Genomic DNA, 121,896 nt, shown 5'->3' with positions numbered 1-121,896 from the left:
TTAAAAAATTTTAAGTTTATTTTGAGAGAGAGAGAAAGAGAGAGAGAATGAGTGGGTGATGGGCAGAGAGAGAGAGAGAGAGAGAGAATCCTAAGCAGCCCCCACACCCAGCATGAAGCCTGAAGCCTGATGTGGGGCTTGATCCGATGACCCTGAGATCATGACCTAAGCTGAAATCAAGAGTTGGATGCCTAACTGACTGAGGCACCCAGGTGCCCCCCCCCCCATATATTTATTTTAATTTGCTACCCATTTTCTCACTTTTTATGATTTTTAGTTTATATTCAAGTTGTTGGAAGTTAATTTTACAATTTAGTTCTTAGGAAACTGAATGGTTCTGTGAATGAATTTGAGGAATAATTAATATAGCTAGGAATAAAAACAATGACTACTGGGACTATGTTTCTCTATGTTTTTAGGACATGGTGGATACTTGTAGGATGGATAGCTATATCTCCTCAGGTAGAAATATAAACTGTCAATGCACAAGAGTTCAAACATGTGTACAAAGGTGCATATGGAGGGGTGCCTGGGTGGCTCAGTCGATTGAGCGTCTGACTTCGGCTCAGGTCGTGATCTCATGGCTCATGAGTTCAAGCCCTTGTTAGGCTCTGTGCTGACAGCTCAGAGCCTGATGCCTGCTTCATATTCTGGGTCTCCCTCTCTCTCTCTGCCTTCTCCCACTCATGCTGTCTCTCTCTGTCTCTCAAAAATAAATAAACATTAAAAAAATTAATCAAAGGTGCATATGGAAGCTGACTAGCTAAAGGGTTGCATCATGCCAGTTATTATTTATTGCCTCTCAGCTCCAAATATATCCTTTTTGTCTGCTTTGTGAAAATGGATCTGGGCCCTGTAAATGTTTTCCTTCACCAGCTGGCACAGTGTTAAATTTTGTCAGAAGATGATGTTGGAGTGACACTGCAGGAGGAAAGGAACTTTCTTTCTGGTTCTGGATTATTGCCTTGTCAGGCTCCTGTAGTATGTGTAATATTTCCAGTGTCCATATGCCACAGTGCATGGTGGCCAGCAGCTTTGCCAACAACCTCTCCTCCTTGTGTGATTTTGTAGACTGAGAAATTTCCCCATGAACAGTTTTTCCTTGGCACCCTAGAGGGTGGATCTCTGGAAAGTTACACAGAGTGAATTTCCAGCATTGGTGACATCTGCTATTCGGTGACCCATGGTTGTGCCCTCTTCAATAAGGTCTGGATGTCTGCTCTGGGAGATGGTAGCTCTTTCTTGGAGACTCCATCTCAGTCCTAGTGGCAGTAGCTGCTCTTTATATCTGCTATTCCTATATTCTTAGTGTTATTTTTATATCTTACTAGCCAATTCCTTGCTATTCTAATCCTCTGTTATAGTAGTACTTCTTTATATTAAACTTTTCCTGTTCAAATTACTTTGTGTTTTCTGACTCCTAAGAGGATCCTGACTGGCTCACATGTCTACAATGTTAATACTGATACTAAACAGTACTATTATTAAAATCATATAATGATATTACAAGAAAGGAAAACTACAGACCAACATCTCATAAAAATAAAAGCAAGAATCCTCAACAGGATATTAGCAAATCAAATCAAACAGCGTATAAAAATGGTTATACACCATGACCCAACGGGATTTATTCTAAATATACTAGGATGGTTCCACATTTGAAAATCAATGAATGTAATCCATCTCATTAACAAGCTAAAGAAGAAAAAATCATATTATCACATCAGTAAATGCAGAAAAAGCATTTGGTAAAATCTAATACCCATTCATGATAAAAAAAAAAAACAAACAAACTCCCAGCAAACTAGGAATGGAGTAGAAATTCCTCAACTTCATAAAGAACATCTACTAAAAAAAACTATAGCTAACATCATACTTACTGGTGAGAAACTGGATGCTTTCTCTCTAAGATCTGGAACAAGGCAAGGATGTCCCCTCTTATCACTCCTATTCAATATCCTACTGGAAGTTCTAGTTAATGCAATAAGACAAGAAATGAAAGATATACTGATTGGTAATGAAGAAACCAAACTGTCTTTGTTCACAGATAACATGAATGTTTATGTAGAAAATCCCAAAGAATCAACAAAAAACGTCTTGGAATTTATAAGTAATTACAGTAAGATCACAGGATATAAAGTTAATATACAAAAGCCAATTGCCTTCCTAAATACCAGCAATGAACATCTGGAATTTGAAATAAAAAAGTTTTGCACCAAAAACTTTAAATATTTAGACATAGAAATCTAAGAAAGTATGTGCAGGATCTATGTGAGGAGAACTACAAAACTCTGATTAAATAAATCAAAGAAGACCTAACTAAATAGAGAGCTATCACATGATCCTGGATAGGAAGACTCAGTATTTTTAAGATGTCAATTTTCCCCTAGTCAGCCTATGGATTTAATGCAATTCCAACCAAACGCCCAGCAAGTTATCTGGGGGTTTTCAACAAACTCATTCTAAAGTTTATATGGAAAGCCAAAGATCCAGAATAACACAATACTAAAGAAGAACAAAGTCAGAGGACTGATACTAACCAAATTTAAGATGTACTATACAGCAATCAAGAAACATGGTATTGATGAAAGGATAGGCAAATCGATAAATGGAGCAGAATAGAGAACCCAGACACAGACCCACACAAATGTAGTCAAGCGATCATTGGCAAAGGAGCAAAGATAATTCATTGGAGGAAGGATAGTGTTTTCAACCAATGATGCTGGAACTGGACATCCATATGCAAATAAATAAAAATAATAAATAAATCTGCACACAAAACTTATCCTCTTCACAAAATTAATTAATTTTAGACCTAAATGCAAAACATGAAACTATATACTTTCTAGAATATAACGAAAAAAATCTAGATGACTTTGGGTTTGGTGAAGAGTTTTGGGGTATGATGCTAAAAGCACGATCCATGAAAGAAAACTTCTAAGTTGGACTTTACTAAAATTAAAAACTTCTGCTTAATGAAAGACACTGTTAAAAGAATGAAGGGAAAGAATGGGAGAAAATATGTTCAAAACATGTAAGGAACTTGTAGCTAAAATATACAAAGAACTCTTAGAACTCAGCAATAAGAGAATAAAACGATCCAACAAAAAAATGAACAAAGATCTGGACACTTAATCAAAGAAGATACACAAATAATTATATGAAAAGATACTCAGCATCAGATGTCATTAGAAAATTTCAAATTAAAACAACAATGAAATACCACTATATACCTCAGAATGTCCAAAATCCAAAAAACTGAAAATACCAAAAGCTGGTGAGGATGAGAAGCAAGAAGAACACATTAATTGCTGGTGAGAACACAAAAATGGTAAACCAATTTGGGAGATGATTTGTCAGTTTCTTACAAAACTAAACATATTCTTACCATACAACCCAGCAATCACACTTCTAGGTATTTATGCAATTGAGTTGAAAACTTATGTCCACACAAAAACACGCACACAAATGTTTATAGCAGCTTTATTCATAATCACCCAAAACTAGAAGCAACCAAGATGTCCTTTATAAATCCATACAATGGGATATTACTCAGCAATAAAAAATGATCTATCAGGTCACAAAGAGACATGGAGGAATCTTAAATGCATATTACTAAGTGAAAGAAGCAAGCCTGAAAAGTCTGCACACTATATAATTCCAAGTACATGACATTTGGGCAAAGGCAAAATTATAGAGATAATAAAAAAATCAGTGGTGTCAAGGGTTGTGGAGCAAGAGGGAGAGATGAATAGGTAAAGCACACAGGATTTTTAGGGTGGTGAAAACTATTCTGTATGAAACTGTAATGGTAAACACAAGGCATTATGCATTCATCAAACCCCACAGAACTGTATAATACAAAGAATGAACCTTAAACTATGAACTATAGTTAATAATAATGTATCAACATTAGTTCATTAATGTAACAAATGTATCACACTAACGCAGGTTAATAATAGAGGAAACCGGAAAGGGGTGATGGCATGAGCTGGAGTGGGTATGTGGAACTCTAGTATCTCAGTTATTCTATAAATCTAAAACTGTATTTTTAAAAAGTCTTAATTATTTTATTTTATTTTTTTTAATTTTTTTTTCAACATTTATTTATTTTTGGGACAGAGAGAGACAGAGCATGAACGGGGGAGGGGCAGAAAGAGAGGGAGACACAGAATCGGAAACAGGCTCCAGGCTCTGAGCCATCAGCCCAGAGCCTGACGCGGGGCTCGAACTCACGGACCGCGAGATCGTGACCTGGCTGAAGTCGGACGCTTAACCGACTGCGCCACCCAGGCGCCCCAAAAAGTCTTAATTATTTTAAAAACTAAAAGCAAAGGGACCAAAATAAATAACTTTTTTGGTTCTAATTACAACGGTAAAATATAGGCCTTTATATCATATCAGAGTGATTTCAAACAAATTAATATATGGGAGGTATAAAATTTTTTATTATATTATACTTCGCTACTCTTTTTGACCTTAATATACCCTTAAGTACAGAGCAACAAATTCAGTTTGTAAACACCAAAACATATTTCATTGAAAATCATCCACTAATACACTTTCCTTTGTACACTGGAGATATTAAATTCCTTCTTACAAATGCCATGTCAACTATCTTTTTAAAGTTCCTAAAATGTATGTTTTCCAATGTTCTGGTCTTACTGATCTTACTTAATGGATCTATGATGCTCTGGGATGTGAACAAATTATCTTATGTTCCCCACCTCCACAAGCAAGTAACAATACTTTCACCTCTAGTCTTCATATTACGATTTTTTGTTTGAAGTTTATGTGCAAGATTTAGCTCCATAAATACGGACAGAAACGCAGTTTTGACAAGTAACATCAACATCAGGACTAAAAGTCCCAGGACTACAAGCCACTGTAGAGGAAAAAACATGGAGTAGATTATTATAATTTCAGTTAGAGGTATTTTATACTAGTAATATAAATCTGCCCTCAATATCACACTGTTTCTATACCCATGTTATACTGAGTAATGTTCAGCCAATTAAGTTGTGAAAGATTATGAGTTTGAAACATTGTAATTTGATGATCTTAAAGGTAGGAGAAAGTCAGAATCCTATTTTTTCCTTTAAAATCAGCATTTTATAGTATCTTTTGCAGTGCCCCATTTACAAGTTCCTATTTCTAATGCTGTTTTCTAGGTAGGACCATTCTGTCATTTTCCTTCATAGCCTAGCAGCTTAACTCAGAATACTATAGAGATGTATTATAATACAAAAGAATGAATTAGGAAAAATTAATATACATGAAGATAATTATATTTAGAAATCTGGGCTTTGAATTTTACTTCCCTTTAAATATAACTTTTTGTGAAAGAATCACTATATTCAATTATCCTAAGGGAATTATTCATCTATTCTTCTGACTATATAATCTAAATATTTAGATATTTATATTTTATAATTACCGCAACAGCTAGCACAATTACTGTGTAGACCTTCATTTTTTCCAAAGCCTGGACGACAGCTATCCATACGTACTACTTGAAAACTGTGGTCCACAAAATGCATAGCTGGTATAGTTTTATTAAAGTTGTGGTAGTAAATATATGCTTGGCTCCGGAAAAATTCTTCTATCCGATCTCTTGCCTAAGATTTTAAAATACCAGAGAGAAGTACAGTTACTAAACTGTGAACCAAATTTATCCTCCTGTATCAGAGGCGATGAAACATAGTACAAACATGTCATGCTTTATGCAACAGATGAATTCCTAAAAAGTTGTGTGTAAATACGAAAATTAGTCTAGCCTTGACCTTATCAATTATTGTCAATTCATATATGCAATGGTTAAGAAAAATTAAATTAAGGTTTAAATTATTTGCAGCATGTCTATTCCATGTGTAGACAACTGAGAGTTCATTATTTCTTATTCCAAAGAGCCAAGCAAAATGGAAACCAAAACTGTTCTCTAATCAGCATTAAAACTAATAATGTACATTTTATTTTTTGAGCACAGAATTTAATAATAATTAATATTAACTGAGTGCTTTCCATAAGCCATGCACAATATTAAGGGCTCAAGGAACTAAATCAGGAGAGTAAAGGGATTTTTTTAGACTATGTCCTTAGCTTCTGAGAATGGCAGAGGGAAAGCAACTATAATGACCAGCATAGATACAATTTTGGAAGAACTACTGGTTTAACCTAGGATTACATGATTGTGGGGTTGTTCTTCAAGATGCTACTTAGTTGCCATTTGGGAAACAAAAACCAGGGGTCCATTCTTCTATCATAGAAGAAATACATAATATTAACCTGGAGAGCTACATATTATTCTAGATGTATTATTCCAAAACAAAACATCTTGAGATGGCCCAGACTCTCACAATCTCTGCTTTAAAAACTGAAACCAGTGGTTGGTGGTGGCGGGGGGGGGGGGGGGGGGGGGGGGGGGAAGCGCCTTGGTGGCTCAGCCAGTCAAGTGTCCGACATCTGCTCAGGTCATGATCTCACCCTTCGTGAGTTCAAGCCCTGCTTTGGGCTCTGTGCTGACAACTTAGAGCCTGAAGCCTGCTTCCTATTCTATGTCTCCCTTTCTCGGCCCCTCCCCTGCTCACACTCTGTCTTTCTCTCTCTCTCAAAAATAAATAAACAAACAAATAAATAAATAGTAAGTAAAAACTGAAACTAGGGGCACTTGGGTGGCTCAGTGGGTTAGGCATCTGACTTAAGCTCAGGTCATGATCTCTCAGTTTGTGAGTTTGAGCCCCGCATTGGGCTCTGTGCTGACAGCTCAGAGCCTAGAGCCTGCTTCAGATTCTGTGTCTCCCTCTCTCTCTGTCCCTGCCCTCGTGTTCTCTTTCTCTCTCTCAAAAATAATAAACATTAAAAAAATTTTTAAAAACTAAAGCCAAAAATCAATAATACTTTATATTTTTAAAAAGAATAATTTAAATCTACCTGCTTAGAATGTCTATTATTGATAAATATTCACAACATGGAGGAATAGATTTTTGAAGAAACTTTTAAATTAATAAAATAAAGTATTCACAATTTTTACACAGCTTTGTTAACTATTCAAATACTTTCCCCCTACATTGAAATTCTTACCTGGAGGATATTATGATTAGTGATATCTTCACAGTCAGCAGAATCATTGCATGCACCTTTCCACCCTGGTGCAAAAGGATTAACTGGAGAGAAATAAAATACCTTCACAAAAGAATTCTAAAAAGTTCCAAACATTCCAACAAAGCCTCCAGTGCTGAATTTAGTATGCATGTGTGCATGTGTTTATCTAATCTTAGTGATAAAGTAAAATACACAAGTTGAATAATTTATACATTATTATTTCACTCCATCTGGGGGCTAATCAAAGTAACTACAAGGGTTTAAAATGAATGGAAATAAATTTGGTTTGGTTCTTCTCTTTTATTAAGTTCTTCTCAAAAATACAATTTAAAATTTTATAAGAATTTATAAATTAAATATTAGCTGCATAGTTAAAGGCCATATTTATAAAGTGATATTGACTTCTAACAGATAAGCAGCCTGGCTGCTCAGGGGTGCCTGGCTGGCTTAGTCAGTAGAGCATGCAACTCTTGATCTTGGGGTTGTGAGTTCAAGCCCTGTGTTGGGCATGGAGCCTATTTAAAAAAAATTAAAAAGAGGTAAGCAAAAATATATCGTCGTTTAAGGTAAATAATTAAAACATTAATTTTTAAAACCATAACCAGGCTAGGACCAACAATATACTTTAGTGTGTAACAAACATTTAGGGCCTACTATTTGTAAGATATGTCACATTAAGGAAATGTTAAAAAAATTTTTTTACCTTGAAAGGCTATAAATAGCTCATGTATGAGGCCATGTTTTGGAATTTTAACAAAATGGCATTTATATGATGGTTCTATGACATGGCATGACAAATCAGAGATTAAATTATCCAAGATTTTCTTCAGCACTCTAAAAAGCAGGTCATTATATCTTCCTTCACAAGACTTTGTGGTAAAACGTACAGCCATCTGATATGAGTAATCAGGTTCCCGATAGGCTTTAAAAAATTATGAGAATAAAAACAATTGTGCTTACCATTAATTTCTTCTACCAAAGAACTTGCAAATAACATGTAATATGAAATCCCATTAATCTTGCAAATCAGCATAGAAATTTATCTAACAAAAACGTTTTATCAGTTTGTTCTCAAAAAATATATAAAACTAATAACTTTAATGAAAAAAGGTTGTTTTCATCTGATATGTTATCTAATCAGTACAAGAGAAGAAATGGCTGGATAGATAGATATGTTAACAGTATAAAAAAATAAAATGGTGGAATAGCTTAAAATGCAGAAAGTGTCACTGCTCTCAGCACAGTCCAGTGAAAAGGATCATCAATTTGCTTTTATAGAATTAACATCAGTTTTTAAATTACTTGGCAAAATTGTGATATGGTAGATTATACTTGCATACCTAGAGGGTGGGAAGTGGGAGGCTGAAAGAGGATTGTTAAGGACATACTATCTAGATGTCAATTTAAGAGTTTGTGTGGTCATTCTCACTAAATGAAGAGACCATACACTTAATTCTTATCCAAACTAAATGTATAAGTTAAAATGTGCCCATAGTCTTACCAAAGATCATAAAGTCATATCTCTGCTTTACTATTGTTTCTTCTTGGGTTTCTGCTTTGACAGTCTTATAAGAAAGAGTACATGTGTAAAGTCCAGACAAAGCCTCCAGAAAATCTTTCACCATCAGCTTTCCTGTTTTAGTTATATTTATTTGATTATTTCCTAAACAGAAATAGTAAATTATTTGGTTGTTTAACATATAACAATTCAGACACTATTTAGTAAACTTGGGGTTACAAATAAATACAAAAATTTAAAAATTAACGGACTATTTAAACATTTAACTTCAAGAATTAAAAGAAATCTTAATTCTGTTATACTCTTGTGGAAAGCCACATGAGGTAAGCACACTTTTGAAATATATTTTGGTTTTCTTTAACTTGGTTCTTGGCCTCTAATTTCAATTGGTTTATGCTGGTAACTTAGTAAATGAAATTATACTGCTCTGTAGTACTACACAATTTCCTCATGTAAAACAGAAATTAATGTTAATATTCCCCAAAACTCTTCTAACATCATGAAAAAGCATATATTGGATATTCATCTCCAATACAGATACTACAAAGATAACTTTTAGGTTTTATAAAAACTTTTGAACTAATACCGCTCTGAGAAGTAAGGTACAAAAGGTTTGTATGCTGGTTTTTACATACAGAGAAAATAAGGCACAGACCAAGATACATAACATGATTTGTCTAAGTATGGAGCAAGTGAAACCCCAGTTAAAATTAAATTTCAGGAGTGCCTGCATGGCCCAGGCATCCAGCTTTCGGTTTTGGCTCAGTTCATGACCTCACGGTTTTGTGAGTTCGAGCCTTGCGTCAGGCTCTGCACTAACAGTGCAGAGGCTGCTTGGGATTCTTGTTCTCTCCCTCTCTCTCTCCTCCTCCCCTGCTCACGCTGTCTCTGTCCTCTTGAAATAAATAAATAAAACTTTAAAAAAATAATTTAAAAAATAAATAAATTTCAGGGCACCTAGGTGGCTCAGTCGGTTGGGCCACTGACTTGATTTTGGCTCTCAAAAATAAATAAACACTAGGGGCGCCTGGGTGGCTCAGTCGGTTGAGCGACTGACTTCAGCTCAGGTCATTATCTCACAGTTTGGGAGTCTGAGCCCCGAGTTGGGCTCTGTGCTGACAGCTCAGAGCCTGGAGCCTGCTTCAGATTCTGTGTCTCCCTCTCTCTTTGCCCCTCCCCCACTCATGCTCTGTCTCTGTCTCAGAAATAAATAAACAGTAAAAATAATAAAAATAAACATTAAAAAATTAAATTTCAATTTGTTCATTCCAATAAGTGACAGTGCTTTTCTTTTTAAAAAAGTCCATATCATTTTAAAAGAAGATACTGATATCAAACAAATTACCTGTTAATGGCTTTTCATTAGGCCCAATCCATATGTAGGTGGGGTCCACTGTTTCTTTTTTAGCACGTCTAAAATCCATACAGACAAGGACTGGGCTATGATGATGTAATTTTACATATAATTTCACTGTGACAAAATAAAATAACATATAGCCATATTATTAGCAAAATTAAGAAATACACGTCCTACCATTTTGTCTCAAGGACACACTAATTCTTTTTGGATTTCCCTATTTGAAAAAATAGCCTATCATTATAACATTTAGAATACAAATATAAATTCCTTCTTGCTTCTTACAAGTTTTTAAAACTCTAGATTGATAGTAAATATTCTTTTTTTTCTGTGATATTATAGTTTTGTTTATAAAAATGTACATGATGCATTTAGTTCATTTTAATGTACAGATTCAGAACTCACTTGAATCAATTTTTTGAAGGGTTAGTGGAATGAATTTAAAGATCAGAAAAGGGGGGCCCTTGGGTGGCTCAGTGGGCTGAGCGTCAGATGCTTACTTGGTTTCCGCCTAGGTCATGATCCCAGAGTCCTGGGATCCAGCTCTGTCTGGGTCTGGCTCCCCGCAGGTAGAGCCTGCTTGGGATTCTCTCCCTCCCATGCTTGCACTCCCCTCCCCTGCTGGCACTCACTCTCTCTCAAAATAAATAAATTAAAAAAAAAAACCTTTAAAATTAAAAAAAAATAATAAAAAATAGTCTACTGAATGCCAGCCCCTGAACATACAAAGAAGGTACCGTCCCACGGTTTGGCAGGTGGTGAAAAGGGGAGGGACTCCAAACATGGAGAGCTTCCAAACATGACAAATGCCCAAAGTTATCCCAAAGTTATCTCAAGTTAGCCTGTGGGACCAATTTTTCCTTGGGGAGTGTGGGGAAGTGTTATCACAGTGGTAAACAACATTTGAGCTGAGCCTTAAAGGATGTGTAGGAACTCCAAACAGAGGACTTGCAGCCTGGAAATCACTCTGAGTGGGCCTTGCATGTTGCAAAGCAGTAGAGATGCCTAGAGGAAAGGTGGCATCAGAGAAAGATCTGGATTGAATCCTAGCTCCTTATGAGCTGTGCGACTTTAGGCCAGGTGATACACTAAGGTGTGGCAGGGTCTCTGTAAGGATGAAAGGACGAGAATGCCAAGCACCAGGTGGATGGTCAATGAACTTTCTCTCCCTTTCCCTCCGTTGGAAGAACCTTAAGCAGGTCCACTGCTCGCCACCCCCCCCCCCCCCCCCCCCCCCCCGCTCTTCTGACAGACTCTGCGGGTGAAGAGTCCTTAGTACCTGGGTGTCCAGGCTTGCCATAAATGAAACCTTTGCTTGTGCGTTCCGAAGAACGCCGACCTCCAGCTGCGGAAGAAAGAAACCACTGACTTTTTCGGTAGAAGAGGAGCCGGGGCTCAGAGTGGGGTTAGGGCGGGGAGAAGCGGAGGAGACAAGACTGGGAAGAGGGACAAGGCTGTGGGGGGAGGACCGAGCGGGAGGAGCCCCACCTCCAGTGAGGTACCAGAGCACCGCAGAGAGTAGGACCCACGCTCGCATCACGGCTCAGGGGCTAGCGTCGAGGGAGGCGTCGAGGGGCGGGCTCCTTCCTACCTCAGCCCCAGCCCAACGCCTCCCCATCTCTCCTCCACAGAGCGAAGCAAACCGCCGGGATCAGCTCCCCTACCCGTATGTCGCTACCGCGGAGCGTACGCGCAGGAGAGCGCGCGTGCGCGCTCCGGGAGCTCGCGCGCGGGGGCGGGGCCGGCGCGCGCTGGGCCCGAGCGCCGGAGGCGAGTGCCCCGCCCTCTCGCGCACACTCGGCCGCCCTCGTGCGAGTGCCTCGCGCCTCACGCCTGGCGACTGGTATCATTTTCCCGCGCTCTCCGCGACTTAATTCTGTGAACGGCTCCTGGGAGAAGGAAAGAGTAAAGTTAAAGAAGTCAAGGCTGCGCGTTTCGGTTACTTAACCTTTCTGGAGGCTGAAGAGATCTACGGGAGGAACACTGTGGGCCCCCAGTGGGACGATGGGGTAAGGCGAGTGAGAGATGCAATTACATTAGGACCGGAGAGAGGGAGAAGCGTCGGAGAAATTTCCTCCCCACAGGACACAAAGAGCTTGTGGAAATTTCCTGTGCCTTGGTTCTCATGAATTCTGCCTGAAGTTGTGTGCACAATCTTTTCCAAACTCTTCCACCCGATTTTTACTTAACTGCATTTCCTACCCCCCAAACGAAGAACCCGAGGAACCACTAGTGCGCCAACAAGGCATCTCCAGCCCTTCCCACTCGAGAGGAACATTTAACCTTTATTTTCCACATCCCAGTATCAGAGGGTGTGGGGAGACCCCCATGCAAATTTATCTAGGGTTGTGAAGTAATCTTCTTTTGAAAACGGACCCATTTGAAAGGGCAAGATCCCCAGCTCTGCTTTGCCTGTGGGGATGGATGACAAATGAGTCGAGATCACAGAGCTCTGAAAGAGACCGTGCCCCGTCATTCATGGTTCCTTCTTGGCTACCAGTTTGGTGGCCTGTTTGTTGTCTATTTCTTAGCGGTGGGACACCCTGGGTGGTGGTTTTGAGTAAGCTGGTGGGGAAAGAGACCAAGGTTCAGACAGGGTGCAGAATGATTATTTGGGGTGAGATCAAGAGTTTTCAGTTTTATTTCCTTTGAGCCAAGTCAGTACTTGGACTATCTCAGATGGTCCAGGAGCAACCTTTGTCAGTGATTTCATTTTGAGTCACTGTTAATTATACCTACATAGCTGAAGCCATGAAATGTGACTCAGTGAGTCAGATCCACCCATGTCAGTTACTGTGTCTAGATTCATGGTTTAGTCTCAACTGTTCCTTTCTTAAGGTGGTGATAGTGGAGACAGATTTAGGCATTATCTTTAATTCCCTAGTAGTTTGACTTTCCAGTGTTAGTCAAAGTACCTTTGGTAGCTTCCCAGTTATTATAAGTAAATCGATCCTTATAAATCCTGTGTGGTAAACTTTGACTACTGTGAGGAGAGACTAAACTAAACGAGTCGTGGTTGTTTGCTGAAAGTACGTGTCCATTCTTCTAAAATAAACTTTTAATTTTAAAACAGTTTTAGATTTATGGGAAAATGGGGAGTATCGTACAGAGTTCTCACGTGCCCCCACCTAGTTTTCCCTCCTATTGCCATCTTACATTAGTACAGTACATTTCATACAGTTAATGAACCAGTGCTGATGCATTACTATTAAATAAAGCATGTACTTTATTTAGTTTCCTTCGTTTTTACCTCATGCCCTTTTTTTCTGCTCCAGAATCCCATAGTACATTAAGTCATCGTGTTTCCTTAGGTTCTTCTTGGCTGTGACAGTTTTTCAGACATTTCTTATTTTTGATAACTTTGACAGTTAATGACAATTTTGATGACATTGACCTGACCTTCACTGGTTAGGTACTTTGCAGAATGCCTCTCTATTGGAATTTGTCTGATGTTTCTCATTATTATACTAAGGTTATAGGTACTGGGGTGGAAGACAATAGAGGTAAAGTGCCATTCCCATCACATCATATTAACGATACATACTGCCAACATGCTTTATCACTCTTGATGTTATCTTGCTCATCTGGCTAAGGTAGTGTTTGTCAGGTTTCTCTACTCGAAAGTTACTCTTTTTCCTCTCTTACTGTGCACTTTGGAAGGAAGTCTCTATGTGCAGCCCACACTTAAGGATTGGGGATTTACGATCCACCTCCTTGAGGATGGAGTAGCTAGGTAAATTATTTCATGCATCTACTTTTTATCTATTCCCTTAAGTACCATTCTCTGAGTCTGAAATACTCCATTTTGGACTAATAATTTACAGAGTAGTAACATGTTCCACTGCTAAGTGTAATAAAAGTTTTTACATCCTTTTAATAACCAAACAACTATTCATCCTTAAACCATCCCTTGAAAATTTACAGTTCCTCTTCTGCTACTTTTGATGTGCTATTTTTGCTTTTAGAAACTAACAAACAACAAATTTCCCCTTTCAATACTATAATTAGACTTGGTGTTTAGAGTATTTCTCCAAAATTGACACTATCCTGTAGAACTCCAACCCCTACAAGCTACAGAGATACCACATTGGTGTCATGATATTAAAACAAAGCCAAAGCAACTTATTTACTCATTAAAGAAAAATTGCCCACCACACATGTATGTGTATGTATATAGATACACATGCCTATATGTATGTGTGTGTGTGCCTCCTATACCAAGGCATATTTAAAATAAACTAAAATTCATAAAATTACAACATGTATATTTTAACTTGTAAGTGTGGGTTTCTTTTGATATGGTCTGCTGATGCGCAAACTCCCAACCTTAAGTCTGAAATATACACTAACAATGTAATTTTCTAGCAAGGGTGGAAGTGGCCTTTTTGAGAATCATTCACATGTTGTCCAATTCAAAACAATGGATATCTTTATAAGGATTCACCAAAACAATGTCCCTTAGACTTCAATGTGAAGAAAAGTTCTGCTTTTGAAATATTGTTATGTGGTCACTTCCCCTTTCCTTTTCCTATAGTCAAATTTGTGCTTTACCTCTATAAAGAGGGAGGGATGTTGGGGAAAGATGTTGACCGGTACATTTTTGTGCAGTAACATCTTTGAGTTAATTTTACTATCTTATCACTCCCTCCCCCTTAGCTCTATTTACTTACTTTTCTGATACAGCATGTGTGTGTGTGTGTGTGTGTGTGTGTGTGTGTGTGTGTGTGCATTTTTTGGTAAGCTGTCTTAGATCCTCCTTTGAAGAAGTCAGAGTAATAGAAAATAAACACACGTAAATAGAGTGCATAGTATTTTGTGAGTGGTGGCAACAGTTCTCAGACAGGAAAATAAAAGTGAGAGAATTTTTGCTTCGCGAAATGAAAAAGTCGAGTTGATAAAAGTGCCCAAATCCTTTTGAACTTAGAGTTTTCTGAAAACTTGGACGAAGAATTATCACGTGAAAAGCAAAACTGAAGAAGAAAAACAGAATACTTCAAATTAAATGTGTTCTCTTTGATAGTATTCATGGCTATCATCCCCCAATCTAGACCAAAAGTTCCAGATCTTGTTACACTTAAGACAAACCTCTCTGAACTTAAACTTGTAAGAAACAATCCAGAGCCCCCCTTCCCCCATATATTACGCTCCCATCCGTTATCCTTCTTAGACACTTTGGGACAATTTACTGATGGGCCATTTCCATCCTATCTGGGTTCTCAGGGTTTGACATTCAAAAAGGGGCTGGAGGTGAGGAACTCGGGCGCTCCGCGGTGAACGTGCTTTAAAGCCGCCGCCAGCCAGCGCCGCTGTAACCCTGTGCACCGGCGGGTCGTCCGCTCCTGCCCCTTTCAATCTGCGCCGACGCGGCGGCGCGATCCCGGGGACTCCCCGCGCCGGGAATCTCCCGCCAGCTGCGCGCTGCGTCCCGGCGACGGCAGGAGCACGTGGAGCGGCCGGGTAGCCAGAGCGGCAGCTCCAGCCCAACCCAGCCCGGCAGCGAGATGGAAGGTGAGCCTCCAGCCCGCTTCTTTTCTAAGGGGTCTTTGAAAAGCTTGACCGGTGCACGCAGCAGAGAGAGTACCTTCTGAATCTCGGTTTTGCTTCTATTTATTTCTTTTGTCAAAAGTAAATATGAGGCATTTCAGAGGGCAAAGCGTGTAGTTCTTAAACATCTCTCATTTTGCCCCCCCCCAACCCCCACCTAACTTTGGGAAATGATAATTTCTCCGCAATTTTATGTCTTAAGGGTTGTCAGACATGAGGGCTCAACTCGAAGTCTGCAGAGGAAGAGTACTTATGGGGCGTCCCTGAAATGGCAGCAAAGCTGGGTTGGAATAATTGATTCTTTTGGATTTTTTTTTTTTTCTTCCATGGCCTCAGTGTCCATTGGATTCAGGCTAACCTGAGTGACTTATTTAGAATTAAACTTAACAGTTTTTCTTCTTCTAAGAGTAAATGCTGTCATATGGGGAAGGTAAATTTTAAACTGGTTGGCACTTGTGGTTTGCTTGGAACTCGATCTTCTAATGGTCCTTTATCCAAAGCAAAAACCAGGATCAATTAAAAAGTTTCATTTGAATTAATTTTGAGAGTCGTGAAACTATCCTCACTTCTCAAAAAATTTCAGTATATACTTATTTGGGATAACTAAAATTTCACACCACTGTTGTAAACTTTTCAACAAGGGTTTGTTACACTCTGAAAAATGGAAGATTTTCAAGTTGGGGAGTGCATTTCAAGTTGGGGAAGGTGCTGATATTTGGAAAACTAGAATTTGTGAGAAACGGATTCATTCTCTTAATAAATGAGATACTGACACCTAATTAAAATGTTAATTTGATAAATATTATGAATAACATGGTTTTTTTCATAATAATGAATTGATCTTTGGCAACCCTAGATCTAGAGTATATAAAGTTATTTAAATTTAATTAACTACTTTGAGATACAAGATACATGTGGCAGAACTTTTTTTTTCCTTCAAAATATAATTAAGTGCAATATTGTGGTCCTGAATCCTCAGTTTGTACCTGGGTATGCTTACAATTTTTCTAACTGCTGTGGCCCATGTAAAAATTTTTTTTTTCTTTAAGTAGAATGCCAAACAATAAGTCAATAAACAGTATGTGTTTAGTATGGATATGACAACTTTTAAATAGCCATTATGAATAATGCTTCAAGTGTTTTATGAAAAACTATGCTTTTAAAATTTTAAATTATTAGGGTTTAAAAAAATAACTCTTAAAGTTGACACTGTGAATATTTTAAAAATGGTCTATGAACTATAATTGTTAACATGTAAAGGCTTTGTTGACCAAGAACAGGAAAAAAAATTAGGTCACTGTACACTATGAAAAAATAATTTTAAAAATTCTCATGCTTTAATTATTATAAATGAATTGCTGAATTTATTTTGTGAAGTCATAAATCAATATTCAACACTATTTTTTTCTTATTCCTAATCATTTCACTTCTCCAGACTAACATGCAGAATAATGTAAATCCATGGAAACTAGAGTGTTTCCCTGTAAATGTTAATACTCTTGGATTCATTTATTTAATGTGAAACAAAGAAATTATTAAATAAATAGCATAATTTGGGATATAATGCCCTTAACAAAGACTTTTAGATAAGCCTGAATAAAGGCTCTCTGGAAAAGAAAGGAATGAAAACTTGTATAGAATTTGGTTTAGAATGCACAAACTATAAATGGAAAGAGATGGAATCTGGAATATAGGCAGTGATCAACTGTGAGTTTATATGTCTAGATTAAATTCATAGGTCCATAGAGATGGATGGTATATAGTATGCTTAATGCAAAAACTTGAAAGAAAAGAAAAGGTTAATGATATGAATTTGGCTGTGCTACTTGAGGACAGAGTATTTGATGCAGTAAAATATCTAGTTCTTTACCCGAGATTGACTAATCTGGTCCATGTGTTTGATATTTAAAATATTTTTATATTATCTTGACATTTTGGTCTCAATATAAATAAATTTAACCTGGAATGTATACCTCTCATTTCTTGGTAGTATAAGAAAGTAGAATACTTTATGGAATACCTTTATTTTCTGCCTAATTTGGTGGTAAAATTAACATGCTATAGTTTATTGTAAAATGTGAAGCTGTTTAGTCATTCCTTCAACATATAAAATCTTTTTAAAATTCATTCATCAATAGATGTTTATTGAGACTTTCTATTATGATTTCAGATGAAATAAGCTTTGAAATTGAAATTTTGTCATGTAAAAATGAAAAGTTAATGCATATAATAAATCAAAAGCTGTAACTTTTTTCTTTTCTCACAATCTTTGATCCTAAGTATTTTCTATCCAAAGACTTTTGATGTTGCTAAGTTTTGTTATTTGTGTTATAGTAACAGTATCTTCTTCTTTTTGTTATGGTTGAGAAATGAGGTGGTTCACAAAAATGGATTTCATAGGTATTGGCATGTTTCTCATTTAATATAAAACCTTTCTATTTAAATGATACTGGGTAGAGATCTTTCTAAGTGTATTTATTACACAGCCCCCTCCCTGTCTTATAAACAAAGTACATGAGAGATCACTTTATCTTGGTAACCTTGAGTCACTATTCTGACCATCAGGTAATGTTCTATAGTATATTCTTATGGGGGATTTGAACTGTGCAGAGCTGAATGCCCCTACACTAAATATTCCAGGGTTATTGAACAAATTTTGTTTCCTTGATGTCAGCTTCTGCTTCTTATCACATGGCTTTTGTGGAAGCCATTTTTCATTTCTAGGTCCCTTTCTATGCTTTGGATGGTTGAGTTTTACAGAGATATAGCCTCCAAATGGTGGAGTTTACTAGCCCTCCATTATGAGCATATGAAGGATGAAATGGTAAAGTTCAAAGGAACAAAAATGACAGAATATAATTTTAGAAAATTCCTGTGTGTACTTCCTATGATCCAATATGCTATTTCACACTTCCATGTCTTCACTAAGATTTTCAGCCCATTTTCTACCTGGTTATGCTTACTCATCCTTCGCTCTGCAGGTGCCCTCCTTCTGATGACCTTCTCTGATGCCTTCTGGTGGTCTCCCTACTGGTCCCTCACCTCCCTTCACCTAGGCCAAGGTCCTTTCCTTTCTGTACACACTTCTGCCAGTTGTATTTATTGCTTTAAATGTTTCTAACCCCACTGGTCTTTAAGCTCTTAGAGGGCAGAGAGTATGTTTTATTTTTGTGTGCTCGGTGTCAGAAATGGTTTCTGTTCATAAAAGACCCTCACAGTTTGTTGCATTCAATTAAGAAAATAGTGCTGAAAAGTAATTTTCATTATGTTTATATGACACCTTTTATTTAATTAATTTCTATGAGTAGGAGATTGGTGCTAGCAATTCTTTGATAGAACTCAGAAAAATTTTAAAGTATTTAATTAAATGGTATAATAGAAAAAACAGAGAAAACAAAAATGTTATTTTTTTTTTTGGCTAAACTAGCCTTAAGGCAAAATCTTATCTATTAGCTATACATCAGCAGATTTCAGGATTACATGTAAGTCTATTAAAATATGAATCAAATATGAACAGAAATTTGCTTTCTCAGTCAGTAAGATAGAAATGACACTGTAAAATTAGCATACAACTTTCCAGTAATACCTTTTTAATACATTATTATAAACTTGTCAATATATTAACTGTATATACTCACTTATTTAGTACTAAAATGTTAGTCATAGATCTTTTATCAGACATTCAATGTAGACCATGTATGAGAAGAACTGAGTGATTAATACAGAAACTTGCCTGTAGTAGGTGCTCAATAAATGATGTTTTCATGCTAAGGGTTCATTAATTATTGTGAAAAGAGATTCTAAACATCACAAGGATATAGAGTGCATTCTGCTATCTAGCTTTTTAAAAATATAACTCTTCATTAGCTGGTATATTTATAATAATTAAAAAGCATAAGGATGACTCTAAGGCCTTTTGAATCACTAAAAAAAAGATGAAATAATGAAACAATTATATTTCTATTATATGTAGATTATTTGAAATGTAACCTATGTATAACAGTTATTATTACTATATAACCTATCAAAATACTTTAATCCCCAGTGATTATGAATAATTTTTTCAGTCTTAATTGAAATCTGCTTTCTGCATCCAAAATTAAAGTTCTTAGAGTCCAAAGTGTTGTAGAGTAAATCGAAATAGTGTGGAGTTGATACCATATTATATTAGATATGTGTTTCATCTAAGAGACATAAAAAGTAAGTGTTTAATAAAAGATATGAAACAGAATAAAATGTATTAATGGAACAATACTTTTCACTCATTGTCAAAAATTCAAAATCCACTTACCTCCTGACTTTTTGTATCAATAGAATTGGCAGCATATTACAAATTGTATTTGTTAATGTATGTTCTTAGAGATGAAATTTTTGGTACCTCAGATTATTTGTGGGTTTATAAAGGAAACTTTTTAAAATAAGAGAAATTGAAAACATTTCAGTAGCATCACTGATGAAACAATACAAAGCTACATTTTTTAGTTATAACTCCTAATTATCTAAAAGATTACTTAACTAGATTTCTTGCTTATTTTGGTTGTTAACATACCTGTAGCCCTTCCTAGACTGTCAGGTTCCAAAGCATAGGCATATTTTTTATCATCAGCCCATTCCTCAGCACATAGTACAACAACAGTCATATTTATTGAACAAATTAATGAATGAGTTGCCTGTGTGTTTCGTCATTTGATTATTTATTTGTTCAGCTTTTAGGGCAAAGAGAGTAAAGAAAATAATGACATTGAAACTAGTTAATTATGCTGGTTAATTTGTCAGAGGTACTGTAAAAGGTTTGGTAGAAGAGTCTGGAATGTTGGCTAAATCTAACAATATGAATAGTACCATCTTTTTCTAATCCAATATTGACTCTACTCTGGGCAAAATAATATAGTGCCCTCTAACTTATGGATTTGTTTAAAATTTTTGCAGCATTCTTTATGTCAATGAAGCACTGCACTTTCCACAATAAACCATTTTCCACAACAAATGTTTTGATTCTTAAAGTTGACAATAATATACTTTACTTAATTTGAGTTCTCTAACACAGCTTATCAGTTCACTTGCAAAGTGATATCTATTTGAGAGACTATTAACTTATCAGAATATTTGGCACATCAGAAGAGTTTCCTGTAATAGTAGTCATGTAGGCTGTGGATATGAAAAAAGATCATGCTCACAAACCTACAAACATTTTTATAGATGTGGAATTACATCATAATTAATATATAATAATAGCTCCAGTCTGAAAACTAAGTAACTAATTTTTATAATATTTAACAACTAATCATTTTTGCTATCATCTATCTTTATCTCTGTAATTAGGAAAGGACTTGCTAATACTCATTAATAGTTGATTTTATGCTTGCATGCAGTATAGACAGTACCATGTATGTGCATCAGAGGCTAACTTGATTTAAATTTCATTTGACTTTCATGAGTATCATTTACCAAATTTTAATGTGTTGAAGATTATCAATGTATAAATTTATACTCTGACCTCAAAGTGAAACTTTTTTTAATCAACTCTTTGAAACTCTTTGAAATATTAGCATTTTATAAATGTGATGAGTAAGATTACGGTTCTGCACTCTTGGTTTTTTTCCTGTGCATATTTGCTCATGTAAAATTATTGAGTTAAGAACATCATTAACTCTTCTATTCCCTGTGTTTAATTAAGTACCTATAAAGGCTCAGGCTAAGGTGGTTGGGACATGCTTTTGTTACAGTGTAGTAACCAACTGCTCAATAACAAAAAAAACACATCATGATTATATATTATAAATTTTTAAAATACTTATTATAAGTGTTGGGGGTACTTCTTGTCTTATTTTTATGTTCAGAGTTAAAGAATGTGAAGAATTGTTAAATATTTTGAGTGATTCAACTTTGAAACACAGATAGTTTAAAAACTATTCTGAAATACAGGTGCTTGGGTGGCTCAGTCACTTAATCATCTGACTCGATCTCAGCTCTAGTCTTCATCTCAGGGTCATAAATTCAAGCCCTGTGCTGGGCTCTGTGCTGCATGTGAAGCCTACTAGACAAACAAACAAACAAACAAACAAACTCTCCTGAAATAATAAGGTGAAACTCTTGCAAGTGGTAACAGTTTTTATATATATGCATCTTCATTTTATTCATATTGACAAGACAAAATATAGAATAATGTATGTGTTGATGCTGATATAAACTGTAAGTTTTATCCATATCTATAGATTTTTAGTTTTTATTAAAAGGCATATTGTTCTCATTGTTTGACCTTCTGGTAATTATTACATATTTGAACTTACTATACTGTATACTACTAAGATACTCCTCTATGTATTTTATGCATGGCAATCTCTGTAAGATTTCATTTGAAAAATGAAGTCTCTCTTCAAAAAAAAATTTAAAAACTCCTGGGATAGAAATAGATGCTTTATAACTAAGTAGTCTCTGGAAGCCAGTATTGTCTAAGATTCAGCAAGTTCTGTAAGTTGTGATTGTCAGAAATTAAACTCCTTTTCCCTTGGTTCTACAACTTCCTTTGTTAAGGCTAAGCTTCCTAACTTCATTTTGGTACTGTGGATGTTATGTTGTGCCATTCAAACCTTGAGAAATAGCTGGCCCATTGGGCTGCATGAGATATTTGTCTAAAGCAGTTGTGTGCCAGTGGATTCAAGGGGACCAAATGAGAGAAGTTATTCGTAACTGGTGTAAACCACCAATTTGCTACCTGTCTTGGTTTGAGAATTATTTCAGCAGGACAAAAGACTTTATGGACCATTCTAACCAACACACTTCTGCTTACTACCATAAAAACAAAATTCAGTGGGTGAACAATTTAGGATGAGTCATTATTTTAACATTTTTCATGCATTGTAGAAATAAGATTGTGAGCTTGTTTGATAAACAATAATTCAGTAGAAGATAGACACTTGGCATTTGTGAATATAACCTGTTGTTTTGACTCTTTGTGAGTGATCCTGAAGGAATACAATAATATGTGGAAATTTGTAAATGTTAGGGCTTTTGTAAAGGTTTAAATAGGATAATGTATATAAAAGTCCTATCTCACCTTTTTTTGCACATTTTTTAATTGGGTTCTCTTTTTTCTTACTGATTTGAAGAAGTTATTTATATATCCTACTTGGTTTTTTAAAATTTAATTTATTTTATTTTTTAAATTTACATCCAAGTTAGTTAGCATATAGTGCAACAATGATTTCAGGAGTAGATTCCTTAATGCCCCTTACCCATTTAGCCCATCCCCCCTCCCACAACCCCTCCAGTAACACTCTGTGTGTTCTCCATATTTAAGAGTCTCTTATGTTTTGTCGCCTCCCTGTTTTTATATTATTTTTGCTTCCCTTATGTTCATCTGTTTTGCATCTTAAAGTCCTCATATGAGTGAAGTCATAGGATATTTGTCTTTCTCTGACTAATTTCACTTAGCATAATACCCTCCAGTTCCATCCACATAGTTGCAAATGGCAAGATTTCATTCTTTTTCATCCTGAGTAATACTCCATTGTATATATAAACCAAATCTTCTTTAACCATTCACCAGTTGATGGACATTTGGGCTCTTTCCATACTTTGGCTATTGTTGATAGTGCTGCTATAAACATTGGGGTGCACGTGCCCCTTCGAAACAGCATACCTGTATCCCTTGGATAAATACCTCATAGTGCAATTGCTGGGTCGTAGGGTAGTTCTATTTTTAATTTTTTGAGGAACCTCCATACTGTTTTCCAGAGTGGCTGCACCAGTTTGCATTCCCACCAGCAGTGCAAAAGAGATCCTCTTTCTCTGCATCCTCACCAACATCTGTTGTTGCCTGAGTTGTTAGTGTTAGCCATTCTGACAGGTGTGAGGTGGTATCTCATGGTGGTTTTGATTTGTATTTCCCTGGGGATGAGTGATGTTGAGCATTTTTTCATGTGTCGGTTGGCCATCTGGATGTCTTCCTTGGAGAAGTGTCTATTCATGTCTTTGCCCATTTCTTCACTGGATTATTTATTTTTTGGGTGTTGAGTTTGATAAGTTCTTTGTAGATTTTGGATACTAACCCTTTATCTGATATGTCTTTTGCAAATATCTTCTCCCATTCTGTCGGTTGCCTTTTAGCTTTGCTGATTATTTCCTTTGCTGTGCAGAAGCTTTTTATTTTGATGAGGTCCCAGTAGTTCATTTTTGCTTTTGTTTCCCTTGCCTCCCTTCTTACTCTTGCTTCCACAGTAAGAAGTTGCTGCAGCCAAGGTCAAAGAGGTTTATGCCTGCTTTTTCCAAGAGGATTTTGATGGCTTCCTGTCTTACATTTAGGTCTTTCATCCATTTTGAGTTTATTTTTGTGTATGGTGTAAGAAAGTGGTCCAGGTCCATTTTTCTGCATGTCACTGTCCAGTTTTTCCAGCACCAGTTGCTGAAGAGACTGTCTTTATTCCATTGGATATTCTTTCCTGCTTTGTCAAAGATTGGTTGGCCATACATTTGTGGGTCCATTTCTGGGTTCTCTATTCTGTTCCATTGATCTGAGTGTCTGTTCTTGTGCCATCTACCTCAAATTTAAATTAGTAGGACTGAGAGACCAGAGTACACAAGTATATAGTTTATGTGTTATCCTAGCCAACAGCCTCAATGCACATCTCAATAAAAGAAATTTGGAGATTCTCAAAGGACTCCACAGTTTTCCATTGCAGACATCAATGACCTAATATAGTCCTGTTTGCCCCAAACCTAAGAAAACCTGGAGAACTTTTACAGGTATTTAGGGATGGAGACACATAATGATTTTAAAAAGTTGATATTAAGAATTAATGTAATGGCTCTTAGATCTTGTAGCTAGTACTCTATACAGTGACACTGATGATTATATGATGGCTCCTTGAGATATTGCATGGTCATGCTCACAGTTAAATAAGAATTTGGATAAGACACAAAAACAGGAAAAAATTTGTTTTTATCAACAGAATGCCCTTGTGTACAAAAATCTTACGTGGGACAGATGCAAGTGTGATGTTCCAGTTAAGAGGAGGGAGAAGGCAAGAGACTACTGCTATGCCTACCTAGCTGCTGGCCCTTTCCTTCTCCTGACACAGATGAGCACCTGTGGCAGCCCTCTGGAACCCTGGAGTTCCATAGAACACATTTTGAAAACTATCCATTCAGACTGTTACATGTTTTTTTTCTGCTGGTAACCCTGTATATAGACTTACCTCCTTCAATCCATCCATTTTGAGGATTGCTGCCAGAATGATCTTCCTAAAATATCAAGTCACTCCCCTACTGAAAAAACCATTTTAAGGATTTCTTAGTAAGGCATTTAAGATAATCCACAATGTAGCTTCAATATACCTTGTCAGAGGTAACGTTTGTCCTCTAATGTTATTCTGGACCGCTTAGTATTCCCTGAACATGCATTACTTTTCCTAACTCCTGATTTTTCTAATGTTGTTCAAACCCAACAAGTCCAAAAATTAACTCATTGTCTGTCTCTCCAATCCAAACCAACTTCTCCTGATTTCCCAACACTGTTAATAGCACCACAATCCCACTGAAATCCTCATTCATCCATTATGTTCCATCACAAATGCCATTCCTTTTAGGAAGCCATTTTTCATTCCAGGTTGGAATTTATCCCTTTTTCTGAAACTTAGTAACATTTTATGTCTAATGACTGCCAGAACCTAACTCCATTTTATGTATAAACATGAAGTATTTTTGGATGGTTTTAATACAGCCTAAATTGTCTAGCAATGCAACTACTATATAAATGAAGAGAAGATGATTCTTTGTTATGTTGAGAGCCAAGACTCTTTTGCCATTATTGATGCAACCTGTATCCTTCTGCATTTTTAGGCCTTACATTCATGGTGACTCTACAAATATATCTGACTACAATAATATTATGTTTTCTAGAATGATTGTGCTGGTATATTTACATATTGAAAGACAAATTATTTTGTTATTTTTTTATCTTTATATGACAGTTGGGGCTTCATTAAAAAAAACTCACATGTGTGGATAGGTTATATTTAATTCATGATGATAAAAGAGGTATTACAAAATATTTTTTCTAAAAGGGGGACACTTCTTTCTGAGTCATTGACTGTGTGCATCAGAGTGGTCTGAGCTGGGGGTCTTTCACCAAGATGCTTCAAAGCCTTTTTAAAAATGTTTGGGTCCCCATGAAGCCCTACTATACCCAAGTGTACCAGGAGATTTGGGTAGGAATGGAGTTGATGGGCTTCATTGTTTATAAAATTGGGAATGATTATAAAAGAAATAAAGCTTTGAAAACTTTGAGTCCTGCACTTGCTTGTGGTCATCATTAACCAGTTTTACTTGGAATACACATCAGCTGGAACGTCAGTCTGTCTATAAATCTCAGTAAGTTAGTTCTGTGCTCTGTTGGATAGAAACGTGAAACATCGCTGTACACTTGTAGACATGTTGTTTCCTTTGTGGCATGAATAGATGTAACTGTGAGATGCAAAAAATAAAAAATAAAAATAAAAAAAGACACTTGGCCTTGATAGATTAGGTTGAGAATCTTTCTAAGTTTACTGTACTACAAGAGAACAGCCACAGCCTAAATAAGATAATGTTTATGAAAATCATCTTGTATAGTACTAGACACAAAGTTGAGGTCTAGCAAATGTTTATCTTAGTTCATAAATCATTTACAGGTATCCTTTAGATCCTTGCCAATCTAAATATAATCTGTGGACCAGCATCAGCAACATCTGGCAGTTGTTACAAATGCAGAATCTTAGGCCAGACTTGCTGAATTAAAATCTGCATTTTAACAAGGTTCCTAGGGAATTCTTGTGCACATTGAAATCTTATCAACCTTGCCCACAGTTTGAAAAGTGTCAGTGTAGCTTATCATCACTCTCATAGCACATGTTTGATTAGTAGTGGATCATCTTTATATATGTATTTGGAATATATATTTTATTTAATTGCTGATTTTATTTTTTATTTTTTAAAAACATTTTTACTGTTTATTTTTGAGAGAGAGAGAGAGAGAGCGAGTGGAGGAGGGGCAGAGAGAGGAAGAGAGAGAATCTGAAGCAGGCTCTGTGCTGACAGCAGTGAGCCTGATGTGGGGCTCAAACTCATGAACAGTGAGATCATGACATGAACTGAGGTCGGGTGCTTAACCCACTGAGCCACGCTGGCACCCCCTAAATGCTGATTTAAAAAAAATTTTTTTTAATGTTTTATTTATTTTTGACAGAGAGAGAGAGAGAGAGACAGAGCATGAGCGGGGGAGGGGCAGAGAGAGTGGGAGACACAGAACCCGAAGCAGGCTCCAGGCTGTGAGCTGTCAGCACAGATCCTGACACGGGGCTCAAACTCACAGACCGCGAGATCATGACCTGGGCCGAAGTCAGATGCTCAACTGACTGAGCCACCCAGGCATCCCTAAATGCTGATTTTAAAAGATAGTTGAACAATGAAAGCTTTAGAGCATTTATTTTTTTACTTATATTGTCATACATTTGTGACACAACCTAATCCAAAAATCAGAAATCTTCATTCATTCATTTAAAAAATATTTATTGAATGCCTATTATGTGCCACATATGCAAAATATTGGCATTACGGTAGTAAACAAGACAGGCAATGCTTTTGCTGACACTGAATTTAGAGTTAGGTAAGGAAGACAGGCCCCCCAACAAGTAAGTAACAAATGAAATAATTAAAATACTAAGTGCTGTGAAGGAAATAAAAATAGTGCTAATATGGAGATTAATGGTGAGGGACAGAGTTGGTAAACTCTTTTTTAGTTAGAGATAGAGATTTGGTCATCTTCAGCACATAGATGATATTTAATGCCATTAGAATGGATGGCATCACCTAAAGAGAGAATGTATTGTATGAAGGGGGCCCAGGATTGAGCCTTGAGAAACATCTAACTTAAGTGGTCAGATAGAGGAGGAAGAGCCAGCAAAAGAGAAAAAGCAGCTAGCAAGACAGGAGGAAAACCAACAGAACATGGTGTAATGGAATTCAAGAGTTGGGAGTGTTTCATGAAGGAGTAGGTGGTCAGCTATGTTCAATGTTGCCGAAAAATCAAGTAAAGTGAGGACAAAAAGTGTGAGTTGGTTTTGGCAACATAAAACTTGCTAAGTGACCTTAACAAAAGTGGTTTTTGTGGAGTGGTGGGGATGGAGGGAACAGAGGAAGTAGAAACATTAATACAGACTATTTTCCCCAGAAATTAGCTAGGAGGTGAAGCAGAGAAATAAGTGGGCATGTTGCTGGAGAGAAATGTGGATCAAGAGATTTTGTTTGTTTTGTTTTCCAAAGATTAATAACACTTAAACCATCTGTAATATATATATATATATCAAGCACCAAAATTAAAACAAATCTTGAAATCTCAATTCTCAGGGAAGTTTGGTTGGAGTATTAGCTATCACTGAAAATATCTTTATATATACTTGGCACATAACATTTAAATACATTTCCTCACCGTGAGAATTTTGAAGATATATGCTGCCCTTTTTAGTGGATGGTTGGTATGGATATAATCTGTATTCTGTAGAAGAATCATGAGAAACCCTTGAAAGTCACTTTTTTCAAAAGCGGGAAGATAGTACTATAATTGCATCGCTAAGGTTTGTGATTTTAGATATTTGAAAATGTTTGAGTGTTCAATAGATTTTTTTAAATTAAGGAATAAAAAGAAGAATAAAAAATAAGGAATAACTTACACAGTGAAGTGCACATGTTATGTTATATAGCTTGATTAATTTTTACCTATATACACACCTTCCTGATCGAGATATGGAACATTTGCATCACCCTGAAGGTTCCCTTGCTCTCATTTAAAATTGGTATCAGCACTTTGCCCCATTTAAACATTATTCATATTTCTATCATCATCGTTCAGTTTTCCTATTCTTGATTTCCATATAAGTGGAATCATATAGTACATGATTTTTTGGTATCTGGCTTCTTTTGCTCAACATACTTTTTGAGATCCACTCATATTGTTACATTTATTAGTAGTTTATTTTCTTTTATTATTAAAAGGTGTGAATATACCACAATTTGCTCATTCTACTCTTAATGGACATTTGATTGTTTCCAGTATTTGTCTATATTATGAACATTCATATGCATGTCTTTTTGGTGGACATAAACGTTTATTTCTCTTGGATATAGATCTAGGGCTAGCATTTCTGGGTCATAGGTTAGGTGTATATTTAGCTTTGATACATACTGACAAATAGTTTCCAAAGTGGTTGGACCAGTTTACCATCTGTCTAGCAATATTGGAGAGTTCTAGTTGTTTCACATTTTACCAACACTTGTTATTATCAGTTGTTTTTTTTAATTTTAGCCATTTTTGTGGGTGTGTAGTGGTATTTAATTGTGTTTTAATTTGCATTTTTCTGATGAATAATGTTGAATACCTTTTCATATGTTTATTGGCCATTTAGATATCCTCATTCCTGAAGTTTTGTAAGCCTTCTGTATATTTTTTTAAGTTGGGTTGTTTATATTTTTTCTTATTTATTTTGTAGACATTTAAAACATATTTTAGGGGCACCTGGGTGGCTCAGTCAGTTAGACACCCAGCTCTTGATTTCCGCTCAGGTCATCATCTCACGGTTCGTGAAATCAATCCCTGCGTCAAGCTCTGTGCTGATAGCACAGAGCCTGCTTGGGATTTTCTGTCTTCCTCTCTGTATCCCTCTCTCTCTCTCTTTCTCTCTCAAAAATAAATAAATAAACATTAAAAAATATTTTAGAGGGGGCGCCTGGGTGGCTCAGTTGGTTAAGCATCCGATTTTGGCTCAGGTCATGATCTCACTGCTTGTGAGTTTGAGCCCCGCATCAGGCTCTGTGCTAACAGCTCAGAGCCTGGAGCCTGCTTCAGATTCTGCGTTTCCCTCTCTCTCTGTCCCTTCCCTGCTGTGCTCTGTCTCTCTCTCTTTCTCTTTCTCAAAAATAAACATTAAAAAATTTTAATAAAAAATAAAATAAAATAAAATATTTTAGAAACATGTACTTTGTCAGATGTGTATTGCAAATTTTTTCTTCCAGTTTGTAACTTGCTTATTTTCTTAATCTATTTGATAAGTAGATTTTTTTAACTTTAACTAAGACTAATATATTAAATTTCTGGGGGGAGGATTGAGTGCCTCTCACATCCTGTTTAGAAATATTTGCCTACTCTAAGATCATAAAAATATTCTCCTGAGTTTTCCTCTAGAAATTTGATTGCTTTAGCTTTCACATTTAGGTTTATTACCCACTTTAAATTAATGATTCTGGTTTTTCAAATTTTTATGTGAATTCCAGTTAGTTAGTGTATAGTGTAATATTGGTTTCAGGAGTAGAATTTAGTGATTCATCACTTACATATAACACCCAGTGCTCATCATAACAAGTGCTGTCCTTAATACCCATCACCCATCTAGCCCATCCCCACCTCCCTCCATCAACCCTTAGTTTGTTCTCTATCGTTAGGAGTCTCTTATGGTTTGCTTCCCTCTCTCTCTTTTTCCCCCTTTCCCATATGTTCATCTGTTTTGTTGATTCTGTTTTTGACCCCAATTATTTTATAACAGAAAGTAGACATTTTGCAATTAAAATGAAAATCTTACTTGGAGAATGTTGGATTCAATCATTTTAACACAAACATGTAAAAAAAAATTAATGTTTATTTTTGAGAGAGAGACAGAGACAGAGCTTGAGCAGGGAAGGGGCAGAAAGAGATGGAGACACAGAATCCAAAGCAGGCTCCAGGTTCTGAGCTGTCAGCACAGAGCCTGATGAGGGGCTTGAACCCACAAGCTGTGAGATCATGAATTGAGCTGAAGTCGAACACTTAACTGACTGAGCCACTCAGGTACCCCTAACACATTTTTTTAAGTAGCAATGACATGAAATACCATTCTTCCTTTTCTCTATATGTATTCATTTGGTGGCATGTGATATCTGTGGCAAAATTAATATGTATTTATTTTTCTACAACTTATTTTTCTATCAAGGAAAATAACACTAGATATTGAATTTGCTGTTTTAGACCTATAACCAACAGTCTATAATTTCCTCATTAGACATTTAATCTACTTGGGAAATAGGATATTTTATTAAAAAAGAATAAGGTAGGAAAAACTGGAATGGTGATGTGGGCTGTATTTGATCTGGTGTCCTTAAAGAAGTAATCTTGATATTTATTTATTTTTTATTTTTTTAATGTTTATTTATTTGGGGGAGACAGAGAGACAGAGTACAAGCAGGGGAGGGGCAGAAAGAAAGGGAAACACAGAATCCAAAGCAGGCTCCAGGCTCTGAGCTGTCAGCACAGAGCCCGATGAGGGGGTCGAACCTACAAAGCGCAGGATCATGAACCTGGGCTGAAGTCAGATGCTTAACCAACTGAGCCACCCAGGCACCCAGTAATCTTGGTATTTCTTAACCTTTACCTTAGTCCAAGGTAGAAGAAGGAAAGGAAGTATTTCATGACTAGAGGAATTACTCTCATTTTATATCTTCCTTTCCCCTCAATCATAGTCAACTGAAGTGTTTGAAATTATTAGGTCTGAAATCTTTTCTAGTTTTGGCCTTCTTCTAAAATCTGTAATCTATATAGGAAATCACTTTAAACATTATTTAAATTTTGTGAAACAAAAGGGAAATTCAAGACATGAATCCTGCTTCTTAATGTGTCACTGACATTGTACCCTTAGACCATTACGTGACTTTATATTTTTTGTTTTTCTTTGTGTCTTGAATTTTGTCTATATAATGGGGAGATAATAAATGCCATTGCACCTGTTTATCTTCCAGAGATGCTATGAGAAATCTTCATTTGCACTACTGGGCTAAGTGGTTGATGTCACATTTTTGGAGAACCACAAGCAAACAAAACCAGGTTCAGAAGAAATCTCTAACCATGAGTGAGAGTGTTAGCATCTGAGTGATAACTTATCCTGTATGTTTCCAGAGAGCTGAACTTGGACCTGAAATGTACATTTCAGGAAATTTGAGTTCAGCTATCTATATTTAAGGAGGAACTTTTTTTAACCATTAGAGCTTTTCTGAAATGGCAAGGAATAACATTCTATATTATTGGAAGTGTGTAAGTAGAGGCTGTGCAACCCAAATAGGGGGGTATTGGAGGAAATTCAGGTAGCAGAGGAAGAAGAGGTAAGATAGCTAAGATATCCACTCCAATTCTTGTATTTTAATTTCATTAGGTTATAAGGATCATTTTTCATTAAACAGAACTATTCTTGGGGAGCCTGGGTCAGTTAGGCATCCAACTCTGATTTCAGCTCAGGTCATGAACTCACATGGTTTGTGAGATCAATCCCCCCATTGGGCTTCATGATGACAGCACATGGACCTTCTTGGGATTCTCTCTCCCTCTTTCTTTGCCTCTCCCCCGCTCACCCACGTGCTCGTGCTGCCTCTCTCTTTCTCTCAAAAATAAATAAATAAACTAAAAAGCATAACTAATCCTATGTGGTAAGATTCCAGGAATGATTATACCTGGTAGTATTAAGAGAATTAGAGAAAGACCTTTCAGAAATAGTAGCTCACCCTTGTGTTGCCACATTTATAGTACTAAGTGTTAATTTTGTTATTGTTGAACACATTTTTGTAGTCAATGACTCAGTTTCCTAAGCCTTTGGTTAAAAAAATTAAAAGTGGACCTTTTAGAGAAGAGAAAGTTTTTTTGTTTTTTTTTTAAGAGGCATGAGGATAGGGGAGTCAGTTTACCGTTATGAAGATAAAAAGGAGTGTCAACACTCAGAGACAGTTTTCTGGCAGCTGTCAGGGACCAATGCTACAGGCAGCTGTCACACATGGTACAGGATTCTTTCTAAAATTTGACATTTTGCTCTCCTTTAGCACCTACACTTTCTACCAGGAAAACAGACTAGTGAATAAAATCTGATCTCTGAAACTAAGAATAGAATTTTGTTAGCTGATATTCTTCATTGAATGTCAGTTACTTAATAGTATCAAAATAAAGGCAAGTTTACAACTACTTGAGTTAAAAATATGGTTACAAATTCTGTTGCTAATGAAAATATTTGGTTTTGTTCATAGATAATTTATTTTCGAGTTAAGAGGTAAAAACCTTCACATGTGAACTTTGATGAAATCTCTATTAACCAGACTGCTGCCATTTCCAAGTTTAAATTTTATTTGTCGTCTACCCCCTTTCATTTAGCAGTGCATAAAATGCTAGAATCTCTGAGAAAAATCTTAGTATCTTTTTTTATTTTTGAATGTTTATTTATTTTTGAAGGAGAGAGAGAGAGACAGAGCATGAGCAGGGAAGGAGAAGAGAGAAAGGGAGACAAGAACCCAAAGTGGGCTCCAGGCTCTGCGCTGTCAGCACAGAGCCTAATGCGGGTCTCAAACTCACAAATCATGAGATCATGACCTGAGCCAAAGTCAGACACTTAACCAACTGAGCCACCCAGGCACCCCAAAAAATCTTAGTATCTTAACAAAAATTCTAACTAGTGAAATTGTTTTAAATGGCATCTTCGCCAATGAAAAGAGAATCTGAAGGAATAAAAACAAATTGGAAACTGTCATTTCTCAGCAAACATATGAGAAGGCTTGTTTTCCATACTGGTAGAAAACAATTTGAGATTGCTAGTAAAGCTTTGAGACTCTGGAGTACTTGGAAAGCTACAGAAGAAATAACCTTTAATTTTCCAGTCAAATTCGTTTGTCAGCCATGTCAGTAATATAATAGATATAATTTTTATAACATTTGTTATTTAAAGGTCAAGGGAAAACACTAACGATTTAATTAAAACGTATGAGGAGATTGGTTATTTAATTGTAGGAAGGGCAGGAGGACAAATGATATGAAAAGAGTGTTTGCTAGGGTTTTCTGCTAGATTATAATTTTGGCTTTTAAATGAGATAAGAAAAATGGTTTTATCAAACGATACCAAAAAATCCTAATGGAAATATGATGCTAAGTATATTTGTGCACATACGTGTGAGTATACTTTAAAATATTTTATCTGGATGTTTGGCATCATGTGGTGTTTTATTTTATTTTTTTTTACCCTCCAAAAAAGTCACAGTAATGTTTCAGTCAGTATGGAAGGTGTTGTCTAGATGCTTTATATCGTTGATTACTACATTAATGAAAACTATAACTTTTTCCTGAAATTCCAATTGTAGGAATTTGGAAATATTGATAGAAGATTGCCATTGTTAAATTGTTTCCTGGTATAATACCTTTAGTTTTTTCTTGGTATTTAATTTTTATATGTGGTTTGATTTATTTTTTTCCTGATTCAGAGTTTTAATATTTGTTTTAAAGAAATAGCTTTGCAGTGGTATCCCAAGCAACAGCAGGATGTTCTCAAATCTAGAGCAGTGCCATTCAGTAGAACTTTCTGTGATGATGGAAAGGTTCCTTGTCTATGCTGTCCAGTATAGTAACCACTAGCCGCATGTTCTGTTGAGTACTTTAAATGTGGGTGGTGGAACTGAGAAACTAAATTTTTAATTTTAATTAATTTACATTTAAAGTTAAATCACCACATGTGGCTGGTGGGTACTGTATTGGATGATACAGTATTAGTATTAGTAATAGATCTAGAGCACGGCTTGGTAAACTTTTCTGTAAATGACAAGATAGTGACTTTTATAGGCTTTGTGAGTCATATAGTCTCTGTTGCAACTTTTCAGCTGTACTCCATTGGAGTGCAGAAGCAGCCATCGACAACACATAAATGAATGAGTTTGGCTGTGTGCCAATAAAACTTTATTTTTGGATACTGAAATTTGAATTTCATATAATTTTCCAGGGGCATGAAACAGTATTCTGATTGTTTTATCCATTTAAAAATGTAAAAACCACTCTTATTTCCCATGCTATACAAAAACAGGTGGTAAGCTGTAGTTTGCAGAACTTTGATCTAGAGTGTCTGTAAGGATCAATAATAGAGGTATAAAAATTCATGTGTTCATTCAATAAATATTTATTGAGTGCCCATCATTGTTGGGCACTATTTTGGGACCTGAAGATACAGCAAAATAGTAATAAAAAATACAGACAACATTCCTGTTGTCATGAACTTACATTCTGGTAGAGGGAGATAGGTTAAAAAAATAACAAATATATGCGTATATATGTCAGGTGGTGACAATAAAGAAATTTTATGAAGAAAAATAAGGCAGGGTAAGAGAAAAGAAAGTGACAATGGAGGATGACATTTTATTTTTTTTAATTTTTAATTAAGTTAAAAATTTTAATTTTAGTAGAGTTAACACAGTGTTATATTAGTTTCAGATGTACAATATGGTGACTCAACAATTCTATACATTACTTAATGTTCATCATGATAAGTGTACTCTTAATCCCCATCACCTGTTTCACCCTCCCCCCTCCCCCAACAGAGGATGATGTTTTTGTATAGGATAGTTAGGTAAAGCTTGTTTGGTAAGGTGATTTTTGAGCACACATCTGAATGAAGAGAGGAAACTGGCCACATGGTGATCTGGGGGAAGAGCATTCTGGTCAGAAGGAAAGGTAAATGAAAAGGTCTTGAGGCAGGAGTATGATTTACCTATTCAAGTAACAGGAGAGATGTAGAAAATGAGACTTATATTTAAACAAAATTAACACACTCTGGGATTCTTCTATCATCTGCACCAGTTATGATAAACATCAGTACAGGAAACTATATTTCAAAAGCAATACAGGGACCCTTCATTCTTAACTTTCTAGAGCATTCTTTTGGAAAATATTGTAAAGCTATGTTGACTGCCAACATATTAAAAAGATGGCAGTAATTTAACATTAAAAATATTTATATTTCAAATAGAAAAATTTTGAAGTGTTTTTTTGGACTGAAGTGTAAAGAAATTACAAAATGATCCATTAAAAACTGGAAAGTTTTACTGTACTTAGAAATATTTAACAGGTTTCTGGTCTTCAGTTGGAATTTCTTTCACTATCTGTCTACTACTGGGCTTCACCATTTTATAAGGACCTTTGATTTCAGGTGGAAAAAATGTACTTCAATTTCTTTTGTCCTGTGTTTTAAATATTTTTTAGTACCCAAGAAGAATATCCATGTAGCCTGATAATAGATGGTTTTAATGTTTCCTTCAAGTTCTGAATGCTAAGGTAGTCAGAATCTCCTTTTTCTCTTAGAAACTGTACTCATTTGTTTCTGGTGTTATTTGTAGCACACAAAGGCCACTTGAAAAAATATTGAGAGCTATTTAAATGTCATTGTCGGGGGGTTTAAAAGGTTCAGGGGCTGGGACCTTTTTCCTTTAGGTCACCAAATTAAAAGCCATCTTGCTCTGTAGTAACTAAAGAATATTTTCACATGAAGGTTGTTTATGTGAAACTTTTGAGCTAGTTTTTTTTTCTTTTCTTTTTTTTTTCCTGTTAAGAATCCCTTTAGTGTGCAGGTTAAAAGTTTCACATTTAGCTTTTTTTTTAATTAAAAAAAATACTATCAAACTTACAGAAAAGTTGCGATATAGTACAAAAATTTTTTTTCAGAAGCTTTGAGAATAAGTTGCTGACACAGTGCCCTATAATCCTTGAATACTTTAACGTACTAAAGTATACTTCTTCTATATAACCACAAAACAACGTCCAAATCGGGAAATTAACACGATACATTACTACCATTTAATCCTCAGACCCCCATTCAGATTTGTCCATTTGTTTCTACGGTGTTATTTATTGCAGGAGGATTCAGCTCACAATCACACATTGTATTTAGTTGTCAAGTCTCTTCACCCTCCTCAGTCTGGAACAGTTTCTTAGTTCCTCAGTCTTTCATGACTTGACACTTTTGAGGATTACAAGCCAGTTATTTTGTAAACTATTCCTCAGTTAGAGTTCCTTTTCTCATGGTTAGATTCATGTTATGTGTATTTGGCAGCAATATCATAGAAGTGATGCTGTGTTCGGATGGCACATAATTTTCATTTGTCGCGTTACTGATGATGATCACTTTGTTCAATTACCATGGTGTCTACCAAGTTGTTTACTATGTGGTTGCTCTTTTCATCTCTGTAATAATAAGTATTTTGGGAGAAACACTTTGAAACTGTATAAATACTCCATTCATCATCTGACTTTCATTTTATTTACTTATTAATGTCAATTTGGACTCATGAATTTGTTTTTTTTTCAATGAGTTATAATCCAATACCATCATTTTTATTTTGATACTTCCCTGTCTCAGATTTGGCCAGTGGAAACCCCTTCAAGATAATGTCTATATCCTCTAATATATCCTCTTCATTCTGTAGGCACTTCCATACTTTGTGACACAACAAAATGTTCCAGACCCATTATGTACTTTTCCCTGCCCAAACCCTAGAATAAGCCATTTCTCCAAGAAGCCTGGATCCTTTAAATGGAGAATGATATTTAGAAATTAATATCTGGGGGCACCTAGGTGGCTCAGTCAGTTGAGTGTCCAACTCTTGGTTTTGGCTCAAGTCATGATCTCGCAGTTCATGAAATTGAGCCCCGCATCAGGTTCTGCACACTGACAGTGTGGAGCTTGCTTGGGATTCTCTCTCCTTCTCTCTGTCCCTCCCCCACACAAGCTTGCATGCTCTCTCTTTCTCAAAAAAAAATTTTTTTAAAAATTTAGAAGTTAATATCTGGATGCTAGAGGTTGGTGTAATGTTACCACTCCCAGGTGCTCTCAGTGGACAGGGCTAGGGATTATATGTATGTATATCCATACATACACGTAGACATCTATATTTTATATTTATTTATGTAGAGTAGAAGCCATGCATTCACACCAGTACCTTCATTTCCAGTACAGTACCACAGGCTTCCATATTTGTAACTCCCTTCTCTGACAGAGAAAAACCTGGCTCTTATTACCTTATTGTAGTCACTTATTTGATCAATCCTCCTTTATATAACCAATCATCCATTGCCACTACCATCCCTTCATCAGCACAGATGCTTTCCTTGCCTCGTTTGGGTTCTTACATCCTGTACCATAGCCACTATGCCATTGGACACCCTTTTCAACTGCTCAGGCTCTGACACCTCCATGTAAAACTATACCTAATAAGTGGATCCCTTCTTCACCCCTCTCAAGTTCTTGCACTGAACTTGCACTGAACTTGCACTGGAGTGATCCTGTGCATAGAAGCTCTCCCCACTGTCCCCATGTGGGTACCTTGCTCACACCCATTTAAGCTCTGAAAACCCACACCAGACCACCTCTATGTACAAATGTCCTATTCACTGTGCTCAGGCTCTGACTCATACTAGGCTATTCCTTATCTTGGATACCCTTTTTATCCCTCTTGGACTCCAGCACTGCACATGAGGCAATTCTCCAGCCTGAATGCCCTCTTTAGCCTATTCATGCTCTGATTTACATGCTGTCTGCCATGTAGAATCCCTCCTTACCTCATTCAGACTTCCCACCCCATATAGTCATACTCTCACACAGCCTGCCCTGGGCTGCTTCCATTCCTTACATGGACATTCTTCTTCCACATCTTGGGTTTTGACACCCCATACTAGGCTGCCCCTTTGCTGCCCCTTTGTGTATTGGAGCACCTGGGGCGCGGTCAGTTAAGCGTCCGACTTCGGCTCAGGTCATGATCTCATGGTCCGTGAGTTCGAGCCCCGCGTCGGGCTCTGTGCTGGCAGCTCAGAGCCTGGAGCCTGTTTCAGGTTCTGTGTCTCCCTCTCTCTCTGCCCCTCCCCCGTTCATGCTCTGTCTCTCTGTCTCAAAAATAAATAAACATTAAAAAAAAATTTTTAAAAATGTGTAGTTTCTCTGCCTTTATGCTTTAGCACTATCATCTAATGGATAATATGTCAAAAATTTAAAATTAGAATGTAAGCAGAGTAACTATATTTTTCAAAACAAAAATTGAAATAAGACTAGATAATAGTATAGAATATTTGAAATTAATACTATCCTGAACAGTTTTGGGTATATGATCGTTATTAAAATAAGGAACAAATAAGATTTTCTAGCAATGGAGTGATAGATTCTGAACAAAATATGAAAAAATCTATTACCTGAAGGCATAGGAAAATGACAAAAACAACCTGCTTTTATGGTTCTTTGTTTTAATTCAAGGGTTGGCATCAATTTTAGCCTTGGGGTGACCAAAACGGAGTAGATAATCCATAGTTATACTGACTTAAAAAGTCATAGCAGCCGCAGCAGCTGGGAAAGAAGGAGGGAAATCCTGGTATGAAAAAGGCATAGAGGGATTTTTTTTATCTATAAATTTTCTGGCTAATCCAGATCTCTAGCTGATTCTTGAACCACACATATATGGGTCATGCTCTGAGCAGCCCATCTGAGGCTAAAATATTGAACAGAGATTTATGCCTCTCCAAGACCAACCAATTTCCCTGAGACTGTGAAAATTCTCTGTTCTGGAAAAACCCTCAATCCCAGGCATTCTGGGACATTTGGTTACCTTCAGTGCTGCTCACTATAATGAAACAAAATTCAAGTTTGAACCTACGTAAGTTAACTGCGTGCTTTAAAAAGTAAAATGAACAAAGAAAAAAAAACTTCCTATACTATTCAGAGGAACATAACAGAATCCACAAATTCTGTAACATATCATTTATAATGTCTAGGGTACAATCCAAAAGTATTAAGTCATATGAAGAAGCAGGAAAATGTAACCCATACTCAAGATAAAAGGAAGTCAATGGTAACTGACTCCAAGATGACATAGGTATTGGAATTGGAAGGCAAGAATCTTAAATAGCTATGCTAATTATGCTCAAAGATGTAAAGGAAAATATGCTTGTAAGGAATTAACAAATAGGAAATCTTGGCAGAAAAACTATGACAAAAGAACAAAATGGAAATCTGAGAACTAAAAATTATAATATCTGAAATAGAAAACTCATTGGACAGACTTAACACCAAATCAAGATGACAGAAGAAAGAGTAAGTGCATTTGAAGGTATATCAATGAAAGTATTCAATCTGAACAACAGAGAAAATAAAACATTGGGGTGGGGGGAGAACAGAGGCTCAAGGGAATGTGGGGAAATCTTAAAAATATCTAACATATATGCAGTTGAAGTCCTAGAAGGAAAGGAGCAAGAGGATGGAGAAGAAAAACTATTTGAAGAAATAATAACTGAACATTTCTCAAGTTTAGTGAAAAACATAATTTTACAAAAGCTCAGTGAGAGAGAGGGCCAAGTGGGATAAATTCAAATAAAATAATATGTAGGCATATCATAGTCAAACTGCAGAAAACCAAAGGTAAAGGGAAAATCTGGAAAGCATTCAGAGAAAAAGAATACATTGTATATAGGAAAGCAATAATACAAATATCACTGACTTCTCATCAGAAACAATAGAGCCTAGAAGGTAGTAGAATGTCATCTTTAAAGTGCTGGAAGAAAACTGTCAACCCAGAATTCTGTATCAAGTAAAAATATCCTTTAAAATTGAAGGCAAAATAGAGATATTTCCAAATAAATGAAAACTAAGAAAAGTTGTCACTCACATAGTTGCATTACTAGAAATGCTAAGAGAAGCTCTTTTGACTGAAGAGAGATAATACCAGATGGGAACTCAAGTCTTCAGGAAAAAAAAGAAAAGTACTAGAAATGTTAAGTATAAAGTTCTAATTTTTTCCTCTTAATCTCTTTAAAATACAATTGCTGTGTAAATAATTCCTTTTATTCTCCTTGAGGTGCTTTTTAGGGAGGGTAGAGGAAAAGAACAGTCCTGCTCTGAAGGGGAAATCTGCTAAAGCTTCGCTAAAGCTTCCAAAATAGTATCCTTATTAAATTTAGAATCCTCAAATCTGAAAAAAAATTAAGTAGCTAATATTTATAATCCTTTTCTTTTCAGATATAAAACCAAATGTGGAACTGAAAAGCATTCAGGAACAGCCTGTGCCCACAGGTAACATCAGGTCTTTCCTTTCTAGAAATATACCTTTACTGAAATTACCAAAGAAAGATGAATATTCTGATTATAGTAAAAATGCTATAGAAATGTGTTGGGAAAAAACATAGTTGTCTCTTTCTGATACAAAAATAACTCATCCATTTACATTATATAAATTATTTGGCATCATAGGGCCAAATCTAATGTTGATCACTGTTTGTTTTTTTTTCCTTTTAATTATTTTTAACTGACTAGTTTAAATAAAAGCAGTTTTTGTTGACCAGTGTAGTAGCTTATGTTTCATCAGCTTGTGATTTTCACTCTAGATAGTGGTCAGCAAACTTTTTTTGTGAATGGCAAGATAGTAAGTATTTTAGACTTTGTGGGCAATATAGGATCTCTGTCACATATTCCTCTTTATGTTTTTTGCAACATTTAAAAAATGTAAAAACCATTCCTACTTCCTGGGCCCATATAAAAACAAGCCATTGCTTGTGGCTCTCAGGCCATAGTTTGCTGACTCCTGCTCCAGAATAAACTAGAGACATTTAAAATAATCTATTTCCTAAAAATAACTTCCATGTTTCCTAGATTGATTAACCCACTTTGTTTGGATCATAATTTGTGCTACATTACAAAATTAACCACTGGAGTACCTTTTTGTTATTATCAATCATAACCTTATATTTTAATTGAACCAGGACCTCATGTTAGTTGTTCAGGTGTGCACTTTATGTTAGTCATTTTAAGCTTGAGAAAAGTGAACTACTATTTAGAACAGTGTCTTATTGTTCATAGAGTACACGTTACAATATGCAGAAGTTAGGAGTTTAATGTGTTTATAAATCAAAACATGAGTCCATTATAACCATATTTTCAGCATCTGTTAGTCATGGATTTTATGAAACATGTTTCTATTTTACTCCTGTATTCCAGCACAAGTCCTGCTCCATCTGTTTGGTCACAGGTGAGCTGGAAGGAATACCACTGCAGAGTTTCTAGTCACTTCTCCTATTTCACCTAGCGTAAATGCCACAGGATTCAGTTTCTTTGACTATTTGTTGTAGGTAGTAGGTACTCAATAAATATTTTATAAACATTAGAAAGGAGTTTGATAGAGGGACACCTGGGTCTCTCAGTCAGTTAAGCATCCAATTTTGGCTTAGGTCATGATCTCACGGTTCGTAGATTCAAGCCCCATGTCGGGCTCTGTGCTGATGGCTCAGAGCCTGGAGCCTGCTTTGGATTCTGAGTCTTCCTCTCTCTCTGCCCCTCCACTGCTCATGCTCTGTCTCTCTTTCTCTCAAAATAATAAATTAACGTTAAAAAAAAGAAAAGAGTTTGAAAGTGAATAAGTTTTTAGTTTATTTCTTTTGTTAATATCTTTTTTAAGCTACTATGCTTGTACATGAAATAATACACCACATTGTTCCTTTTTTCTAATATCTAATAATATCAGTATTTATTGTACAAAAGTATATTTCTGTTAAACTTGATTTTTAACAAGTTTGCTGTTTGTTTAAGCATGCTTTTATTATGTCTGCTCCCTTTCACTTGTGAACTCACATAATACTTTGTATTTCCCTTACTCTCTTGTCTGAGTCTACATTATACTTATGATCTTGTCTTAATCTATATTTGCCAATTATAAGCTCCTTGAGGACAGGAATTATTACTTATTCATATCTATAGCCTTTTCAGCATTTAGTAAATGTTCAAAGAAATAAAGGAACTTGAGGGCCAATATGTTTTCCACAGAATCACATTTATAATGTGAACAGAAAAGGAAAATAGGATTTGATATACAGTTGCTTATGGGTTTCCTCTTAGGAAAGCATCTTCCCAAATCAGATTATGCCAGTATTTTTGAGCTCAGTATTTCTCATCACTACACAAATACTTCTTGGTCATAAATAACAATAGCATCCTACTGAATATTGTGAGGCATACCAAAAGAGAGAGAATTTCTGTCAGGAAGGAACATGAATACATTTTAACTCAGGTGCACCGTGGGCATATTTCTAAACCTCAAGAGTTATCACATATATTCCACTTGGTGTATATATGAAAGAATTCTATCATTGAGATATTGTGCTGAAATGGGAGTCTACTTAATACATGTTTATAAAAACCCTTTAAAATTTGACTGAATAGTTAAAATTCTTTTTATCTTAGAAGGTCCAGTGATTTTGAATGACTACGATTTAACCAAACCTCATGAAACAGAAAATGCAGACAGTGTGGAAGGCCCAACCAATGAAGATGAAGATATAGGAGGTGAGCCATTGAGTACAGACTAAAACTGGTTATAGATATGGTTGAGGCTAAATATGTGGAAGAAATCAGAAACTTGCATTTGTGGGTTGAGTTGAAAGTAATTAAGTTTTGTTCATTTTACAAATATTAATATTTAATAATTTGCTAAAGGGTATCAGCAAACTTTGAGAATTTAAGGTGCTTATTCAGTATTCAAGTTATACTAACTTCATTTCTAAAATGTTTATTTGATTCTTTTCTGTTGTAAAAATAATACATGTTCATTATAGAAATTGTGGGGTATTTCCCAACACCAACAACCAATTCTCCAATTCTTCAGAGAATACTGGGTGTCCCACAATTCCATTAAATTCTCATACTAACTCCTGGAGTTAGCAAAGAACCCACATGTTAAAGGCTCAGTCCCACAAGACTGTCCTCACTTTAGACACCAGTTGAAACTACCAGGTCTCCATGTTACCTACATTTCTGTCCAGCTTGGCTACAAATGCAGGGTTTTCCACACCCACCCTCCTCAGGTTTGATAAGTTGCTAGAATGACTCAGAGAATTTAGGAAAGTGCTTTACTATTACTAGTTTATCATAACGGATACAATTCAAGAACAGCCAAATGGAAGAAATGCATAAGGCAAAGTATGTTTAAGACTTTTTATAGAGCTCAATCTTCAGAACCTACCCAGTGCCCCCCTATCACTTTGTCTTTCTGGTGATGAACCCATCCTGACTAGGGCCCTTACCCTAACTCACCTCATTAGCAGAAACTTAGGTGTGATTGAAAAGAGATTATTATAAATAACAAAAGATACTCCTATCACTCAGGAAGATTCCAAGGTTTGGGAGGACTCTTGTGCCAGGAACCTGGGACAAAGACCAAATATATTTTTGTATTTTACCATAGGCTACCCACTGGTCTTTGAGCACAAATCTCTTGTAACAAAGGATCATAGGGGCGCCTGGGTGGCTTAGTCCATTAAGCATCCAACTTCGGCTCAGGTCATGATCTCGTGGTTTGTGAGTCTGAGCCCCACACCGGGCTCTGTGCTGACAGCTCAGAGCCTGGTGCTTGCTTCAGATTCTGTGTCTCCCTCTCTCTCTGCCCCTTGCCTGCTCACTCTCAAAAATAAATAAAACACTAAAAATTTTTTTACAAAAGGATCGTAAAAGTCAAGATACTGGCACATTACTACAGTCACATTCAGTCATTAATAATTATTCTGGTCCATCATCATATCATTTGAAAATGTCTCCCAGGGTGAGGTCACTCAGGTTTACAGCCTTCCATTTGATTTTGTCAAGTTCCAAAAACAGGAGTGTTCTCAGCAATGTATGGCTTCACCTTTTCAGCATCTGGTATAATTGAACTGAGAGACAATATTTACAAGTTTCTTGTTCTGAGCCTCTCTTGACATTTTAATATAATACTGGATTTCCTTCATTACATAATCCATTGATTGATTTCTTTACCGTCAGCTACTATTCCTTCTTCTCTTCATCTACCTGAACTTTTCCACTTTTGGAAGGAACATGAGGTTTAGCTGCTGTGCTGGTCTAGATTGCAGGCAACAATACTAGTATAGCAAGTGCCTCCCCCTCAATCCACTCCTGTTCATATAGGGTAGAGTTACTTAGGTACAGAACTAGCAGGCTATTTTTGCCACTAGCAGTATAGCTGCAGTCACTGTTAACCTCAGTTTTGCCAAATGGAGTGAAGGCACAACCTACCCTATCAGGCCTTTAGGAATTCTGACATAAAGGTTTAAAACTGTAGCTACTTGGGACGTGTGGGTGGCCCAGTTGGTTAAGCGTCCAACTTCGGCTCAGGTCATGATCTCACAGTTCATGAGTTTGAGCCCTGCATCAGGCAATGTGCTGATAGCTCAGATCCTGGAGCCTGCTTCGGATTCTGTATCTCCGTCTCTCTCTCTCTGCCCCTCCCCTGCTCACTCTCTCTCAAAAATAAATAAACGTTAAAAATTAAATAAACAACAAACCTGTAGCTACAGTTTCTTGCTTAGGAATCATCTCTGTTTCTGTCATTTGTTGCAGCGCTGGTCCTATGACTACTGCATCAGGTAGGAAAGAGAAAGCTGAGGTGATGTGGGGAAGAAAAAAAAGTATGGTCATGAAACCAGTGTCCTCTCCTCTTAGGAAGAATTATAGTCATACCAATATTCCCCCCCCCCCCCCCCGTGGAAAAAATTGCACAGTCACACTAGCATCCTCTTCCATCTCTCTTCCCCAGATTCACCAGAAAAACAGGAATCTATCAACAGGGACATTCCCTTAACCCTGCTCATGTTAAGTGTGAGCACACATTCTTGAAGACATGTAAACCAGCCAGCCCTTCATGTCTACACGTTCCTGTTTCAAACAACCAGTGTTTCAGTTGCCTGTTCCAATTCTCTATGAAACTATTCTTCTGAGGACAATATCTCTCTGCCCATCATTTGACATTATGGGCTGTAAAGTGTGTTCTTGTCCCAAAGAAATGTGATTTGGTGGCCCAGATTGGTGCAGTATCTTCTGATCTGGGTTGTGGGGTTTTTTTATTTGTTTGTTTTTGGGTTTTTTTGGTTTTGTTTTGTTTTTTAGTACCCTGACCATTTGCATCTACAACCAGGTAAGCAATACACAGTCCAGAGTCAGTGTCTATTCTGTCAAAAACCATTTGTAAGCCCCCTGGGGCTACTGGCATTGGTTCAGTGTAATCCACTTGCCAGCTATGTATAGGGCCTTACCTCTGAGGAATCTTCCCCATAGCCATTGGAAGCCTCTGTCTCTCTTGTTGGCAGATAGAACAGTTATTGTTGGCATTTTGAGCCTCAGAGAGTGCAAAAGGAATATGTCCAGATTCAGCCCTCTGTATTTCTGTGGTCCCCAAATGTCTATACCTTTCATGGACACCATTTGGCCACTTCAAGTAAGTGCACTGTGATATCCACTCGGTTCCAATCCCCTTCCAAACCTGGAAGGGGATTCTTCTGATGGGCATTGACATGTCCTACTTTAATGCACTCCTCAGATTCCTGTAGTGATTTCCATATAGTCATGCCCTATATGGGCATCACTTTAAAAGACCAGTTTTCAAGGCACCTGGCTGGCTCAGTCAGTAGAGCATGTGACTCTTGATCTCAGGGTTGTGAGTTAGAGCCCCACACTGGGTGTAGAGATTACTTAAATAAATAATCCTGATAAATAAAAATAAATAAATAAATAAATAAATAAATAAATAAATAAATAAATAAATAAAGAGTTTTCCTTCTGCCTATCCATATGGCCTGGCCACTGGCCATCACTCATGAATCAGGTAAAAACCAAAATGTGGAGGCTTTTGTCATTGTTAAAATTCTTCCATCACTGCTAGGAAAACAGCATGTAATTCATCCCACTGAACTGATGTTTTTACATCTTCAATCAGAGTGGTGGTCTTCCAAACAGGATATTGTTCATTTACCTTGGAACAGCTATCCAGCAGCTCTTTGCTGGTCAGTCAGTAGCTGTTTATCGGGCATTTCTAAGCAATGATAGAATCTGGCAGCCTCATACAGTTCCAAAGTCAGTCCTAGGAGAGAAGAGGCTCACTGCTTGTCAGTACCTCCTGCTTGCATTCCTCAGGTAGCATAATCCTGTATAAACCATTTCCATTTTATTGTGGAACTGTCTTGGGTATTGCCCTCCCAGAAGCATTAGAGCATTTCTGTGACATCACCTAAGATATCATGGGTATGCCAGATGTTAAGATTGTTTTTTTCTGCAGTCATAGGGCAGTTTCAATTGCCTCTACTAATTGCCTCTAAAATGGAATTCTTGATTCCACCATCCCAACAGTCATCGCTGGGAAACACTTGCAGACTTTTGCCATAAAGCCCAGTCTATGCTCCATATGGACCCATCATCTGTCCCCACCAGCGCTGCAGCTTCTCTTCTACACTGTGGACTTAGGCAAGCTTATCCATCCCCATTTAGAATGTCCGATTAATAGGACAGCTTTACATGACTTCTGTCTTATGGAAACAATTCCCCAGTCAGACACAATGTCCATGCCCATAATACATTCAGGTGAAAGAGATGCAGCCACTTCAAACATACCAGCTTTCCTCCAGACTTTCACATTAGTCTTTCAACCCTTCCATTCTTAACTGTAGCCTCCATCAGGACTTTATGAACAGGTTTTAGTTTTATAAAATGAAGTAAGGGAGATGTTCCCCAGTCAGACATAATATCCATTCCCATAACACTTTCAGGTGAAAGAGACACAATTTCTTTAAATACAGCCTATTTCTGGGGTGCCTCGGTGGCTCAGTCAGTTAAGCATCTGATTCTTGATTTTGGCTCAGGTCATGATCTCACAGTTTGTGAGACAGATCCCTACATGGGTCTGCACTGAGGTCTGCGCTAATAGCCAGAGCCTGCTTGGGACTCTCTCTCCCTTCTCTCTCTGCCGTTGCCCCCCTTGCATGCTCTTGCTGTCTCTCAAAATAAATAAATAAACTTTTGGGGTGCCTGGGTGGCTCAGTTGGTTAAGTGTCCAACTTTGGCTCAGGTCATGATCTCACAGTTTGTGAGTTCGATCCCCACATTGGGCTCTGTGCTGACAGCTCAGAGCCTGGAGCCTGCTTCAGATTGTGTCTCCCTCTCTGCCCCTAAACTGCTTGCTCACTCACTCTTTCTCTCTCTCTCTCTCTCAAAAGTAAATAAAATATTTTTTAAAATTAAAAATAAATAAATAAATAAACTTAAAAATAATAAGCAGTCCAATTTCCAACCAAGCCTCCCCTTTAATCCTATCAACCCTTACATTTTTATATTCTCTCAAATTGAAGGCCCCTATAAGGTTTCACATAACAAGCCACAGTGAATGAGGCTTCCATGTCAGGGAGTCCCAGAAACTTTTCTTCTCCACCCTCCTAACCATTTTACCCCTTCACATGCTGAAGACTTTAGGTCCCTAGTTAGAGGTTGAGCCCATCCCTTTTGTCATGACAAAGATTAATCTGTCCGACTATTGCCCTAGCTGATTTCAGATCAGATTTCTGTTTGTAATCTTTGCCTTCTGGCTTTGTAAGTTCCTGTACACTGAAGAGAAGAGTGGACTTGTTTGGGGCCCTTTAAGGGAGGCGGTCCCTTTGGTCTACCCAACCTTGCACACTGCTGTCTTAAGACCTTAAGACCTTTGTTTCAACCCCATCAATATGTTTCCTTTATCCTGTTTCTTAATAACAATCTGAAGATTTTCACCCTGCTGAGATGAGTCCTTTGACTCTCCCCTTTATTTTTCTTCTTTGCTTTGGACTTACCAATGTTTGCTTTATTCTTCTTATTTCTTAATAACCATTTACAATTTTCCACCTTGCTGGGACAAGTCCCTTGACTCTCCTTTCTGCCTTTTCTCATTTTCTTGTTAATTAACCTAATGTTTTTATTAGCATCTGTAAAGCCCAAGAGGGGAAGCTAAGGCAGCAGATTCACTCAGGTTTCTTGGACTGTTACTTGATTTTGCAGCAGGAAGGTTACACGGGGTGCCTGTGCAAAAAGGCAGAAAACTGTGTTTTCTTTGATTCTGTATTTGTCTCTTTGGCATCCATTCACCACAAGACCAGTTTATTAACTGTATTGTCTTATATTCTGTATTTTGGATGCTTTGACATTTGGGGTCCTTACAGACCTGAGGAAAGGCTGCTTTTCCTGGGGATAGCCAATTCTTACAGATAGCAGAGGGGTTAGCCAGGATCATGCTTTTCATATACAAATCAACCAATCTGGAGTCTGTATGTCTCGCCCATCTTCTTACCTAACTCTCATATACCAAGTTAATATTTCCTCTGCCCAAAATCATCTTACAATGAAGTATATCAGATAACTAGAGACCATTCTATGTCCCAAAGTCTTCCAGAATTATTCAAACCAGCCAATCCTAAACTATTTACTCTGCCTACCTTGCCTTTTCTCAGAAACTCCAATAAAAATGCTAGCCTAGGATTTCCTTCACTGCTCTTTTCTGCCTCCTGACTGGCACTGGTGCTTTCCCCTGTGACCCTGTGTGGCATGTGGCAGTACTCTTCTATGAGTCCTGTGAGTATAATAAACTTCTTCCTTCAAATCTTTGTTCTCATCTCCTCTTATAGCTCTACCAGCTTCACCATACCATATCCAATATGCATGTTCTTAGAATACCCCTTTAAACCACAGCATTTACCATGACCAGGGTAACAGGCACATTCCATGAATGAATATGTCTGTTATCATAAAGCCAATCCTATATGGCTTACAAACAAAGCATATCAGCTGTTACACTTCGGTGTTCCACTCAACATTTATAAATGGAGGCAGATAGTCCTCTTCTCAGGGTAAACAGACCCTACAGTGGTTTTATCTAGTCCACCAGACTGCTGTGTGTCTGGATCATGTATAGCCATCTGTGATTATTCCATAGTGAGTTGTGGGTTGGGTATCAACTCAAACATGTTCTTCTTCTCTGTAGAATTCAAAACCAAATATACTTGCTCTAAATTAGTCACTCTTACTGTCCATTTTAGTAATGGCTCTTCAAGAAGCTGATGATACTGATTTACAAAATGAGATGCCTTCACACTATACCCCCTGATTTCAATAGTTTCTCGGTTTTTCCCTCCCTCAATGTGAACCCTCTTTTTGGTGACCAGAGGTCTTAGAGGTCCTCTCTGTTGTTACCTCAACATTTTACCTTTTGGGGAAGGTTTTAGCCTAATATCTGAAGCTTAAACCAGCCAAAGTCTGAGCTTGGTCTAACATTAAGGTTTGAGCCAAAACTCTCTTTTCATTTCATTTTCATTTTCATAGTAACCAATTTCACCTTTTTCTGATTGGTTTGCATTTCTTTATGAATCCAGTGAACCACTCCCCAGGAATTGGATCCATTTCTGAAAACCCTTGGTAATTTTACCTTTAGTAACTGATCATAACATAGCTCCTTAACCATAACATGAGTCACCACATGGCCAGGACTCAGAAGTCCCTAATTTCTTGCTCTTTCTTCCTTTCTCTTCCCAAACCACATGTTTCCACGAGCCAGACTGTTCTAGCAAATCCCACTCCTGACACCAATTCTGGGATTTTTTTTTTTTTCTTTTCCAACACCAACAACCAATTCTTCAGACTCCAATTGGGCATCTAAAAATTCAATTCAATTATCATACTAACTCCTGGAGCATAGCACCCACAGGTTAAAGGCTCAGTCCCACAGAACCCACAGGTTAAGAGCTCAGTCCCACAAGACTGCCCTCACTTTAGATACCAGTTGGAACTACCAGGTCTCCATGTTACCTACACTTCTGTCCAGCTTGGCTACAAATGAAGGATTTTCTGTACCCAGCCCCTCAGGTTTGATAAGTTGCTAGAATGACTCAAAGAATTTAGGAGAAATTTTTACTTAATGTTTCTAGTTTAGTATAAAGGTCCAACTCAGGAACAGCCAAATGGAAGAGATGCATAGAGAAAGGTATGGAGTGGTGGGGCATAGAGCATCCATGCCCTCTCTGGGCACACCACCCGCCCATCATCTTGATGTGTTTACCAACCCAGAAACTCTCTGAATCTCATTATTCAAGAGTACTTATAGAGCTCAATCTCCAGTCCCTACTCCCCTTCCCAGAGCTTGGTGGTTGTGACTGAAACCCTTAACCCTTAACCACTTGGTCTTCCTGGTGACTATCCCATCCTGAGGCTAACTAAGGGCCCCATCCTAAGTTCATTAGTATAAACTCAGGTATGATTGAAAGGAGGTTGTTATGAATAACAAAAGACACTCCTGTCACATAGGAAATTCCAAGGGTTTTAGGAACTCTGTCAGGAACTGGGGACAAAGACTAAATATATTTTTATATTTTACCACAGTTTGGAAAGTTCATAGAAAGAAAAAAGAAAAAATCACCTCTATCCTTGCCACCCAAATATAGTCTGTATCAGCAGTATGGAAAACTTCTAGGCTTTTTGTGAATTTGGAACACTATATTTATATTAACATTGCACACATTTTATGCTAATATTTATGTTGATAAATCCGATCACTATTCCTTTATGAATGTCACTCAGATCTCATCTTAGATGTCATTTCTTCAGAGAGATTTTCCCTAACAACCCAGTGACTGTTCTTTTTTATCCAGTCGCTATTTTAACACACTACCCTATTTTAATTCTCTGCATGGCACTTACCGTGGATAATTTTGGAGTTTTATTTATTTCATTATCCCTCTACCTTTTATGAGCCAGGATCTTGGGCTGTCTTTTTCACTGCTAGATATTTGTAGCACCTAGAATAGTACTTGGCTCATAGTAGGGTGTACAATAAATATTTGTCAAATAAGTAACTAAATGAGTACATTAGGTTAATTATACATGTGTATCTATGTGTTTCATAAAGGAAGAAAAGAAAAAAAAAGAATGTTTGAGATCTTTCCTTTTGTCTTAGATTCTTAAGGGACCAAGAAATACAATTCTGTGTCTAAAACTTCTGAGATTCAAATCACAGCTTCAACTAACATTCCAGCTCTGCCTAGCTGTACATTAATTTGTACCAGTTCTTAACCACAGAGACTGAAAAAATGCTGCCTGGCACAGGATGTGGTCATTTGTGCTGAGGAAAGGCATACAATGTTCTATCAGTTTTATGCAACTTCTTGAAGATGCCATCCATGGAGTCACACTCAGAATGAGGCAAACAATAACTGTGCCTTTGGCTTGCATTTTTCTGAATTAGTGTTTCTGAGTTCTGGTAGGTGATGCCATTTAAGTTTATGTTTGAACTTTTGGTCAGGAAATTTATAATTTATGTTAGAATTTGCTCTGGATTCAGAAGTAGCTTGTGAGTTTTATGTTTTCAGGCGATCAGAAAAAAAAAAAAAAACCCAACAGGTTAAACACTCAAACATAAACAAAACACCAAAGAATTTCATTCAACAATAGGAATTTAAAACAAATATTGTAAAAACTCATGTGATACAGCACTTCTCTGGGAATCCATACAATAGATTCCAGTCCTCTGCATTTTGACCCTGCTCCAGACATGCTTCCAAGGAGAAAAGAGAGAGATTCAGTCTCTGTGGTCCACTCAATCAATTTGGGTCATCTTCAACTGCTGTAGCTTCTGGTGCCATTTCTATCGCTTTACCTCCAATTCGATGTCAGTGATGATTGGGATATTGGTGTATTTTTCTCAGTTGTTAGGGGTCTGGGAGTGTCATAATGGTTCTTGGTAGAGACTAGAAGATATAATCAATCATTCTAAATGGTTTGGGAAAGAGAGAAGAAATGGCTGTTTCCTCTAAGCCTGATTTAAAAAGAAAAGAACAGGGGCGCCTGGGTGGCTCAGTTGGTTAGGCATCTGACTTGGGCTCAAGTCATGACCTCACAGTTTGTGAGCCTGAGCCCCGCGTCAGGCTCTGTGTTGACATCTCAGAGCCTGGAGCCTGCTTCAGATTCTGTGTCTTCTTCTCTCTCTGCCCCTCCCCAACTTGTGCTCTGTCTCTCTATGTCTCTCAAAGAATAAGTAAATGTAAAGAAAAAAAAAGAAATGAACAGGCTAACTTTAGCATTATTTTATTATTTCATTATTAAACTCCAAACTGATTATTGTACTGTTAATGCTAGCACTTAATCTGAATCATATACCTTTGGAAAAGGATGTTACAAGGTCTCTGCTTTTTAAAAAGATAAAATATAATCAGTACATACAAATTATACATGCTAAATTGAAAAATAATAGAACTGAAAAGTAGCATTGCCTAATTAAAGATATGCCTATTGCGTAATAAGGTACTTCCGTCATATGTAGCATAGAGATGCTTTAAGACTAGTTAGGATTATACTTTTAAAGGTAGTTAGAATTAATTTTTTAAAGAAAATTTAGCTATAATGTAATAATGATTATAAACAAATTTAAAAGCATACTTTAGAGGATCCAATTTTATTTAAGTTTAATGGAAGCATTTTTTCTAATGTTCTTTAAAAAGTTTTAGAACTAAGATCTGTCTTGGAATATTTTAAATTCAGAATAAATGTAATCATGTCTGATTTATATGTTAAAGAAAGTGAAATGTCATGTGCATCTAAGTTTCCAGCTCTTAGAAAATTGTTTTATACCAAAGAGACTCATAAATATGGAGAACAAACTGAGGGTTGCTGGAGGGGTTGTGGGAGGGGGGATGGGCTAAATGGGTAAGGGGCATTAAGGAGTCTACTGAAATCATTGCTTCACTATATGCTAACTAATTTGGATGTAAATTTTAAAAAATAAAAAATAAAGTTAAATCAAAAAAGAAAAAGAAAATTGTTTTATAGAAGATTAGAATGCTAACTTTATTTTTCTCTTATGGAATGACAGACTAAATTTTTTAGGGGGAAAGAGTGTTTACCAATTGGAATTATTGTGTGAGAAACAAAATAAAATATTTGGAAAAAAACTTTTAAAAGATAGTAACATTTAACATAAATTCACTTGTTTCCTACCCTCCAGATATTTTGATAATTTTTAGTTTTTGTTTTGTTTTTTAAGTAATCTCTATGCCCAGCATGGGGCTTGAACTCACAATCCAGAGATGATTTTTTTTTTTTTTTTTTTTTTTTTTTTTACTATATATTCCTAGGAGCCTAGTGCAGGAGTTAACAATTTTTTTCTGTAAAGGGCCAGATAGTAAATATCTTGGGCTTTGTGGCCAAATGATCTCTGTTGCAAACTTCTCACCTCTGCTGTTGTAGTGTAAAGCAGCTATAGAACATACATAAATGATGTGCATGGCTGCATACTAGTAACTTTATTTACAAACACAGGCTGTGAGACAGATTTGGCCTGCAGACCATAGCTTACTGACTCCTGGCCTAATGTATACATTTATCGTATGATGAGTTAAGAAAGCTTTTGTTCCTTGAAAGGAACAATGTTCATGTAAATATTTCAAAAGGACATTAATGGGGAGTCTAACACTATTATTTTCTAAATTAGAAAAATATAGGAGCATCTGGATGGCTCAGTCAGTTAAGCATCCCACTCTTGATCTCAGCTCAGGTCATGGTCTCATGGTTGGTGAGTTCCAACCCTGTGTTGGGCTCTTTGTGTGCAAGTGGTGCGCTCTCTCCTTCTCAGAATAAATAAATAAACTTTTTTTTTTTTTTAAAGAAAAGAGGGGAGGCACTGGGGTGACTCAGTTGGTTAAGTGTCTGACTTTGGCTCAGGTCATGATCTCAGGATTCATGTCATCATCGGGCTCTGTGCTGACAGCTTAGAGTCTGGAGCCCGCTTCAGATTCCGTGTCTCCCTCTCTCTTTGCCCCTCCCCCACTCACACTCTGTTGCTCTTTGTCTCAAAAATAAATAAACATTAAAAAATTAAAATTAAAATTAACAATTACATGGATGGAACTACAGGGTATTATGCTCAGCGAAATTAGCCAGTCAAAGAAAGACAAATATCATATTACTTCACTCATAGAAGAATTTAAGATACCAAACAGATGAACATAAGGGAAGGAAAGCAAAAATACTATTAAAACAAGGAGGGGGACAAAACATAAGAGACTCTTAAATAAAGAGAACAAACTGAGGGTTGCTGGAGGGGTTGGGGGGGATGGGCTAAATGGGTAAGGGACATTAGGGAGGATACTTGTTTGGATGAGCACTGGGTATTATACATAGGGGATGAATCACTGGAATCTACTGAAATCATTATAGCACTATATGCTAACTAACTTGGATGTAAATTTAAAAATAAATAAGTAAATAAATCAATTTAAATTTTAAAAAAATAAGAAAAAAAGAAAAGAGGGGCACCAGGGTGGCTCAGCTGGTTAAGCGTCTGACTTCAGCTCAGGTCATGATCTCATGGTTTGTGAGTTCAAGCCCTGCATTGGACTCTGTGCTGACAGCTTGGAGCCCGGAGCCTGCCTTGGATTCTGTGTCTCCCTCTCTCTCTGCCTCTCCCCTACTTGCAAGCTCTCTCTCTCAAAAACAAATAAACATTAAAATATTTTTTTTTAATTTTTAAAAAATTTGAAAAGAGAAAAGAAAAATATATATCACCACTAGCTTTGTTTATCTCACACATATATAGTGATTATGGCTCTGTACATAAATTAATTGGTCACAAATAAAATATGTGGATTAAATGTTGTGTTACCACTTAGTTGGCTCCTCCTTTCTTCTTGAAAATTTAAATCTAATAGACTAATGCACTGGAAATATTTACATCAATTCAAGTTAATTTCCTCCATGAGGCCTCCTTGTACTATCTCAGCTCCCTCAAGTGTAGTCTTAGGGCTGAATTTTTGGAGTGTGTTTAATTAATACTTGTTTAAGCACCTAATTATACTGTATCTGGAATTGTTTGTGCATGACAAACTTTCACCCAATTCCATTATAAACTTTTTTAAAAAAAGAGCCCTAATAGCTTACATTTATATCTTTGTAAAAATACCTACCAATGAGGTGATATAATCCAAGTGAATTGAAAAAAAAAGACCTGAAGACGTTCAGAGTTCTTTTTCAAGCCTGGTCATTGACTCCTATGAAGAATTATTATTTCTATTCTTCTCAGTGGTGACCAGACTGATCTTGAGCAGTAGGAAATAACCAAGGATCCCTAAGTCTTTATTTTTGTTTAGCATTTGATGAGTGCAGGGGTATTGTAAACACTTCACTGAATATGAAGGACGTTGGGACCTTCCTGTCAGACCTAAGATGTCATTGAGAAACCATAATGTCAAAAGCAGAAGTTAAAGAAATATTTACAACATTTCAAAAAAAAAAAAAAAAAAGAATATCCCTATTTCTTGTGTTCACTGAGGAACACAATAAAATAAAAGCCTCTGGACATCAGGGCCAGAGATCAGGTGTGGTTCATAGTAGTGTACCCAGGGATATACTAGGTAGAAATGAGACAGTTGATGGAATGTCATCACAGCAAGGCCCTGTAAAAAGAAGTAATGCAGTCGAGTGCAAAATGACTGAGGTAGAACCTTACAGCTTTTTGTTATAGTCCTCCTTTTGAAATTGGATCCCCATCTTTGCCATTTCCCACTTTGAATATGGAAGGAAAGATTCTGTCATGAGCAAGTAAGTTTTGAGATTGTGATTTGACATTCATGTGCTGTTGGCTTTACTTTTCCTCTTTGAATAATTAGGAAAAATTATTGTGGCCCCCAATTCTCTACATTTAACACACTACTAGCCCCCAATTTTCAGCAGCCCCTCACAACCACCATCTCTTTCTGCCTACACAAGCCGTTTGTTCTGGAGCTGCAATGGGGCCCAAAATTATACAGCACACCTCAGTATCCATCAACACCACTGTTTGTCCTGCCTAAATTGCACATTTACCCTTTGAATCAGCTACCTAGGGCTTCTGTAACAAACTACCACAGACTGGAGGGCTTAAAGCAACAGTAATTTATTCTCTCACACTTCTGGAGGCCTGAAGTCTCACTCAAATCAGGGTGTCAGCACGGCCATGCTCCCTCTGAAGGAACTTCCTTTGCTTCTGTCTAGTTTCTGCCAGCTCTCAGCAACCCTCAGCGTTCCTTGGCTCTTGGTAGTGTGACTCCAACCTCTGCCTCCTTCACATGGCCTTCCCCCTGTATATGTCTCTGTATGTCTTCTATTCTTATATAGACACCAGTCATTGGATTAAGGGCCCATCCTAATCCAGTGTGACCTCATTTTAACTAATAACATCCACAAAAGTCATTCTTAGATTTCTGGCAAACATGAATTTTGGGGAGATACTTCAATGCACTACATTATTTCTGTCTCTAATCTTCACAACTATCAAATACCCCTTAAATAAAATAGATGAAATAGATTGCTTTTTAATTATTTGTATAGTGGTGATCAATTAGTATTTATTTAATTATTTCTGTAAGATATAAGATTGTACCTGCTTCCATGAGAAAAGTTGAATTTGATAATTTTTGATAGGCCTTAAATTTTCTCTATTGTGATATCTTGTGTGATGCTTAGATGAAATATAAAAAATTTAATTAAAAAGTCTGTTGAGAGGCGCCTGGGTGGCTCAGTCAGTTGAGGATCCGACTTCGGCTCAGGTCATGATCTCATGGTCTGAGTTCAAGCCCCGCGTTGGGCTCTGTGCTGACAGCTCAGAGCCTGGAGCTTGCTTGGGATTCTGTGTCTCCCTCTCTCTGCCCCTCCTCCACTCATGCTCTGTCTCTCTCTTTCTGTCAAAAATAAATAAACATTAAAAAAAATTAAAAAAAAAAAAAAGAAAGTCTGTTGAAAGGGGCACCTCGGTGGCTCAGTTGGTTGAGTGTCCGACTTCAGCTCAGGTCATGATCCCATGGTTCGGGGGTTCTAGCCCTGCATCAGGCTCTGCACTGACAATGTGGAGCCTGCTTGGGATTCTCTCTCTCTCCCTCCCTCTCTCTCTGCCCCCCTCCTCCAACACTCACTCTCTCTCAGAATAAATAAACTTAAAAAATATATTAAAAAAAAAAAAAGAAAGTCTGCTGAAAAAAAATTCTTCCCACCTTAGGACCTAAGAAGATACAATGCCTGTCTTCAGTAGCTTTCCATATCAGAGTCTCAGTCTCTTTTGAGGTGTACAACGTTTTTGCGCTCATGAGAAATACAAACTACTTTGATGCTTCTGAAAGGGGGGGAAAAAACCCAAGCCACATTTGTGGTTTATGGATGCTAATTACTGCTACATTTAGATGTGTGAAGGAGGGGTCTATGGCTGGAGCGAGCTGGGAGAGACCAAGTCAGCCTCGCCTAGGTGCTCAGTGAGGTTCCAGTGGTACTGCTCAGCACACGCAAATATATGCTTCAAAAGGAAGTGCCGTTTTTATCAAAATATTACATCTCTCAAGCCCAGATCAAGACCTGTCGCTCATGGGATGCAGGGGTTATCTTACAAAATCAGCAGTGCTTTGCTGCAGAAGTTCACTCACAGGGGATTTCTGTAAGCGCTCACAATGGGCAGAGGCTTTACCGCTTCTACTGTGTCAAACGGGTAAGTTCTGTTGGTGACAGAACACCTCTCCTTGAATCTTTTTAACAGAAAACATCTCTGGACTTTTTTTTTCCAACCAAGCTGTGTAGCACAGTGAACTAAAAGGAACTTAATAGGAAGATATTTGGCATCTGCAAAAGAGGAATGGATAGTTGTGATGGTTGACAGAAAAATGGATCTGCTCACTGTCCTTAGTGGGTCCTCAAAGACTCTTCCCCCCTTCCTTTTGTGTTTAACTGTGGAGCAGGCATACATGTGCCTCCTTGGAGTGGAAACAAGATGCATGTGAAATAAAATGTAGATTCCAATCCAGTTGGTTATCTGTGTTCGTGAAACACCCATGTGTGCCTGATAACTAACTCTCATAGGATCTGATCTTGCCAAGCAAGTTCAGCTGCTCAAACTAAATTTGGCACCAGGCATAGTGACCTGGGCCATTGTGTACCCTGGTGCAGTTTGGTAACCACGTGAAGGCACCCTGCTGAGGAATAAGTGTGGAATCCCAGTGGTGTGCCAGAGTCAGCTCATAATCTCTTATTAAACTTTCAGGAATTTTGTCAGCCGGTTGACTTCACATTGGTAGCTTGAATTGGGCCATGGTATTTATACCACTGACATCAGCAAGTGCTACAAATAAGCCCTTCCCCCGCTCTGCATTGGTTTTTAAGCACTTACCAGCATACCACTAGACTGAGGACTGAATGAAATCCTGTTCTGGCTCGCCAGGTCATCATTTTTCATAATCTGTCAGAGGGGCCTTTTTTTCTTTTTCTTTTTCCTTGTAATTTGCATGGGGGAAAATAGTGTTGGAGATGAGAAGAGTATGAGACCTTTCCACAACATGGTAGGTAGGATCCACAAATTTTATCTTTACAGTATGGGGATGACATGATTGTAAAGTTAATGGAATAATAGGAGGTACTGTTACAAAAAGCACAAAGCAATGACAGTGAGGTTTAGACTAGACACAACTGACCATACCTTAAACTTAAAATGTCCCAAAAAATCATGAGTCAGTTACTTCCTTCTGAATCCCATAACAATTTTAGCTTGCTTCTGTCAGTGAACGGAGGATGAGTGGACAGCTGGAGGCAATTACCAATCTTGTTATATTAAATTTTATACATACTGCATTGTGGCAGGTCTTACTGTACTTTACTGTCTTCCAAAGAGTTGACAACATGGCAAGGGCAGAGTCTCTTTTTTAGTATTATTCTTCTTTTAGGCCAGAGGTGGGGTATGTAGTAAATACTCAGTATTTATCCATTTTTCTTTCTGCCTTTCCATCCAACCATCCATTTATCCATTCATCCCTGCATTGTTCCAAGTGCTCACTAAATAACTGTCATTCGGTTAAGTAAAGTGAAGAAGAGCATGTGAATACAGTTTGGCAATGGGGCTTTTTTAGCTGTGTTCTTCAAACTGGGATATGGGAAGACTTTTCAAAGATGACATAGGGGTGGGTAATTTTCAGAGGATCTACTTCAGTATGTTCTCTTTCCTAAATCTGATCCGCTCTACAAAGCTGTTGTAGTTGAGGTTCTTCTTCTGTGTCTCCCCTTTCACAGTGATCCTTCTCCACTTTATAAAAGAAAGACACATCTCTTGCCCATCCCAAATCTTACTCTTTGCCCTAAGGTGTAAATACTTCCAGGATGCCAAATAAGGGGTCATTTAGATAATTTATTTTTTAAGATGATTTTTTAAAAATGTTTATTTTCGAGAGAGAGAGAGAGAGAGAGAGAGAGAGAGAGTGAGTGGCTGGGGGACAGAGAGAGAGGGGGACAAAGGATCTGAAGCAGGCTCTGCTGTTATAGCAGTGAGCCCAATGTGGAACTTGAACTCACAAACAGTGAGATCATGTCCTGAGCCAAAGTCAGACACTCAACCAACTAAGCCACCCAGGCACTCGGATAATTTCTTTAATCAAACTTTTATAAAATGCATACCCCTCCACCCATATCATTAAAAGGTACATTTCCAACAAATTTTAGTTTTTATATTTAACAATTATTGATCAAGGTTTGCATTATACCTATTTTGTTTTAATCAATTGTGTGCTAATAATTGTAATAACTCAATCCAGAAGAAATTTTTTAACACTTAGCACTGCATGGTAACAAAAACATTTTTATTTATACATATATTGTTGTTGTAGAGACATATGATAGGATGAGCAATATTCAAGCATAAGAGAATGGTACATAAGGATGAAGTTCTATAGGAAAAGTGAAATGGAAATAAAAGTTCAGGGAGAAATTATCTGATTTTTTTTAAAAGCTTATTTATGAATTTTTAAATTTATGATGGAGTAAATCAAATCACTAATATATGCATTCCATTGGATATATCTGGAAGAGTGTAATAACAGTTTAAACCATTATAATTTACTATAAACAAAATGTGTGCTTGTAAAATGTTTAAATTATGAGGGGTGCCTGGGTGGCTCAGTAGGTCAAGCGTCTGACTCTTGATTTCAGCTCAGGTCATGGTCTCGAGGCCATGAGATTAAGCCCCACATCAGATTGAGTGTGGAGCCTGCCTGAGATTCTCTCTCTCCCTCTCTCTCTGTCCCTCCCACTCTCTCTTGGGCATGCTCCCTTTCTCTCTCTCTCAAAATAAATAAATATCAAATAAATAAGTAAATAAATAGAGATGAAAAATTGTAGATGTCAACTTAATTTCCACTTAATGCCCACTGGGTACAGGGGAGAAATATATAACTTTCAAAATTCTTTTGAGTATACTTGAGCAAGTAATTTGAAGGCCAGCCACTATCATATAAATTATATACAGTACACTGTATATAAAGGAGCCTTCAATTTAATCCTGACCCTATTTAAAAGCCTGATACAAAGATTCTCAATCCAAAATCTTAAGGTTTGGGAAACCTCTCATGTGAAATTTTGAGTTTATGGGCACGTGTGCCTTTTATCTGGGTCAAGAGTACAGTTCTCATAGAAGTCCACAACCCAAAAGATTAAAAAGCTCTGACCAAAGTGTATGAGGTCTTAAGCCTTCTTAACTTTGCTGTTTTTGTAATAGTTTCATATGTAATGGTCTATAGAATGGCTCCCAACATAAATAATTTTGAGTCAGCTCTGTATGTATATAAAATAACATATACTAATAAAAAAAATCATGAAATAGGCATAATCCCCCTTGGGGGCGCCTGGGTGGCTCAGTCAGTTGAGCGTCTGACGTCCACTCAGGTCCTGATCTCACAGTTCGTGAGTTCAAGCCCCACGTCAGTCTCTGCTGTCAGCACGGAGCCCACTTCAGATCCTCTGCCCTCCTTTGTTTCTGCCCCTCCCCAATTTTCACTCTCTCTCTCTCTCTCAAAAATAAACATTAAAAATTTTTTTAAAGAAATAGGCATAATCCTCCTTTTTGTCACAGACCTGAAACCTATTGTAGGGCAATCTTTTAATTTTATTCCTTGCCAATTCAAAGATCTTTCCCTTTTCTTAATTTTAATAAAGAAAGTTACAGATGTTTCATCCACAGAAAAATGCCAGATGGAAATTTTTTAAACAGTTTTTTAAAAAGAATAGATAGATATCATTTGCCCCTGACAATTCTGTTGTGTGGTATCTAATTTAGCATCTAATACTCAGTGGTCTAGTAATAGGTTGATATAGTTTTCAGGCTTAGAATTAGGAAGATTACATTTGGAAGTGACTGATAGCACAGCAGTTTGAAAGCTTTGGATTTTAAAGTGTCACACACACAGCCGATGAGTGAAGATGTCAGAGCCAAGCCTAAAGGAGGACCCTCGTAATCCAGCCCTTGGTGTATAACCTTCAAACACCAATAAACAAGATTATCTGGATTTAACATGTGACCTTTTTCATTCTGACTGGTAGGTCCAGATGTTTTCTCATTCAGCTGCCTGGTTGAAATCTGCTTTTTAACCGACTGCAATTGGATCTAGATTGGAGGTTGTAGAAATGACAGTCTTGAAAACTCTATTCTGCAGGGGGTGATGCTGTCTAAACAGTAACATATGGAGACTGATGGTTTAATAATTAAAAATAATTTGTGACCTTACCCTTAATAGATTTTGTTAATTATGTCAACTGAATAAGTAAAAATGGGATTGTGGTAGATATTTCACTATATTAGTCAGTCTGGTGGCATTAAAAACATTGACAAGATTTGTTAGAACGAGGCTTTCTTGCACCTGTGTCTACAGAAGCAGAAATCCCAGTCATGCCTTTGTTACCCTTTGTTACCCCTCAAGGAAGTTCATGGCAGCCCTAGAGACAATAGGAAAGCCTCTTTATTAGGTTCTTTTAAGGCAGTCTAAGCTTATGGCTATACTTCTCATCCACCCAAACTTGGACACAACTTACTGTACGTTTATTACCTCTTTTCATTGTTTGGAGCCCAGGACTATTTCTGGAATTTTGTTATGAACTGTTCATTACAATCATCTTGATTTTCTGGTTCTAGTCCTTTAGGTTGTACTGGTTCTGTCTCTGAGACTATATGGAAAAATATTTATTTTCTTCTTTTCTTATGGGAGAATTAAACTCTCACATCACTGGGTAAACCCTCAGAGAGCTTCCCCTGCTGCTGACTTGTAGGTCAGGGATAGTCCTCATTAATTAATTAATAATCATAGCCTAGTAAGGCACACTAAATTATTAACAGAATAGAAAGTAAGACATGAAAGCAAAAAAAGACATAAAAGCACAAAATGTGACAAGGAAGTAATATAATTAGAAAATCTGGATATTTATGGATTTTAGCACAACTTAGCAAAAATCAGTGTTACTTAGGTATTCTCTGAAGTTAATAATAAAATATTATCAATCTGGTTGGTTATAAAATAATTAAGTATGGGAAATGTCTTATGAAGCCAACTCTTACAGTTACTTTAGTTTTCTTTCCTACTGCCAAGTAACAGATGCACCTGGTGTTTTTTTAACACAATACTTATTAATTTCTTTAAGAAGGGCATGACATTAGTTACACAGGAACAAAAGGAGTTAAAGATAGTTTCATGAGGATTTGTCATATGGGATTAATCGTAGGTCAAAAGCTACACTTGTCACAATGCTTCCTGTAATAGTTGGTAAATAAGTAGCTAAACTCTACCTTCTTGAGACAGAATCAGTATCCGTGTAGCTAGATATTAGTTGTCGGGTTAGTTTTTTTTTTTTTTAATTCTTATAGAGTTTTTTTAAATAGCTTTTTTTTTAATGTTTATTTATGTTTGAGAGAGAGAGAGAAAGTGCAAGCGGGGGAGGGACAAAGAGAGAGGGAGACAGAAAATCCAAAGAAAGCTCTAACCTGTCAGCATAGAGCCTGACATGGGGCTTGAACTCACGAACCATGAGATCATAACCTGAGCTGAAGTCAGACTCTCAGCAGGTGCCCCTAACACATACATTTAAGCCACCCAGGTGCCCTTTACATACATTTAAGTGTTCAAGTCAATGATTTTTAGTAAATTTACAGAGTTGTGCAACTAGCACCATGTTTTGGAACATTTCTATCATCCTAAAAAAATCCCTGGTACTTGTTTGCAGTGAATCCCCATTCCCAGCCCAAGACAAGTAATAATCTGATTTTTGTCTCTATATAGATTTACCATTTCTGGACATCTCATATAAAAGGAATAATACAATATGTAGTCTTTTGCTTCTGGCTTCTTTCACTTAGCATAATGTGTTTTTTTTTAATGTTTATTTATTTTGAGAGAGAGAAAGAGAGAGGCAGAAAGAGGGAGAGAGAGAGAGAATCCCAAGCAGACTTCGTGCTGTCAGGGCAGAGCCTGATGCGGGGCTCAACTCACAAACAGTGAGACATTGACCTGAGCCAAATGTGTTTCTTTTTTTTTTTTTTTTTTTAACTTTATCTGTATTATTGCATGTTTTAGTACTTTGTTTCTTTTTATTTCTGAATAATATTCTATTTTATTGATGAAATACATTTTGTTTATTAATTCACCAATTGGTAGACCTTCTGACTGTTTCCATTTTTTGGCTCATGAATAATCCTGCTATGAATGTTTGTGTGCAAGTCTTTGTGCAGACTTATGTTTTCATTTCTTTTGGGTAGATACCTAGGAGTCAAATTGCTGGGTTGTATGATAAATTTATGTTTAATTTTATAAGAAATGTCTATATTAGTTATCTATTACTGTGTAACAAATTACCCCAAACCTTAGCAGCCTAAAGCAATACAAATTTATTATCTCAGAAATACAGGCACAGTTTATTTGGATTCTCTGTTTCTTTCAAAGCTGCAATCAAGGTATTGACCTAGACTGTGGTTTCATCTGCAGGCTTGACTAGGGAAGGATCAAATTCCAAACTCATTCGTGTAATTGTCAGGATTCAGTTCCTTGAGGGTTCTTGGAGTGGGCCTTGTTTCCTCACTGTAGGTTGGCTAGAAATAGCCTTCAGTTCTTCACCACATAGCCTCTCTAGCTTACTTCATCAGAGAAGCACATGAGAAGCACCTGAGAGAGAGTGAGAACAGGATGGAAATCGTAGGTTTTTATAATCTAGCAACAGAAGTGATTTCCCATCACTTTTGCCATGTTCTTTTAACTAGAAGCAAATCACCTAGGTCCAATCCACATTCAAGGGGAGGAGATTATAAAAGGATATGCATACTAGGAGTCAGAGATTATTTGGAACCATTTCAGAAGGCTATCTATTACACAGCCAAATTTTTCCCAAATGGCTGTGCCATTTTACATTCCCACCAGCAGCATATTATGAGTGCATATTCTCCATATCCTTACCAACACTCATAGCTGTCTTTTTGATCACAGCCATTGTAGTGGGTATGAAGTGGCATTTCATTGTGCTTTTAATTTGCATGCCTCTAATTACTAATGATGCTGAACATCATTTCATTTGCTGATTGTTCATTTGTATAATTTCTTTGGTGAAATGTCAATTCAAATATTTTTCACATTTTTAATTGGATTATTTGGCTTACTATTGAACTATAAGATGTTTTCATTTATGAATCATGCCTTTAGGAGGGCGCCTGGGTGGCTCAGTCGGTTATGCATCTGACTGCAGCTCAGGTCATGATCTCACAGTTCATGGGTTTGAGCCTCACGTCGGGCTTTATGCTGACAGGTCAGAGCCTGGAGCCTGCTTTGGATTCTGTCTCCCTCTCTCTGCCCCTTTCCCCACTCACACTCTGTCTCTGTCTCTCAAAAATAAATAAATGTTAAAAAAATTTTTTTTAATGAATCATGCTTTTGGTATCATATCTAAGAAATCTTTGCCTAACTCAAGGTCACAAAGATATTATGTGTCAGCTACTATGCTAGGCCTTTATATACATTATTTTGCCTAATGTAATTACAGTAACAGCCCTGTTAGGTGCAGATAATATCATCATTGTACAAGTGAGAAAATTTACAGAAATCAAGCGACTTGCTGAGATCACACAAGTAGAGTACAGCTTGAACCTAGATTTTGTCTACTCCAAAGCCTTTTCTCTTTCATCAGAACTTTAAAAAAAAAAATACATTCAAATCATTTTTAGTAGGCAACATAAGAGGGAAATACCCTATTGTCTTTTCCTTATAATTATCAGTACCCACGCCGGTGCTATTTGAATACTGTTAATAAAAATCTCTCTATTCATTATCATTGGGGGTTGTCTTTTGAAGTAGAAAAAGACTTGTACTCCAGTTTACAGCTAGATTCCATCCTGGTTTTATTCTGCCAGACATTATACCCTCCACTGTTTCTGGTAGAGCAACAATGGATCTTTGCTTGAAGTCTTGAAGTGTGTTACTGGGCAGCTGTTAAGCAGTTGTTATACTTTACCCCCAGGGACAAGCATGTTCCAGTGACAAGATAGCTTATTCCCTTATGTGCTTTTAGCATTGTACATTCACCTAGGACAAGTCAGTGCTGAGTTTTTCCTTGTATCTTAGTGCTCTAATTCCATTATTTGAAAACCAGAGAGAATGGAGGAAGCAGAGAGGAAGAAAAGTCCAAATAATATGTAGCAGATAGTAAAGTTTATTTTATATGTATTTTGTTTTAATCAATATAATGTTAAAAAGAGCAAGAATCCTCTATTTCTTAATCCATATATTCATTTTCTTCTCTTTCAAGAATGCTTTAAATCCTTTGGGTCTGGTTGGTATACCATAAGTTAGAAATACAATTTGTTGTTTTCCTCTGCTGTGGCCTAACATGCTAACCTTAGGCAAAATTACAATCTGCACAATTTTTAAAAAACGTCTCCAACCTTAGGTTTGTACTTGAAGCAAAGAACAGAATAATTGTTCACTCCTTCCTTCCTTCTTGCCTTCTTTCCTTCCTTTCTTCTGTTCATTTGGTAAGCAGTAACTAAGCTAAACTGTGTTCCTGGCACAGTGCTACATGTTAAGTTTGTGAGTAGAATAATATACAGACATTGACAATAAGCAGCCACTACGTAAAGGGGAAAACAGGGACTAGTATAGCGGGAGCAGATTTGGAAGGAAAGTCAAAAAGAGAGAAATAATGAGCTAGGTTACAACTTGTTGAGTGTGGAACAAGTAGAAGAAATCTAAGAAGTAATTGGAAGTACCTGTTGGGCTGAGCAGGGAGAACTAGGCTAGAAATAGAGATGGGGTCATCCACAACAGAAGGTTGGATTAAGAGAATATGTAAAGTGAAAAAACAAAAGGTTAAAGAAACAGGCCCCAGGAGACCATTGACACCTAGGAGACCAAGAAAAAGGAGTAGACTGAAGAAACAAATAAGTGAGGTAGAATAGAATCAGGCAGGAATAGAGCTCAGGGAAGAGGTTTCAGAAGCAGGGACTTGGGGGGGGGGGGGGGGCGGGGCAGTGCCTGGGTGACTCAGTGAGTTAAGTATTTCTTGATTGCAGCTCAGGTCATGATCTCTCTCAGTTCATGAGTTTGAACCCCGCATAGCGTTCCATGCTGACAGTACAGAGCCTGCTTGGGATTCAATCTCTCTCCCTCTCTCTCTGCCCCTCCCCTACTGCCACATTCACTTTCTCTCTCCCTCTCAAAATAAATAAATAAACTTTAAAAAAAAAAGCAGGGACTGGTCATACTATTCCAAAGGATGACATCCTGTTCCAAAGTGAGGGAATAGGGGAAACAAAAGGCTGACCACCATGAGCAAAGTCAACTGGAGAACTGGTTATCTATCACTGTGGGGTTTGGGTGTTTTTCTAATGTATCAGGAGGAGAAATTCTGCTTACCACATCTCAGCTTCAGAGTGTTGTAGACAAATTAGGGAGTGGTACAGCAAAGTGGCTTATTCCTTCTTCCCTTCCTGGCCGCCTTCTTCTTCGTCATCTTGTTTAAGTTTATTTATTTTGAGAGAGACAGAGAGAGTACAAACAGGGGAGGGGCAGAGAGAGAGGGAGAATCCCAAGCAGGCCTGTGTGGTCCTTGCACAGAACCTGATGGGGAGCTCAAACTCATGAACCTGGAGATCATGACCTGAGGCAAAATCAAGAGATGGACGCTTAACCGACTGAGCCACTCAGGTGCCCCCCTTCCTCTTAAATTGGTTCAGGCTGCCCAAAGAGTTCATTCATCCATTCATTTATTCATTCAATACCTAGAGTAAGTGAGCCCTCTGAAAGCTTCTGGGGACACAAATATTATTAAATATTAAAACCTGACCCCTGCCTTGAAGATACTCCTAATCTATATGGGAAATAAACATGTTAACTGTCATGTAACACAACACATACTATGCATACCAGGAACTTCTGTAGTGAATGTGGAGGCATTTTCATTCCTTTCTTTACCTGTGATCCTCAGTTTAGTGTTGTGTCAGTCAGGATATTTTTAGCCAATTTAACTGTATTTGGACGATAATTTTTTAATTTTTCTAAGTATTCTATTTTAATATGCTTTAAATGTTTTAATTGCACTCAAAAAAGAGAGTGAACATTCTATACAAAGGAATTATAAATGAAAAGAAAGATTTTTCTTCTGTATTTATTAATGAAATGTCTACTAGATAAACAATCTCTGATTGGGCAACATCTTAAACCTCAACCTCTTTATTTTTTAAATATATTTTTTAAACTTATTTATTTATTTTGAGAGAGAGAGAGTGAGAGAGAGAAAGCAAGCACATGAGAGGGGAAGAGGCAGAGAGTGAGGGAGAGAAAATCCCAAGCAGGCTCCCAAACTATGAGATCATGACCTGAGCTGAAATCAAAAGTTGGCTGCTCAACTGACTGAGCCACCCAAGTGCTCCAAACCTCAACCTTTTTAGATATATTTTCATTCTTTATTTTTCAATGGATAGTAGTTACTTCTCAGAAATAGAAATATAAAATAATACATAGGTTAAATGATCAATAGAAAAGTTCATAGTTATAATAGAGAGAAATGAAAAAGCCACTATATTTGTATACTGCTTTATAGTTTAGAAGGAACTTTCACACACCATGTTCTTCAATCCTCACAACTGTAGATGAAGACATCTGAAGAGTAAATTTAGCCCACTGAGCAGCTGGAACCTCACCTACCACTGATATGTAGTATATTCCTGTTAAAAGTAATAAATCTCCTCTTGTTCTGATAGGGAAGCAAAGCATCACACTGAAATTATTAAACAAAATTAGTTTTATTATTATGGCAATGAATGAGCTATTTGATAGTCAGATAATAAGACAAAGATTAACATCATTAGTTAAGTGGAGAATGGTTCCTTTGCAACAGAAACCTTCTTCATGTTTTCATGCTAAAGTTTTTTAATATGAAGCGACATGATTTAGCAATTACCAGTTTAGATTTTTTAAATGTTCATTAATTTATTTTTGAGAGAGAGGGAGAGGAAGAGAGAGAGAGAGAGAGAGAGAACGAGCAGGGGAGGGACAGAGAGAGAATTCCAAGTAGGCTTCACACTCAGCACAGAGCCTGACTCGGGGCTCGATCATGACCTGAGCTGAAATCAAGAGTCAGACGTTTAACTGACTGAGCCATCCAGGTGCCCCTACAGTTGAGATTTTTTTAAGGGCAGATTTAAGTCTGATAAGAATATGTTTTAATGAAAACTTTAACCAAACCAAATATTAGCCAAACTGCTTATCTCTTATTTTGCTGCTATTAAGATATAATATTTCATCTCTTAGCCATCTGGTTCACCTTTTCCAGTTTTTTCCTAATTTTAAAATAGGTGTTTTAAAAATTAATAGATGTCTATCATTTTAAATTTTAAAAGAAGAAAAAAAGGAAAACATAATAGATCCTATAAATCAATGACCAAAACTTTTGCTTTCATTGAAGCTTTATAATTTTACTGGTTAGCAAATACTAGAACTTAGTATTCTTTAGTTGGCAAAATAGCATTGGTTTTCCTCCCTCCTCACTTTACAAATAAAAATGTAAATTAGAAAATGAAAATGACCCATGATTTCAGGGTTCTTGTTTCTGATACAAAGAGACCATTGTAGGAAAGGAGTAGAGATATTAATTTTATAAGGAAAACTGTTTTAGTCGATCTATTTCTGTTGTATTGGATGGTAGCAACAAATTCTGTAGGCTAAATACCTACAATACATATATCTCCCGTTTTGCTCTTTAGTGCTTCAAGCTTCTAAATCCTATTAACAGCTGTCAAAACCTGGTAAACTATTTAGATGCTTTCACAATTTGTTTAATTGGATAGTTAGAAAATGGCATGCTAGAAAAGCCCACCCCCCCTTTCTTTTAGCCTGGCTGAACATCTGTAGCATTAGGGCCTCATTATCTCTGAATTGGCATAGCAAATCAGTGGCATCATTAAAATGCCACATTAAGATGATTAAGCTTCTTTGTTATCCAGTTGACTTTTGCATGTGCTGAGGATTTCATGGTTATGACCCCTAATCCTTGTAAAACACTTAAACAACATCACCCTTTTGTGTCTTCCCTGTTCAAGAGCCTCTATCTTGTTTTGCCCCTTCTCACAATATCTCTGGCAAACTTAAGGCTATTACTCCAAGCTTTGTCCTTCTTTGAGCTGGATTCTGAGATCCATAATTCAGAGTGGAAACTCAGAACCCCCTTTCTGCACTGGGAAATTCCTACTAACATGCTATCTAAGACATCCAAGTTGCCTGTTCCATTTGCCATCTTTGATAGGTTCTTCTCTCCAACTGAGCATTTTATGTGCCTGTAAAAACAAACTGAGGCACAGTTGGCTGAGAGTGCTATTGCCCCTGAAGGATTTAGATGTTGGATCCTTTCCAAGACCCATTGTTTTTGCAGTGTCTCAGGTGAAACCAAAAATGTCTACTCTGGAGTGCAAGCCTTTCATGTGATAACCATCACCCCAGGAAATGAAACCATGTGCATCAGCCCCAGTGAGCCAAGCCTTTGTTCTCTTCAGCCTACAAAATTCTCTCTGGGGTGTGTGTGTGCGTGTGTGTGTGTGTGTGTGTGTGTGTGTGTGTGTGTTAGTGTATGTCATCTTCCTAAGAGGCCTCCATAACATAGACAAAGATGGGAGCAATTGTACCCCAGAGTAGCTCCTTTAGGAAGAAGTTCAGTTTAATCTAATTTCCTATGGGTTAGATTCAATTTAGACATATTTTCCCCCCTCTGGGAATGTTAAGCAATTACCTTTATCAGCAATTTGTGGTTTGGTATGTTCTCTTCTCCACAAGTTCACTTATAAAAAATTTACTCAGGAAGCCTTTAACATTTTTTACTACGAAATATATCATACACACAGAAAGGCAAATATAATTACATGTATAGTTGAAAGAATAACTACAAAACAAGAATCCATGGACCCACCACCTGAATTAAGAAATAAAATATTGCTAGTGCCTGTGAAGATTCTTGATAGTATTTTATTTTTTTTAATTTTTTTAAATGTTTATTTATTTTTGAGAAAGACAGAGACAGAATGCAAGTGGGTTAGGGGCAGAGAGAAGGAGACACAGAATCTGAAGTAGGCTCCAGGCCCTGAGCCGTCAGCACAGAGCCCGTTGTGGGGCTCGAACCCACAGAGCTGTGAGATCATGACCTGAGCCAAAGTCAGGCGCTCAACCGACTGAGCCACCCAGGCGCCCCTTGATAGTATTTTAAGTGGCAATTTAAGTTGTGTGTCTAAGAAACCTGATACATATGATAGGAAACTGGAATTTACAAAAGTAAGATATGAAATTATTCACATTACAAAAGGTTTATTTACTTTACAAAACCTTTCGGATATTGTTGGACAGTTCTTCACTGTATTTAAGTATTTCTTGCCAGATCTTTAATATTTTCCACTTTTAGGGGCCCCTGGGTGGCTCAGTTGGTTAAGCATCCAACTTTGGCTCAGGTCATGATCTCGCAGTTCATAGATTCAGAACCCGCATCGGGTTCTGTGCTGACAGCTTAGAGCCTGGACCCTGCTTTGAATTCTGTGTCTCCCTCTCTCTCTGCCCCTCCCCACTCTCTCTCTCTCTCTCTCTCTCTCTCTCTCAAAAATAAATAAACATTTAAAAAAATTTTTTAAAGATTTTCTGCTTTCACTAACAGTTCACATGTTGCCAGTTACTGACAACTGAAAATCATAGAAAAATGAAGAGAAACATCTCTGGATGTATAATTTAAATCAGTGGAACAATATTACTGGTTTTACATGCAACACTTTATGAACATATCACCTATATTAAGGTGAATCTGTACAGGCTTAGTGATATGCTAAATATAAGGGAGAGTGAGGTAGGTATATGAGAAAGCACAGAAACAAGAGAATTTTTTTCTACTTTAGAGTATCAAGGAAGACTGCATGGAAGAAATGGCATTTAAATAGCATCTGGAAGTTTGAATCAAACGTTGATGTCAGAGAAGGGCATGTTAGGTGTAGAAAAGACTAGAGAAGAGGCTTGGAAAACTGCAATTAGATTGCTGCTATACTTCTCAAACTTTAATGTGCATAGGAATCCTTGAGGGTTTTGTTAAAATGCAAATTTTGATCCAGTAAGTCTGGGGTGAGACCTGAGAGTCTGCATTTCTAATAAGCTCCCTGGGGATGCTGGAACTGCTGATCCAAGGACTTCATTTTGAGTAGCAAGGCTCTAGTCTAGAAAAAGTGTTGATTCAAGAGGACTAGTGAGAAATGAGATGATTGGGAAGGCTCAGGGCAGGTTCTGGATAGGCCCTTGATGGTCTTGCTAAGGAGTTTAGACTTTGTTCTAGAAGTAGAATGAAATCATAGAAAGTTTTTGAAAAAGATTTTTAGTGCTACAGGTTGATTAATCTGGAAATAAGATATAGTATAAAATAGAGGTCACATATACTGTGGGCCATTTAGGAGGCTAATGCAGTGGTATATTCATGTACTAAGTATTTATTATGTATGTACTTTATGCAGAATATTGTGTCAAACTAGAGAGTGGCAGTTCTCAAACTCCATTGTATACAAGATCTACTACCCAAAGAGCTAGGGGCGCCTGGGTGATTCAGTCGGTTAAGCGTTAGACTCAATTTCAGCCTAGGTCATGATCCCAGGGTTATGGGATCAAACCCTGCATCAGGCTCCAAGATGAGTGTGGAGCCTGCTTCAGATTCTCTCTCTTTCCCTCTGCCCCTCTCCCCATCTTGTGGGTGCTCTCTCTCTCTCTCTCTCAAATAATAATCATAATAATAACGATGATGATGATATTTACTGGGGCACCTGGGTGGCTCAGTTGGTTGGGCATCAGACTTTTGATTTTGGCTTAGGTCATGATCTGACCTGTTCATGAGATGGAACCCCATGTTGGGATGCACATGCACTCTCTCTCTCTCAAAATAAAAAATAAATTAACTTTAAAAAAAAAGATTTACCTACGGAGCATATTTTTAATGCATATTTCCAGTCTCCACATCAAATTAGTAGACCCCCAAAATTTCTATGTTAAAACCTCACAGTCTTGTATCAACAGATACAAGTTAAGCAGTGTCACAGGGATACTGAGTTAAAAAAAACAAACCTGTGTAACTTCTGACCTCAGATAGCTTACATAACCACATGGGAGATGAAGTAAATTTATAAATAATTCAGAGAAAGAAGGAACAGATTATTTTGCAGCTGGGAGTGGGGTGAGGATCAGTGTGTGTGTGTGTGTGTGTGTGTGTGTGTGTGTGTCAGGGGGGAGATGGCATACTAGTTTTGGCTTTAAAGGATCTGTAGGATTTGGACCCACCCATGACAACATTAGGGAAAGATCTTGTATGTAAGCAGTGGAAATAATAAAAGCAAGAATACTTAGAAGTTGTTTAGTTTGGTTAAAGATATCTGAGAATTCAAAATCAACATTACAAAGACGGGGTGGAGCCAGATACTGAAAGCCCCTTTAAATTCTTTCTGAGTTTGGACTTTATTTTGTTGGCAGTATAGTATTGAAGAATTTTCATGTGGCCATGATATGACCAGAGCTATAGTTGAGGAAGAATAGTGTGGTGGTAGTGTATAGGATGAACTGGAAAGAAGAGAGAAAGGAGGCAAGGAGAACAAAGTGGAGAGCATTAAGTTCCTGAGATTCAGGATACTAGGAATGCACAATAGTGGGGAGGAGAAACAGAGCTGGAGAGAGGATACAAAAATAGAACCAAGGGATGATTAAATGTGGGGTACAAACAAGAGGAAGGAAAGATGTCTGTAAGGAGTCTAGCCCAAGTAACTGGAAAGATACTTAGGAGGCCTTATAGATTAGAGGACTGAAAAGGGGGAGAAAGATTACACCTGGAGAGAGATATATATTTGGGAGTTAATCACAGAAAATACTAGTTGAAGCCTGAATAGTAGATGAAATTGCCACAGGGGAGGGGATGTAGAGGGAAGAAAAAACAACATTATGGGCGGTATTTATGAGGCAGAGGGAGGGAAAAGAGCTAGAAAAAAAACACAGCAGAAAGGTAAGGAAAGAAGTTACGGTTTCACTGAACAAATAATATAGAAGAATGAATGGTGGTCAATAGTGTCAAGGGCTACAGAAAAGCTGGGGAGAATGGCACACAAAAGGCCAGTGGATTTAGGAATCAGGACATTATTGATGATCTTCAGGGGAGTAGATTCAGTGAATTATGGAAGCGGAAACCCAGTTAGAGGCAATTTTACATCAATTTTGAGAATATACATGCAGAAAGCATAGCATACTTTGTAGTAAATTTGTCTAAAAAGGAATATTGAGAGAGGATGAGAGGCTAAACTAAATTGCACTGCGAATGGAAAAGAGGAATTAGCATCCAGAGAGCCTGAGGACATAGAATCTATAGGTCTTGCAGACTGAATTGATGTGGAGACTGAAAGAAAAAGGATTCCATTTTTAAGACTTGGAAACTGGAAGAAGGAAGATGCCATTTGGAAATATAACAAAGTCATAAATTAGAAGCAAGCTTGGGTTCAAAGATGATTTTAAACATGATTGATTTTAGACAAGTTTGATTTTAGACATGATTTTAATATTTTCAAAGGATACTAAGTAGCAGAATGCTCCCCTTTTTTCTGCAATAAATCTTCCTCCCAAGAGATGGAATGAATCTCTTCATTAGAGCAGACAAGTGTCTGTGCCAGTCGTTTTGGTGGACTGTATTTGGAGGCTGGGTTCTAAACCCAATAATGTCTCAGAAATCCCATTCATATCTTAGATACTAATGTTTTCTAATGTTCAATTCTGTGTATCTTTACATGGTAAATCATGATGAATTGTTGATCCCAGTAACCATGCAGAGAGGCCATTCAGGTCTTTCATCTAAAAGTAGTAACTCTCCTGGGCTGCCCAGGTGTCTCAAAGTGGTTGAGCATCTGACTCTTGATTTGGGCTCAGGTTCATGAGACTGAGCCCTGTGTCGGGCTCTGCACTGACAGTGTGGAACCTGCTTAGGATTCTCTCTCTCATCCTGTCTCTCTGCCCCTACCCAGCTTGTTCTCTCTCTCTCAAAAGAAAGAAGAAAGAAAGAAAGAAAGAAAGAAAGAAAGAAAGAAAGAAAGAAAGAAAGGAAGAAGGAAGGAAGGAAGGAAGGAAGGAAGGAAGGAAGGAAGAAGGAAGAAGAAAGAAAAGAAAGAAAAGAAAAGAAAAGAAAGAAAAGAAAGAAAAGAAAAGAAAAGAAAAGAAAAGAAAAGAAAAAAGAAAAGAAAAGAAAAGTACGAGTTCCAAGGCAAACCAACAACTGTACCAGGAACTCTTGGTCCATTAAGTCCAACGGACTTCCCTAATACTCTGTCCATGAGTCTCTTATGCTTTCCCTTAGGGCTCTGGGTCTCAAATACCATCTTCCTTGTTCTACAGCTAAATCCTAAGGGACCAAAGCCAAGATTTTCTCTTGGGCCAGGTTGGTGTGGTATTGAGTTCTAGATCAAGCCCATTAAAGCCAAAGTCCTGAGGGAAGTAGCAACTCTCTTTTGTCCTGCCATTTTCAGAAAGACCCAACACATTTATCTTCCTAGTTTTTAATTGTCACTGACCATGGAATGGCTCAAGTTTGCTCATATTAACATTTTATAACCAAAATGAAAAGGATCTTTTTCTGCGGGCCCCTATCTGCTGTTTTTGGTTTTCAGTAGCTGAAGTTTTCCGTTGAGGTTCTTTTAAACGCCTACATGCAAACTGAAGAGCACTCAAGCTTTGGTGGGATATCACCCACAGCTGGAGTGATGGAGGAAGGGAGGAGGGTACAAGCCTCAGGTGCATCCTTCTCTTAAAAAAATTTTTTTTTAAAAAGCAAAACCACTTGAGCAAACCAATTCCATCTGAAAGCAGGTGAGACCTATCCAGAGAAAGAAGGGAATGAACCTCTTTCCATGTGGAAATGGATATGGATTCATGTATGACCCAGATGTACAGAATGGACAAATTTGAAAAATGTTGGACTGATCCTATAGCCTTGCATCTCTTCTAACCAAAGAGTGAAAGGCTATGAACCATGAACTGTGGTGAGAAGCAGAGGAACAGTGTTGCAACAATGGCTCCTCGGTTGGTGGTTAGGCCCTGTCTTGCTCTATTAAGCAAACACAGTTAATATAGATAAAAGGTAACCTTGATAGAAGTGAAAATTGAAACTCGAGTTGAAGGTAGCAAGCCAGGCACAGCTGCAGTTGTACTTCCTCCTGTGTGGCAACAGGAGCTCTGCACTCACTGGTGTTTTTTTGGAAGGGATGCAGTTTTTTTAAAATATCTTTTTTTCAGAGTGTTTTGGTTTTTAATGTCTTCACCATTGATGAGAGAGTGGAATATGTTAGTAAGAAGCCACTTAGACTTTCTACATCTAGTGTGTGAGGTCAAATCCACGTTCAGCATTCTAATCACACCTCTGCTATTAAGTGGCTGTGTAACCTTGGACAAATCACTGAAAATATCTCTGGTGTCAGATTTCCTTATCTGAAGGACAAAAGGGGGTTGGATTAGATGATCCCTAAATTCCCTTCCAGCCCTAAAATTCCATTGACTTATAATTCCTCATGAGGAAGCATAACTTCCAATTTCTAAGAACAAATGTTGGGAAAAGTAAGCAGTTTATCTTATATATGAAAAGTCCCTTGCAAATGTTTATTAAGATTAATATCAGGCAAATATTTAGGTGTTATCAGTGTCACTACATATATTTGCCTTCTTCACTTCTTATGCTCTTCAACTCAAGAGTGTGGCAACTCTTTTTAAGAGACTGCCTGGTTAACAAATTCTTTTGGGCCAGTCCCTCCTCTCCTCTCCAGTTCTATATAGTTCCAGGATCTTGAGTTTCATCCTCCCTAACATGGGTACAGGTGCCTTTCCCCTTGTTTAGGTTGAGCTCTATTTACCTGTGTCAATGAAAGTGACTCCTTAGAAGATTATGTTAAAGAATTACTTCTCCTTTTATCTTTCTCAACAGTATTTCACTAGTACTGCCAGCTTCCTCTATATTCAATGTTGTTTCTTTATCAGTTCCAAGAGAAACAGAGAGATAAGACTCTTTTTAGCAGTGCATATACATGGAAGGGGAAGAGGCAAAGCATGGCTTAAAATCAGAAAAACCATAACAACTATTCAACTCTCACTCTTAGTGGCTTAAATTGAATGCGTTTGAAGGACTGAAACAGTATTTTCTTTTTGAAACCAAAGAGCCCCATCACCTTACCTTTTAACTGCGGCCACCAAAAAAGGTACTAAATCTGAGAACCATTTTTCTCCCCCGGTACTGGAGAAGAGTTGCTCAAAATGTTTTTTTCATGGCCGCTTTGAGCAGTGACAGCTGAATGTATTCTGTCTCATTTTCTGGATGGTGCAAGTCATTGTCGTGTGTGTGTGTGTGTGTGTGTGTGTGTGTGTGTGTGTGTTTCCCCCTGACTGTGGTTCTGAATTCAGATAATGAGTGATCATCCTGATGGTGCTTTCTTATTTTGTAGATGTACAATATTATGTTAACTTCATTTGGTATTTGATTGTCAGTTGTGGGTCTCTCTCTTTGAGCTGCTTTGATAGCTCCAAATACAATCATTGTTCATTCCTTGCATTTTCCTGCCTGCAGATGATTCAATGAAAGTGAAAGATGAATACAGTGAAAGGGATGAGAATATTTTAAAGCCAGAGCCCATGGGAAATGCAGAAGAGCCTGAAATTCCATACAGCTTTTCGAGAGAATATAATGAATATGAAAACATTAAGTTGGAAAGACATGTTGTCTCGTATGATAGTAGCAGGCCAACCAGTGGCAAGATGAACTGCGATGTGTGTGGACTCTCCTGCATTAGCTTCAATGTCTTAATGGTTCATAAGCGGAGCCATACTGGTAAATAAGTTTCCTTCATCCATTCTTCTGAAAACTGTCCTAATGCAGCCATGTGAGAAATGAAATGGTGGAATTTGGGACTTTTGATTACTTTCATTGATTTTTGCTATAATACTGATGTACCTCCCCCTCTCTGCATTTTCATTTACCCAGTGATTTTCATTCCTGCTTTACTATGCATGTGGCAAACATTGCATATGCCATGAATAAAAACACTATAGTAAGCACAGTGTTCTAGGTCAGCCAAATATTTTTCTTCAGCTAATAAGTAGGAGTTGAATTTTGTGATATGCTTCTTAAGCATCTTTCATACATTTTTGCATAACTTTTTGAAAAGCAGACCTCCTTATTATATCGGGTTCAAATTTGATAGATGAAAGGATATAGTTTTTATTATCAGTTTAAAATTTTTATCTTCAGACAAATAAACAGCCAGTCTATAGAACTGCATACAAACACAACAGTCCCATTGAGCCCAATAGATTCCATCTGACATTTGATATGAAATTTTAAAAAAGAGGTATTTATGGCCCTCAATACCTTATTAGAGTTTGAGTATGTGATTCTTTTTTTCAGATTGAGATTATATTCAAACAGAATGCTAAGTAATGTTACAAATTTACATCTAGAAAGCACTTCTAGAGCTATCTTTCTCTCCCTCCCCACCCCCCCCTCTGATCCAAGACAAGATGATACCTAAAATAGCCTTACTAGATGAATGCTTTTTCTCTTCTACAGAGAAAATTCTAGAAGTAAGTTGTATGCTTGCCTTGAAATATAGTTCCCAGCTGATCCCAATATGATATGAACAGATATTGTCTAAAAGATGAGCTTTTGCCATAGGCGTCTAATCTGTGCATATGCTTTGCCACTTGCTGGGTGATCAGAAGTCTCCTTTTTGTCCTTTTTAAAGGTGAACGCCCATTCCAGTGTAATCAGTGTGGGGCATCTTTTACTCAGAAAGGTAACCTCCTCCGCCACATTAAACTGCACACAGGGGAAAAACCTTTTAAGTGTCACCTCTGCAACTACGCATGCCAGAGAAGAGACGCACTCACAGGTCACCTTAGGACACATTCTGGTAAGTGAGAGCAATGAGCATTCCATATCTAGTAAATTTGTGTTTCTTAGTGCCCATTGAGGAAACTAGAAAGAGTTAAGTATGGAGGTTTTAATCCGTCATTCCTGTTCTGAAGGGTTACAACAGCAGAGACCTCTAGGGCTAATTACACTTCCATTAAGGCATTAATTGCTCTCCGTCTGGCTCAATGGAGATGATCATCTCCTCACCATCCTTGTTCCCTTAGAGAACAACACAGTCAGACAGGAAGAGCCTGCCCTATAAAAATGCCTTTTAAAATTTTGTGAAAAAATTATAGTCATTGGTATTTTCTTATGGTAAACTTTATTAAGAGATTATTTTCCTGAGAAACACATGCACACACTTTTCATTCAGAAGTCTGGACAAGCAAATGATGTACAGTTTGCAAACTGAGTGTAATTAATTGTCAGATGGTTTCTTTTGGCCATTCTGGGCTAAAAATTTTTTAATTGGGATATAACTGACAATGTGACATTGCATTAGTTTTAGGTGTACATGGGGTAAATTTCTTAAACCTGACTTTTTTCTTGATCAGCCTATTTATTTTTAATCTCTAGAAGATGAGCAGAATTAAAAAAAAACAAATAACTATGTTCTATCTTAATGTTTTCACATTTTATTTTAACCAAGCAAGATAATAAATTTTTTTTTCAACATTTAGAATTTCCCTCCTAGAAAACTAAAACTGAGTTTATTTTCAAATTTGGGACCTCATGTTCTTGATGTTATCTGGCAAACTTTTAATTGAAAAAAAAAAAAAGGTTTGTTTTTATGTCAATCCACGTACTGCTTTGACTAAAACCCAGCCCCAAACCCACAACTGGTCACAATTCAGAGACTAAGGATTAAACAAATCAGCCCCAGCGAAACCCACCATGAGAGGTATTAAGTGGCAAAAGAAGGGTTTCATTTACAGCTCATCATTCAAAGTAATGAATTAAAGATGAGTTTAATCCAAAAAATTAGAACAGTCTTGTCTATTGCTTTTTTCAAGTAAGATCCAAATACAGTGGTCATTTTTGAGATAGATTCTACAGGACCCCAATTTATGCAGAACACTTAAAACATTTTTAGCCCTAGCAAACCTGCGTTCATTTTAATTTGGGATTCCAGAGGGATTGTTTAGTGCTTTATGTCCCAAAGACTCTGTTTTAAACAGAGCAAGAAGATTAAAAAATAAAAGTCTCAGTTCCTAAAACTCTGACAAATTCTTAGGGTACACTTTATCCACAAATCAGAAAAACCAGCCCTGCACAGTTGAAATTATTACTTACATATTTTAAGCAATAAAGCACTTGGAGGAGTTGGGAGGACAAAGGTGGCTTGAATTGTTGAGGAAATTTTGCTTTATCTCAGAAATTAAGATAAAGTCATTTTTGTAATTCATTCTTATTTCTATTATTCAAAAATATCTTCAGTTAGCTCCGTTTTTATTGATTTAGCCCAGATTTCACTATAGCCACTTGGCAAGGATAAGCTAAATTTATCCAAATATGTCAATGCTCTGAAAAGGCCATCAACTGGCTGAATGGCTAACTCCCAGCATTCTTTACTTACAAGCCAGATGGATGTCACAAAATAAGGAATCTCTTTCTGTTTCATTTTTAAGCCACACAAACCTCCTTGAAGAATAAAAAGGCCCTATATATTTTCCTAGAGAAACAAGATTGGATCTGGAGCCAAAACACCATGCTCAGCGATAGTCATTATATCCAAATCCTTTCATTTGTGAAAGGAGGCTGTCCTTCCGAAGAAAACTCTAATGTGACCATAACCTGATTTTAGTTTATTAAATTTAAAAGTAGTATAGATGCAAAAATATCCAAATACCCTGGCTTCTCTCAGCAGTCTCATTCCTAAAGGATAGTTTGCATAGGACCCCAAGACATCATTTATTCTGTAACCGTGAGGGTCACTGAGTGCCCCTTGTGCTCTCCTTATAGTCGAGAAACCCTATAAATGTGAGTTTTGTGGAAGGAGCTACAAGCAGAGAAGTTCCCTTGAGGAGCACAAGGAGCGCTGCCGTACATTTCTTCAGAGCACGGACCTGGGTGAGACTGGTGAGTTCATGCAACACTCGTTCTAGCTGCATGTAGTGAGCATCTGCTCTTCTAGGTGGTGGGATATAGTAGTAAGTAAAACAAACAAACAAACAAACATCTGCCCTCACAGTTTATATTTCAGTGGAGAAAGGCAGACCATAAGCAAAGGAAATAAGTAACATATACAGTTTCTTAGAAGATAGTTAAGTATTATGAAGAAAAATGAAGCAAGGAGGTACCTAGGTGGCTCAGTAGACTAGGCATCCAACTCTTGACTTCAGCTCAGGTCATGGTCTCATGGTTCTTGGGAATGAGCTCCACAGCACAGAGCCTGCTTGGGATTCTCTCTCCCCCCCCTCTCTCTGCCCCTCCTCTGCTCATACTCCCTCTCCCAAAATAAATAAATAAACTTTAAAAAAGAAAGGATGGAAGAAAAGGAAAGGAAAGGAAAGGGAAAGAAGAAAAAAGAAAAGAAAAGAAGAAGAAAAATGGAGCAGCTACTGGGGGCAGAACCTGAGTCAGGGAGCTGACATTTTAACAGGCTTAAAGGGACAAAGAGAAAGCCCTGCAGATAAGGAGGAAATAGCAAGTGCAAAGGCCCTGGGGCTTGAGTTTGACAAAGGATAAATAGTCCTGTGTCTCTGGAGCAGAGTGGGTAATAGAACATGTGGCCAGAAAAGAAAGGGGAAACCAGATCTTATCAAGCCTTGTGGGCTACTATAAAGGCTGACTTTTACTCTGAATGAAATTGAAGATCTTCAAAACATTTTGAAATGAAAGGTGACACTTTTCTCATTAAAAAAAAAAAAATCACTCTACTTGCTATTGAGAATAGATTGTATTTGCAGCAAAATTGGGAATTGTTTGAGAGTCCAGTTAGGAAGCCATCGTAATAATTCAAGCAGGAGAAAATTGTGTCTTGGTAGTGGTAGAGGTGGTGAGAAATGTTCTAATTCTATATATACTTTAAAGGTGGAGCCAACAGGATTTCCTAACAGATTGATGTGGGATGTGATGAAGAATGCAGTTGCATGGGGCACCTGGGTGGCTCAGCTGGTTAAGTGTCCAACTTCAGCTCAGGTCATGGTCTCGCAGTTCATAGGTTCAAGCCCTGTGTCAGGCTCTGTGCTGACAGCTCAGAGCCTGGAGCCTGCCCTTACCCCACTCATGTTCTGCCTCTCTCTCTCTCTCAAAAATAAATAAACATTAAAAAAAAAAAAAGAATGCAGTTGCCATTAACTGAAAAAGCAATTGAGAGTAGAGTGGGTTGAGGAGTGGCTAGGGCAGAGTCAGTTAAAACTACAAGGATTTTCTTTGTCCAAGGCCCCAAAATCATATATTTGTCTACTCCTATGATTTACTGTGATGCTTATCTTTGCCTTTGGGAGTTTCACATTTTATTTAGTGTTTTGAATTATATGCCTAGGAGAAATTGGTTGAAATACTAGATGCCTTTCCATATATCAATTATGGTTTTATTTCCTTTTCATTCTTCAGTTGAAATAGCATGAAACTTCTTTGTGTCACATCTCTGCAGTTGTCCTTTGTCCCATCCAGTTGACCATCATCCTGGTTCTGCAGCTTGGGTTGTCTGACATTTTCATTCGATTACTTGAACCGGTTGCATATTCAGAGTATCAAACCCTGAGGGGATTTGCTGTTTGACAGCAGTAGGTGCAGTTGAGTGGTTTGAAGGTTCTAAAGCAGAAAGATTACAAAAGTATGACAGAAATAATGGGAAATGGAGTGGAAATCATAAGTAGCTTAGCTGTACCTATTTTGAGTGAGAGGAAACTTTTGTTTTAGATAAAGCCTATTTTACAGTGTTAGGAACTGGCCAACTGAATTCCGTTGGTTTGCACGCTTCTGCTTTTTATCCTGATGGCATCTTTGGTTTTATCAAGGAGTTGGATTTCCTCCTTATTTCTAAAGAGAAATGTTTGCAACAGACAGTACTCTTAACTGTGAGACATTCCCAAGTTATCAACATCAATTGTATTCCAAATAGAATTATTGTATTTAAAGCTAGAAGGTTAAAGAAAGCATCTAGTCCTACCATCTCATTTTAGACATGAGGATATTGAAACTCATCAAAAATTCAGTGACTTGCTTAAAAATCACTAGAACTTTTCATGTTCCCATGGTTAAATATATTTTTTATTTTCAAAAATTCATTGCAATATAATTCACTTACCATAAAAGTCACCTTTTAAAGTGTACAATTCAGGGGCGCCTGGGTGGCTCAGTCAGGTAAGCATCTGACTTCAGCTCAGGTCATGATCTCACAGCTTGTGAGTTCAAGCCCCATATCAGGCTCTGTGCTGACAGCTCAGAGCCTGGAGCCTGCTTTGGATTCTGTCTCCGTCTCTCTGCCCCTCCTACCCCCTGCGTGCGCGCACACACACACACACACACACACACACACACACACACTCACTCTCTCTCTCTTTCTCTTTCTCTTAAATATAAATAAACATTAAAAAATTAAAGTGTGCAATTCAGTAGTTTTTAACATATTCACAAAGTTATACAACCATCACCACTAATTCCATAACATTTTCATCACTCTCAAAAGAAACCTTGTACCCATTAGCAGTCATTCCCTCTTCCCCCTCTCTTTAGCCCCTGGCACCCACTGATCTACTTTCTGTCTTTATGGGTTTGCCTATTCTGAATATTTCACATAATTAGAATCATATAATACATGGCCTTTTATGTCTAGCTTCTTTCATTTAGCATAATGTTTTCAGGGCTCATCCATATTTAGCATGTATCAGCACTTCGTTCCTTTTTTATGGCCAAATAATATTCCGTTATATGGATTTACTGCATTTAAAATACAAATCTATTTATCAGTTAATAGACATTTGTTTTTTTTTTTCCACTTTGGGAAAATATGGCTTGATTAGCTATTTTTTAAGGTTATACATTATCTGGTTAGTGAAAGAAATATGGTAACACACATATGAGTAGACATACACATATGCATGTATGTATGTCTTGATTCTCTTGGAAGTAGGGGAAAAGTCAGTACACTATACCCTATGAGTAGCAAGTTCAAAATTATGGATTTTAAAGTAAGGTTACCATCTTATTTCCCATATCCACAATCATTTTTAGGAATTTCAAATTAGGAAAGTATCAAAGAAATATTTTAGCTGTCTTCAGTGGCTTAAGGTGATTCAGGAAATGCTGAAATACAGAAGTTGAGTTAATTTGCATTTCATAGGGTGGTTTGATGGATGTATGCAACATACTTTAAGTTTCAGTAAAAATAAACAAATAAATAAAGGGTTAACTGAGTCAGCAAGTTTTAATTTTTGTTGTTGTTGTTGTTTAAAACAAGTATGTTGTAATGGTGGTTTCATGTTACAAAATGTTTAAAGTCAGTTTAATCAGGTATAATAAATACTGCATGTCAGTCAATATATTATTCTCTTTTATATTTCAAATAGTTCCCATGATTTTTCCTGAATTCCAAAATGTAAACATTAAAAAAAAATTATTTTTTTAAGTTTATTTATTTATTTTTTTAGTAATCTCTACACCCAACATGGGCCTCAAATCCATGACCCTAAGACCAAGGGTCATGGGCTCTTCTGAGTGAGCCAGCCAGGTGCCCCCAAAAACATAAAGAATGTTTATCCATACAAACCAATCTTTTTTTTGGGGGGGGGGTGTTGAGAGAGAGAGTACAAGGGGGGAAGGGACAGACAGAGAGAGAGAATCTTTAAAAAAATTTTTTTTATGTTTATTTATTTTTGAGAGAGAGAGAGAGAAAGAGCATGAGCAGGGGAGGGGTGGAGAGAGGGAGACACAGAATCTGAAGCAGGCTCCAGGCTCTGAGCCGTCAGCACAAGAGCCTGACGTGGGGCTTGAATTCACAGACTGCAAGATCATGACCTGAGCCGAAGTCAGACGCTTAACCTACTAAACCACCCAGGCACCCTGAGAGAGTGAGAGTGAGAGAGAGAGAGAGAGAGAGAGAGAGAGAGAGAGAGAGAATCTTAAGCAGGCTCTATGCTGGGCATCCCATGACCATGAGATCATGACCTGAGCTGAAATCAAGAGTTGGATGCTTAACTGACTGAGCCACCCAGGTGCCATACCAAACTTTAATTACTGCCACTGCTCCCTATATGGTTTCCATTTTTGTTTCCTTCTTAAAATTGGGAGTCCCAGTCTGGATATCATGTTCCATTCTGAGCCTAACCAACATAGTATCACCAGTGGTATATCTTATCCCTTCATCCCTAGTTTTTAAAGTAATGATAGTAGTAATGTGCTACTGTGGGTATAGCATTTATTCATCAAGTACTTATTTTTTTTAAGTTTATTTATTTATTTTGAGAGCAAAAGAGAGTGTGAGTGGGGGAGGAACAGAGAGAGAGGTAGAGAATCCTAAGCAGGCTCCACACTATCAGCACAGAGCCCAACGCAGGGCTTGATCTCATGAACCGTGAGATCATGACCTGAGCCAAAATCAAGAGTTGGATGCTTAACCTATTGAACCACCCAGGCGCCCCCATTAAGTGCTTAGTGTAAATTGAAGTGCAGCCTAGTCTAAGACCCAAGCTTTGAGACAGACCTGCTCCCATCAGGAAGCAGGTCTTTATGGAAGCAGAACAGATAAAAAGACCTTGGACTGGAGACCAGTTTGCAAAAGAATGTTGTGTTGGGAAATAGGACTTCTGGCCTCACTAATCAGTTCTTCTTCTTCTTCTTCTTCTTCTTCTTCTTCTTCTTCTTCTTCTTCTTCTTCTTCTTCTTCTTATTATTATTACTCAGATAGCATTTGTTAGATTCTCTAGGTGCCAGAGCTGTGGCAGAGTTGTTTGTAAAAATGAATGAAAGTTTAGCCCCTATCCTTGGAGAAATCACAATCCAACAAGGCAATGGGCATTTGATCTATTAATATAATACAAAGGTCTAAGAGAGGTACATGTGATACAGCTACTTCAGGCCAAGTTTTTACTCCAGACCTCATGAGTGACGTCATCAAGATAATCCAATTCTGCTGTCTTAATGGAATGTATATGAAAAAAATAGAGAAGAACACGGATTTCATTTTCTCATTAGCTTGATTCTTATCCCAGAAAGGGACTAACAGCTGGCATAGAGATTCATTTAGCCTCATTTCACACAGATTATGAGTACTTGGAGCAGGACATATTTTTGTATGACAATGAGTTCTAGCACTAACAAGATTTTTAAAGTAATTGAATAATTATATTTATTTATGAATCTGGGAGTCACAACCTTTTATCCTCACTCTCATTGTTTCAGCTGAGCCAATACAAGCATGAGAATTTTAGAATAAACTTTTATTTTTCTCAAGGAGCAGACCAAAGAAAAAGTTTAAATGTTTTAAAAGTTGATTTTCCCAACTGATTTTTCTTCTTAAAAAGTGATACTATCTCACAGGTAGTATTCATTCTACTTGCTCAAAAAGGCAACAATTTTATGTAGCTTTTTTTGTTAGAACCTGCCTCAGTCTTTGATAGCAATCTTTTGTTAGACAATTCTCGTTACACAATAACACCCCTTTGTTCCACTGTCCATTAGCTACTTACTGACCACACCAGAGAAGAGACAGGAAGCAATGCCTCTTATTTGAGTTCCATTTAACACTTCAAGATCAAATGACAGATTTGGAACAAACACAAAAACACAACCAATTACACAGTTAAATCTGCAATCACTTTGAGATAGAAATTGCATCATGGAAATAGTTAACTGAAAGACAGACAATTAAGACTTGTGTGGCGATTAAAGGTAGAAACCTGTTCTGTAATTATGACTTCATATTAGTTTTAATATTTTTTCAACATGTCTTTAAAATCATTTTGCTAATGAAAATTGGTATAGCCACTATGTAGTAGGCAAGTGACATGAAGGGGAATTGATCCAGAATTACAGCCCTACCCCTATGCTCACTCATGAACCAAGTGTGTAAATTGCTTTTTGCCACTATCCCGTATTCCCCGCACCCACCCCTTGCAACATTAAACTGCCAAACACCACCCAGGAACGGATTTCCTATTTCATCATTTAAACCCATTATCTTGTCCCCTTACTATCTTGCCAAACTGGTTTCCCTCCACTTACATTTTTGAGACATGATGTGGCAAGATAACAAGTCTAGACTCTATAAGTAGACAGTTGGGTCTTCAAGTTGAAGCAGAGGACCAAAAGCCAATGGTCCTCTTTGTTTGTTTTTCAGTGTACTGCCTAAACTCCTCGTAATCCCAAAGAGATCCTCTAACTGCAGAGCATTTCTTTGTGTATTAAAGAGCAGACAGCAGCTGACCGATAACTGCAAGGCAAAAGACCTGCAGTTTGGGAAGAAAGAGTGCAGCACGTTCAATTGAAGCGTTAGCCTTTGCCTAACTTGCCGATTTGACAATGGTTAACTCAGTAAAGATGAACATAATCTCTAGAGTGTGTTCACATGTCCGGTGACGGTTGGGATCTTGGAGTTGCTATTTTGAGTGAACAAGCCAGAGAGGGGCTTAGGGGGACAGAAGCCCTCTCGATTCGCTTCAGAGGATTTCTTTCACTCTATTGTGGGAATGGGAAAGGCTCCACCCATGTCCCCAATTATCTGTCCATCCACACACTTCAGAATGTTATCTTTTTAAATGTCAGGCATTTGGCCACTGGTTTACAGAGTAAGATTTTTCTAGAAATGACTGTCAAGAGGAGCTTGGTGAGTAACCAGGGATAAAAGATGATGTTATCTCAGAAGGTTGCCATTTAGTGACATGCCCTCATTACATTATTTAGGTCATGTATCCCCGCTCTAGCATCCTCCCAAATATAGAAGATATTGAGTATGTGTCCTCAGAAAGCTGCTTGTGGTAATTGATAGTGACTTGGTAAAATGTAGACAGTGACTACTGAGAGCTCAATGGGAAAACTAGGCTGGCAACATAATGCTTGGGGTGAGTCCTGGGGCTGAAGGCACAAGATCTCTGGGAGATGATTGGCCCATTAGAAGAGTGACTGAAGATACCAATACAAATAGGGGTAAAATGGGGATGGAATTAAAAATTCCCACAGGACTGTTTTTCATTCTCCTTTCGCTTTAAATCTTTCTGATAATAATACACAGTTGGGGGTAGGGAGAGGGCAGGGTGTGGATTTAATCCTCCCAAAGTTGCTCAAACCACAATGAATGTTCCCAGTCAAAGCACCCTTAGCTGTTTCTAAGAAAAAGCCTCCTTATAACAGCCTCAGGAACTGATTTCAAATCCCGGGCCTTTGTCTTTCATCTCTTTGCTCTTGGGGCTCGGGGTAGTGCCACATCTGGTGGTGGTTTGTGTGAAAGGAAATAATATATATAATAGTTTCCTGTTTGGTCATTTAAACCTGTCCCTGTGCTGGACAGAATTTGACCCACTTCACTCAATAGCAACGTGTCCTGTTGCTAAAGTACCCATTATTTACAATGGCCAGCCAGCCAAAGTGACAGTGCTTTACCACCAGCCCCAAAGCTGCCCAGGCCCCTTATTCCGACTCTTACTGTTTTCATTGACACATAGAGTGTTGTTAATAGCTTAAACCAGAGACTGGGACTTATTTCTTTGGAGCATATAATTATATTTGACAAGAAACTCACAAAGTCTAGTAAGTATGGTTATCATCGTCTTCTCTTAATCCTTTTTGGAGCCAGATTCCATTTTATTCCTGAATTTTAAAAACCGTGAGCTTTATAATTTATTGTGTAACGACCGGCAACCAAAAACTAAGACACGCTAATAATACAATGAAACATATTTGGTATTTTGAATTCCTTTTTCTAATTTGACTTTGGTTTTCTTGCCCTGACCATAATTGACAGTCCTGCCCTGGAGGTTTTTCTCTTTTGTTTACTTGCAGAGGTGGCCAATTTTCTTCTCTCTGGGCATACCAATTTGTGGTACTGAATGTCTGAGAGACCATGGAATTTGTGACATTATTTCTGTATATTAGAATCTGTTCACACAGCAAACTCTTCAACTACGGAATGAGCACTGACCATCCCTAAATCTGTGCATATATTTGAGAAGAAAAAAATCCATTCTGCGGCCATCACTTGCTTTTTACTCTAGTCTCTTAAACTAATTTCAATTTCTTCTTCCTTAGAGACATTAGAAATGTATGGATACATCATTTTAGTTTGGACCTCCTGAAATGCTTATGATAAAACAGAGAGGAATGTTTGTAGTAACACAATATGATTATGGAGGACAGGAGTGAACAAACTGTGACCCATGAGCCAAATGTAGCCAGCAGACTGTTTGTGTACAAGGTTTTTACATTTTTAAAGGGTGATGGGTTGGAGGAAAAATCAAAGAATATGGAACAGAGACTAGATGTGTCCCACAAAGTTGAAAATATTTACTATCTGGCCCTTTACAGAAAAGTTTTCTGATCTGTAGCTTGGGCTAGCATCGTTTGCTAAAGTGTAAAGCCTTACATCTCGATCAGCTGGTATCTCTTTGAACTTTAGATACAGACTGTTATTGAGTACTACCTGCTATACCAGGGCAAATTATACTATACTTATTCCAATTTACTATTTAATCGATTAGATGTTAGTACTATCTATATATTCTAATGGTTTTCAATTCTGGCTGAATTTTAAAATCATCTGAAGAGCTTTAAAAATACTGTTGCCTAGGTGCCTACACCAGAGATCCTGATTTTAGGATCTGAAGGGGAAGCTGGGCATAGGTGTTTCCTACATTCTCTTCAGCTGATTCTAATGTTCAGGCAGGTCTGAGAACCACAGGCCTACACCATTTAGGGGTCTATTCGTGGATTAACAACTAGACCATATTCTTAGGCAGTTTTTATTTACATTGTTCATTAGAAATATAATAAAGATGCATTATACAAATTGCTCTTTAATTTCAAGACAGAAGTGTTGCTCAGGGAAATTCTGAGACAATTTTGAAATGTGAGGAGCATATGAAACAGATAATGCAGAGCCCAGAGAAATAGAATTTAAGAGATAGGAACTGAAAGGAACATGCTGGAAAAAAAGAAAAGGAAAGGAAAGAAAAAAGAAAACCACTCAGAATTACAATACACAAATCACTGAGTAGATTTCTTGCTGTCTGGGTAAGTGTATCTATTTTCAAAAGTGCTATTAACATAAACAGAACAGTAAATCTGGGGCACCATACTTTTTTTTTTTTTTAAGTTGTTTAGAAGAATTATATCAGTCTGCAGGTGTCACACGCAGTTACTCAGAATCAGAAAGAAGGCTGATCGGGGGTTAGAAGATCTCCATCTATCTATCTTTTTGCAACCAACCACGTCCAGGCTGTTTATTTAATACTTCCTCTTGCTAATGAAGATACTGGTTGGGGATGGGTCGGGCTTTCCCATCTCAGCATAAGACTGCAAGATTTGAACGTGCCCCGGTGCTGGCTTCACTGACCACAGCAGGTACCCCGGGCAAGAATCTGAGCAGTAATAACAGGTAACAACAGAGTGTGCATCAGATGTCTGATACTTTTCCTTCCAGTTTATTTCCTTTTCTCCCTCATTTACCACCGTGTTCTTTTCCCTCTTCTTTTTACATTTTTCCAAACCAGCAAGTGCGGAGGCAAGACACATCAAAGCAGAGATGGGAAGTGAAAGAGCTCTCGTTCTGGACAGATTAGCAAGCAATGTGGCAAAACGAAAAAGCTCAATGCCTCAGAAATTCATTGGTAAGAATACAACCCTTTTTTTCCTGCTGTTGTTAGCAGATAGTTTAAATGAGATAACGTAGGATGCTTATATATTACACAGGCCCTTCCTAGCTTAATCTCTGTTAAAATAAGGTGATTCGTTTTCCATTGTACACTTTTATTCTTCATGCTTCATTTTGATACCTAGGGCAAATAGAATAAGATATTTTAACTGAATAATCTTAACTCCTGAAGATGGAAGTATTTGATATACAATTTCCTAAATGGAGTTGGTGTTAAAAATGCTGTTCCTTCCTCTTTATTCCGAATGACATATGTTGCATGACAAACTTTGTGCAATTGACACCAGTAAGATGTTTGAAATAGCATTTCTGTAACCTTTTGTAGTTATATTTTACAAGTTGGTTCTGTAATCGTGCCCAAACTTTTTTTCATGCTCTAAAACTTACTGCCATTCTTTCTTGAATTTGATTGAGGACTGGCTTTAAGAGAATGTGGTTGGGAGAACATGGATTTAAATAACTAGGTTGGATTCAATCATTTGTCTTACAGGAGTTAATTTTTATGCCATTGGTTTTCACATTGTCAAACAATGGAGCAGAATGAGATGGCTAAAAAATAATTATGTTCATTAAAGTGTTAGGACTGCTGAACAGCAGAGATGTTTTGCCCAACTCTCCCAGATGTTTACGTAAATGTGACCATGGTATTTAAAATAGATTTGTATTTGTGAAGAGGGCAGCTGAATTGAATGTATCAGTTTTGCTATAAATTGAAATTCAGTGATACTGAACAAAAATAGTTGTCACACGAAAATAGACCTCCCTCAACACCAGTAAAATTTTAGAGGACTGTCATTCTGTTTTTCCAAAGCTACTTGCTGCTATTGATTTCTCACTACAGGTCTTTTGTGCTTAATCTTCCCAATAGCTTTTACAGATATTACGTACCTACCTGGTTTTTAAATCTGGTTAAATTTTATTATGGTCTAGGTCATTTTTTTTACAGGCAGATATTTTATGTGAATTATAGAGAATTATTGAAAGAACTAATGTGTTTCAAAATTACCTAGCTTTGTATTTATGCTTATTGAGGTACTTATGCCTTCTTTATTTTATTTTGATTAGCTGAGAAGTTTTTGTATCCTTTTAATCACTTTAAGAATTGTGTCAGACTAAAGTTGGTGCATTTCGGTTTAGAAAGACACATCCCCCCCAACCCCCATTACCATTTCCCCCCTCCCTGGTGAGAAATGTCAAGGGGCATGTAGTGACTTCCATGTGGAGTTTAAGAGCAGTGGATCAATTGTGATTCCACGGCGCAATCTTAAGACATTGCTCATATATCTTTTGAGCTTGACTCCTGTGAAGAAGTTCTGACTGGAGTCAGAACAAAGGGAGAGTATAGTTGTTATTCTATGAGTGTAATTTACCTTGTAATTTATTTTGGGGAAAGTTTTGACTCTAGAAATGGCCGTACTTGATGTGGAGAGGGACATGGAGAGAAATGGGCAAGGAAAAAAATGTGAAGTGATGCAATTTCAATCCAATTATAGTCAATGTGTTTTGGTCTAAGAGAACTAAAATATGAGAGAAGGTGCTTAGTATAGCTGCCGTACAGCAATTGTTGAGCCAAAACCCTACTTAATATAATAAAAAATATAATAAAAGTTGCTTTGTTATCTTCATGGGTTTAAGAAAACACATTTCCTGTGTTCACTTCCATGCTTATTACATCAGGGATCTGTTCCATTTGTTACCCTTGTGACCAGAGGATTTCCACTCTTCATTTCCAGACTCATGAGAGATGCTTGTAGGTGCTGATTTCTCTCATCTTCTGAACCATCATTTTCTCTCTATGCTGGAATCAGGAAACCCAGTAGAGTTAGCTCTTGATTTGAGCTGAGGCAGCAACTTCAAGGCCCTGAATAACTGGGGGAAATTTTGTTTGGTAAATTGTGGTATGTAGTGCAGTAGGAAGAACACTGGATTTGAAGCCGAATCACCCAGGTTCCGATTCTAGCTCAGTCATTTCTTAACTCTGTGTGTTCAGACAAATCACATAACCTTTCTGGGCCTCTGTTTATTCATCTGTGAAATGAGGAGACTGAATAGGTGATGAAGTGATCGGGAAGGTCCCTCCCAGCTCTATCATTCTACAAGTCAGTGAGATGAATTAGCAAAGGCTGCAATTATGAATACCACTTTGTGTTTATAAACCCGTATGTGTAACTTCAGGTAACTGTTTTCTCAAGGCTGTACAGACAAGGTATTTATGTTATAAACCATATCAGATATTTTAGTTGTTGTTTTTTTTTTTTTTAGGAAGGTGTGGTTAAATCTGAGAATCTATCAAACAGCTGCATTTGGCCAACATTCATATATCTTACTGAGGGCATTGCTACTTCTTTGGCTCTTTCATCAGGAAATGGGGATAGCGCTCCTGCCATATCCATGATGTTCTTGTTCCTAAGCCCTGTTCTAATCTTCTAGCGTTAGCTTATATCTCTTCCTTTTAGAGATTATTTTTAAATAAAGGGTTTCCTTTATTTATTGAATCATTTAATGGAATCAACCTTTTTGATAGAAAACAGTAATATCGGGGAGAGAAAAGGAACATTTGACACTGCAGTGTATGGGATGAAGAGCTACAAAACATCGGGGCTAATATTTTCTCTCCTCTTCTCTTCTGTCTCCTGTATTTCCTCTCCAAGGCACCATTTTCTGAAAAGATTCAGCTGCCAGGGAAATGGCAAAGGGTAAAGTGTGAAGGAAGAATGAGTCACTCCCTTTAATCCTTGCTGACAGTTGCACAGCACTCAGACCAACCTTTGCTTCCTTGACCTCTTGAACTATGAGGGTTAAGGTGAAGTTATACCATCAGGTCAGCCTGTTACTTTCCCAACAGGCTAGAGATAATCACCAGTAGGTAGCATCTTCCATCAGTTAGAGATTAACTGAGGAAGAGGGACAGATTGGGTTAAGCTCAGGTGCATTTAGAAACACAAAGGAGAGGGGCGCCTGGGTGGCTCAGTCGGTTAAGCGTCAGACTTCCACTCAGGTCATGATCTTGCTGTCCGTGAGCTTGAGCCCCACATGAGGCTCTGTGCTGACAGCTCGGAGCCTGGAGCCTGCTTCAGATTCTGTGTCTCCCTCTCTCTCTGCCCCTCCCTTGCTCATGCTCTGTCCCTCTCTCTCCCTCAAAAATAGATACACATTAAAAAAAATGTTTTAAAGGAAACACAAAGCATGCCTGTATTGAAGCATAGGAGTAAAATTAAATTGCCTACATAGGAGAAAAATAAAATAATTTCTTTCCTAATTCTCTAAGATGTTTTATTTCACTTTCCGTAAGATAGGACATAAATCAACACACATTCATTAGAAATCAGCACCTTTACATCATCAAAATAATTCTTAGTTGCTCTTTTCGCAGGACACGAAGGCCTCACTTTTAGCACCTAACCCTTTTAAGACTTGTCCTTTCTCTGCATCTTATTCTCCTGATTCTCCTGTTATAAACTTGTTTGAATAGACTTCTAACTAGGCCATCTTCAAATACTTGGCTCAAAATAGAGGCCAGATTTCTCTCCTGGAGGGAGGAGGAAAATGACTACATTTCTGCATATTTCTTTTTCTGATTTTCATTCTTTCTCCAAAAACAGATGTGTTATTCCGACCAAAGTGGTTACCATAGCATCTCCTTATTATTTTTAATTTTATGTATTACTTTATTAAAGGAAGTTTTCATGTTGAAAAGAACATGAAAACAGATCTCACTCAGCCGCGGTAAACATTCTGGTGAGGTTTTGACACTTCAACAAACACCATCGATTCTCCTTGTGAAGTAACTAATGAGAAATTGTCTGCTTTGGTTAACAGAGCGACAGGAAGCAGTTTGAAAACTCGTTTCTAACAGCAAAAAGTATCTTCTCCCACCCCTTTCCAAAGGGCTGAAATCTATAATCCTTTAAACATTATAAAATCATAGCATTTTAGGGCTTGAAGGGATATCAGGAACACCCAGCGAGTTCTTTCACCAGAGGAGGAAAAATTGGAGAGATGGCGAGATGCAACTAGTAGGTGACAGAGCAGGGTCAGGGCAAGGCCTAAATCATGCTGCAGTCCAAGGCCTTCCTTCCTTGGGAGGTCACCCCGAGCAGTGCATGTCATGTGTGCTACACCAGGGCTTTGGACAGTGGGGAGTGTAGTCATTGAAAGCTGGTGGAAGAAAAAGTCCCTGAAGAAGGGCAATCATTCTCCCTCGAGGGTGTGTTTTCTTGAGAAAAGAAGTCTTCCCCTGGTGACTCCATCAGGACCGATGACATCCAATAGTACCTCTCACAGAGGACAAGGCTTCTGCAACAACAAAACAGTCTCCAGCTCAGTTTTCCTCACTGCCACCCCCATCACTCTCTCTCTGTTTGCTCCCCTTCTTGCCTGTTCTGTGGCTCCCCACTGCTTTCCTCCTCCTGGAAGAAATGTTAGTCACTTTGGTCTCATTTAGATTGAGATCAGAGCCATCATCTCATCAGATATTCCATTTACCCTACTTACCTGCCCCCATCCCTTTTTTTGACATGTACTTGCAGTAAGAGTAAGCGATAATACGCATGGGATATGGTATGAAGGTAGTGGCAAATACATTTCAGTGACTTGAAGAAACTTCAAAAGAAAACCTGAATATTTCACATCACCCCTCATGATGACTATAATAGTAGAAATGTGTTATTTTCCTAAAGTTCAAATCATTCCCCCCCATCTTCAAAAAAACCTTTCAGTGGCTTCCCAATGGAATAAAATCTGAACCACCCAGGTGTTCTGAGCCTTGCACAATCTGTCTCCAAGTTACCTTTTCTCATTTTATCATTTCAGCCAAGTAATCTTTTAATTCAGCCACAGTGAACTACTTCCACTTCTGTGTAATACTTTCCCTCTTATATGTAATGGTTCTGTCCATGCTGTCTGTCTGGAATACCATCACTCACATCTGCCTTTAGAAGTACACATGGTCAGGGGGCGCCTGGGTGGCTCAGTCGGTTAAGATCTGATTTTGGCCCAGGTCATGATCTCATAGTTTTTGAGTTCAAGCCCCACATCGGGCTCTGTGCTGACAGCTCAGAGCCTGGAGCCTGCTTCGGATTCTGTGTCTCCCCCTCTCTCTACCCCTCCCCTGCTCACGCTCTGTGTCTCTCTGTCTCTCAATAATAAATAAATGTTAAAAAAAATAATAAATAAATAAATAAAAGAAGTACACATGGTCAGGAGGTGCCTGGGTGGTTCAGTTGGTTAAGTTTCTGATTTTGGCTCAGGTCATGCATGATCTCTTGGTTCTTGAGATCAAGCCCCTCATTGGGCTTACTGTTGTCAGTGCTGAGTCTGCTTGGGATTTTCCCTCTGTCTGTCCCCCACTCTTGTACTCTCACTTGCATGGTGCTCTCTCTCTCAAAATAAATAAATAAACAAAAACAAAAAAAAAAAAAAGCACACACATCGTCTACATTCGCATAGTCTCCTGAGTCCTCTCTTTACTCTGTTCTCCCCCTGCACTCAAGGCAAGCTTAAAACAGTTTGGTGATATATAGAACTGTCTTCACCACAATCACTGCCACCACCTCAGATAACAAGGAGACTTTAAAGAACAGAGGTGCCTGAGTGGCTCAATCAGTTAAGCATCTGACTTTGGCTCAGGTCATGATCTCTCAGTCCTTGAATTTGAGCCTCACATCGGACTCTGTGCTGACAGCTCAGAGCCTGGAGCCTGCTTCAGATTCTGTGTCACCCTCTCCCTCTGCCCTTCCCCCGCTTGTGCTCTGTCTCTGTCTCTGTCTCTCTCTCAAAAATAAACATTTAAAATTTTTTTTTAAATAAAGAATAGATTAATATTTGTCTCACATTACATGACATATTTGAGAAGCTGTCCATATTATTCTCTTTACTCTCTTGACTACTGTATGCTTTGTATTAGGGGTACTGATTTGTAATGAAATTGCATAAATGCTACATTTCCTATTGGATTGCAATTATGTTTATATTCCTCAAAGCATGTAACATGGTGTGAGGCTAATAATAATAATAATAATAATAATAATAAATGATCTACCACTTATTAAGTGTTTACATTTGCCAGGCATTCTTTTAAGCACTTACAGATACAACAATTCTGTGCATCATAGATATTTCTTGAATGCACGTTGCTGGTCCATTTGGAATAAAGCACAGTTGCTGGTCCACTGCTTATGGGAACCACCCCAGCAGAGAATCTGAAGTCACTGTCCATGGTGGGAATGTGCAGCCATGGGCAAGGTAGCATCCAGGAAACAGCAGTTAATGCTCATGGACAGATATATTTAGGCCCTTAGATTGCATCCTAGTTCTCCATTTACTGACTAACCGACCTTAGCAAATTAACCTGTTTGTAGGTTAGGTTCTTCATCTGACTAAGAGATGCTAATTCACCTTAGGCAAATGAGACAATATACAAAAAGTACCTAGGACAGCACTGGGTATATAGTAAGGGCTCAATAAATAGTAGCTATTCCTTTTAGTATTATATATAAGGCACAGGGCTAGGTAGTGTGAAGTATAAAACCCAGAAGTAGGGGCGCCTGGGTGGCTCAGTCGGTTAAGTGTCCGACTTCCACTCAGGTCATGATCTCACGGTTCATGGGTTCAAGCCCCGCGTCGGGCTCTGTGCTGACAGCTCGGAGCCTGGAGCTTGCTTCAGATTCTGTGTCTCCCTCTCTCTCTGCCCCTCCCCTGCTCATACTCTGTCTCTCTCTGTCTCAAAAATAAATAAAAATATTTTTAAAAATAAAAATAAAAAAAAAACCCAGAAGTAAACAGATTAGGGTGGTGGGTATTGCTTGGCCCCAAAGGCAGAGGTCTAAATCCGTGTGCTCAGCTAAGGTCCCTTTTAGCTCTAGGCTGTGATTCTGTCTGTACTTTCAAGTTGGCACTTAGAAGCCAACAACCATATGCCCTCACCACATCGCAGCAGTTCAGGTCAGGCAGTTGCTCAGTTTAGAGTTACCAAAGCCTAGATGGTAGGGATTGAGGGATTGACACCTTTAAAAGGAAACACGGGTAAGTAATGGCCCAACCAGGCAGCCTTGGTTCCTAAACTCAGAACTTGTTGCTGCCATTTGTACTTTCATCAGAAGGAAACCTCTAATTCAGCCTGAAGCTGCTATCATTAATCATTCAAAGGTGTGGTACGATTTTGACTACAAGCTGGACTAGAGGCTCTGTGCAGGTTTGGGAGAAGTTACACTCTTGTGGTTTGACTAACCTTTTTTATGAGTATGTTACTAAAGAAACGTGAGCTGTTGGCTTTTCAATTACTGTAGCTTACCCCTTCTGAGTTTCATACACATTGAGTCATCGTGTCTACAGGTGACTGATAATCATCTGCACTACTCAAGTTACCGTAACTCAGAGATGAGGGGATCTGATGATTGTAGGTTGCGTGCACGTGAAGATCTGAGGCTCTCCCATCTTCACAATGAACAATGGTCTGTGTTAACCACAGAACTCAGTCACATATTTCCACTCATCCAAGGGTTTATTTCCCTCTTACTGTTTTGCCTCTTACAACTTTAGCACTCAGCTGTTTTCTGACATGTGCTGCAGGTGGTATAGACTCTGAAACTGTAGGCCTAGTTCAGTAAAGCGAACTCTTGGGAGAAAGGATAAAAGCAGAGTTTATGATGTGCCTACCCCACCCCGGAAACTTTCTGGAACCTCTCTGTTAGGTGAAAAGATAAAAAAGGTTCTCACGGACCCCTGGTATCTGGGGAGTTGAGTAGAACCAGCCACACTGGAAAATCATCGATGACCTTGAAAAGGCCAAGAAACCAAAGTTCATCATTTCTGTGTCACGTTCGGGAGAATGAATATTTGTGACCTTAGCTGGCTTTCATGTTCTCAGCCTCATTCTTTCAAACAGCTTTGATCAAAGATATATTCAATCTGGAAGCTGAAAATAAGAACCACTGATGACTTTGGCAAAGGTCTACTTTTCTGTTGCTTTTTATTGAGTTGCCAAAGCAGGGTGTTTTTCTTTGCATATTTTTTCTCTCAGGTATTTGTCTAGAAACTATCATGTTGGCCTTAAGGTAGTGGGGATGCAGGACAAATCCATCTGATTCCATTAGATCTTCTAGCTGCTCTTTCTGGCTCCCATTTCTCACTGCTCTGGTCTATCTTACACTTTGCTGTTCCATTAATATCCTGAAAATAAAATTTTGACCCAAGCCTCCCTTGCTCAAGGGCATGTGGCAGTTTGTTCTTTGTTCAAATCCAAATCCAATTTCAGAATGCCCATCGTTTGGTTTCACCATGTGTTATCTTTTTTCAGTATCTCCCCAAATGTGGAATGCAAAATGCCAGGAGGCCCATGGGGCAAGAAAATTATTTCGTTTTTTAGTTTTCTCTCAATCTTCTTGATTATACCAAAGGAAAAATGTTTAGATTTAATTTGATGTTAGATTTCATTAATACTAATCTCACACTTGGCAATCTCTGTTTTTAGCAGAGAGAGGGGATCTTTGTTTCCAAGTAGTCACAGTATCTGATCAAAACTTAAGTAAATCGCTCTATTTCATTGTCTTTATTTTTCATAACTACCTTCTATTTGCGGTAAGTGATTCTGGTTTTCCATTTGTGTTAGTAATATAAAGTTTACTTAAAAAGCAAACTTGCGGGGTGCCTGGGTGGCTCCATCAGTTAAGTGTCAGACTTAGGCTCAGGCCATGATCTCACGGTTCGTGTTTTTGAGCCCCGCGTTGCGCTCTGTACTGATAGCTCAGATAGCTGGAGCCTGCTTTGGATTCTGTGTCTCTGTCTCTCTGCCCCTCGCCTGCTTCTCTCTCTTTCTTTCTCTCTCTCTCTCTCTCTCTCTCTCTCTCTCTCTCTCTCAAAAGGTAAATAAACATAGGGGCGCCTGGGTGGCTCAGTCGGTTGAGCGTCCGACTTCGGCTCAGGTCATGATCTCGTGGTTCGTGGGTTCAAGCCCCGAGTCGGGCTCTGTGCTGACAGCTCGGAGCCTGGAGCCTGCTTAGGATTCTGTGTCCCCCTCTCTCTCCACCCCACCCCACCCCTGTTTGTGCTCTGTCTTTCAAAAATGAATAAACATTTTAAAAAAAGGTAAATAAACATTAAAAAAAGAAAGAAAGAAAGAAGAAGCAAACTCAGGGCACCTAGGTGACTTGGTCAGTTAGACATTCAACTCTTGATTTCGGCTTGGGTCATTATCTCAGGTTCATGAGATAGAACCCCACATCAGGCTCCATGCTTCTAGAGCAGAGCCTGCTTGGGATTCTCTCTCTCTCTCTCTCTCTCTCTCTCTCACTGTCTCTCTCTCTCTCTCTCCCCCCTCCCTCTCTCTCTCTGCCCCTCCCCCACTGGCACACGGGCACACACACTCTCCCTTTCAAAATAAATAAACATTTTTTAAAAGAAAATTCATTTTAGCAAAAAAAACAAAAAACAAAAAACAAAAACAGAAAGAAAAGGCAAGCTGATTCCAACAAAACAAAAAGTCCTAACATTTACCAAGTGCTTTCTATGTACTAGGCATTTTTCTAAGCACTTCCCAGTGACCCTGGGTGGCAGATACAATTATTATCCCCATTATACATGAGGACATGGAGCCATAGACATGTTAAGTAACTTGCCCAAGGTCACACAGTGGGTAACTGATGAGCCAGCATCAGATCCAGTCCCATCTGGCCCTATTGCCCAGGCACTCAACCGCCACACCACCCTGAGGTGCCAGTATTGCAGAACGTGAGGGAATCAGTGAAGTTTCAGAAATGCTGTATTTCATTCTTCCTGAAGGAGAGCTACAGCCATACTCTCTTACTCTGCCCTGCTTGTGTCCTGTGTAGTCCCACTTCTCTGCCTTCTGTCATGCTCCTCCCTCAATTGGGATGTCTCATCAACCTCTCTGAAAAGCTACGTCATACCAGTTCATCAAGACCCTTCTCAAAATCTGGGTTTTCCAAGAAAGATTTCCCTGCCCCAGGTACTCTTGAATGTTTTTCATTCCCTTAACACTTAAATATACAATTTCTACCAGACTGCCTTACCCTTGCCTTATAATTCTTTTTACAGAAGACGTGTACTCCCCTACTTAACTGCCTTAAGCATGGCATTTAGAATAAAATCAAAGACCTCCATAGAGCAGGGCTGTCCTTTCATGACTTCTAACATTTATTTTTCTCTGCTTCCATGCATACAGGTCTTGTTTCTCTCCCACTAGTTTGGAGACAGCTCAAGAACAGAAACCAGTTCTTCCAATTCTTCTGTTTTCTTGAATTCTTTCATTATTGGACCCTTTACTGTATGGCAGGGACAAGTTTTGGAACCATAACATGCCTAGGGAATGTTACGGAAGAGAGGATCTGGTTCAGCATATCCCCCCAGAATCTAGTGTCTACAAAATAAAAAAGCATCAGCAATACCTTAGCCTCACTTTCAGTGCTTGACACATCCACCCGTTCTCTCTTCCCTCTACCAGCCACTCACCGCTGAGCACATCTGCCATCACTGCAGACCCTGCTCCTGCCTTCCCTGTGGCCAGAGAGCCTCTATTTTCTAACACACAACACCCACACCCCAAAGGTGGCTAAACTCTGTTTTCAGAATTTCTCAGCAGTTTGACAGGAGCAGTAGGACAGGGTGACCACAAATACATTTTTCAGTTAAGTGTGAGATAGGTCCTAATGATCACCTGTGTATCAATGATACATTTTTTTTTTCAAACAAAAGCATGACATACTTTATGAAGGGAGTAAAGACTGTGATCTTTCATCAAGAAAGCTTTTCTAAAACTTTCTACATTTGAAGTTCATTTACTTAAATCTCAGTCTGGTGACAATTTGTTTGGGGAGTGATAAGTTGGAGGTTTGGGGGCTACTTTTTCTGCCCCTGTAGCTATTTAAAAAGCTGCAGAGGCTAGTTGCTGAGCATCCCCGCTGTTTGCAGCACTTCCGTTCCCCTGGCTCTCTAGTATTACAAGCAAAATAAGAGTTTGGGAACTGATTGGGTTGAGAGTCCAGGAACAGTAGAAGTGCCATGCTCCTGCACAGTGGTAGCTCCCCAGCCTTCCGTGAACCCTGCCCCAGTGTCCTCTTGCTTCCTTTTCTCTCCTTTTCTCCAGTGTCCCCTCTGATGTGAGCAGTGGAAACAGTTCACGTTGTAGCCTCAACTTAATGACATCTCTGACACTCCCTTTTGTCTGCCTGCTTAATTTATTTTGACTGTCCAAACATGTACTGTCAGCCACTGTCCCTTGAGACTTCAGCATCCATTGGAGCCATTCTGCCTGGGCTGGGTGTTCTTTTTTTTTTTTTTTTTTTAATGTTTATTTATTTTTGAGAGAGAGAGAGAGACAGAGCATGAGTGGGGGAGGAGCAGAGAGAGAAGGAGACACAGTATCCAAAGTAAGGTCCAGGCTCTGAGCTGTGAGCACAGAGCCTGATGCGGGGCTCGAACCCACGAATCGTGAGATCATGACCTGCCGAAGTCGGACGCTTAACTAACTGAGCCGCCCGGGCACCCCAGGGCTGGGTGTTCTTGAGCAGGTGGCACATCCTTCCTCCCTTTTCAAGGACTCTGGAAAATCATTTTACAAACTCTCTGCCTGTGTGTTCTTCCTCTTGTAATTATTTCTTTCACTTGTTCTAGGTGAGAAGCGCCACTGTTTTGACGTCAACTATAATCCCGGCTATATGTACGAGAAAGAGAGTGAGATGATACAGACCCGGATGATGGACCAAGCCATCAATAATGCCATCAGCTATCTCGGTGCAGAAGCCTTGCGCCCCTTAGTCCAGACACCACCTGCTCCCACCTCTGAGATGGTTCCAGTTATCAGCAGCATGTATCCCATAGCCCTCACCCGTGCGGAGATGCCAAATGGTGCCCCCCAGGACCTGGAAAAGAAGAATATCCACCTGCCAGAGAAGAGCCTGCCTTCTGAAAGAGGCCTCTCCCCCAACAATAGTGGCCATGACTCCACAGACACTGATAGCAACCATGAAGAACGCCAGAATCACATCTACCAGCAAAATCACATGGTCCCTCCCCGGGTCCGCAATGGGATGCCACTTCTGAAGGAAATCCCCCGCTCTTATGAACTCCTCAAGCCCCCACCCATCTGTCCAAGAGACTCCATCAAAGTGATCAACAAAGAAGGGGAGGTGATGGATGTGTATCGATGTGACCACTGTCGAGTCCTCTTCCTGGATTATGTGATGTTCACTATTCACATGGGTTGCCATGGCTTTCGTGACCCTTTTGAGTGTAACATGTGTGGATATCGAAGCCATGATCGGTATGAGTTCTCATCTCACATAGCCAGAGGAGAGCACAGAGCCATGCTGAAGTGAACATCTGGTCTCCAAGATGATTTACGCCTGAGCATTCAACATAATTTGTAAAAACCGACACCCCACCTAACGAATTATTCTCCAAACTCATTTCCAAACTCCCTTCCATACCATTTTTAGTGTCCAAAGAGTCATGTTCACATGGGCAACAGGGAAATGCTGTCTTCATTCAGAAATTGTTTGCAGATAATATCGTGTTATCATTTTTGTTAAACCTTTGTTTTCTCATTAGGGACTTGAATTTTTATGATATTTAAAAGCCAGTGAAGTATTTGGTCATTATCTTTTGCAGCAATGGAAGAAGCAGTCCTTGGGGTTTGTTGCCATTCAAAAGAATCCCCCAGTTGTGCTGCAAGAGACATTCTTTCTGAGATACACAGATACATCAGCCATATGTGGAAAAGCATTTTGGTCATCTGCCTAGGTCCACAAAGAAGAAGAGCTCACCAGCTAACCTGGCTCGGAAGCCATGCCCTTCTGTACTTAACACAGGCTGAAAGTCTAGGATATAGTCTCCTCATCCCAAATTATACTCTAATGGTAAGGAAAAGAACAGCCATAAAACAAGTATCTGTTACCAGTAACTGAAGACTGAAGTCTCTAGGCAGCAGACCCATTTCTTAGCACACAAGGGGGAAAAAATCAAGTCATCCAATGATACTTCTGCCTCTACCCTTTAACCTTCCCATCATCAATTAAAAGTTGCTTTAGTTTAAACCAGTCATGAATAGGAGAAATTCTATATCAGAAGAACGGATGGCTTTAAACATAGACCATCATTGAAACTCCAGGAAGTTGTCGGCTTTGGACGATGGCATCCATTTCCTATGATCAAGACTGGCAGAACTGGGCTCTGAGGGGGAAATGGTTCAGAAGCACCATGGGGCAGTGAGGGGGGTGGGTAGTTACCTAAAAGTTCTTGGTCTCCTTCATGGAGCATTAGTGTACAGACACTTACCAATGATTTCTTTTTTTGACAAAAAACCACCGAAGAATCCAAAATGAGTGACTTAGTCTCCCCCTCCCCACAGGAGAGGAATCAGGGACAGATGTCATGTGTGTTGTTTGGGTCTTTGATGAGCTTCCTGACGGGGTGAGGAGGGGGCAACTCTGCTGACAGGTTCTCCTTGATCAAGCAGGGTGGGTTTCTCTCTCCATTTTAAGTGGAGCTGCTGTATGCCACAAAAACTCCTGAAAGATCTTGATTCTGCACATGTATCGGTCAGCTTTGTCATCTGTTATGGGAAATACGCTATCAAGGGAAAGTTCAGGGATAATTGTAAAATTAGTATTGCAATAGGGGTCACGAAATCTGTTTGTGAATTCCATATTGGCTGCTAATTAGCTGTATGACTTTGGGCAAATCACTTAACTCTTAAAACTAAGTTTCTTCAACCATAAAGTAACAGTTGGGTTTATACATTCTCTAAGGTCCCTTCCAGCTTTAAATGTATGCGATTATGCTGTAACCACAGTTACTTTTTAGACCTCTTAATGCATGGGTATTAAGCAAAAGAGTATGTATATGAATATCTGTTTCACATTGCTTTGGTGTGAAAATGGTAGTGTTGTTAAATTTTTCCTTTAACCACTGAGTTGTGAATGTGAAGAGGATGGTGGGGAGGAACAAAAAACAGGAAGGTATTTTGATCTTGCCCCAAAGTATATACACAAAGTGGCACCTGCAGCTGCTTGCCAAAGCCTTTTTTTTTTCTCTCTCTCTCCTTTTTAAGAACTGGTGTTAGCGAAAATAAATTCTGCTTCCAGGGACAACTTCATGGAGCCTAGTTACACATTAAGAGTCAGCTTTGTGCACCTTTCTACCAGAGCCAAGAATCCCCAATTCCTGGTAGATTAGTGTTTTATGTATCTGCCTTGATATTTCGAAAGGGCTTAGGCATTAGACTTCAACTCAACTAATTTATGTGCTGCCAGTAATTAAAATGTTCCACCTCAGACTGCACAAATGGCTTATCCTTCTTTGTAGCATGGCGTCTGTCTCAGGGAAAAAAAAAAGACTTTGTGAAATTCCATGGTAACAGTCCCAACATGTCTGAGATTTCAGCTAAAAGACTAGACGTATTTCAGTGCGTAGTCTTCACTATGTTTCCGTAATCCTAGACCCCAAGCTACGCCAGGTTGCTTACACCCGTTGTGGCCGAGGAGCTGCTTATTATACTCTTGAAATGCCGCACATCCTGTTGGCTCTTCAGGGAACAAAAGAAAGACTATTTGGAAGCAAGAATTAGTAGGAGAGAAAGCTTGGGAAAGCGGGCATTTCCACCAGATTAGTGGGAAAGTCCTTCTGCAGAAGCCAACTTTTGCACCTTAAGAGTGAAAGAGGCCCATCCCACTAACCTAGGGACTTTTGTGTAGATATGACCCTCATTTTCCCTGTGACTAATAGATTTTCTAAATGATTTCTATTCTTCTGAGGTCAGTCTTCTGAGTGGGGTGGCCACTCAGAAATGCTACTTTCACTGTAGCATTCTGGGCCTAGATTGGGACACACCGAGTCCGAGAAAATTTGCATGTACAAACTGCATATTCTTAAATCTTAAAGTCGAACCAGTTAATATGTAGTAGTGGTTGTCACCACACAGGTGAATATTTCCTTCTGTAGGCACTCCTTATACCAATTAATGTCCCTGCCCACCGCTTGCTGGTAAAGAGGGTAAAGGAGAATCTTAGCAATATTGCTTAGTGAGAAGGGCAGAATCAGGATTCACGTTCAACCATGTTGGACAGTGAGATCTCCTTTCCCAGCCAGAGTCCCTCTGAACATGAACGTTGTGGGTCTTCGCTCATCTTCATTTCCCACCACACACCCAGGAGGCCACAATCTGAGGAACAGCCAACCCCATGGAAAGTTCCCTTGCAGCCAAGGTGACAGAATTGGGGTGAGGCGGAAAAGGAAGAGAACTGGCTCTCCAGATGTTCCTTACCACCACTTGAATCATTGCACAGGTATTTCCTAACGACATAGAACTAAACAGAAGTTATCTCCCCCATTACCCTCCACCACCATCACCAAGGACAAAAAGACATTAATAAATCTATCAGTCTTGGGGCACCTGAGTGGCTCAGTCAATTGAGCATCCAACCCTCGGTTTTGGCTCAGGTCATGGTCTTGCAGTTTGTGAGTTCAAGCCCTGCATCAGGCTCCACGCTGACAGCCTGCTTGGGATCTCTCTCTCCCTCTCTCTCTGCCCCTCCCATGCTCATTCTCTCTATCTCTCTTGAAATAAATAAATAAACTTAAAATTTTTTTAAATAAATAAATCTACCAGTCTTTAGATTCTTTAAGTCATTCTCCCCAAAAGATATTTGCCTTGACACAGATAAGCTAACTAATCTTATGCCTTGTTACCTATTTTGAGCTGTTCCTGACTCAGCTTCTGATTTTGTCAGTGGCAAAATTTCTCACCTTTCAAATGCAGTGCTTAACATTTGCTAGGCCCATACTCATAGTGGTGGCCCAGATATAATATGACCTCAGATTTCTTTTGCAAAGAAAAAGGTCTGAAAACACAGAATTTTGCTTAGTTGAAACACTGTGTTATGAACAAATCTCACACTGACATGAAGTTTTTCCAAGTAGTCTCTGTATCACTATTCTTATTCTCCTCCTCTGCTTTTTCCCCTCTGATAAATGTGAGGTTTAATGTGTTTTAAGGGAAAAAGCAATACTGCTGATAAATATCCCAGCACAGACACAGTAAGACCGCAATGGAAATGTTAAATGCTTAGAGTCCTAACTTTAAAATGTACCCCACAGAGAACAGGTCTGTTGGTCTCCAGTGGAGATTTGGAAACTCCAGGCCACTCAACATTTGAATCCTCAGAGATAGCCAACCTCTTTCACAAGGGCTTGGAATTGAGATTTATGAGCTCAAGAAGAGAAAGAAAGGGGAGTGATAAAAATTTTGCCCTAGGAAGTAGCATCCAGTTGTGCAGAAGAGATACTTCTCCTTTAAAGAATTGGGAGCTAATTTTTTAGGTTCAGACAGTACAGTTCAGAGAACTCTCTATAAGCAGAGTTCAGAAAAGCAGAATGGATTTGAAACTTCCGTGCCTGTGAAGAAGACAATTTTGGCCTGAAACCAAAGGCTAGAACTGGGCCACTCTAGGAAAAGGATGCTGTTCTCTAAAGATAAAGGACTGACTGGTTCTGCAAATAATCAGTGAACCCAGGGCTGGGCACTGCCTCTAAAGACCGTGGACTCAGAAGAGCCTGGAAAAGAAGTGTAGGCTTTAGACTTGTGTGAGCTCAGAATACAAGACTGTAGCTCCATTCACCCCAACTGTAGATAGTGTGTACCCCGCCATGCCATCAACATGATAAACAGGTCTTTGCACTTTGAAAAAGTTGAATGCAAGTTTCCTCCGAATATTACAAGAGTGGACTGCTGAATATTCATATCGATTGAGCTGTTCTTTGAAAACGGAATGTTAATGTTTTGATTAAAAAATGTAAGGACAGAATATCTACCTCCCAAGGATGTTATGAAGTTTTATGTAATTTTGTCTATGGGGTGATGTTACTGTTTTTTTGGGGGGGCGGGGGATTATGTTGGATGGTTACAAATTTTCCACTACGTGTACTGTATGTGGATTTAAAGACATGGAGATATTCCAAGGCCATACTAGGACCACAGTTCAGTCATTCAGTAGCCAGTGGAGGCATGTGATCTCTAGCACAGTCTCCTTCATGTTATTTTAATTCATAAGAGTAAAGAATATGCTGAATATTAAAACCAATATGAGTTAACCACATGCTACAGACACTTCACGGCACTGCAGCCAGGAAAGTAGAATGGCTTTGCTCCCTCCCTGTCTCATGAGCTCTTGACTATTAACTCCCCAAGTAACTTAGAGTTTCCTCAAATGCTCCTCACTATCCATCTCCCTATTGACCCTACTCTAGAAAGCCTGGAGAGCAGTCCCATAATGTAACCCCCCTTCTCCCAAGCCTGTGCCACACCTCTGTGGGGCCTAGCTTCAGATTCTGAAGCTGCTTTTCTTCTTCCTCTCATAAAAAGACTGAGAACAAACATTTTAACATAGTAAGAAAATGGAGCAGCCTTGAAAATGATCCCATTGTCAGTGACTCATTTATACAAGGACTTTTCCAGGTTAGCAGACAAAAACCCTTGTTGGTGGGCCTGCTTCTGTGGGTTCACAGAAACCAAATTACTGTGGGTTGCAAAGAATTAGCAGGTCATTTGAAAAGCAGACATCCCTTCACCCAGACTGTGGTTTTGCATGCTCAGGTTCTCAGTCTATGAGCTTTGGTGAGGGATCATTTTGGCTACTGGAAAAACCATAGGTTATTTTTAATTTCTGGTTGCCAAAGCCACCACACGTGTGGTCTGTGGATGACCCTTGTCTGCAGAATGACAGGGGAAGAAGGGAACCTGGTTTGGGGGTTCAAAGTGGCCTTCCCCCCAGGAGGAAGGGAGGGAGCCCTTGCTGAGTGGTTTCGACACGGCCTGTGCTCATAGCATTCTCTCTGGGTTTCTCAGAAATGCCCTCCCTGCCCAGCAGTGACCTTCTCTCTTAACTCCTCTCAAGTTTTACCCAGAGTCCAACTATTTTAGAGCATCGTAAGGTGCCCTATTCCTCTGTAACGACTGTTTATAAAGAAAGTCAGCTTCTGAAATGTAGCAATGCTAACCTTGCCAGAACCATAATGAGCGCATCACATAAAAAAAAAAAACAACACAAAAAAACACAAAAAAACGAACAAACAAACAAACAAAAAAAACCTGCTGATAGTTTTCAAGATTTCTATATCATGTTTGATTTTTACACTGAAAAATAAAAAAATATATACTGGTGTGTTTAAAATTAGTCATTGTGCATGCCTATCATTTATAGCTGTCAGAAAATGGAAGGACTTAATTCTGCCTCTAGGACTGTTTTCTTAATTTAGTCCCTGTGGCTATTTCTTAAGTCTAAGTACCAAGGTGAATGAAATTATCACTGCAATAAGGCATCTACTCTGATGCCTTCCTGAGCCTGCCATTAGCATCCTGTTGCTGGCCCCCATACCCCTATACTGGGGTTCTCATTCCACCGGCCCTTAGTTCACTAAGGGGACCCAAGGAAGTTGGGGCCTGGATTTGGCTGGCTCAACATTGCAGTGTCTCCCAGTGCCAAGACACTGCTCTGCCCTTGTTCCCAGCATGGGTTCTTTCTAGAAGATAGGCAAGCCCTGGCTTTTTCACTGCTAGGGTCTCAGAAACATCCACCTCAGGAAGTTCAAGTGAAGTCACTAAACTCAGCCACACTTACTTTTTTTAAGGTTTTATTTATTTTTTTAAGTCTTATTTATTATTTTGAGAGAGAGAGAGAGAGAGAGAGAGAGAATCCCAAGCAGGCTCCACACTGTCAGCACAGAGCCTGACTCAGGGCTTGAACCCACGAACCGTGAGCTCATGACCTGAGCCCAAATCAAGAGTCCAATTCTTAACCAACTAAGCCACCCAGGTGCCCTAAGATTTTATTTTTAAGTAACCCCTACACCCAACATGGGGCTCAAACTTGCAACCCCAAGATCAAGAGTCTCATGTTCCCCCGACTGAGTCACCCAGGCGCCCCAGCTGCATTTAAAAATAGCCTTAAGAGGGGCGCCTGGGTGACTCAGTCGGTTAAGCATCTGACTTCAGCTCAGGTCGTGATCTCACGGTCCGTGGGTTCAAGCCCCGCGTCGGGCTCTGTGCTGACAGCTCAGAACCTGGAGCCTGCTTCTGATTCTGTGTCTCCCTCTCTCTCTGACCCTCCCCCCATTCATGCTCTGTCTCTCTCTGTCTCAAAAATAAATTTTAAAAAATTAAAAAAAAAATAGTCTTAAGATACTTGGAGGCCCAAACCTAAGGTGCTGGGGAGAAAGTCCTAGGAGAATGGCACAGACATTATTCAGCTTTCGCCTGGTCTTGATATCTTCTGGTCTCTCTTAGAAAATATCAGAAAAGAGAATGGGAGGTCATCTGGTGTTCTGCTCAACCTCTTCCAAAACGCCTTCCTTTTCCCCTCCTCTGTGAGAGAGGCAGAAAGAAGCCATTTCTGAAATTTAGGATCAGCAAAGGTGGGGCCAGGTTGGGGGCAGCTTCCTCTGTCTCTACGCTCAGCACCATCTCCTTCCCTACAGCACCAGACTGCTGGAAGATCTCCAGCAGGTTTTGCACTCTCAGCACTAAGGGAAGGGAGAGAGGAATTGTGTCACAGCCCGCCTTTGTATTATTACATTAAGTACTTTGAAAAGTGGCCTCTGGGTAACTGAGTGGTATGTGGCCTTTTCCTCCCCACTGCCTTCCCAAAGCGAGCAGCTCAGAGAGAAAGGGAGACCAGGAGACCCCATCCCATTTGCCAGTGAGCAGTGGAGAGAGCTGTGAGGCTGGCTGGTGCTGGGCTTGGGGCTGGATTGGCTTCCAGCCTAAGGACAGTGTCCTTTCCTAATTCTTGGAACTGATGTGACACTTTAGAGGGTGGTAGGCCTGGCAGAGGAGGCCACCCCACACCTGCACCTGCCTCCTTCCCCTCCCCCATCACTCAACACAACCAGGCCATTCACACTGCCTGCGGTGCCCAAACTTCCACCTGCAGGCAACTGCCATCCAAGGGCAGGCAAGGGCACAAGCACCTGTGTCTCTCCCCTCGCCTCTCATTCCCTAGCACCCGAAGTTTGAGCAAAAGTGGAGATGAGATCTCTGGGAAGGCCAGGAATGGTGAGGGATGGCGAAGGAGCACATTGGGCCCGGGACACAAATTCTGGCTGCAGAACATTCCCGGTCAGACAGTTGTTTGCATAAAAGCCAAAAGCCACTGCACCTGGGGTGGGAGGCCCTCTGGGGAGGTACTCCCTGGCTTGGGGGAGAGGGGGAAGGAAGGTGTCATGGAAAGTCCCTGAAGGACACGGGGCGTTGAATTTGCTGCGGTTTTGTTTTTAACTCTGTCTTGACCTGTGAAGTAGGCAGCTGCCTCCCTTCCCCCCAAATAACAGACCTTCCCCCAGAATAACATGAACATACCCAAGGAAAGAGCACTGCAGTGGAAAGTATGGAGGTTAGAGGGCCTGTGGGTGATGTAAACTGCCCTCCTTCCCCAGGACTGGTGGGGCAGGAAGCCCAGAGCAGTCTTTTCCCATCACCTCACCTCCCCCCCTACCCCCCAGGTCCCCTGGCCCAGAAGAGCTGCCTAGTCAAATAAACCACAGCCCTGGGGGTGGCTGGTGGGAACTAGGGGGGGCAGATGCCACCTCTTCCCCAGCCTTGTCCTTCCACCAGGTCACTCCCCATCCCACCCCCACTGGAATTTGTCTCTCTGCCTCCCTGTCACTCACAGAGCCTACCACCCTCCCTAGACTCCTGGATGAGGGGGGTGAAGGGGGAAACAGAGTCAATGAATAGAGCAAAGCTCTGAAATGTCAGTAAAGCAAATGGCAGCCTGGTGCAGACTCCAGCTGAGTACTTGGACTCCTGCGGTCCAACCCCAGCTCTGCCACTCTCTGGGTGAACCTGGGCACTTTGCTTTCCCTCTCTGGGCCTTCATTTTTCCCTGGAACGGAATCTCTGAAGTTCCTTCCAGCTGAGACCGAGTCTGGCCTCAGCCCCATTGTTCTGGCCAGGCCCTTCCTCTAGCTCGAGAAACAAGAGGAAAGAAAGGGGGTACCGTGCCCTCTTCCTTTTCTCCCCACCACACCTCAGGCATTCACAGGGAGGTTCGGCGCTGGAGCTAGGGTTATGGCGGCCTATGATTTTCCCAAACGATCACTTTCTAAACCATTCTATGAAATTCCAATCCTGGCCCACAGGAGTGTGGGAGACGAGGAGGTGACAGTGGAGTTGTAGCCTCTGAATATGGGCACCGAGGCTGGGTCTGAACTCCCGGTCCCGTCCTCTCTCAGTTTCTCTTAATTCTGTGTGGATGCCACACCAGATTCCCGGGTTGGGGGTGCCCAGGTGAGGAAAGCGAAGGCCAGGCGGAGGGGGGAAGAAGGGGTGCCGTGCGGCTCGAGGTGGGAGCTGAGGGGGGTGTGAGGGGAGGGGCAGCTGCACTTCTGAGAAACAGCTCCGGCGTCTCAGCAGCCCGCAGCCTAACCCCCTGCCTGCGGCTTCACAGCTCGCTCCTCCTGCCGCCCACGCCGCTCGGGGCCTCTCCGGGGGTCGGCAGCCCCCGCGGAGGCGGCTGCTGCTGGGGAGGAGCCGCAGCTCCGGAGACAGCGGAGTGGAACCCATGGCGTGGGGGTGGAAAATGCAGGGAGGCACGGGGCGCGTGACACCCCGGGAGTAAAAAGTCATCCCTCCCCCGGGGTCCCGAGCGCCAGCCCTCGGCACGCCTGTGTGTCCCCCCTCCACCCCCACCCCAGATGCTCTTCCATCACACCGGGGTAGGATCCAGAAGTGAAACTGCTCGAGGTCACAGCCCAGCGCCGCCGCTGCGCCCCGCCCCGCCCTTCCGGGCACTGCAGCCCGGCAGGATCTCCCAGCTCTCGGGCGACTGCCGCGGAGGAAACTGGGGGAGGGGGAGGGGAAGTGCCCCGCGGGGCAGTCTGCAGAGCGCGGCCTTCTCTCCCGGGGGTGCCCGAGCGTAACCACGAGTAGGAACCTCGAGTGGCGCGGACTTGAACAGCGCGAGCGGAGCGGCGGCACCTGCACTCCCCGCCACGGCCGCTGGGTGTCACTGCCGCCGCGCGGCTGAGCGGCTCGGGCGCCGTCGGAAGGCGGGGGCGCGGGTCCCAGGGAGCGGGAGCACCGGGCCCGCCGCGCCCCGGAGGTCCTGCCTGGCCTTGGCCGTGGAGGCCCCGCGAGGCTTGGCTGCGACGCTCAGACCTCCCTCCACGCCTGGCGTCCTGAGGCCCCCACGCAGCCCACCAACTCGCAGCGAAGAACAAAGTAACCCCGGGCCCCGCGACGGATGGGCCCGCTGCCGTGGCGCCACGCGAGCCTCCTCCAGGAGTTCCAGAGACCGAGGAGCGTACTCAGAGGCCCCGAAGCGCGCCCCCTGGCGATGCGGGCCGGCCTTTCCCCGCGACCGCAGCTCCCCGACTGCTCGACGCCCTCCAGCGCAGCAACCACGCTCAGGCCGCGTCGTTGGGGACGGGGGAGGGGGGAGGAGGGGCGAGGAGAAGGGAACCAAAGGGCAGGCGGCGGGTCCAGATCACCTTCCTCCTGTGCTGCGGTGCCAGAGCGACTGCTGGATTCTCACTCTGACTCCTGCCTCGTCCGACTCAGGCCTCGCCTTACTCGTGCAGCGGCCCCTGCGCACCCCCCAGCTCATCCCTTAGAAGTGTGGGACGCGGTGGCTCAGCTTGGAAGTAGAGAACCAAAAGGTGGGAACCCGTATCGGGACTGATGGGTGTTAAGAGGGCTGGGAGAAAGGAGATGCCCTGGAATCTTTTGGAAAATGGAGGTAGTGTCTGCTAGGAATACCCACTGCTGTCACGTCCTGAATCTAACTCAGGGCGCGGGGTGCGCAGGTAGATGCAGAGGAATACGTCCTTGGGACAGGTCAACCCACATGGGACTGAATTTCAGACCTCAGTAACGCCCGGTAAAGCACAACCCTTCTCAGCCCAGACAGCACCCACGCTTCCTAACACTCCTTCCTGTATGGAGATCATGGAGACCCCTCCGTCCCCAGGATCACCCATCCTGTGGCTGTAGACTCCAGCCTCCAGTTGCAACATCCAACTTCCCCAAGATCCGAATGTCTTTTCCCTCCTCTCTCAACTCCCTACCCCTGCTGGAAGCTCAGAATCCTCTGTCCTGAGGCCACACTGCACACCTCACTCCCCAGCCCCAAAGCTAGGGTTCCGTCCAACAGTGCAGGACAGGAAAGCGGACTCTGCCACAGACCTTACCTCCGTGCAAGTTGGATCCACCAACCCCTGACCTCTCTGCTAGACAGAGTCAGCAGACAGTCACACAGTAATGGAAGCCTTTTTTCCAAATACACCTTGAAGCGGAATTCCCAGATATAAAGGCAATCAATGCTCTCCCCAACCCCACCCCAACCTGCCCCCCAATTCCTGCTGCAACCCTTGGAAGCGGGAAGCCAGTAGTAAACTGCTTATGTAGACAGTTTGGAAGAAAGGATCCTCTGAATGGCCGTGGTCTCCCCTGCCTGTCTCCTTTTATTCTTCCCTCCCTCCCTCCTCAGGGTGCCTGGCATGGGCACAAGGAAGGAGCCAGGCAGGATCACTGACCCAAAGTTGAACCCTCTACTGGCACCAGGAGGGCCTCCACCCATGAACTTGGAGGCAGTGCAGGTTTCATTGAACAGGATGTCTGGGGAGCAGGGAGAGCATAAATTGTCCAGAACGTTGTTTGGATGTCCCACGTAGGGCAGCCTATGGGAGGTGGACTTTCCTAGACTTGTGCCCACCTGTTCCCAAGTCCAGAAAGTTGGCAGTAGCCCTCCCTGCCCTCCATGCTTGACCAAGCAGGGAGGTCATCCCTGTGGCCACACCCTCCTCCAGGCCCATGGTGCTTCCAAATACAGCTATACCCTGGCACCAGGCCCACACCAGCCATACTAGCCCCAGGAGCTGGTGTCTATGATGTACTATAGGCCATTTAGAGCCAGCCCCCTGGATGTGGGCCCTCCATTGCCCTCTCTCAATGCCTCGGTCCTCCTCAGCATAGGGAGATTACAGGGAATTTCCTTTTCTTTTACAGAGGCTCTTTGTAATTTCTGAAATGTTCTTTCATAGGCACATATACTTTTTATAATCAAACCCAATAACTCGATGTGGAAAAGACAGTATCTGAGGTGCCAGCCTCTACCTTCTCCACGGTGCCCCTGCCTCCCTCCCACCAGCCCAGTCTTCCTCATAGCCACAAGCCTCCTCTAACCGCACTGCAGCTATCCTTGGAATTCCCTTGTGCTGTCTGGCCTCTGTGGCTCATGCTTCAGCCTCTTTTGGCAGGAGAACAGCATTCTTCCCATGTCTTCAGAGCTGGGGAATCTTGCCCTGGGTCCCTCTGCAAGCTGATCTTGAGGGGCCCTTGTCCCCCACACTCTCAGCTGCTGCCTTTCCTCCAAGAAGCCAGAGAGCTCAGCCACCCAGCAAGGATGTTCCGCTGCTGATTTCCAGTATCCAGCTCAGGGTCAAGCCAGCTGCCACCTCGAAAGGTCCCCGATGGCCCAGATCCTTCCTAGTGGCCGGCACCGACAACAGAGGGGACAGAGAACAAAGGGCAGAGAAGGGCTATGTTCTACCACTTGCAAGCTGGGCTGAGTCTGACCTCTGTCTCTAACTCCATGTAGTACCTCAGGTGGGTCCTCACTTTGAGCCTCAGTTTCCCATTTGTAAAGTGAGAATGATATCTGTCGCACATACTCCGATTAGCTGATTGACAGAGAAGGGCATTGTCCACTGCCTGGTGCCTCGGACTATGAGGAGACACTGGGTCCTGTTTTTATATAGCCTAAATCCCTGGACATGCTTAAGAAGTGACTTATTCTGGTCCCTTTACTCCCACCCCAGCACGGACCCCTAGCACCCACACCTTAGAAGTGGCCCTGGGCATTCCTGGCCAGTCACACGTCCAGCACCAGTCAGCTCAAGACCGAGGGGCAGCCAGTGCTGGGATGGTTCTGGAAGCCATCCATGGCAGGCAGCACACAGCAGGTTGCTCTGGTTCCCGCTAAAAAGAAACAAAACCTGCACCCCTCTCATGCCTTGACTGCGGTAATTTCTTTGGGGTAGATCCCCAGAAGGTTCCAGGCTACAGGGTGGATGAGGACTTTCTACCCACCTCTGTCTGACAGGCCTGGCTCCCCAGCCTAGGATTAGCCAAGGTTGGGGGTGCCTTGGTCACAAGTGGCTGCTGGGGCTGCCAAACCTGGCCCAAGGGCTGGCTACAGTGGCTGGTCCTTCTCAAGGTCACTTCAGGACAACCTGCTCGCCAGAGACCAGGGCTGCAGAGAAGGAAAGGGCTCTTCAGAAGAGGACATTCCCACATATACTTTTTATATATGGCCATTTGGGAATCCCACCTGGAAGTCAGCCATGCAGGGCTAGCAGAACAGCCCAGACCTGTATTCAGACCTGAGGTGATCTCCTGTCTCTCTCACTGTGACTTGGGGCAGGTCTCCTCACTGAACCGTCAATTTCCTCACCAGCAAAACAGGATCCCACCATCTCTCGCCCCATCTCAAAGATTTGAGGAGAGGTTCTCCGTTTAAAAAAATCTGCAGGGGTTGGCACCTGGGTGGCTCAGTGGATTGACCGGTTTCGACTCAGGTCGTGATCTCACGGTTCGTGGGTTCTAGCCCCACACCTGCATCAGGGACTTAGGATCCTCTCTCTCTCAAAATAAATAATAAAATAAAACTTAAAAATTTTTATTACAGAATTTTCAGGCTTACACAGGTTTAGAGAATTGAATCAATCCCCATGTACCCATCACCCAGCTTCAACTATTAGCAACTCATGGTTAACCCATGACTATACTCACACCCTCTCCCCTAACCTTGGAGTTATTTTAAAAACAAAGCTAAGATATCATTTTACCTGTAAATACTTCAGAACGACTCTCTCAAAGATGATGACTTAAACGCACACACATACACACGCACACGCACACACAATACGGTTATCACCCCTTGAAAAGTTAACCATAATTCCCTAATATCATCAAACATCTCACCGGAGCTCAAATTTCCCCCAATTGCTCATAAATGTTTTTACAGTTAGCTAGTTTGGATTTGAATCAAATAAGGTCAGCACATAACATCTAGTTGACATATGTCTACATTTCTTGAGAGCTAGAGATTCCCCATCTTTTCTTGTAATTTTGCTATTGTGGAAGAAACCGGGTTGTCTATTCTGTAGTTTCCTAGTCTTGATTTGGGTATTTGTATCCCCATGTGTAATTTCACACGTCCCTCTGTCCTCCGTATTTCTGATAAATTAGTAGCTGGATCCAAAGGATAAGACTGCAGTTTTTTGTTTTTTTGGTTTTTTTTTTTAATTTTTGTTAACGTTTATTTATTTTTGAGACAGAGAGAGACAGAGCGTGAACAGGGGAGGGGCAGAGAGAGAGGGAGACACAGAATCTGAAACAGGCTCCAGGCTCTGAGCTGTCAGCACAGAGCCCGACGCGGGGCTCGAACTCACGGGACCGCAAGATCATGACCTGAGCCGAAGTCGGATGCTTCACTGACTGAGCCACCCAGGCGCCCCGAGACTGCGGTTTTATTTTTTGGCAAAAATAATGTCTAGTCGGAGTTCGTGTGTCTGAAAAGAGGGTCTCTTTGTGGTTTAAAAATCAAGTGGCAGATTCGGGTGTTGCCAGTTTGACAGTTATAAATCCTTCCTGTCACATAAGAGCTAAGACTATAAAATTCCCTCTTAGACAAAACTCTTTAGACAAAAACAGACCAGCATAGGCAGTGGGAAGAGGCCAGACCCTGCAGGATCCATCTGGACTTGTATTTTGGAAAGATCACTCTGGATGTTGGAGGATGGGTTGGAGGGGGAAGCCAGACTCAGAGGGCTGAGTGTTGTAGTGTACCCATTATATGACTTTCTGGAAGGAACAGAACTGTAAGGACAGAAAGCAGGAGAGAGAGGGGTTGACCATGGGGGGCATGGGGACTTGGGAGAGATGATGGGCCATGTGTCCAAGTAGGGGTTGTAGACTCATTAACTGTCAGGACTCATCCCAGCAGTGGGCCCAGGACTTGCAGAGGATACAGGCTATGAGAGTCCACTCCAGCTCCCAGGCCTGTTTGAGTTACCCCCACAGCTTTAGGTCCTGTCAGGAGATCTCACCTGGATGACATTCCCTTATACATTCATTTGTTAAACAAGAAGTTACTAGGCACCCACTATGGACCAGGCTCCATGCTGGACACTGGAGATCCTCAGATGACCAAGACCACCCTGCCCTCAAGAAACATCCAGGCTGGGGGTGCCCGGGTGGCTCAGTCAGTTGAGCATCAGACTTCAGCTCAGGTCATAGTCTTGCAGTTCATGAGCTCAAGCCCCACATGGAGCCCTCTTCGGATCCTCTGTCGCCCTCTCTCTCCCTCTCTGCAAGGAAGAGAGAGAGAGGAAGAAAGAAAGAAAGAAAGAAAGAAAGAAAGAAAGAAAGAAAGAAAAGAAACATCCAGGCTGGAGGGTACCTGGCCTGGATCCATCGGACACATTTGCCAAGGCTGGTGCCCTCTTCTCCCACTCCCCTTCTCTACTCCAGCTAGCCAGGTCTTACCAGACAGAATTCATAGATGTATCAAAAAATAATCTTTATTGTCACTAGTATAAAACATAGCAGATCAACTGGCCTCTCAGTCTGTACAAAGTGTGGGGCATAAGACCACCTGGGCTACTCCATTTCTCCCAAAATGCCCTGCCCAGGGCAGTGCCCAGGAGTTCCGTGAAGGGGAGGGCCACCCCAAGTGCCTTCTCTTGAGGAGACAGGTCAGGGGTGGAGTGGGTGAGGAGCACTTTCTGCCTGAGGGAGGCAGAGGGGCCGAGGAGAAGACCCTCTGGAGTACGGGAGCCCTCCAATTGTTCATGAGCCTGTCCCCACCTTCTGCCCCCTCCAAGTCCACCCTGTGAGCATCGGGGGCAGTGGCCAGCCTGGAACAGGCTGAGACCCATGCCTGCTTCTGTGGCCGTCAGAGGGCCACGCGGGTACAGCAGTGGCGCAGCAAGCATGGCAGGATGCCACGGTTCAGCTGATGGAACTGCACAAGCTGCAGCAGGTCCGTGAAGCGAGTGTGGCCGTCATCCATGCTGAAGTAGAGGCGGCCCTCCTCCTCGCTCTGGGGGGACGGCCACAGGGGGCGGGGTGGAAGGTCAGGGAGGGACTCGAGGGGATCCCTCCTGGTCAGGGCCGAGGTCCCCAGTGCTTGTACAGGGGCAAAGGAGAGAGCGGGAGGCCCCAGATACACCGCGGGCCGGGGAGCTTCTCGAGGGGGCCTGGTGAGGAGACAGGGATTACTCACCGGGAGGATGAGATAATGTTTGACCTTCTGCAGGTGGCACAGAGAGAGGACAAAGCCTTGTGGGTTCCGTTGACTCTCTCGAACAAGGAACAGGCTGCCAGGAGACAGGGCAACATTACCCGAGGACACACAGCTGCCGCCTGGACACGGGGCCTCTCCTGTCCCTGGGTCTGTTGGCCTGCTTAGCCCTGCCCCTTACCCGTCCACCAGGCCCTGCTGCCCGATGAGCCGCTGGCTCTCCTCTCGGGAGATGCGTCCATGGAACCAGGGTTGGGTGCGGTGGATGGCTGGAGTTGGGGGAGGCAGATGGGCCGTCACTCTGGGGAGGAGGTCCCCACACTAACCTCCCCCACCGGGAATGCTCAGAGAAGCCACGGCAGCCCCCACCCCTGGGGACGCCGGGTGCTCACCCACCTGCACTGAGGCTCGTGCCTGAGCCTGGGGTGGGCAGGCTGAGACGATGGTTCTTCTGCAGAGCAGTGGGGGACACAGGGGATCAGGGCGTGACTGAGGTATCACCCGGCACCTCGAGAACATAGAGACCCTTTCCGCACCTGGCGGCCCGCCTTACCCCACTCTTCGTCCCACACCATGGAAACCCACGTGGAGAGAAGGTGCCCAGTATAAACATGCAAATGGGTACAGGCCCCTCACCCTCCAGGCCTGGGCCTCCTCCAGGGCTGCACTCAGAGCTTCCCGGGGGTTCTCGATGACACGCCCAGCATGGCCAGAGAAGTCCATGGCCACCAGGGTGTTATCAGAGACACTCCTCTGTAGATGGGATAGGATGGGGAGGGGTCAGACGGGGTCAGGGCATCCACCCCCAGCTAACCCCCCTGTGTACACTCACCAAAGGTGGGGAACCCACACAGGACGGACGCAGGTGGCGAGACTGTGCCTGCTGATAATTCTTATACAGCTGCACCCCATACTGCGGGTTGGAGAGAGAAAGAGAACCTGAGGTCAAGCAGGTGCTGGCAGCTGGGCTGTGAAACCCACACACACCAGAACTCTCCAAGGGCAAGACTGCATCTCTGCCCTGGATAAGGAGCTTTCTGAAGCCGGAGTGAGGACTCCAGCCTTGGGCCCAACATACTAACAGAGCAAGGCTATGATGCCCCCTCATTCCTGGGGGCAGAGTTATAATTCCTCACTCATGCCCCCATGCCACTCCCAGGGTCTCACCTTGAAGAGGCGGAAAGCTGCTAACCAGCAGGTGCGGCTCTGCTCATCCTCGCTGCAGAAGACCCGAAGCCCCTTGTGGCCATTTCGAAGCTTATTTGGCTGTAGAGAGAGGAAACCAGCTGGTCCCATATCTGCCATTAGGACCAGATATCTGTCTCCGTAGGGCAGGACACAGGGCAGAGGGCAGGGGGAGGAGTCTGGGTGTCCCAGATGGGAGCTCAAAAGCCCTAGGTAAGATCCCAGGGCCTGAGCAGCTCCCGTTGCCTCCCAGGCCAGGCCAGGGTCTTTACCTTGATACAGAAGCCGAAGTCCGTGGGCATCCCATAGAGCTTGCGGCCCTGGGTCACCACGTACACGTTGGACTCGTTCACATCTGCTACATACTGCAGGTGCCTTGGATCCTGTGCAGCACGGGTAGACAGGACTTGTAACAGGCAGACCCTGTCCCCCTATTATTGTCCCAGTAAGCCAGCTGGGGAGATGTCAGGACCAGAGAGGAGCAGAGAAGTGCCTCAGGTCACACAGCAAACAGAAGCAGAGCCAGGGCTCGAACTCAGTTTCACCTGCCTTTCCCACCACTACTTCCTGGGGTAGGTACGCTAGGAGGGAAAGAGGAGCAGCTGAGGGCCTCAGGGTCCAGGGGAAGAAAGGTCCAGGGGTTCCAACAGGGAAGGGACAACTCCTAGAAGGACCAGGAATGGGATACCCTAGGGGCTGGGGCTGTCAACCTTCAAGACCTCACCTTGGAGGTGCCCTTGGTGGAGTAATAGAGGCCAGACCGGCGCAGGAAGCAGAAGAAGCGTTTCCAAAGCTTCCGTCCTGACCCTCGAAGCTGCAGGAAGCCCTGGATCTCTGGGAAGCTGCCTGCATTCAGGAAGTTCTGAGGCCAGAAGAGAGCAGGAAGAGCATGAGACGCCAAGAGGGAGACAGGGAGATACACACACACATACACAACGGCCTTCATAAGAGAAGGTGATCCACATAGACTTACCGTCCCATTTACCAGATGCAGAAACCTGACGCTCAGCCAGGAAAAGTAACTTGTCTGGTCGTTTAGGACCGTGCTAAGCCCTCCACCACACACAGGGAAGGCACAATGCTTAAGGGTCAAAAAGCGACAGGAATCATGACTGGAAATATCCCTTTACCTGGATGAGGTCTTCATGGGATATGCCTGTGTGTGCATCCAGACAGCTGGAGACCATCTTTTCCGGGAACAGGGAGTGCTGGGGGGAAACGAGAAAGGAGCCAGGGATTGAGGGCCCAGGTTGGGGATCAGGGTATCCCAGTGCCCAGACCCCCTGCACCCACACTCACTGGGGAGCTCTTGAACAGTTCATACTTGGCGAAGTTCTTCCGGAAGACAAAGCGGCTGTCTCCACCAATGGGCCAGGCAGCCTGCACTTCCACCACTGACTCGTGGTCCTCCAAGCCCCGCTCTGGCGTCAAGGGCAAAAAGCAGGGCTCAGCGGAGACCTGCCAGGCCTCCCAGATGAGCCAACCTGCCCAGCCCAACGTGTGAAGCATTTGCCTCCCTACCCAGGCAGCCCCCTCCACCCCAACTCACCCAGCGCCAGATGGGGGTGGCACTCCACCAGCCCCCAGTTTTCATCGCTCAGGGCGTGAGCCCGCTGCACCAGCATTTCACACACGTAGCGAGCCGTGGCACCTGCCGCCACCTCCACAGACCGGCAAGCCCCATCTTCACTGTACACCTTTACTACCTGTGCCCCGGGAATTGCAGATGACTTGAGGAAGGGCAAAGGGTGGTTATTTCCCTTCTGCTGCTGCTACACCTGCAGGGATTCCTGATCAAATCCCCCAGCCTCCACGGAAGTGGCACCATATCCACCCTCATATCCACAGCATCCCCATATCCCTGCCTTCTCTCTCCCAAGACAACTCACATGGGGGCGGCTGGCGTCTCGAGGGAGCAGCCCCCTTGCACTGGAGGGCCCCCCAAGAATGGGGGTCTGTGAAGGAGGACTGCAGAGCTCAGGGAAGGGGTTGGGGATGGAGGGTAGAGAGCTTGTCCGCAGCTCCTCCTCTCGAAGAAGATTCCTGTGGCCCAAGGTAAGGGGCAGAGAAGAGTTGACTGCAAGCTTCTGTCTCACCCCGGCGCTGACCGCCTCCCCACCACCAGCCCCTCCTCA

General features: G+C 40.1%; 4 protein-coding genes across 16 annotated transcripts in view; 2 read left to right on the top strand and 2 right to left on the bottom strand.

Moving 5' to 3' along the window:
• Nucleotides 1-3,467: 3,467 nt before the first annotated feature.
• On the bottom strand, nucleotides 3,468-11,691 carry ZPBP2 (zona pellucida binding protein 2). 5 transcript variants are annotated; one of them, XM_027033850.2, is made up of 8 exons: nucleotides 11,466-11,690; nucleotides 11,257-11,322; nucleotides 9,966-10,091; nucleotides 8,603-8,764; nucleotides 7,805-8,023; nucleotides 7,081-7,163; nucleotides 5,511-5,618; nucleotides 3,468-4,885 (listed from the first exon to the last, which is right to left on the bottom strand). In XM_027033850.2, exons 1-8 carry the CDS (start codon nucleotides 11,512-11,514, stop codon nucleotides 4,715-4,717), a joined length of 984 nt encoding a protein of 327 aa, XP_026889651.1. In that variant the 5' UTR covers nucleotides 11,515-11,690; the 3' UTR covers nucleotides 3,468-4,714. The 5 variants fall into 5 exon arrangements, with proteins under 5 accessions (XP_026889651.1, XP_026889653.1, XP_026889652.1 ...); XM_027033852.2 differs by having other exon boundaries at nucleotides 11,480-11,689; XM_027033851.2 differs by having other exon boundaries at nucleotides 5,438-5,618; nucleotides 11,466-11,686.
• Nucleotides 11,692-11,815: 124 nt separating this feature from the next.
• On the top strand, nucleotides 11,816-108,448 carry IKZF3 (IKAROS family zinc finger 3). Of its 4 annotated transcripts, none has more exons than XM_053212420.1 (8): nucleotides 11,816-11,986; nucleotides 40,367-40,420; nucleotides 42,581-42,682; nucleotides 77,111-77,371; nucleotides 78,285-78,452; nucleotides 80,417-80,533; nucleotides 90,103-90,219; nucleotides 101,892-108,448. In XM_053212420.1, the coding sequence occupies exons 4-8, from the start codon at nucleotides 77,119-77,121 to the stop codon at nucleotides 102,593-102,595; spliced, it is 1,359 nt and encodes a 452-aa protein (XP_053068395.1). In that variant the 5' UTR covers nucleotides 11,816-11,986; nucleotides 40,367-40,420; nucleotides 42,581-42,682; nucleotides 77,111-77,118; the 3' UTR covers nucleotides 102,596-108,448. The 4 variants fall into 4 exon arrangements, with proteins under 4 accessions (XP_053068395.1, XP_026889659.1, XP_014934083.1 ...); XM_027033858.2 differs by lacking the exon at nucleotides 11,816-11,986 and adding an exon at nucleotides 15,203-15,485 and having other exon boundaries at nucleotides 42,584-42,682; XM_015078597.3 differs by lacking the exon at nucleotides 11,816-11,986 and adding an exon at nucleotides 15,204-15,485.
• Nucleotides 15,492-27,040, top strand: LOC128313503 (ATP synthase subunit ATP5MJ, mitochondrial-like). The gene has a single exon (XM_053212425.1). The coding sequence runs from the start codon at nucleotides 25,655-25,657 to the stop codon at nucleotides 25,835-25,837; it is 183 nt and encodes a 60-aa protein (XP_053068400.1). The 5' UTR covers nucleotides 15,492-25,654; the 3' UTR covers nucleotides 25,838-27,040.
• Nucleotides 108,449-115,604: 7,156 nt separating the features above from the next.
• The window catches only part of GRB7 (growth factor receptor bound protein 7), a 10,673-nt gene continuing 4,381 nt past the window's right edge, over nucleotides 115,605-121,896 (bottom strand). For 4 of the 6 annotated variants that reach the window (XM_053212414.1, XM_053212416.1, XM_053212415.1 and 1 more), the window contains exons 3-14: nucleotides 121,651-121,804; nucleotides 121,311-121,467; nucleotides 121,061-121,182; nucleotides 120,892-120,969; nucleotides 120,486-120,623; nucleotides 120,034-120,144; nucleotides 119,744-119,842; nucleotides 119,409-119,489; nucleotides 119,213-119,329; nucleotides 118,973-119,027; nucleotides 118,758-118,845; nucleotides 117,837-118,652 (exon numbers count right to left, since the gene is read on the bottom strand). In XM_053212414.1, coding sequence (XP_053068389.1) covers nucleotides 118,229-118,652; nucleotides 118,758-118,845; nucleotides 118,973-119,027; nucleotides 119,213-119,329; nucleotides 119,409-119,489; nucleotides 119,744-119,842; nucleotides 120,034-120,144; nucleotides 120,486-120,623; nucleotides 120,892-120,969; nucleotides 121,061-121,182; nucleotides 121,311-121,467; nucleotides 121,651-121,804 — 1,624 coding nt within the window. In that variant the 3' untranslated portion in view covers nucleotides 117,837-118,228. Of the gene's footprint in view, nucleotides 117,642-117,836; nucleotides 118,653-118,757; nucleotides 118,846-118,972; nucleotides 119,028-119,212; nucleotides 119,330-119,408; nucleotides 119,490-119,743; nucleotides 119,843-120,033; nucleotides 120,145-120,485; nucleotides 120,624-120,891; nucleotides 120,970-121,060; nucleotides 121,183-121,310; nucleotides 121,468-121,650; nucleotides 121,805-121,896 lie in introns of those variants that run through there. The other 2 variants (XM_053212419.1, XM_053212418.1) reach the window with 2 other exon arrangements.

This window comes from Acinonyx jubatus, chromosome E1 (genome assembly GCF_027475565.1).
Source record: "Acinonyx jubatus isolate Ajub_Pintada_27869175 chromosome E1, VMU_Ajub_asm_v1.0, whole genome shotgun sequence".
Classification (NCBI taxonomy): Eukaryota; Metazoa; Chordata; class Mammalia; order Carnivora; family Felidae; genus Acinonyx; species Acinonyx jubatus.
Note: the sequence above shows the minus strand (reverse complement) of the source record. Positions and strands in the feature narration are given on the sequence as shown.

Coding starts and splice junctions, on each gene's coding strand:
- IKZF3 (XM_015078597.3), top strand. Junction 40,421..42,580: donor GGAACAGCCTGTGCCCACAG/GTAACATCAGGT, acceptor TTTTTATCTTAG/AAGGTCCAGTGATTTTGAAT. Junction 42,683..77,110: donor TGAAGATGAAGATATAGGAG/GTGAGCCATTGA, acceptor TCCTGCCTGCAG/ATGATTCAATGAAAGTGAAA.
- LOC128313503 (XM_053212425.1), top strand. CDS start 25,655: ATGCTTCAAAGCCTTTTTAAAAATGTTTGGGTCCCCATGAAGCCCTAC.
- ZPBP2 (XM_027033850.2), bottom strand. CDS start 11,514: ATGCGAGCGTGGGTCCTACTCTCTGCGGTGCTCTGGTACCTCACTGGA. Junction 11,323..11,465: donor GCTCTGGTACCTCACTGGAG/GTGGGGCTCCTC, acceptor TTTCTTCCGCAG/CTGGAGGTCGGCGTTCTTCG. Junction 8,765..9,965: donor TAATGAAAAGCCATTAACAG/GTAATTTGTTTG, acceptor ATTTCTGTTTAG/GAAATAATCAAATAAATATA.